This window comes from Nansenia antarctica (assembly GCF_963989245.1).
Source record: "Nansenia antarctica genome assembly, chromosome: 1".
NCBI classification, from domain to species: Eukaryota; Metazoa; Chordata; class Actinopteri; order Argentiniformes; family Microstomatidae; genus Nansenia; species Nansenia antarctica.
In genome coordinates, this window is record NC_137674.1 from 94,360,894 (window position 1) to 94,505,072 (window position 144,179).

At 42.9% G+C, this 144,179-nt stretch overlaps 4 protein-coding genes across 6 annotated transcripts; 2 read left to right on the plus strand and 2 right to left on the minus strand.

Annotated features, from left to right (window-relative positions):
- Positions 1-4,775: 4,775 nt before the first annotated feature.
- Positions 4,776-14,641, minus strand: LOC308157270 (cystathionine gamma-lyase-like). Its single transcript, XM_080530803.1, has 12 exons — positions 14,377-14,641; positions 13,203-13,284; positions 12,685-12,780; positions 12,193-12,302; positions 11,699-11,833; positions 11,521-11,578; positions 11,356-11,433; positions 10,899-11,051; positions 10,508-10,629; positions 9,765-9,817; positions 9,239-9,377; positions 4,776-5,721 (listed from the first exon to the last, which is right to left on the minus strand). The coding sequence occupies exons 1-12, from the start codon at positions 14,551-14,553 to the stop codon at positions 5,698-5,700; spliced, it is 1,227 nt and encodes a 408-aa protein (XP_080386929.1). The 5' UTR covers positions 14,554-14,641; the 3' UTR covers positions 4,776-5,697.
- Positions 14,642-17,345: 2,704 nt separating this feature from the next.
- LOC308158357 (ankyrin repeat domain-containing protein 13C-like) lies at positions 17,346-60,268 on the plus strand. Its single transcript, XM_080531947.1, has 13 exons — positions 17,346-17,984; positions 19,503-19,544; positions 32,790-32,894; positions 46,915-47,000; positions 48,119-48,164; positions 49,253-49,319; positions 50,935-51,079; positions 52,758-52,889; positions 53,865-54,026; positions 58,139-58,218; positions 58,714-58,812; positions 58,948-59,048; positions 59,220-60,268. Exons 1-13 carry the CDS (start codon positions 17,603-17,605, stop codon positions 59,348-59,350), a joined length of 1,578 nt encoding a protein of 525 aa, XP_080388073.1. The 5' UTR covers positions 17,346-17,602; the 3' UTR covers positions 59,351-60,268.
- Positions 60,269-61,147: 879 nt separating this feature from the next.
- On the minus strand, positions 61,148-68,662 carry LOC308173331 (uncharacterized protein). 3 transcript variants are annotated; one of them, XM_080548340.1, is made up of 12 exons: positions 68,372-68,662; positions 67,479-67,612; positions 65,239-65,348; positions 65,024-65,113; positions 64,426-64,475; positions 64,092-64,225; positions 63,549-63,630; positions 63,165-63,266; positions 62,967-63,056; positions 62,794-62,877; positions 62,395-62,614; positions 61,148-62,226 (listed from the first exon to the last, which is right to left on the minus strand). In XM_080548340.1, the coding sequence occupies exons 1-12, from the start codon at positions 68,482-68,484 to the stop codon at positions 61,942-61,944; spliced, it is 1,494 nt and encodes a 497-aa protein (XP_080404466.1). In that variant the 5' UTR covers positions 68,485-68,662; the 3' UTR covers positions 61,148-61,941. The 3 variants fall into 3 exon arrangements, with proteins under 3 accessions (XP_080404466.1, XP_080404465.1, XP_080404467.1); XM_080548339.1 differs by having other exon boundaries at positions 63,165-63,278; XM_080548341.1 differs by lacking the exon at positions 68,372-68,662 and adding an exon at positions 67,749-67,876 and having other exon boundaries at positions 63,165-63,278.
- A 1,042-nt stretch (positions 68,663-69,704) lies between these two features.
- On the plus strand, positions 69,705-106,029 carry xxylt1 (xyloside xylosyltransferase 1; the record flags this gene model as incomplete). The annotated part of the gene is made up of 4 exons (XM_080540871.1): positions 69,705-70,223; positions 79,475-79,622; positions 89,840-89,972; positions 105,589-106,029. 4 exons carry the CDS (start codon positions 69,705-69,707, stop codon positions 105,983-105,985), a joined length of 1,197 nt encoding a protein of 398 aa, XP_080396997.1. The 3' UTR covers positions 105,986-106,029.
- Positions 106,030-144,179: the final 38,150 nt, after the last annotated feature.

The following is a 144,179-nucleotide window of genomic DNA, read 5'->3' on the forward strand; positions in this document are numbered from 1 at the left end:
AGAGGAGAGCACCATGGCGTAACAGTGAAATAAATCTCCTAAAGAGAACATGTAGGAAAGCTGAGCGCAGATGGAGAAAGAGCAAATTACAGGTTGATCAGAATATTTTTAAAGAACATCTATCTGCCTTTAATTTGGCAATGCGAAATGCTAGGAAAAATCACTTCTCAAATATAATATCTACAAACAAGAATAACCCCAGGGTCTTGTTTTCGACAATTGATTGCCTTGTAAAGCCTGCTCCTAGAACACTAGACGGCGCAGCCTCTGTCACCAAATGCGAGGAATTTGCAGCCCACTTCAGGGATAAGATAACAAATATTAGAATGTGTATTACTCAGGAAAGACTAGGTTTGTGTAACACTGTAGACCCGCCACCACAGAACATGACTATGAGCATGTTCACCATGATTAGTACTGAAACATTAGGTAAAATTGTGTCACAGCTTAAACCGTCTACGTATCCTCTTGACCCTATTCCTACCACCTTTTTTAAGGACATTTTTGAATCTGTGTCTGATGACATACTAGGCATTGTAAATCACTCCCTACTTAAAGGGATATTTCCAGCGGCGCTTAAAACTGCCCTGGTTAGACCCACCCTGAAGAAAAGTAACCTAGATCCTTCTGATCCAAAAAACTGTAGACCAATATCCAATCTCACTTTTCTAAGCAAAATTTTAGAAAAGGCTGCGTATAAACAACTTCATGAATTCTTAGTCTTAAATAATAGGTATGACCCACTTCAGTCAGGTTTCCGATCATACCACAGCACAGAAACCGCTTTGCTTATGGTATCTAATGACCTTAGGATAAATGCAGACTCGAAAAAACTCTCGATTCTTGTACTCTTAGACTTAAGTGCAGCCTTTGATACGGTAGACCATTCCATACTTATTGAGAGACTTGAAAACTGGGTTGGCCTCTCAGGTCCGGTCTTAAACTGGTTCAGGACTTACTGACCGAGACTACTTTGTAGCCCTTGGTGACCATAAGTAAAAAAATTATAGCACAACCTGTGGAGTTCCCCAGGGGTCCATTTTAGGACCGTTGCTTTTTAGCCTATACATGCTACCCCTCAGTTCTGTTATCAAGAGGCATAGCGTTAACTACCACAGCTATGCTGACGACACTCAGCTTTATATCTCAGTAACTCCCAACGACTACAAGATGATCGACCACCTGATAGATTGTATTGCTGATATTAATATTTGGATGACACAACATTTTCTCCAACTCAATCAAGAAAAAACAGAGGTATTGATCATTGGCGAGAAAACTGGGAGAGAGAAATTATCTGCACACTTGAAAACACTAGCTCTTAACACTAAGTGTCAGGCTAGGAATCTTGGTGTCATAATTGACCCAGATCTACATTTTGAAACTCATATTAATAATACTATTAAAACATCCTTCTACCATCTAAGAAACATCACTAAGGTACAATAATTTCTCTCCCAGGCAGAAATTAATGCATGCGTTTGTTACTAGTAGGCTAGATTACTGTAATGCTCTCCTGACAGGTCTCCCCAAAAAAATGATTAATAGACTACAAATGGTTCAGAATGCTGCTGCTCATGTCCTTACTAGGACCAAACGAAGAGCGCACATCACACCTGTCTTGAGATCACTACACTGGCTCCCTGTCAGTTATAGAATAGACTTTAAGATCCTTTTACTAGTCTATAAATCACTCCACTGCGATGCACCCAATTACATGGTGGACATGCTCATAAGATACACACCAACTAGACCCCTAAGGTCTAGTGGCACGGAACTTTTAATAGTGCCAGAGGCTAGGACAAAGAGATTTGGAGGATCAGCTTTTAGCATATATGCTCCTAGATTGTGGAACACCCTACCTGAGGGCCTGAGGTTGTCTAAAACTCAGGATTTTTTTAAGCGAGACCTCAAAACCTACTTATTCAATGTCGCCTTTTGCTACTAAGGGAGACATTGAACATTATAGAACTAGGATCACTAGGCCATTACACCATACTCGTGTTTTGAGATTTGTGTTGACAGGAAAAAGGACCCGGGTGCTGATGAGGCACTGTCAGCTCCCAGTAGCACCTAGAGCAGTACTGGAACCGGTACAAGAGTGTACCAGGACCACCATCAGGTTGTATTGCTGTCATCTTTATTGTGTTGTTGCATCATAACTGTGCTTAAGATTCTCTTTTGGCAGGACCTGTGCCCATGCTGGATGCAGAATGATGCAGATATAACACTACATTTATGGACAGTGTGTGCGCCGATAATATGCAAGGAACTTTTCCTGGATACATGGTGTACAGGTTTTTCGCATTTGCTTGCTTGCTTTGTGCCGGTGGTCCTTGGCCTCCCCTTGGGGGCCCCCGGCTGCCCCGTGTGCCTGGTCTGCTCCGCCGCCGGGGCACCTGCTTGGCCGTCCTTGTGCGGGGCCTCTTTGGTCTGTGCTTGCTTGGCTGGGCCGGGTGTGCTGGTGGTGGGGCGGGCTGGGTGTGTGGGGCGGCCGGGGCTCCCCGGGGGGGGGGTGTGGGGGCCCACCGCTGGGTGCTGGTAGGCAAACTGGCTAGTAGTCGCTCTATGTGTAGAGGGCTGCAAGGGAATTTTCCTGGCTACATAGTGTACAGGTTTTTACTTTTGCCTGCTCGCGGCTCTGTCAGTATTGATTGATTGATTGATTGACTGATTGACTGAAAATGTTCATTGTGTGAAGCGCATTGAGTTGCATCTTGTAAGAAATGCGCTATACAAATAAAATTTGATTTGATTTGATTTGAGGAGTAATTCTATAGGCCTCAGGTTCTATTACCGGCAAAGTCAGCAAAACTAGCTTCATATAAAACAGACTGTTGAAAGGATAGCCTCACCCAGCCCTCCTGAGTCAAGTGAAGTGTGAGATTAGATGTATTTAATAGAACGAGAAGGAGAATCATGTTCAATTCTTGAAAGGTCTTGACAACAGTGTAAAGTGACTGTAGGCCAAGAATAGGTAGAACAGTTTCTCTACTGTGAATATAAAAAAAAAGAGTAATTCTTCCATCTAGCATTGTGACTGGCCCCTGGTCCTAGCATATTTGTTTTTGGAATGGACTTTATTTGTCATTGCTACAGTACAGGTACCAAACAACGAAATTTAGGAGGGGTGGCTCCCCTGGTGTTAGGAAAGTTTTTTGTTTTGTTTTGAAAAAGCATAAAATCACAAGAAGGTAAGGAGCTGGTTTACATAAATAAAGGTTAATAAACATTTATTATGATGACTGATATACAGTATATATGATTCACTTACTTAGACAAATGTACAGTACTTGTTGTAAGTTGCTGTGGATAAAGGCTAAATGTCTGAAATCTAAATGTAAATGTATTACACGTGTTTGTAGCGCTTCTGTACATGAACACACAGACAGGGCTGACATTCTAGACTGCTATACCATAAATAGTGAGTGATGATGAACTGGGCAAGACAACCTATAAAAATGAACACAGGACCGTGTTACATCTGAGCAATCCAAAGGTCACTTAACATGCGAGTAGCTGAGTTTGGTACTTGGTATTTGGCCTCCATCAAATTTCAAACGACTCTCGTCGTTTGGAAACATTATGTTTCACAGATCTTATCAAATGATTCATGCCATGTCTTATCTTTACAGTGCAGTAAAGTGCTTCAACTTGCAAAACCCGAAGCCAAGAACCCGAACCCAGAAACATCTCTAAGGCCCTTAATGCACTGGTTTACTTTCATGGTACATAACATTACAGATAGTATCTGCAACATACACAAGGACTTATGGCTATGATGACAAGTGGTTGTTATCTTCTAGAACCATGATACCAACATTGTTTAGACAAATATAGAAAGGCATACCGCCACTTATAGTTTGTTAAACTCATGTATCTGTATCCATCGAGTTCTGCAGTCTCCTCAGGCAGACACACAGTACAACCCGACCACACATTTTTGTAAATAGGATTTAGACATTGTGTAGACTATGAATGTCCTTGTCCTACCTAGCGTGAGGCCTGACTTGAGTCAGACTTCTGGTCGAGGATCAGTCGCGTGGCTAGAATTCATCCGGAACAAATGTGTTTGTCTGGGATATCCGGCAGCATGCAGTCAGAGGCAGGCTCCCTTTAATCTCCAGACGTGACAGGGCTTCTGATTTACAGTGGAGCCCAGCATTCAAAACACTCTCATCTTAGGTCACAGACAGAGCCCACACTAGCAACGCATCACTTCCTCTCCATCACCAAGTACCATATTCTGACCTACATTTTCATTTAATTATGGTGTTCTTTAATCTCACCAAACTGTCAGCTTTAACAGTTTCCAACTTTTTTTTTTTATTTGCAAATGTCACATTTAGCTTCTACATAGAAGTTCAAAACAATGTTTTAGTGCAGTGGAACTACCAGTACCCTGAAAGATAATGGCCTCTACACGGCCCACTAGTCCCTGAGAGATGTAACATCCATTACATTGCCGTAGGTGACAGGAAACTAGAAGCACAGTGAGCTAGTCCTTTGGGTTAATAATTAGTCCTCTGCTCTGAACAAGTCACTCAATCTGCTAGTGGAATGGTTATTGATGGGGTGGTCATTAGGACACTGACTGCATCATTAGGTTACATCTCAAAATATCTATCTACAAATCCCCCTGAACACACACTTGGTGTCTTAAGCTAAATTGCATGTGGCATATTGACTTAGTATGGTTACTGATTCTGAAATCACAATTATAGGGCTTGTGTTCTAACAGCAGAAAGTTGAGGAAGAAAAAACACACAGAGACATGTACTGCAAACTGATTTTAATGGGGTGGGTAGCACGGATGACATTAAGCAAAATGTGGTCTCTCACAAATGAAGCCCATACTTGAGCAGCCAAGCAGAGATGATATGTGATTTGAGTAGAACTGTAAACTGGGGAGGGACTTAAGTTGGCATATACACAAATGAACTTTGTAGTCACGTTAGTTTGAGCCATTCCTGAAAGAAACTCATCACACAACTCCAAACCATTTGACAAAAGGCAAGGTCAAGAAAGCACCTGGCACTCCCTCACTAACTAACATTCTTTAAGACTCAAACTCCGGGGCGATGCTTCCCCCACCTTCCCTTTACTTGGCGTACACTTGAGGGACGAGACACAGAGCTCTATTTAAACAAAACTGCTATCGGGGTGTTTATTTGTTTCAATGACCAAATAAAGTCAATTGTAATATGAGTTGAAACCTGAATTCTCACAGCATGGGAAGAATACAGATTTTAATTGATTAAAAAAAAAGAACTCCCTGACACCAATTGTGATTGAATAAAACCCTGTCAAAATAAATTCCCCAATCAAAAGCCATCCAAACAAAAAAACAACAAAACAACATACAAACAAACAAAGCATTTTCTTTCTTTCTTTCTTTTTTTTTTAAAAGCAGCAAAGATAAATAAAAGATTCAAATGAAGTCCTTTTCAGTGCTCCTGATAAAATCAGAATCCAAGAATTTATGTAAAATCATGGTGTTAATTAAGGGAGGTGTAGTTGTTTTAAGAGCAGGTTGTTCCCTGATGATGAGTGCATCCATAGTATGTGTGTGAAGTGTTGAGGCACCCTCTCGCTGCTCTGCTTTGTGTACACGGTTGGTTTGTACCCCAGATACTCCTGCCTTTGTCCTGCTGATGACGGCAGGTACAAGCACTGGCCTCAGGACATCTGAAGAGCTTATTTCTTCTTCTTGTCTGGATGCTGTTCAAAGAAAACAACGGGAATAAAAATCAACCAATTAAATCCAGGTTAGAGTCAACCCAGACATCGGAGGGGATGACCGACTCTAAATAAATCATAGTGCTCCTTCTAAAATGAGAGTGAAACGTTTCTTGGAAACGTGAGTCGGGAGTGCAATCAACAATATCATCGTCATTTCTCAGCGCATCACCGTGGGGCTGACGATCTGAGGCAGGGACCCAGACAGCTGTTTGACATGGCGGTTTGCCAACAGCAGCGTGGCGTTGGAGCCAAGTCCAGGTTCTTCACAGAGAGAATGGCACGATAAAAGCCCCAAGAAATGAGCATACTCTGCAATAACGTCCTACACAGCACTTAACCCCTCAGACTTTCCAATGATTAACCTCATCCCAAACAGGCTGATCGGCACTATCCCTAAAGCCTCGGACAGAGAAAGGCACATGACCGGAATTTAATGGAACTCTCCCAGCGGACCTGGACTTCCCATCCAATTAAACGCCCTACCAATCGGAGAAACCTTTACCCTGGGACTGAGATAGTTATTGGAGATATTTGTCTCAATTGTATTTCCATTTGCTACAGATGGCAGAGTGGCCCAGATGCATTATGGTTACTGTGGCGAGGTGGGCTATACTACAGTGAGTGGCAACGGGGCTTCAGCCTGAGCCGATACACTCTGCAAATTCCACTAGGTTACACAAGTGTATGTAAAGCAATAGTAGAGAGATAACAGTTCCAAAAGCCATCCATCACCTCATAAAAAAAACAGGACAGAGACACAGTGGGTATAGAGATATCCCAGATACAAAAAAAAAAAAACAGGTGTAGTGCTGAGGCACAAATGTGTACATTTCAAGCCTGCAAACTGCAACACTTTAAATAAATGTGCAATAACACTATGTGCAATATGACAACCCTAGTCGTCTATCTGTACAGTGTAGTATAGTGGATAGTGTACATAGCCTTTATTTATGTAAGTGGTTTTTTTTTTAACGTTTTTTTTTCTTTCCTAACACCCTCCTAAATTTCGTTGTATGGTACCTGTACTGTAGCAATGACAATAAAGACCATTCATTCATTCATTCATTCATTCATTCATTCATTCATTCATTCATTCAACCACAGCTGTATTACTGGCAGGATAATAAGAGAGTATGACATCCACTACATGAATCTCTTCTGTACCCTTCATTAGTGTGGTTGATCAGTGTGTGTGTGTGTGTGGTCTGAGGTTCTACACAGAGAGACAGAGCTACAAGATATTCTGAGGATTCGGCTATGGATATACTGAGCATATGCAGAGGGCAAAACCACAGCGGCCACCTTATACAGTAGAGTGTCTCCACCAATAGCAGAAAGACAGAGGCCTCCTTCACTCAGCAATCAAGACATATTGCTCTTCCAGCCGAGGTCCAGAGAAAAAGAAGGGAGGGGGAAGACACCCCCCATAACTCTCTTGGGACAGCCCGCTGCAAAACTATAATCCAATCCTGGCCTGCAATTCTGGCTGGCTCCACACAAAATGTTCTGTGGATAACTGTCACTTTTTGACCGGGTCCCATTTGTCAAAAAAAAAGTTAGTTGCAGCCACAGTTAAATCCTAACCAACCGCTCTGTTCTTTTTTTTAAACTCTATTCCGTTTATTCCTGAGGGGCATGAATACATGTTTGAGAGAGATTAAACACAACAGGAGGGTCAGGCAGGGCTCCACATTAAGGCTTGTCCGCTTGTCGGGGACAAGTACATTTTATGTTCGGACGAGTGGACTTCCTACTCCACTTGTCCGACGGACAAGATAAAACAAAGAGAAAAATAAATAAATCGATATGTATTAATATCCGCAAAAAAATTATTACTCCTTCAGTTGTCCGATCGCAAAAGTAATAAATGTATTAACGAGCTATGCCGCACCTCATTCTCACTGCCTATGAGGCACGGTGTAGCTTGTCTCAGAAATTCTAATTAGTGTGCTTGCAGGATGCAAGCAACACTATTGTTATTGTACATATATTTATTTATTATTAAGTGTGCTTGCAGTAGCAAGCAACACTTATTAGTATTGTACATAGTATATATTCTTCTTCTTATTATTATTATTGCTTAATTGCTTAATTCTCGTCCCACAGTTTTGGGACTAGGTAGACAGGAGAGGTGTCAAAACGTGCGGCTCGTTCCAACTCGCCTTGCTATTGTCCGACAGAAGGTTACGGCCTACGATTTACCCACAATGCCCCGTTAAGCGGCCAAAAAAGTCCATAGATAATGAATGGGGCGATATTCAAAACGCCACAGCTCGGCCTCTGAGTGACGTAAAGACACGCGGTCTTCCCCGGGGGATACAGTGGAGTGGCCCGGAGGGGGGGGCAAGCACACTTCACAATTTCCACAGGTATTGTACCTGTCTAGTTCTATTTCGTCCGCGTGACCGTTATTAACCCCACTGCCCGCAAAAGTGCCAACCTTCTTGACCGCGAACTTGGCTTGTGGAAATTTTAAGAAACCGACACGTTACTCAAACCAGCATGCACAATGTTCCTTCAAGCATCTTAAACTGTCCAGGTGCCAAGAAATGCGGGGAAACGCAAAATGTCATCGGACAAAACACCAGAACCATTGCCAGTGCCAATGTATGCTACCTTGTCAAAAAAATCGATGTCCGCTGAGTAGGGGAGCGTGGAGTATGTTGTCACACACTGTAAATGTCATTCCATAAGAAGGAAGTCTTGGGCACATATTTTGTATTGATTATATCTTCATATCTTATTTCAGTACGGCGCTGTAGACCGTTAAATAGACAGTGTGCATTTGTGACAATTTGCCCCATCAGCGGGTAAATTGTTACACTATGTTGGGCATGTTGTCACATTGGATTATCAACAAATAAGAACACAACTAATTAATTGTTAATATTGATTATAATTTCAACTTCATTAAATAACTCAAAATTAAAACAATCATGCTTAGAGAATCTGGCAAATCATGCCTTTGAATCAAAACATTAACACTGGCAGAGCACACATTAATTAAGTGGCATGACCACTTTACTTTAAACTTTGAAATTGAACGTTCTCTGGCGTGCACGTAGATCCACAGTAATTGTTGAAATTGGAATGGAATGTATTACTGGCTTGTAGTGTTTTAGTAGACAGACAGACAGACTGACACACGCACGCTTGCCGTCATATTTGGACAAGTAACTTGAGCTCTCTAAAAGAGAAGTTCACTTGTCCAAAGGACAAGTACCTGAAAAAGCTTAATGTCAAGCCCTGTCATGACTCATGTGACATCCGATGTAGTCTTGAGATAGGAGATAACCTTGATTCCAGTGCAGTAGTGTACATACCCTTGGGTTTATTTACACACCAAGTAATCATTAGCGAACTTGTTGCTTGGTGTCTGAGTCCCCTCAATCTCGTGAGTAGAGAGCAAGTTAGCAGAGGTTATAAAGAGGATGTTAGTGGTAGCATAGGTTATAAAGAGGATGTTAGTGGTAGCAGAGGGATTGCAAGAACTTACAGCAGCGTCCAGAGCTTGTTGCAGGTCCTCAATGATGTCCTGCTCATCCTCCAGCCCCACAGACAGACGGACCAGAGTGTCACTGATCCCAAGTATGACCCTCTCACTCTCCGGCACAGATGCATGGGTCATGATTGCCCTTGGGGGAGAAGTATATGATATCAGGGACATTATGCGCTACAGTAGAAAGAACTAAATTTATCATTACGCAAACAAAATATATATTTTTTTATTTTATTTTTTATCACTGGGGAAAGTGCTGTAATAAATGGATTAAATTGTTGTCTTTTCTCTAATTAGATCAATGGTTTACAAGAACCTCAGATCAAGAAATCAGATCAAAGCCAGAGGACACTTTCTGGTTGACTACTGCTGCCACCTTGTGGCATTTGAAATTGCTCAACTGCACATTACCAGGTTTTACTGATAAAACTCTGCTTGACCAAATGATCTCAGACTGAGGTAAATAAAATAGTGTGAGGTTATTTACATGACTGTAGCAAAAACTGTCTCTAGGGGTACTTACGGATGTTCTGCCAAACTTTCATAACCGCCAAGGCTCTCCGCAAGTGCAAACAACTGAAATCAAGACATCATTGTTTACAACATGTGCATCTGTGAATTGAATCCTGACCCACACAACACTTAGGCAGCAACCCAATGACAACATCCTATCTCCCCTATTGGCCTAATTAAAACCCAAATCCTCTGCTGCAGCATTGAGGACTACAAAAAAACAGGGAGACAAATCATACAGGATATGTGGGAGAGCCACTAAAAACACATTCATCTTCTCATATTTGTTTTTCTCAACAATTTCTGCACATCTTCGAATGGCTTGCTAAACGGTTCACCTTCATTTTCAGAGTGCATTACAAATGTTTATGGAAATATATTACTACTAAGAATACATGGGGTCTATATCCTATCCTATATAAGAAACACACAATCACTAGGTGAACCATCACAGAACCATCACATAACAGCACAAGAGACTTCAGCGAGACCTCAAAACCTACTTATTCAATCAATCTAATCTAATCTCGCCTTTTAAATGACCATCTTTAGTTGTTGCTTTATCTTCTTTGCTCTTTGTGAAGTGCATTGGGTCACATTTTTTGTGAGAAATGCAGTCTATACAAATACGATTTGATTTGATTCCACCTCTTACCTCTGTAAAAGGGCACTTGTCCTACTGTACATCACATCAGAAACATAGCACCAAAACCCTCTGCCGTCTCAGTAGCCGTCACTCAGTCTCCCCCTCACCTTGAGGCTGCTGAGGAAGGAGGTGGCGTTCTCCAGTTTGCCCTTTATGTAAAAGGTGATCATCCCCGGGCAGCCTGTGCACTGCTTCTTCATCAGCTCGTGCTGCGGGTGGGAGGGCAGGCCTACAGAGAGTCGAGAGGGAAAACCAGTCAGTCAACAGATTAATGCCTGCAGCTGGCTCAACCTGAAAGACAATACGTGGGGGGAGACTGGAGACACACATGATGTTGGTGTGAATAGAGACATCTAAAGAGGCTTCTTTAGTTTCAGCTTATTCACATAACAACATGGCTGTGTTTTGAAAACGTTGGCCTTTTCCATTTGACTGTAAAAGCAGGTCATGTTGTGTGTTATCGTATGCTACGCTGAATAATATTGCAAATATTGTCACCTGGGAAAATGACACGCTCCACCCTGGGATCGGCCTCTAAGAACTTGGCCACGGCCAGAGCGTTCTTGAAGTGCTGCCGCATCCGCAGATGAAGGGTCTTCAGGCCACGGTTACACAGGTAACAGTCAAAGGGGGACGGTACTGCTCCCAGGGCTTCGAGAGGGCAAAAAAAGACCAAAGAGGGACAAAGTGTTCGTGTTAGATAATCCAAATCAGCTCCCCAGACGCAAAAAACCAAGAACAAACAAACAAAGCTTTCTTTATCTGCGGTTTAGAATTGGTAGAAAGCCCTGGCATCGTGGGCACATGTGGATGTTTGATGAGCGAAAGTAGGTCAGAGTTGAGTAACGGCTCCACTACGCAGTCAAATTAGTCCTAAATATTAGGGTAATACATCAGTTTAATTGGTATGACGGATCAAAAAATGTGTCATTGATGGGTGAATTGATCCCCTCACCGTTCTGCAGAAATTTCAGGCGGTCAAACAGATCCTCGCGGTTCACAGAGATCAGGCCCATTACCACATCGCTGTGCCCTGCCAATCAAAACAGAACAAAAAAGACTCAGATAAGCTCAACATGTTATGCAACCATTGAAATAGTCTCTTGGAGCAGGTACCTACCATTCATGTACTTTGTGGCTGAATACATGCAGATGTCAGCTCCTAAGGCCAGGGGGCGCTGAAGAGTAAGAGTCAAATACAAGTGAAGTAGACTTGGGTTAATCAACACATGCTCTGACAGTGGAACTGATGAAATGTATTTGAAGGTTAGCAGAGCATGCGTTGCAGCAACACATACCTGGAAGTAGGCTGACATGAAGGTGTTGTCCACAACCACAACAATGTCCTTGTTCTGTTCGTGGACCGCGTCTGCGCAGGCCTGGATATCCACTACTTTCATGGTGGGGTTGGTGGGGGTTTCAATCCATACCAACTGTAGCAAAACAAGCACAGAACATTTTTTTCACAAAGAGCTACATGGGAAGTTCAGATTTAATATTTTGGGGGAAGAAGTGCCATACATGTGATCAAAACTCCCACGGCTATTATAGTAACTAATTGGGTATAGGCAGGTGCACTTAAGTTTTAGCACAAGCTAAAACATGAGTGAAGCGACTGCTATTGCATTGTAAAAGACAGTCTGCCAAGATTCTATGACTAATGGTAAACTCAGGGTGGGGCTTTGACAACAGAAGAATCACAGTGCTGATTCAGAATGACACATCCATTTTTGGTCATTTCAAAAGAAAAGGGATACAGTTAATGTGTCAACCAAGTAGACTTTCAGCACACCTTGGTGTTGGGCTTAAGAGCAGCAGTGAGCAACTCGATCTTTGTGCAGTCAGCAAAGGAAATATCCAAGCCGACTTCAGCAGCGATTTTTCGGAAGTAACGATTGGTACCTGTCGACAAACAGAGGACATAAGCGGTCAATCTTTCATGTCCAAAATGTAAAAGTGCCAATCTGATTTGATCGTGAACCTATACAATAATACCTACAAAATTCAGATTCAGATTCAGATTCAGATAACGTTTATTGCCATTATGCATACACATATAGGAATTTGCTTCGGCATTACAGTAAGTGCGTTTATACTTTTTTCACGTGTATACAAAAACAAATGCAAAAAACAGGACAACACAGGACAGACAACAGTGCATTGGATAGTGCAACATATATAAAGTGCAGTGCAGAGTTTTTACAGTGAGAATATAACATAAAATAACATATTTTACGATCAAATATTTTGTTTTGTTTCACAAACTCCAGTGGTTAACTCTTACCTCCATACACGTCGTTCATGCAAACAACGCCTTGCCCAGCTTTCAGCATGTGAGTGATGGTCATCGTTGCCGCCAGCCCGGAGGCCAGAGCAAGACCTGCAGGAAATTCACAGTTAATGACAGTTCTCAGATCTCATTTATCTTCATTTTTACATTTTTGGGCATTTAGCAGACACCTTTATCCAAAGCTACTTAGTACTTACAACAAATACATTCTGTCTAAGTAAGTGAATCATCTACAAATCAGTCATCGTAAGAAAGAGTAATCTATGCCATGACCAGGGGCCATTGGCAGTTACAATGCTAGAAGGAAAAAGATTTACATTTTATTTTATTCTTCAGAGGGGAACTAGGTCAAATCTATGCTATACTCTGAAACATTCTCCAGATTTTAAATTGATTAACCTTTGTTGTACTATCTCAGTGAAATAGTAGTATAACCATAATGACACATCTATAACATGTTATACGTGGGTTTGTCATCTGAGGGTTAGGGTTAGCCTGAAACAAACACTTACAATGCTTCGCCCCATCCAGAGCAGCCACAGCTTTCTCAAGACAATTTCTTGTGGGGTTTCCACTCCGACTATACTCAAAACCCTAAAGAAAAGACAATATTCCATTTATAGCCCATGAAGCCCAGAGTTGGAAGATAACAGATAGGCTAATCCGGAACAAACACTTCATGTTATAGGAGGGGTAAGAGTGAATGGCATTATGGACAAAAGCTACACATCTAATAACAAAACATATGTTCAGATGTTCAAACTCATTGAAAATTCCTCTATCAACTACTTTATACACTGCAAATGTATTATTGCCAAGTAGGCTATATTCACACATACAGGAAATTGACTTGGTGTGGTTGGTGCATAAGACATAAAGACACAGACAACACTATACAAATTAAAAGTAATAGACACTAGCCTATATAAGCAAAAATGGTTTAAAAAGACTGACAGAAAGGAGCAGTAGAGCAATAATTATGTAGGCTGCAAATTAGCGTATGTAAAACTAATGTAGATTACATTGTCAGCTATGTGTGTGTGTGTGTGTGTGTGTGTGTGTGTGTGTGTGTGTGTGTGTGTGTGTGTGTGTGTGTGTGTGTGTGTGTGTGTGTGTGTGTGTGTGTGTGTGTGTGTGTGTGTGTGTGTGTGTGTGTGTGGGGGGGGGGGGGGGGGGGGGTTAGTGGAAGTCCCAGAGTCATTAAGTCATTAAGAGGCAGGGGGGCTTGTTTGTGAGGCCCACCCCTGCCATGGGGGAAGAAACTGTTCAGACCGAAAAAGAAGAAAGGAAAGAAAATACGCACAGAAGTAGTGCCTCTCCACATATGCTGCCAAAATGAGACAGGGAGATACTGGACACATTCATTCGTGTCCACAGTGACAGTAGGCCCTTTATGAAGGGTGAAGTATCACCCCTTCACCCATCACAAGTAAAAATAACAACACCACGTTTTCATTGAATTGACATCAATAGAATTCATTACAATGACTGCTGCTGGCCCGCTGCTTGGCTCACCAAAGGGCTATTGTAATGTAATTTCGGTAATACAAAATCTAATAATAGCAAGGCTTACCACCACGGCCAAACCAAACTCTGAACATCTGAATTATAGATCAGGACCACGAGAATCATACTTGGGGGTAAAGCATTAAAGGGTTTGTTTCCGTGTTGGTCTGGCAAACTTACTGCATGATTTCCTGGTCCATATTGCTTGAACGTGGTTGACAGGGAGATCGGCGGTACCACGGCCATAGACTTCCATTGCTCTGGTTCTTGCCCAACGTGGATCGCCTCGGTTGCGAATGACTTGTATTGCACTTGGAATCCGGCAGACAAGTCGTTCTGTTCGTTTGAGGAAGCCATGTGTTTTACAACTCCAGACCGGCCGGCTCCCCTGAGGTTACAGTAACAGGATGTGTATGTTTTACCGTTGAATAGCCTTAATACGAGAATAAAGTGTCATTTAAGGGCTGACGTTGTAATACCCCAATCCGTTTTAACCCAATCATCGCTTCGCTCCAACGTGGTGACGGCAGTGATTGGTGTTTCGACAGGGGCGTCTGTTGACACGTGACTCTTGTTCGCTCGTGGTTTATTTGATGCTTGCTTGCGGGACCTTTTTTTTTTACCCCCACATCACATAATGACAGTATGATGCAATGAATGGGCTGAGCCAATAGGAGGAGGAGGCCGTAGTATACAGTACATAGATCTAAGCAGTAGATGGGTGGATGGATGGAGGGGTAAATAGATTAATAAATGAATGAATGAATGAATGAATGAATGAATGGTCTTTATTGTCATTAATATAGTACAGGTACCATACAACGAAATTTGGGAGGGGGGGCTCCCCTGGTGCTAGGAAAAAAATACTAAAAACAAGAAGGGAAAAGAGCTGGTTTACATAAATAAAGGCTATATCCACTATCCACTATACTATACTATACAAATAAAACACTGTGCTGTACTCTATGCTATGCTATAAATATCCTAATATTTCCTATCTCTGAACCTTATGTACACGAGGGTTGTCATATTGCACATAGTATTATTGCACATTCATTTAAAGTGTCGCAGTTTGCAGGTTTGAAATGTTCACAGTTGTGTTTCAGTATTGCACTTGATTACAATCTAGTAGCTGCCATCAAATTGTCTAGATTGTCCAGGGCCTAGAACCTAGGTCTTTGCTAGATAGATAGATAGATAGATAGATAGATAGATAGATAGATAGATAGATAAAGGAGCTTTTATGCTCAGCCAGTGTCATGTAGGGGACGGGAGGGATTGTCCATGATGGCCAGGAGTTTGGTCGCCATCCTCATTCTCATCTTATTGGCCACCTCCTCCACTGTGTCCAGGGTGACACCGAGAACAGAAAACAGATTGTTCAGCTTCTTGGTGTCACCTTCCTTGATGCTGCCCCCCCGAGCACTGCGCTGGTCACCAGTGACTGGTAGAACATGTTCATCAGAGTCGGCTCTGGTCCCTCTTGTACAGCACACCTGTGTTACCAGTCCAGTCTAGTTTATTGTCCATGTCCTGTCCCTGGATGGAAAAACGAGACAGGGGCCCCCTAGTCCCTTGTCTTGCTGATGTTGAGCAGCAGGTGGTTTCGCTCACACCACTCAACAAAACTGCCCACCAGTCCTCTGTACTCAGTCCCCTGGCACGTCCACTGACACGATGGCAGACGGCCACACGTCCTGTGGTACAACCTCACACTGGTACATACTGGTTTTTAATTTTAATTAATTAATTTTTATTTACATGTTTATATTTACAGTTTCTTACACATTATGCTGAGAACATGACTATTCAAAACAGATAGTTATTATAATCACTGAATAACAAATAAGTATCTTGTTTTTCCTTAACAATAATAAATAACATGTTTTCCAACATAATTCCCATTGCAATGAGGTTAAGTCAGAATTTGTATGTACACAGATACAAAAAAAAGCAGTTAAGGTGTCAAGAAAAGAATACCCTGGCAGTGACATTCGTCCATTACTGTAATCATATTTCCGTATCATTTAATCTGAATGAAAATAGAGTAGGTGTATTTGGACACAGTAGTTCCATCCATGAGCGATAGGGGGGGCGAGCGTGCTGTTTTCCGCCCTTTGCCTCAATGATTCAGCCAGGAGATTATTATTCATGCAAATAGTTTATAGACAATGTCCATCTGTTTGAGTCCATAGAAATCACATCATGTGCCTGTACAGCACATTTCTCTTATAGAGAAAGATGTACATTATATGTGCACACAACGCAGTCTCTGAAATATGTTCTTTACCGTTTACTTCAACCCTCTTCAAGTGTTGTCACATTACATGACCAAGAGTTATGGTGCTTGGGCTCAATATGGCTCATGGTGAACTAGTGTTTCCGCATTGGACATTTATACATGGTCATACAATATGGTGGCCGCATGCATAACTTCCATAGAATGTCCTGCAAAACACTGCATTGCTTTAGAAAACTGTATAAAACCTTGCTGGTCTTTAGTGAACATTTCCAAGAATGTTCCCTTCCCGTTTTCATGACTAGGGCACCCACACAGCAGCAGGCTGCAGCATGTCCTACCCTGAATCCTCTTCTTTTTTTTCTTTTTTTTTACATGTCTACTAACAGATTTATCTGCATTAAAGTGTGCAAAATAATACACAATTGTTGAGTGACATTCTTCTTCAAGCACATTCGCAAAGACTTGAATGGCTAAAGTGAGAGAGTGTCTGACTAGTCAAGTGTTCTGTATCCATTTTAGCAATATAATTTAGATTTTTAGTCTGGTCTGACAAATCTGCCAATAATAACATGATTCCATTGGAGTTCATAATGTGAGGCAGAGCTATATTCCACACACCTTGAGCGGGTTGTGCAATACATTTGCTGTTCCATTTTAAGCATAATATACCATAATAGCAGGAACAACGTAGTTTGCAACCCAAAGCGAGAGGGACCATACTGTCAATGGAAAGTAACAACCAGTTAGTCCATTTTATTACAGTATTAGCACAGAATTTGTAAACGAATCATTATAGTATAATCTCTTGGTGTTAGAGTGCAAACTCTCGCGATACTGTAAGCGGAAGATGGCAGATGGATCTTCCGTGCTTGTCAAACGCTGTGTTGGAGCCGCTTATGCAGGGACAGTTTCGGTAATGAGAGATAAGCGGGCAAATTCAGACTTTACTCATTAGCAGAGTGTTTGTTACCGCCTTTTAAAATAGTATCGTTATTTTCGCACGATCGCTGAAGGATTTAATTGTTTTCATGTTGTGCAATTTGCAGTTTTTGTGTGATCTACAACTGGGCATTCTTGTCAGCGAATTGCATCTATTTACCCCGAGGAGGGTCATCGTCAACGGCGCCCTCTGCTCCACTTACGCTATTGTCAATTGTTTAAAAAATGACCGGAGAGAAGATCCGCTCCCTGCGCAAGGACCACAAACCCAGTAAGGAGGAGGATTTACTGGAACCCGACGAGGAGGCTGCAACTGGGACATTTACTTCAACCAAGACTAAAGGCAAAGCGAGTAAAATATTCAGCAACCATAAGTTAATAAAATCCCCATCGACAACACAGCAACATCAAAACCAGCAATCGCAGATCAACGCAAACACTAACACGTTATCTACGGCGGACGTGATCATCGATGACAACAACAAAAACCCGATCATCATCCGAACCGGCGAAGACTTCCCAGTCCATGAATGTGTCTTCAAAGGGGACGTCCGACTTTTGTCCTCGCTCATTCGAACTCAGAATATCGCTCAGAAAGATATTCATGGTAAGTAACGGTACACATATCCACATGGTCAAGTGTCTGCTACATGATCGTGTTCCATGTTAGATAGACAGGCCTACAACATAAACATGTCATGCAATCCCATACCCACCTGCTATTCCTAGATACAGTAGCATCATTGGCCAAATGTGTCTTTCCAAGTGACAGTTTTACATCAATCTCCGCTTGATATGCAATATCATTCATAATGCAGACTGGACTGGAGCTACTATTTCCCTAGGACAACACAGTGAACACACACACTGGATGCTCAACCCCGCAGGGCAAGGCCTGCCTCCTAGCTGAGGTCAAGGCCCAGACTATTAGCTATGGGTGGGCCGAAATATATGGAAACAATATCTGACATGACAATACGTGAGCTTAGAATGATAAGGTTCTATCTCAGTTTAGGGCAGTTCAGAGATATTGAGCGTCAAAGTTTTTACATTCCATTATGTTTAAGGAACAGTCCTTATTCCACGTATAACAATAAATCACTAGGCACCATACTATACATGAATTACAAAGGAAATTGGTACGTTAATACAATGTTTTTACTAGTGTAATTACACGTGTAGGGAAACTTCACGTAAAGTGTGAACTTAATTACTTATTCTGGTGTTGTTACAACATTGGCTAAATCAAATGTACCATAGAGGCCTACAGTGACTTCTAATAAACAGGCGGTACCTTTGAGGTTTATTGTCTGAAAACAAGTAAAGTGGAGTAGGATTCTCCTCATGCCTAGGGGAGGTGTTGGTCAATTACTGGGGAAACCAAGGAATATAAAATACAAAATGCAATTGTAAATTGTCCCTGGGGAAAACCACAGTTGCTTCCAAGGTTGAAGTATGTGGTACTAGTCTATCTGAGAAGGTATGGGTACTAGTCTACCTGAGAAGGTATGGGTACTAGTCTATCTGAGAAGGTATGGGTACTAGTCTATCTGAGAAGTGTGTGGTACTAGTCTATCTGAGAAGGTATGGGTACTAGTCTATCTGAGAAGGTATGGGTACTAGTCTATCTGAGAAGGTATGGGTACTAGTCTGTCTGAGAAGGTATGGGTACTAGTCTATCTGAGAAGGTATGGGTACTAGTCTATCTGAGAAGGTATGTGGTACTAGTCTATCTGAGAAGGTATGGGTACTAGTCTATCTGAGAAGGTTGAAGTATGTGGTACTAGTCTATCTGAGAAGGTATGGGTACTAGTCTGTCTGAGAAGGTATGGGTACTAGTCTGTCTGAGAAGGTATGGGTACTAGTCTATCTGAGAAGGTATGGGTACTAGTCTATCTGAGAAGGTTGAAGTATGTGGGACTAGTCTATCTGAGAAGGTAGTGCATTGCAATAGAGAGCAAGGTGTTGTTCAAGATATGAAATTACTACAAATGTGCATGGGTTTCTTGAGTAAATTGCACGTGTAGCCTAATGACAGTTATGTAATGTACAGGAAGTGGGCACACAAGATAGTGGGGGCTGTCAGTGTCCATGGTCTAATCTCTTGTCTAACTGTCCTCCTCAGGAAACACACCCCTGCATCTAGCTGTTATGATGGGGCACAAAGGTGAGTGAAGGGCTCTGTTGTGTCTGTCTGTCTGTCTGTCTGTCTGTCTGTCTGTCTGTCTCTCTGTCTGTCTGTCTGTCTGTGTCTTTGTCTGTGTCTCACAGTATTTCCTTGTGGAGGGTTGGTAAGTGCCATATAGCTGTGTCACAGATCACAGCTCTCGGAGGCGATCTCCTAAAAGGCGAGACGCTCATACATTTATAAAGAGGCTTGGTTTATGGATTCCCAACTGACCAAAATAGGTTTGCACAGGCAACCCTTTTTTGATGGACTTGCCTTTAGAATACTAACTGTGTAGAATACTAAATGTGAGTTAGAATTGCCTGTCTCCAGATTTGTTAAGACTGCATAGTTATTACTACATACAATTCAAGCCATTCATTCTGTCTTCTTATTGACATGTATACGGTACAATTAGCCCCAACTACCTGACAGAATGGATGTTGGAAATGATAATTCGTCACTTTAGCTCGAGATCTATAGTGTACTTCCTACTTTCTTTGTGTAGGCCTGCACTCGGTATGGTTTCAGTAAGATGCCTCTAATCAGTTGTTTGAGAGATGATCTAAACAATGTGACATACACATAACCCATTCGTACAGTTGTTGTTGCACCGTACACTTATCAAGTTTATGCAGCTACAGTACTTTGTGTTTATTTCCACAGCAGCATGATAACTAGGCCTATTTGAATGCAGTTTTAAATACAAGGTACATCTTATGGCGCTTTTCCACTACCGGGCCGACCAGGGCGGGTTCTTTTTCCTTCCTCCACTGCCAACCGAGCCGTACCAGGCCATAGTACCCGTGCTGTTTTTAGTTCCCGTTCGAGAGGGGTAGCGAAAGGTACTTTTTTTGCCAGGCTGTGTGTGACGTGCGACGCTGCAGACCGTTGATTGGTCAATGAAAATTGTCATCCCATGTTCATAGAGTTCATCGCTAACCGCCATCTTTAAATACCACAACAGATTTCGCTCTCGGAAAACGTCACTTACTGTTTCTGTAATAACTTATTAATAAAGATTTGAAAGATTATGATAACCATCTTATTATCTTAGTTTAATGTCATTTCAATGCATCATAGAACTTTTATTTACAACAAGCATAACAAAAAACCCGCTATTATGGCGATGTGCTGTGCCTATGCTGTTCCTCAGTCCAGCGCGCTTCATCATCCCCCATACTAAAACTGCCATCTCCCCTTTTCATCCCTTATGTAATTTTATCAATGAACATGGTATTACTGTTATTTTAACATTTAAGCCTCTTTCACACATAGTTCCCTGTAACTTCAATGGAATCCCAAGCTGTGCCGTCCAGGCATTTTCTCCGTTCACTCATGAGCCAAATGCCGGTAGATTCGCGTCTTGCGCCCTTAAACACATGTCGGCGTTTCCCTGGTTGCGAGATCTAAACTACTAGATCTACTAGAACTGAAAGCGGCAAGTAACAGGCACGTAACATCCATATGCTGTATATAGGGATGCTCCGATCTGGATTTTTGGGGCCGACACCGATCACCGATTTTTTCCCTCAAGATCAACCGATACCGATACCGATTTTTTTTAAATACATAACTGTAGGCCTACTGACTGGATAGCCTACATATTTTTTATTTTTTAGACAAAAGTTTTGATCCATTAGGCACCAAGCAAACGCAGACCCATTTTTATGGCATAGTAAAAGTCTGGCCTATCACCCAGTTAGGGCCTGAAGCCCAAGTCAGTCGATATGGCTGTATAAAAGACATCATAAACGTGGCCTTCATGGTTTACATACTGTTACGTCCTCCTATGTTTTCTGTTCAGTTATCTGTCTTCCCCAGGAAAAAAAAAAAAAAAAAAAAAAAACGTTTTTTGCGATCGGCCATTTTTGCCGATCACCGATCGAGTCATTTGGAGTGAAATCGGCCGATTTAAATCGGTGGCCGATAAATCGGAGCATCCCTAGCTGTATATATTTAAATATATTTGACTACCAGCAAGACACCGGAGCACTCGTATCTATAACAAACGCGGAGATTGTATGAGCCCCGCGTCAGTCCAATGAGAGCGTCAAGCACAGCCTTTCCGTAGAAATACATCACTCCCTGTCTAACGTTATATATCTAACGTTACATGTTTTAAGGCTGATCTGTGCATGATAGTGCTGCAGTATGTTGATCTATTTATATCAATCTATTCTTGCCAATTCCTTATTACCAGTGGAAAGGGGGAAGGCTAAAACACTTTGAATGGAATAGATAGGACCTTCCGTTCAACGGAGGAAGTTATGGAACGCATGAGCATGATACTCGCAGAGTTCATCTCGCATTTCCCCCCGTTGATGTATTAAACGAAAACAACCCGCAATCTAATCAGAGCAGTTGTTATTATGTAATATTATTGATGGATGTGCCATTTTTGATGGAGAGCAGTGAGCAGATGACTGGATGTGAGCATGTAGTTGACTAATGCCGTGAACGCCATAAAAATACAACTGCGCTAGAACTAGAACTACTAGATCTACTAGAAGTGAAAGCGGCAAGTAACAGGCACGTAACGTTACATGTTTTAAGGCTGATCTGTGCATGATAGTGCTGCATTTTGACATAATTCTTATCGCATTTCCCCCCGTTGAGCTGTATATCGGCACTTATTAAAGTGAAGTGCTCTTATGACATGTAACTCCTCCTACAGTCTCGGGTCGCTCCAGGTATGTTGTGTATAATGGAGAAGCATTTCTGAAAGTGGAAAAACGCCATTTAGTCTCTAGCCCATGTCATGAACTGTCAAGGCGTTGTGGAACCGTTTAGTACATGAGTCTCATAATGTATTATCGAGCTGAGTTGTATTGCTGGACTGAAAGCATGCCACTCGTGTGAAATATTAATGTACCGGCCCTTTGTGACTCGATGCCGACATTTAATTTCACTGGGATGCTAGTACAGTGCATGTATGCTAATGAAAGATTAATGACGTCTTTTGCTGGGGACTTTCAGTGAATGATCTACACGTAGACTCTGTGTGCCATTTATTCACTGCCATTCGTTCTGTGTTTGTGGTAGCTTACATGGATTGGAAGTACCCACACATCTTGAAAGTACACTACACACTAACCCTATTCCCTGCAAATGAGTAGGCCTATGTAGTCAATGCTTATCTCAAACCTGCTTCTTTCAGTAGAGGCCCTAGTGGTTGATGTGATCCTACTATGAAATAGTAATAGTTTTTGTTTTTAATGAGCTGGCTAATGACACTGCTCCATCCCCCAGGGATGTCCTGGTAAGCCAGACATGTGGAAGCGAGAGCATGAGCTCATGTGGGTGTGGCCGTCCTATTGGGATATCTGTGTGGAAGAAGGAGAGGCCTGACCTGTACAGTGTGTGTGTGTGTGTGTGTGTGTGTGTGTAAATGGTAAATGGACTGATGTATATAACGGCTTATTCCAAAGCGCTTTACAATGGCCTCTCATTCACTCATTCACACACACATTCACACACCAATGGCGGCAAGCTACCATGCAAGGCGCCGGCCCGCTCATTGGGAGCAATTTGGGGTTCAGTGTCTTGCCCAAGGACACCTCGACACATGGCCAGTAGGGGTGCAACAGTTCTCGGTTTTATAACGGACGGTACGGTTCGCCTTCCACGGTTCAATACACTAGTGTGTATGGTGCTGTGGTTTTCGGTTTATCCTGCGTTTCATTCAAAGTCAGAGGTGGAGTTGGTCTGGAACCCAGTTGCTTCTTGCTCAAATGTTTGTTCATGGCGAGCAGAGTTGAGAACATGGCAACAGTTTGAGGAAGCCCCGGATTGCTACAAATCTGCGCTGTGCGGTCATTAATTCTGGTTTTGGCATTGAATACAGCGATGAGGGAGTGAAAACAGTGAACAGAAACGCGTGTCACAGAAATGCTTCACGTGTGTCGTGTAAGCGCATAATATGCGCACATTGCATATTATGGTACAGCTCTCATAGCTAAAGTGCATTTTTACTTTCATTTCTATTTCCCAGTCGTCAAGCCTAAGAGGCACATTTGTGACTGCAGTTGGTGAAACCGTAAACCACTCGCATACGTGAAACCGCTATAAATAGCTCTCAAAATATGTAGGCCTATACTTTGTGGAATGGATTCATTGTTATTGTTTTCCGGAGGCTATCGGTAATTGGCTATCGGTTTACATGGCTTGTAAATATACTTTAGTTTTAGGACGTGTTCAAAAGCAAGGACTGTGTGATCATCTAATTATGTGTTTTTAGCCTGTTGATGTTCTATCAGCATGTTGTGATGTTATTAAAATACAGTTTAGACCATCGTTTCTCAACGGGGGCGGTACCGCCCCCCAGGGGGCGTCCAGACAACATTGGGGGGCGCTGGAGCAGATATTTTTAAAAGGGGGGCGTTGAGGTGTTCTTGGGGGGCGTTCGCACATTAAGTATTTTTCTCATGAAAAACAGCTGTCAGCAGTGTTATTACGGGTACGTTCGTAAATGCACAAACGGTCATTTCGCTCGGACAAACCATCTTTTCAGTCAGAGCACCCATCTCTGAGCGCTCCCAGAGCGCAGTGTTCTGAACTTGGCCGGGCTCTGTGATGCAGACACACGTAGCGCAGCGCCCACATTTTTTTTAAAGTGAGAGTGTCAACAAGAAGATGAAGCTAAAAACTCAGCTAGCAAAGGCAGAGCTTTTGATAGTTTCCAATGTGTCTGGGTAAGCTGCATTGTAGAGGAATCTTGACAGTTCATGTACAGTGCTGAAATTGCAATACTATGCTAGTCTACGATAGAAAGAACCCCGGTTCATCCCATCTGTAATGTCATGTTTCAACCCATGTTTCAAAGCCATCCTTTTCTTGCATAGCACCCGCAAATGAACACGGATAGGAGTGGAATAGGCTATATAACTGTAAATAGTTGATTGTCTTTGGATTTAGCCAGTTGGCGAAGATTTATGAGGAATAGGCTATTTAATTTGTGTTGCTCATCTAACAGCGATACGGTGTTGTTTAATTTACGGTCTTGTTTAATTTCTATGAGTGTTTTCCTTGTAGGCTATGCTTGAGTGACATGTGTTTCAGTTTGTAGGCTCATTGTAATTGTTGGCTATAAGCGAGAGAGAATATTTCTTATGTTAGTTTTGATACTGAGTGCATGTCCCCGCCGGTGACGTAAGCCTGTCTTGCCAAATACTCCCTCCCCGCGTATACACACTACCCTCTGCGCTTATGCGTTCGCTTCCTTTCAATATAGCTTATTTAATTTAGTTAAAATGAGTGCTAATACCATACCACCATACCAGAACATCACAGCAGGAACAACCTATCTCAAAAAAGCGATCGTATTGTAATAAACCAGTCCGGAAAGTTCTCTGTCGCTTACCAATAATCTAACCTGGAGAAATCAGCTACGAATGTCCCTTCCCCTCGCAGGTTCATTACAGTATATTACATAAATGTATTACTGTTAAGTGTTGTTGTGGATGTTATCCCTAGTGCCATTCTGAGGTTAGCATTGCGATGTGTTCGTCTTTACGTTTACAAACTAAAATATACGATCTCTTTTTAGTGATATGTTGCTCCTCATGTGATGCCCTGGAAACGAACACATAAGCACTCCGAACAGCTGTCAACGTCTTTTGTTGCTATAGGAAACCACTACTCTGTCTGCTTGCGATTGATCAGCTGTCAGCAGTGTTATTACAGGTACATTCGTAAATGCACGAACGGTCAGTTCGCTCGGGCAAACCGTCTTTTCAGTCAGAGCACCCATCTCTGAGCGCTCCCAGAGCGCAGTGCTCTGAACTTTGGAACTGTGTTAACAAAGTCTAATAAAAAATTAATAAATATTAGCATCATAAAACAGTCTGTTTGTATTCTCTGATGTTGTCTGAGTTTGTTTAACACTCATAAACAGCATTTTTATTCACATTCACATGGCTTTTCTGCTCTCTGGTAAACTAATGATAATGATATTCCAACTGCCCAGTTAAATCAAATCCATTATTTGGCATTCAGTGACATGCTTTTTAAATGATATAACACAGAATATTAGTCAACATTAATATTCAGGGAAGAAAAAAAGGCATTTTTTTTATGGGGGGCGGTAAGAGACCTGGATAATGGACAGGGGGGCGCTGGCCCAAAAAAGGTTGAGAACCACTGGTTTAGACCATCGTTTCTCAACGGGGGCGTTCAGACAACATCGGGGGGCGCTGGAACTAATATTTTTAAAAGGGGGGCGTTGAGGTGTTCTTGGGGGGCGTTCACGCATAAAGTATTTTTCTCATGAAAAACAGCTGTGTTATTACGGGCACATTCGTAAATGCACGAACGGTCAGTTCGCTCGGACAAACCGTGTTTTCAGTCAGAGCACCCATCTCTGAGCGCTCTGAACTTGGCTGGGCTCTGTGACGCAGACACACGTAGCGCAGCGCCCAAAAAAATAAAAGTGAGAGTGTCATCAAGAAGATGGAGAAGCTAAAAACTCAGCTAGCAAAGGCAGAGCTTTTGATAGTTTCCAATGTGTCTGGGTAAGCTGCATTGTAGAAGAATCTTGACAGTTCATGTACAGTGCAGAAATTACAATACTATGCTACGATAGAAAGAACCCCGGTTCATCCCATCTGTAACATCATGTTGACCAATGCCCAACTTCTATGAGTGTTTTCCTTGTAGGCTATGCTTGAGTGACATATGTTTCAGTTTGTGGGCTCATTGTAATTGTTGCGTTCGCTTCGTTCGCTTCCTTTCAATACAGCTTATTTAATTTAGTTAAAATGAGTGCTAATACCATACCACCATACCAGAACATCACAGCAGGAACAACCTATCTCAAAAAAGCGATCTTATTGTAATAAACCAGTCCTGAAAGTTCTCTATCGCTTACCAATAATCTAACCTGGAGAAATCAGCTACGAATGTCCCCTCCCCACGCAGGTTCATCACAGTATATTACATAAATGTATTACTGTTAAGTGTTGTTGTGGATGTTATCCCTAGTGCCATTCTGAGGTTAGCATTGCGATGTGTTTGCAAACTAAAATATACGATCGCTTTTTTGTGATATGTTGCTCCTCTTGTGATGTCCTGGAAACTAACGCATCAGCTGCAGCGTCTTTTGTATTGATCAGCTGTCAGCAGTGTTATTACGGGTACGTTCGTAAATGCACGAACGGTCAGTTCGCTCGGACAAAACCGTGTTTTCAGTCAGAGCGCCCATCTCTGAGCGCTGCCAGAGCGCAGAGCTCTGAACTTTGGAACTTTGATATGTTTTGATATGAGAAATTCGAAGTGGTCAGTTTATGAAAATAATACCATAGAATACTAAATAAAATATTAAAATAATAGCCCCCTAGCGTTTGCCGCCATATTGTGACACCCCCCCCCCCCCAAAGTCCAATAAAAAATGAATAAATATTAGCATCATAAAACAGCAATTTGGAGAAATGCAACACCAGCACACTTAAAAAAACTAACAATGTTAGTTGTAATGTACAGTTCTGCAGCCTACTGTTTGTTCTGCATCGGACGTGTGAAATTGCTGCTGTTCCGTAGCAGTCTGTTTGTATTCTCTGATCTTGTCTGAGTTTGTTTAACACTCAGAAACAGCATTTTTATTCACATTCACATGGCTTTTCTGCTCTCTGGTAAACTAATGATAATGATATTCCAACTGCCCAGTTAAATCCAATCTATTATTTGGCATTCAGTGACATACTTTTTAAATTATATAACACAGAATATTAGTCAACATTAATATTTAGGGAAGAAAATAAGCCTACTTTTTTTGATGGGGGGGGGGCGGTAAGAGACCTGGATAATGGACAGGGGGGCGCTGGCCCAAAAAAGGTTGAGAACCACTGGTTTAGACCTTCGTAGCGCTGTGCTTTGTTAGCCGCTAGCTGTTAGCAGCGTTTGCTTTCGGTTTCATGACAGCCAGTTTAACCCAATAGAGGTCTAACAACATTCAAATGACTCTAACTTCGTTTAGATTTCAATGAATGACATGTCATTTGAAAGCTTACAATCTGTAGTTTCAGTAAGTAATGTAGCCTACTGGTTAATGAAAACACTAGCTGGTGTCACATTTGAACGTTTTTTTGTTCTTTTTTAAATATGTATTTATATTTGTTTATATTATACAATATACCAGTCATATTCTGGAATGTGTCTAAATGTTAAAGTTCCATAAGTATAAGCAAAATAAAGTAAAGTAACAGTTTGTAAATACATTTAAAAAAAAATCTCCTTACGCACAAAAACACATACCGAAAACGTACCGAAACCGTGACCCAAAAACCGAGGTTCATACCGAACTGTGGACCAACTGAACCGTTGCACCCCTAATGGCCAGCCAGGGTTCGAACCGCCGATCTGCCGACCTTGCGATCATTAGACAACGGCTCTACCTCCTGCGCCAGAGCCGCCCCGTGTGTGTGTGTGTGTGTGTGTGTGTGTGTGTGTACTAATGTGTCATAATAGTGTTATAGTTATAATACTACCGTATTTTCCGCCCTATAAGGCGCACCGGGGTATAAGGCGCACCTTCAATGAATGGCCTATTTTAGAAATTTTTCCTTATACAAGGCGCACCGGCTTATAAGGCGCACCGGCTTATAAGGCGCATAGAATAGATACCGCAGTCAAACGTTTGACTGGGGTTGCGTTACGCCCAAGCTCCACCTACTGCGTTGCGTCACCTCTCCATCGGTGTTGTGTCAACTTCCCGTTGTCCAAGCTCCACCTGAGCGTTGTCACCATCAACGTTCTACCTGCTCCACTGTCAAAAATATATATTTTTCCACCTCAAGTATCAGCCGTTCGTCATCCATTTTTGCAACAAGCGTCAAGGACCTGCGGTGATTCACAGCTGACTCGCGTGAATAGCAATTCGCAATAGCTGCAACCACGAGATATAGAGTAGTTAGCTACAAGCATTTTCAATCTGCTATTATCTCTATTAGTGGATTAACCGCTGTGGTGATTTAACAGCTGATAAAAATACATCAAGTAGACTACAAACAGAGCAAAACAACACCAGAAAACAACCAATAGGCTATACAATTATAACCAACAACCAATATGTGACAGCTCCTGGTGAAATGTGCAACGTACTTTTTCAGTTTTTACACATGCTTAAACTACAGATTGTAAGCTTTCAAATGATGTGTCATACATTCAAATCAGAGAAAGATTGAACACGACAGGCGTATTTGAATGTTGGTTCATCTCAAACACTGAATGGGAGAAAAGTTAATCTGACCAAACCACAACAAACGCTGCTAGCGGCTAACAGCTAACAAAACACATCGCTACGAAGGTCTAAACTGTATTTTAATAACATGACAACATACTGGGAGAACATCGACATGCTAAAAACACATAACTACACATAACTAGATGAACACACAGTTCTTGCTTTTGAACACGAGCTAAAACGAAAGTATGTTTACAAATCAACCCTCCCTTACCGGTAGCCTCCGGCAAACGAGAATAATGAATCCAATACACAAATGATAAGTGTTTAGTGATCGTTAAACTGTTGTTTATTATATCGAGTGGGTACTTTAAAACTTCAAGTTGAAAGCACCAAGAATCTCACTTTGTTCCCTCGGAAAGTTGTTATCACACACTTAAAACAGGAACTAAAACTCAGTACCACCCACTTAACCCTCCGTACGGAACAATACTCCCAACTATTAGTTCCGGGGGTGAATTATGTTAACCCACCACAAGCATAGCATTCGCGGAGATTCCAAGATGGCGGCCGTCGTTTACTGATTACCGTAATGCTGCAAGCGGTGCGGCTTTGTAGTTTACCAGTCGTACTGAAACATTTTATTATTATTAAAAAAAAAATATTGGTCATGTAATTTTTACATTTTGATCCATATATAAGGCGCACCGGCTTATAAGGCGCACTGTCGTTTTTTTTTTTTTTTTTTGGACTTTTAAGTGCGCCTTATAGGGCGGAAAATACGGTAATATGAAGTGGAAAGGACAGGACGGAGCATCACCTTAAAGGATGTAAGGTGTGTGTGTCTAGGTGTACTGAAAATATGCAATGACAAGCCATCTCAAATGGGTTTGTGAGATACAGGGTAATGACAACAGTGTTTGGTACCGATGTAGCAGGTCGAGCTTAAGTGTGCAGCCAGCCAGTGAAATCTGACACGCAAGTGCATTTTATCAGACCCACTCTGCAAAGAACAGTTTGCACAAAACACAGGAAGGAGTTCTGTGTATCAGAGCCCAATGCATCAGGAAAATACACTCATGCTGCTTCACAGCTGCTTCAAGGACATTCAAAGAAAGTGCCACACTGCCAATTCAGAAATAAGCAATAAATATCAACCAATAAAGTGAGTATTTTATGCGAGTATAATTTGCAGCAGCATCTCAACAGTGATTAGGCAGAAAAAGATAAATAAATAGAGATATATAGCTGATAGATTAGAGAGAGAGATGGCTACTGTAGTTGGATGGATGGATGGATTGATGGATAGATAGCCGCTGTAGATAGATGGATGGATAGAAGGATAGATAGAGAGAGAGGAGTGAATGAGCAATCAACATCCACAATTGCCATCTCGTAGTTCATGGCATTGGACAGGGGACTGTGTATAAATACCGTTACATGTTCATGTTTTGATACAGTAGCCTACTAGCCTATACAGTTTGATTCAAATCAACACCACTGGTCCTTTTCAATGTCATTTCTTTTGACTTGAGGAAATTCGCTGCTCACAGACTGTTTTCCAGTGGACCCCTTTGACTGCGAATGCCACAGTGATCAGCAGAACTAGCCTAGCTTTGCCTAGCACTCCCCTGTAAACGCCAGTTCTGGGTTGGGCTGGGGCTGGGGCACAGCCAGAGAGACGCGCCATGCCTAGCCTGTCGGGCTTGCTCATTCTGCTCAGGGTTACATAAAGTATTCCTGCTAAATGCTGTTGTTATTACACAACCAGGGAGATATAGGCTAGAGGGGTGAAGGTCGGCTTACGTCACCCAGTAGGCTTCTGCTCATGCACTTAACTGTGAACTCTGTTTCCTCTACATTAACCTCTCTTATCAGCTGCTCCCTCCCTGAGCACTGAGACTGAGCACTGGGACTGATCAGGTCAACGCAACACTCACATCACATGCTTTAGCAGCACTTTTAACACATTTTAACATCTGTTATGTTACTTTTTAATCTTTTCCTGTATATTAATAAATGAATTGAACAAAATTCATCCATCCAAGCAATCCTATTTGCCCAAATACACAGATTACTTGATTTCCACATTGCCTACGACAGTTTAGCTTACTGTATATTCAGGGTAGTAATGGCAGTCTTAATGGCAGTTCCTTTTACAACGTACTAACTTACCTTTGAGACAGCATCCAACTAATGGTGACACTTTATTAGGTTGTAATTTATACTCATGGGGTACTCAAGCCGTAAGTATGTGCTGGGTATATTATGTTAAATGAAGCAGTATTGTAAAATGTATTCATCTTGTTCAAAGAATGCATGAGACGCTGGGAGATACAGTATTAAAAGAAAAATGGGCGGGGCGGTACAGTATGTAGATGAGAAGGTTGGTGGGGCAATCTAGTGAACGCACAGGGGTGAGGGTGGCGATTATGTTTTATGCACAAGCATGCAAGTGGTTATTTTATAACTAATAATATTGCTATCCCACTATGGTGAAAACACTTGTGCCAAACACCCATAGGTCTACGCTACGGCAGACTGTCGTCTCGGCAGCAGATCTCTATCGATCTCTCATATACGTCAGTGAGGTTTTTCCTCTTGCGTTCTCTGCCGTTAGTGGCCGAACAAGAAGACAGAGCAACAAGTTTGAACTTGAATGAGTGAGTGGATACGACTTGAATATCATTCAGATGAGTAATACGGTTGACCCAAGTGCCAGGAAAAAAGAAAGGCAGTATTGTTCAATGATATAATGCAAGAGCATCCATGTGTTTTGTTAAATTATTAGAGTCATCGATTTTGGTTCCCTCAGGATAACGGTCCCTGTTTCTGCCTGTGAAACGGCTGGCCTACATTTCCATTCAGCGGATTGTTTACAAGTTCCTCCTATGTTTGACATATGAACAACTACCAATTTCATTTGACTTGCCCGTTTGCCAGGGGGAGGAACACTGGCAGTTACCAAAGCTGTAATAGAGTTGTATGGAGTCCACCATTTTAATTAGAGATGTCACTATTAAACAGACAGGCGGAAAAACAGGCTCCATTTTGGCTCTCTGTTTACCAGGAACCTTGTCAAGAAAAACAGAGAAACTGTATTTCATTCCCTGCAGCACTGTAGAAAAGTGCTAGGCTGTTGCATTATCCCATCAATGGAACACAACTAAATTGTCTTAAAGGATAGGATATGTTGTGGACAGTGATATTTTAGAGCCAGAAGCCTTAACTAAACTTACTGTATAGTATTTATATGGTTACTGTATGGTTAGCAGAACGGCACTATTTTCATTCTTGACATTTATTTTGCATCCGTCCCTTCACCATAGTTCACTTTAAATGACCACAACAACTAGGGCCTAAGCATTCTGGACCAGTAGTATTCAATTTGAAAACTGGCATACATGTCTAATTAAAGAGAGTGGAATGGATGTGTCTGTATAATCTGCTTATGAAACCATAACTAAACGTAAACAGTAGTCAGGCCGTGCTGGTGACTGATTACGATACAACTAACGAAGTCTCTCTGTATTAGGCTATATTGTAGAGACTTGCCGTTTTTGGTTGTATTCCCAGGAGTATAGGCAAGTCTGACACAAAATTAGAGCTTGTTCTGACACGGGCACGGTGTCAACTTGGAGTTAAAATTAGCTTCCGGGAGCTCTTTTGTCTGTTTGATGGGGAAGCGGAGTTCAGTGTGAATGAAATACTTGTGCCATGACAACGGAGGGGGCTGATGGAAAGAGGCTTGGGGAAACGTGGCGTGTTGTTGACTTGGCATTCTGAGCTGGTTTCGGGCTTAAAGCCGCAGGAGGATAGAGCTGGGACACAGAAACATGTTTGTTACTCGATTTCTGGAGGTCAGTAAATTCAGTGCCTTTCCCATACTTGACCCACGTCCTCCCTGTAGTCATCCCACACTGGCCCTGGTAGGGGATAATCAGATGAAACATTGACAAATTGTCTATTAGCCAAGGAAACTAGTACTCTCCCACTCTGCTCTGTCCGTCTCTGTAATGATCTGTAAGTGAATCACTGTTTCCTCTTCGTCTCTTTATCCCTCACAGAGTGTGCCCATCTACTGCTAGCCCACAATGCACCGGTGAAGGTAAAGAACGCTCAGGGATGGAGTCCCCTCGCAGAGGCCATCAGCTACGGAGATCGTCAGATGAGTAAGCTGCAAACCACTCCCTGTACTCACAGACTACCACCACCACTGACAACACACTGAGATCAGACACTGTTAAGATGGGCATGCTGCTCCTCCTCCATCACATGTTGTAGATGGCATGGGCCAACTTGCCGAGCTGCCCCTGCTGAAAACAATATGGCCCCAATTAATTTTAATTGAGTATGTTCATAATCCATTATCCATGTTCATCCACGTTGCTTGGGTGCCCCATCAGTGTGGAGGGAAAATCAACATGTAGGCTTAACACTGGAATCAACAGATGCTTCTGTGCATTCCTCCCACTCTGCTCTCAGTGTAGGCACGGCGACGCCCCCTTTTGTCCGTCAGAGAGGGGCGATATTCCTCAAGCGTCTCTGGTCTTTTGTGTTCAGATGAAAAGAGAATTCATTGGGAGATGTGGTCCTGTCTCATTGGCTGGGTATAGCCAAGCCACCCTTTTGCCTGTAGGTACCCCCCACAATCATTTTACCACTTCACGTTTTCATTCTGTCCTCTGTCCTGCTGGGAAGTTGACACCCTCAAACATTGATTTGCAAATCCAAAACACATTTGCCTTATATATCTTGTATGGGGAGGAAGAAGGAACTCTCAGTTTAAAGTGGTCCTCTTTTGAAAACATGTTGGCCGTGGGAGTAGGAAGCCATGGACAAGTCTAGTTGTCGATTGTGATTTAGCTTTGGAATTGCCTCTTCACAGGGGGGTTACACGTAGACTGAGACTGTCACTCTGAAATTGACGACCACTGTCCGCTCTCTGCTGTGGCCCTTACTCAGCACAAAGGAGGCCTTTGAACTGTTAAAAGGAGTAAGAGACTCACTGGAGAGGATCAGGAACCTGTCTGGCACACACCGGCTATCCCAGCATCAGTTTTAGTCTGTGTGACCTGGTAACTTTCATAAATACATTATTAGTTACTTGGTTAGTTAGTGTTTTTTTTTTTTTTTTTTACGAAATAAAGCAATTAAAACAACCCCCCCCCCCCAAAAAAGTGATAATATATGTGACATGGCATGGTTAAAAAGTCCCCAAGTAGGGCAAAAACATTTTTCATTTTTTCCCAGATTATGAAAGGGTAGATTGTAAGCTTTAAAATGATGTGTCATACATTGAAATCTGAAACAAGTAATGGATATTTTAATGGTGATACCCCCTGAACCATCGTACTGAGATATCCAGACTTTGAAGTCTTCAGAGACGTTTTTCACAGAGGTAATGGGTGGGAACAATAGCTGGTTAACTCCACCCTAATCACTCCCTCAAGACAACCACACCCTCAAGACAACCACTCCCCCATTACACTACCTGTCATTACCTACCTGTCATCTGTCAGTGGGGTTGTCAGCTAACCCCAGGAAGCAAAATTGCAGGGCTGACACATTTAAATAGCTAAATAATAATAATAATAATAATTCAATATTCATGATTCAAGAGAGTAAAATTCAGTGGAAATTAGGCAAGATACAATTGAGCAACACAATAATAGAATGGTAAAAAATTATAATGTTGTGTCTGTGTGTATGCATTTATCATTATAGTCTATAAAGCATCTAGTGGGACTTCGGTGTAGTTCCTTCCCATCCCATCTGGGCATCAACGCTGTAATAAAAAAAGAAGACAGTACATTTAAAATGATTGCCTACTGTTACCAACACCACTTTTACAAAATAGCCTACTACTACTATCTTCATAAAATAGAATTGCTTATACAATGACAATGACAAATACCTGAAGTGCTGGTGACTCTCATCAAGGTGTCATCTCTCAGAACCTCTCACCTCCTCATTCTGTAACAGTTGACTAGTGAAATCATTTCAATTCACAGTATTATTCTACAGCAAATCTACATATCAATGAATTAATCATTATTTTTGATTCCACATAACATTACCGTTCATTACAAAAGCATTTACTTTTTCTATAATCTATTACATCTCTAACAAAGCTAGCTAGCTAGCTAACAAGCTAACACTTGTTTGGCTAGCTGGTACACACAAACACACTAAAATGGTGCATGAAACATACTGTACAGTATGTTACATGTTAGTAGGTCTGCAACAAATGTATTTATTCATTATGTTTTATCTTTGACAACGTATTTCTTCCTCCCACCATCTCATTAGTTTTGGAGAGGGGTGGCATAATTGTGGTGAGCAGTTTCAGTGGTCTGATAACTGATGCTAACAACGGGGCTATCTACCTTACTCACAAAACATCAAATAACTGTTTGGCTATCCTAAGTAAACAATACAAAATCCTAGTAAACAACACATGTAACTGGGTCAATGACGTGACGTGCATATTTTTGTGTCATGTATATTATTTCATTTTAAAAATAGATTAATCAATTCAAGTCATATATGATTGTATTCTATACAACATGGTTAGTTTGAATGTATTGTCAGTACATTCTAATAATATGGATTACTTTGTGTTTTAGCATCTCAAACCCCCAAAATGTCAGGTGGCGCAACCGTCTCCACTAAGGAACAGATTAAGAACACTGTTAGAAGTGGTATTTTAATAATAATATATTCAATATAAAATACTGTGGCATGATTTTATGTTTGAAATCTTTCAAATAAACACACATTTACAAATAACAATAGTTTTAAAGCTATTGAGATAGTTGAGGAACTTTTGTCCCGTACATTTTTTTCCTCAAATGTCAGGGTGGCACAACCGTAAACATGGGACTTTTATTTTGAAATCAAGAGACTATTGCATCAGCCAAATGTTTCATCATCCAGAGGACCCTGTCTGACATCTGTGGCTGAGTGAAAAGATTTGTAGAGCGCTCTCAAATATTGATAAAAATAGATAGTTTCACCTCAGAGGTAGGAGGGTATATTTTCCATGTCAGGTGGTACAACCAATGTAAAACTAGGAAAAGGTTATTTTATCATAAAACGACTATTCTGTTTTAAAATGATTTGTATGATATTGCTAGCATAGGTCAAAGCTAATGCAGGTGTCCAAGTAGAAGTCTGTTTAATTTGAAATCAGTGGCAAAAGTCAGGTGGTGCAACCGGTATGTCAGTTGGCGCAACCACAATTAATGCCACTATATGGAATAAATACTGTTATTTAAAGCTCCAAGATGCTCTAAAATGTGTATTTGTGTCTACTTAAATATATATTAACACTTTTAAACATTTCACGATTATAATGTCTTTAATTTTAATAATGTTAGCCCCGCGGTGGTGTAGCGGTCTAAGCACTGGCCACTAGTGCAAGCTGCCCACCGGGGACTGGGATCGAATCCCAGCTCGCCAGATCCGGATATGGCCGGGGCACACACGGGGAGTGGCATATTGGGCGTCCGCTCCCGAGGGCGGTATAGGAGTATTTCCGGACAAGGATCCGTCGCGCAACACCGCCCCCTGGGTGCCGGAATAACGGTGCTGGGCTCGAGGAGCCAGTCAGCTAGTCTGGCCTCCTCTGGGGCTGCCGGCCACGGGGTCGTGCGGCGGATCCTACGCAATAGGCAGGGGATAATTGGATGCTAGGTTGGGTTCAATTGGCTACCAAATTGGGTGAAAAAGGGATCAAATCTGGAAAAACAAATTTAAAAAAAGATTAAAATAAAAATAAAAATAAAATAAAATAATAATTTTAGATGCCACTGTCGGTGAAGGAAAAAGCAGCCCAAAAACATATATATATTTTTTGTCTAATAGATATAGATAGATATAGATAATAGATACATGACAAAGATTTCACTTAATAAATAAATAATAGGAAAATATAAATACTTTTACAAATAATTGGTTGCGCCACCTGACAGTTTTTGAGCAATTAAGTTAGAAATACAGTAAAAAAATATATTTAAACAAATTAACAAATGCGGCATGTTTAAGCACATTGTCACATACTCAAAAATATAAATTTTATGTATTTTGAACAAAGTTTAAAAAAAAAACTTTTTAGAAGCCGTCATTGACCCAACTCACTAAAACTTACCCAAGAACACAGCAGAAGGTCTGTCTGCAGACAACGATCAATGTCTGAAATTCCGTTGTCATCTGTCATCGTCAGATTCGGAGTTCGGAGTTCCCGTTATGTATAGTCCAGTATGAAGGAGTTAATTAATTGCCCACTGTCAATATTTCTGCATGCTTTTGAAATTCTGTTGATAGCATTAGCGAGAGCAGCCTCCATCTTGTAAATTTGTCAACAGGTCCAGACGCACACACATGGCTCCTTACATACAGCTGGGGTGGGCGTGGCTACACACACTGCCACACTAATACGAATAATACCCCCCACCCGACTTTGCTAACTAAATGTAGGTATTTAGTGAATGTAAAACTGTTGGATATGATATCGAGTGGGTTCTTCATCGCTTCGTTTGTCGTCCTATGCCAAAAACCGGAAAACACATTTTTTCACAACAAGACTTGTTTGGCTCGATTGTGAGGTTTCACAACTGCCGAGATGGGGACCTTTTAATGAAACCCTGTCACATATTCTCTCATTATTGGTCACACATGAATTTGTGTGGATTGAGGCGCAGTTCTCCCAGAGCCCAGACCCTATTTCCTAATAGGTGTGTACTTCTGGGTCTTTTTTATCATACCGCCTCCCTCGCTAAAATGAATCATTTCTATTCCTGGTTTGCAGTTGACTCAGAACCAGCTGATCTTGCCTGTTGTGAAACTTTGCCTGGCTGTCGGATTTTACAGTGCTTTCCTGGCTGACTCTAAGGCAGGAGAGTAGTGCTGCGGGAAATATATGGGCTGTTTACTATTCACTATTACTATCAGAAGCAAATATGGTTAGCCTATCAAATCACTGCCCAGACCTTCTGAAATTAGCAGGCTCACTATCCTAGGGCCTGTGTTGCTGCTTATGAGCTGTATTGGCATGGAAACCTCTCAGCGAATAAGGCCGAAAGAAACTCAAAGCTGCTGACGACACTGTTAACCAGGAAGTAGAAAGTTGTCCTCTCAGCAGGCCCTTCTGAACATAGATGGGATCTAAGGATAGTCTTTTCTACTCTAGTGATTTCTCCCTTAGTCTCCATGGGGCAGTTTTGACTCCCGCCTTTCATTAGTGCTGGGTCTTTTTATGTCTGATTCTTTTTTGGTTATTTGCTTGTCACTGATTTGTTCTTTGACATGCATAAAACATTGTTTGTCACCACGCTTCTGTAGGTAGGCCTATTTGTTTTAAAGTATCCCATTTGGTTGTCTCTGGGACATCTCAGAGTTGAGACAAGTGTGAGTCTGATGATCACCGATTTATTCTTTGAAATGCATCCAGTACAAAGGAGATACTGATGATTGTGAAATTCGGTTGACTTTGTCAACTTGACCACAAATAGAACCTAAACATTTAGCGAGGACAGGAATACATGTTGCTGCAGGAAAAGAGAGATGGAGACGAATCACGTGTTCTGTTCCTCTATTTTTGTCCACACTCACTTTTTCCACACGCATTTGTGTAAACTTTATGTGCTTCACTAAAAGCCTGTTACTGCTCTGCTTGTGTTTATAAGACAATGAACAACTTTTCCATGGGTGTCTGCAATGTGTAGTGTCATTGGTGCTTAGCAGTCACACCTTGGCCTTAACCCAAAGCTGGCTGGGTGCTTCAACAATAGGGTGCTTCAACTCAAACCTGGTTAATGTAAGCTTGTCAACTCAAGTATAATAGGTATATGGCTAGTTGGCTACAGACTTGTTTTCTATCAACCTGAAGATGAAGACTGCTTCATGACCTACCAACACCTGCCCCATCTTTCTCTGGTCTGTCCCATGCTTCACAATTTCTGGGGTCAACACTATCATAGCCTAGCCTAATCCCATAGCTAGTTCTTCTGTCATCACATCATTTTTTTTATTTATTTTTTTATTTCCTTTTTTTTTTTCCTTTCCTAACACCAGGGGAGCCACCCCTCCTAAATTTCGTTGTTTGGTACCTGTACTGTAGCAATGACAATAAAGTCCATTCATTCATCAGTTCAATGGCTATAGGATATTCAATTGCATATTCATTATAGTTGGGGGCCTTAGGGCTATATGAGGCTATGTTCGTGCAAATGTGTGCAAAAGCACCAAATTTGGCCAAGATGTAGCTTGGAGTATGCTCTAATGATTTAGCCAGGGCGCCCGAGCCAGCGACCACTGGGAAAATCAATATGGCCGCCTTCCAAAAAAGGTTTTGGCTATAACGTTTGAACCAAATTAGCTTTAAAAAAAAAGTATTTTTTCTGAGTGGGGCAGTCCCACTCATATTTTTCCTTTTTATTGACAGTTACAGTGAAGATTTAGACAGGAAGGATGGGTGAGAGAGAGAGAGAGGAGGGATGACATGCAGGATATGTCCCCGGCCGGAATCGAACCGGGGACCCTGCGGTTACATGGTCAGCGCTTAACCCGCTATGCCACCTAAGCTCCCCTGAATTAGAATTTTTTAAAAGCTGTTTACAGTACAACTACTATTTTCTTCCTCACATAAGTTATAATTCATCATTCATCATCAGTCATTTTCATAATCTTACAATAATTCCAGGATCCCGCTCTCTGCACCTCACAACATTAGCTAGCTAGTTAGCTGGCTAGCTAACGCTCAGGCTCCACTATGGCCATCGAGCGTTGCGTCTGCGCTGCGTTGCGTCCGGAATTGCTGTCAGCCAGGGAACGTTGCTTTTGTAATCAATGAAAGGTGCTCCACTGCCTACGTTGCGTCCGCGTTGCGTTGTGGCTGCGTCCAAAGTAAAAATTCGGCAAAGTTTGATTTCTGATGGCGAACACGAATGTATATTCACTATTGTATATTGGTTGTTGGTTATAATTGATGTCTACTTGATGTCTTTTTATCATCAGTTAAATCACCACAGCGGTTAATCCACTAATAGAGAAGATACCAGATTGAAAATGCTTGTAGCCAACTACTCTATAGCTCGTGCCTGGTCGCAGCTATTGCGAATCACCACAGGTGCTTGAAGCTTGTTGCAGAAATGGATGACGAACGGCTGATACTTGAGGTGGAAAAAACGATATTTTTATATGCAACAAATGACGGTGGAGCAGGTACAACGTCAAGTTAATACAACGCCGATGGCGAGGTGACGCAACGCTAGTAGTGGAGCCAGCCTGTAATATTCTACAGAAGCTAGCTATCAAGATAACAATGACTGATGCCTTCTTCTGTTTACACGAACACAGCCCATTGTCATATATGCATTCTTATCATTTCAATTGATAGGAGACATGCTGAAAATAAGGTATTGTCTTGTTTTACTTCTGTCTACAACTACTATTTCCTGCAACGACAACATGTAGGCTACAATTTCCTCAATCTCACGTAAGTCATGTATTATGTCATCACAATATGGCCTCTACCTCTACCTCTAGTAGCGGGACCATTAATTGGGACCTATGCTGTCTCTGCCAATGAGATGCTGATGAACCATTGCAAAGACCCAAAAATGAAGGACTTGTATCACTAGAAAGGGAAAAAAAGATTTCTTAGCTATTGCTAATGTTCTTCCTTCTTCTGTTAATGTTACAATTGATCAGTTGAATGACGGTTCAGGTATTGCAGCAACGCTTAAAACACATAATGCTATGTATCACAAACGCTGTAGAAGCTACTGTAGTAGTTGTCGTGTCAAAAGGGCTCCAAAGTATGACGTTGGATCCTCCTTAGTAGTGAGTCCTAAAAAGCTTCGATCATGTCAACCCAAAGCCTGTGGCATTCATTGTGTCATAGCCTATGTGAGGGGGAGGATATGGATGACCTTCACAAGGCAGTAACAGATAATGTTGATTTCAATCTGAAAAGCTGGGCAGAATCCTGTAAAAAAAAATAGCTTCTTGGTAGATTAGTTACAGAAGCTTCCGATGTGCACGCAGCAGGTGTGTACTACATGCCAAATGTTATCTCATGTTGCGATATTCAGCAAAACGGCAAGCATCTCATGACACTGCCAGGCCAGGGTGTCAGAAGGGGAAGCATCTACCAGTGAGTGGGGGACAACCTTTGACCATCTAACTATTGCACAGTTGCTTTGGTTGAGGATTCAGATCCTCCTTCACAATCTCCTATTACGGCAACTCTACAGGAACCTTATGAAAGAACACTGGTGTTTGTGTCTGATTATGAACCCCACACAACAACATTCAAGCAACATATCCTCAGCTATCTGCCTGAATAGAGTGAACACCAGAAGGGGAGGGAAACCTACATCGCAAACAAGGAACAAGTGGCTAAGAGGAACAATTGGCTCAGGATGAGGCAATTCTGTTGATGAGGGCCACCTTGGTTTTACACAAGTACTGCTTACAACGAGCCCACACATTTGACGGCTCCTTCCCGTCCAACTGTCTCACAACATCTGTTGCTGAACCCTTACGAGTGTTCAATGATATCGTCCTCCATGGTCCAGAGTTCCTCAAACCCTGTGCAGCTAATACAGATGCCAACCTGCAACCGAGAATGTCAATGTCAGAAGTGCATTTGGCGGCACCCATCACACCTGCAAGACCGACGCAATACGTCACAGCAAGGACATTGACATTTGCCAATCGACCTGACCCAAAAGCCAAACAAAACAAAACATTTGCATTATGCAAATGAGGGGTCCAGACACACCCAATCATGAATATAAGCATTCTAATGTGTTTCTAATAGTCAAAAAACATAAAATAGACACCAAGCTTGCATTTCTAGTTCATTTGGTTCAAAAGTTATAGCCGAAACCTTTTTCAGAGGGCGGCCATATTGATTTGGCCGCCATGGAGGTCGTTGGCTCGGGCGCCCTGGCTAAATCACTAGAGCATACTCTGAGCTACATCTGGGCCAAATTTGGTGCTTTTGCACAAATTTGCACCAAAATATCCCTACGGCCCCCAACTATTAGGGGTGCAACGGTTTCAGTTGGTCCACGGTTCGGTATGAACCTCGGTTTTTGGGTCACAGTTTCGGTATTTTGGTACGTGTTTTTGTGCGTAAGGAGAAAAGAATGCTACTATTTATTTACAAACTTACTTTACTTTATTTTGCTTATACTTATGTAACTTTAACATTTAGACACATTCCAGAATATGACTGGTATATTGTATAATATAAACAAATCTAAATATATATAAACAACAACAAAAAAGAACACTTTCAAATGTGACACCAGTCAGTGTTTTGATAAACCAGCAGGCTACATTACTTACTGAAACTGCAGATTGTAAGCTTTCAAATGACATGTCATACATTGAAATCCGAAAAGAGATGACGAAGTTAGACTCATTTGAATGTTGTTAGACCTCAGGCACATATTAGGTTAAACTCTCTGTCATGAAACCGTAAGCAAACGCTGCTAACACCAAGCACAGCGCTACGAATGTCTAAACTGTATTTTAATAACATCACAACATGCTGATAGAACATCAACATGCTAAAAACACATAATTAGATGATCACACAGTCCTTGCTTTTGAACACGTCCTAAAACTAAAATATATTTACAAGCCATGCAGGGCTGCCAAGTTTCACCAAAAGTTTGGAGTGAGATTTTTTGGCGGTGGAGCGACCCAAAACTGTGCGCGTTTTGGCAGCGGCGGCCCCTCTCTCCCACCCAATTATTTGTGCTAGTTCCTGCAATTTTACATGTTGTTCACAATAAACCAAAATATTCAGACAATATATCATATTTATGAAATCTTAATAAACAAATACAGTAGCCTACCGACTCTAAAATAAAAAAAAAACAACAATTGTTGTATTTGTATTGTAAATTGTCATTATTATTCATTATTATTATTATTATTATTATTCATAATGTACCTAGTTATGTTACAGTAGAGAAACAAAAAACAGTTACCAAAACTGAGTATTTACTAACTAAGATTGGCAAAAGATTGGCGTGGTGCAACCGAAATTAGTAAACAACTAGTTTGAAACTAGCTAGTAACAACTAGGGGTTTAGTAACTACTAAATGCCTGCATTTAGTAATGACTTACGCCAAATTGGTGCAACCCAGTCCAGTAGGCTACCAGATACGATGTTGTAATGTATGCACATATTTTGCTACCACGGTTGCCAGACGGAATTGACAATGTCCAGCCCAACCGGTCTAAAAGCTGCCGAATCCACCCGTCCAATGTGACCAAAAATAGCCCAATCTGGCAACACTGCTTGCTACGTTCTTGCAGCTCCCGTGAACACAGGTTCTTCCATCAGCGCTCGCCTGCCGCTTCGATTGCAGACTCAAGTTAACGCGCGTGCAGAAAGATGCCACGAAACCCATGTCCGGTAGCTTTCTTTCAAGGAATTTAAAAAATAAAAGTCCCGTAAAACAATTGTTATTTCTCGCCGTGAGAAATAGAGGTGTGGCGTGAGAGCGTGAGAACTGGTTGAAATGCGTGAGTCTCACTGCGATTGCGTGAGACTTGGCAGCTCTGAACCTGTGTTCACGCGAGCTGCCAAAACGCGCACAGTTTTGGGTCGCTCCACCGCCAAAAAATCTCACTCCAAACTTTTGGTGAAACTTGGCAGCCCTGATCCTGCACCTTACCTGTTCTACACCTGTGAAGCACTTTGGTTCAGCTGCTGCTGTATGTAAACGTGCTATACAAATAAAGCTGACTTGACTTGACTTGATTGCAAATGAGGTTTAGGTTGGGGATGATCGGGGCGGCTGTGGCGCAGGAGGCAGAGCCAGTGCCTAAGATAACAAATATTAGAATTACTCTGCCGCCATTGGTGTGTGAATGTGTGTGAATGGGTGAATGAGAGGCCGTTGTAAAGTGCTTTGGAGCATCTTTGGAGCAGCAAAAAAGTCAATTTACCATTTACTATTAGAATGTGCATGACTCAGGCAAGACTAGGTTTGTGTTGCACTGAACAGCCGCCACCACATAACTTGACTGAGTTTGTTTACCGTGATTGATACTGAAATGTTAAATTGGTGTCACAAAGTGGTGCCACAGGTCGGACCGCCTACGTGCCCCCTTGACCTTGACCCACCACAAGGACATTTACAACTCTGTGTCTGAGGTCAAACTAGCCATTTTAAATCACTCCCTACTTACAGGTATTTTTCCAGCGGCACTTAAAACTGCCCAGGTTAGACCCACCCTGAAGAAAAGTAACCTACCCTGAAGACAAATGCACTAACCCTAACCCTCTGATTGGAAGGGAATGGAATGATGAATGAGACACAGATGAAAGGACACACATGGACGTAACAGATACTGTGAAAGAACAAGGAACAAGGAAAACAGCAGGGGTATTTCCCTTGTTTCTCCCTTGCCCCTTTCTTCAGTTCCAGTGTAAGATGATGTTGTTGATGTGGTTGATGTGGGTACGGCGCATGTGATGTGCACCTGGGTCGGGGCGTATCTGTAGAGCATTCACAACATGCCATTGCCATGCGTGTGTCTCACGGCCAAAGCATGAGACTTGGCAGCTCTGACAATGACAATTAATCCATTCCACAAAGTATACATATTAAGAGAGCTATTTATAGCGGTTTCACGTATGCGAGTGGTTTACGGTTTCATCAACTGCAGTCTCAAATGTGCCTCTTAGGCTTGACGACTGGTATAGGAAAGATAGTAATGAAAGTAAAAATGCACTTTAGCTATGAGAGCTGTACCAGCTGTAGCCCTATGCATTGTGCGCATATTATGCCCTTATACGACACGCGTGAAGCATTTCTGCGACACACGTTTCTGCTCACTGTTTTCATTCCCTCATCGCTGTATTCAAAACCAGAATTAATGACCCCACAACGCAGATTTGCAATCCAGGGCTTCCTCAAACTGTTGCCATGTTCTCAACTCCGCTCGCCATGAACAAACATTTGAGCAAGAAGCAGCTGCGTTCCAGACCAACTCCCCCTCCGACTTTGAATGAAACGCAGGATAAACCGAAAACCGCCACGGTTCACTAGTGTATTGAACCGTGGAAGGCGAACCGAACCGTCCGTAAAAAAAAAAGAGAACCGTTGCACCCCTAATATTCATGATCATTCACTGATAACGGCAATAAACAGAACATTCAAGAAAATATGTTTATTTTTTAATGAAAGTCCTCTGTTAATGACTCATTTAGACAGTTGACAGTTTCAAAAGAGAAAACCCTCTTGAATGCTGTGCTATGTTTTGTAACTTGTTTTTTTTACTTCGATGACTGGTGGGGAAATTCTCCATCAAAGGCCACTGTCGAGGGAAGGGATTTGTCAAATTAGACTCAGATTTTCCAGAACTGGAAAAGTAGAGCACCCTGCCCTGCTACACACTGCTCTGTCTTTCTGTCTGTCTTTCTTTAACTAGTAGGCTAGTATGTGCTAGAATTTAGCCTTGCCAGCTGTGGCCTGTCTTAGTGTAACCAATAATGAATTGGTCGGGCGCTTAGGTGGCGTAGCGGGTTTGGCTAAGCGTTGACCATGTAACTGCAGGGTCCCCAGTTCGATTCCGGCCGGGGACATATCCTGCATGTCATCCCTCCTCTCTCTCTCACCCATCCTTCCTGTCTAAAATCTCTACTGTATCTGTCAATAAAATGAAAAATATGAGTGGGACTGCCCCACTCAGAAAAAATAACTTCTAAAAAAATTATGAATTGGTCCTTGGGCTGCAGGGAGGCCTGTGCTGCTGCCTACACTGTGTCAATATTTACTGTCCTCGGAAGCTGCCCAGTATCAGTAGGTGTAGTTAATTTTTCACTGGTGGTGGTGGTGGTGATGGGGTGGCTGGACATATTGCCTCAGCTCAGCTCTATGCTTGCGTCATGACTAGGTAGTGTAAAAGACAATTCCTTATGGGGATTGTCAAGTGTTAACACCTACAGTACAGTAATGTATTGTATGCTGGCAGCGTGCAGATGACATATTTAATATCGGCATGGGGGTTTTAACAGGGGTTATAAGCCTAATAAAGAAGTAGTCCAGCTGTGAATCCTGTGTTGGCCCGTTGCCATGTTTGCTGGGTGGTCCGTGGGCAGGAGTTGGGGGTCCCCTCTCCCATCTCTCCCCTGCTGAGGGGTGGGGAGGATCAGGGGCCGCCCCCATACGGAGCCTGTCGCCACTCATTAGGCAGAGAGGGCCAGAGAGACCCCCATCCCAAGACACAGGAGAGAAGAGGAGAGGAGTGTTTGTGTGGCCTAGTTTCACCAACAACACTAAAGCCCCAGGTCCCTGTGTTCTCCTGTGATGACTGGTGATGAATGGAGCAGGCATCAGTCTGTATGATAGACATCAACTATTGTGTGTGTGTGTGTGTGTGTGTGTGTGTGTGTGTGTGTGTGTCTTTTATTGTCATAAAATCATATTATGATTATTATTATTATTTTATTATTTTACTTTTTTTCACTGGCACAGTGATATTGTTTAATTTGCTACGCCTCCCCAAACAGTGCAATTATCTCAAGTGGGCTACTCATGTCCCACCCCTCATAAACACTCATAACAACGCTTGAATAAACGTTAGATGACTCGGACGTGGCTTTCTCAGTTCAGGATAATTTGTTTGAAAACAAGCAAGCTTACGCCCAACCAGTCAGGAATGAAGTTGAAAGAGTGTAAAGCTGGACCTTCATCATTAAAAAGTGCCTGCTGGCTTTTGCATCCCTGGGGTCATTAAAGAGCATACAGACATGTCTCGTTAGTGGTTTACTTTACTGTTCATCTCTCAGATTCTTTCCCTTTGAGCTTCCTGGAAAATATCTCATCCCTTCTGGCAATATACTGGGAGGGGGGGTTGTAAAAGTCTTGTTATTCATTCTGAGAAGGAAATATTTTTCAGGAAATATTACCACTGTGTAACTACTTCATTACTGATAATGTGTGATTGCAATGTGTGATCAAGTTTGTTTGGCCTGATAGTTTTGCTACTAAATTGACTTCAGCATCCTAGCTGTAAACCATGACACACACACACACACACACACACACACACACACACACACACACACACACACACACACACACACACACACCACACTACTACACCATACAGTAATGGTTTTGTTCTCACCCCTCTTCCTTCTTCTCTCTCAGTCACGGCATTGTTGAGAAAGCTGAAGCAGCAGTCCAGAGAGACAGTGGAGGACAAGAGGCCAAAGCTCCTCACAGCCCTCAAAGAGGTATGGTTCCTCTGCTCTGCTCTGCTCCGCTCTCCTCTCCTCTCCTCTCTTCACCTCACCCCACCCCCTATATTAAATGTGGTGTGTTGTTTAGTGCTGCAGACCAGGTTGTGGCCTGGCTCCAGATGTGGCAGCAGAGTCCTACACACACACACACACACACACACACACACACACACACACACACACACACACACACACAGTCCCTCAACCCCTCACTCACACACAGGCTAATTACTGTCATCACAACAACGTGGCCCCAGAGTACAGGCCTTCGGCATGCAGAGAGGATCACCCCCCCCCCCCCCCCCCCCCCCCCCAAATCGCTCAGGGATTATGCCGACAGCCACAGGGCCGGGTAGGAGGGAGGGAGGATGGGGGAGGGTGGGAGGTGGGAGTCGACTTGCAGGAAGGGTGGCATTCTTAAGCTCCCTGGCTGGCACGTGGGGAGGCAGAGTGATTCCGACACACACACACACACACACACACACACACACACACACACACACACACACGCATACACAGTCTATGGGGAGCCTCACAGTGTTGTTACTGACTTGATGTTGTCAAGGTTACTCTGTGGGCATAAACATCTGGGGTCCTTGGCAGCCACTGCTAGATCAGCTGTGCCTTACCTGGGGAGCGAGAGAGGGGGAGGCAGAGAGAGAGAGTCAGGGGGGCAGAGAGAGAGAGAGAGAGGTGGTACTAGGTATGACCTTACAGCTGTCCCATGGCCGGCTGGAGGGGAGGGATGTGACGTCAGTGATTGATTTCATCTCCATCAGCCTTTCTGGCTCTGGGATTATATTTCCCATAGATGTGAGTGAAGCATCGTATTACATCACTTGAGGGTTGGTTCAGACCACTATACCCTATATATATATACACAGTATATGTATATATATACACTATGATGACCATGAGATTAGGTTGGCCAGTTGTGTCATTTCAGAGGGTTATATATTGATATGTGAACGCCAGATGGATCCTTAATCATGAGTAAACTAGGCTCTGCCATCTTTGATTGACAGTCATGTCTAATGTATCTGATCTTCTTCTTTTTACTATTGCTGATGTACTTAAATTGGTGATAAAAATTGTTATTCCATTTTTTCCAGCTGGGAGACTTCTACTTGGAGTTGCACTGGGACTTCCAAAGCTGGGGTGAGTTTGTATGATTTTTTATTGGAGAGTAAGAGATGTTCTCAAAGTATCTACTATATTTCTGTCATTTTGATAATTCAACAAGCCCTCACCTGGCCTAGATTTAGAGCTAATTTCAGACTTTATCAGAGTGGCTGACCCTGGTGTCATGTGAATGTGAAGAGAATGTGGGGGCACCTAGGGATTCCAGTTCTGCTGCTGGTGCCAGTATGAGCTCACAGGCCAGCTGGTCAGGGAGTGGAGTGATGAGGGATTGTTTACAACACTGAGGTAATCCTCAGAGGGAGTGGCTTCCCTGTACAGATTGAATGGTACTCCCCCTGGTGGCGAGGGAATGTCATTGCCATCTCCCAACACCAGTACTGTGCTTGTACTTCCTGAGTGAGACCCCACGCACGTTTATTCACTATTTATGTGAAATGACTCCTCCTGTCTTTAGGAATTATTCTGAGACCATATCATTTCAATATTGTTAATTATTGACTTGCTTGTTAAGAAAACCTAAATAGCTTTATGATGCTAAGGAAATGGTTGCTAGGTGTGTAACTGTGTGTTACAAAACAAAACAAAAAAATAATTCTGGGGATGTAGTCATGGTGGGGCCTTGGGGTTATATTTGCTTCTATTAATCAAGGTGCTCTTTATTGGTTCTACATTGAAACAAGTGGCCACACAAGCCTCGTTGAGTCAGAGGAGTCTCACATCAGTCTCACTGGTACATCAGATCAGTGTAAATAATGGCTTCCCTCATCAGGGCAGAGTGTTGTGTTTTATATGCCTCAAACCCTGTTTCTGACATCACTTCACCCTAAACCAGGGATGTTGATGATATTGTTGTTTTAAGGACTAAATCATCTTTTTTTTGCACTGTGGTTTTGTGCAACGCTGGCACAGGACTTTGGAAATACTTCTTTAATGACCTGGCAAGGGTTGTAAAGTGCATTAAATATTCAACTGCAAAACGACATATGCTGTTGCTGGTATGGGCTCTTACAGGAAGATATAGGAGCCATGGTTTTCATTATTAAGTGGTTTCTAAACTCGGGCCTACTGTTTCCTGATCTCCATGTATGTTCCCTGTGTTGCAGTGCCTTTGCTCTCGCGAATTCTGCCCTCAGATGCGTGTAAAATTTACAAACAGGGAATCAACATCAGGTAAGCCAAATCAAGCAGTGCTTTATTATGCCGTAGGCGTAGAGGGTCATATCAAATCAAATCAAATCAAATTTTATTTGTATAGCGCATATCATATATGACTGTTATATATTCACTAAGACCAGGGTCTCACTAAGTTATGAACTTAAACAATCGTAAGAGGTCAATGTACAAACATTGATACAAGTCATTCTTGTTACTCATGAACAAACTTGATGAATTATCCACCTCTTTCTATACTGGACCAGTGTTTCCCACAGGATGTTGTGACACTGTGGTGGGTGGACCTTGGATCCTTTAAAGTCTTTCGTCAAGGGGGCGGGCGGGCGGGCGGGCGTTGCTCGTGTAAAAATTATGTTGTGCACATGTAAAAATGTACATGTAAAAATATGTTAGGTTTGTTATGCGACTATGGAGAGACAAATTAGGTAGGTAATTAATGGAAAACACTAGTCACCATAGTGATGCCCTCATCTTCAGAGTTAATATGTTAAAAAGAGCATTATGGTAAAAAAAAAAAAAAGAAAGAAAAAGCCTCATAATAAAAGTCAATGATCCTTGAAAAGAGTCTTTTATTGAAGCACTTCTTACTTTTAGGGGCCTTCTCTGTAGATTGTCCCTGGCCTCGTATACACCCTGTCCCCTCAGAGCTTATAGGCTATAGCTACAAGCACAGGAGGGCTAACGACAAGTGTGATTAACTAGAGTGTGAAATCGCTGCTTGGATTACTCCGATGGTGTAGCAGCACAGCATCTGTTTGCCGTCTCTCCAAATAAACCCTTTTAGGTGGAGATTACCAGCACACCTACCCAGTAGCTACCCTCCACCATTATAATTGGCCCCCAGTTGCAGTCTTTGCACTTTCAATTAGCAAGACAACTGTTCACCAGTTTGATTGTACGGTATGACTGCTCTTTGAAGTATTTACCGACAGGTTAATGTATTCTGTGCTGCAGGCAGACAGCGCTTCACAAGCCCCATGTTCAACGAGCAGCGAAGTTGAGGCGGTGTGTTCTTCTTCAAATACCAAAACACAACTCTAGCATACTCTTGACACACTGAGAGAAATGAAAGAGTTGTTTGAGATGTTGTGGGGTTACCTGTCTCACAAACTGAGCACCCCCCCACCCCAACCCACCCAATTGTTCTCACTTTTCAGACATCTGAGGTACTCTATATATGTTTGGTGGTGGGGGTTAGGTTATCATCTGCTTTTTTCTGAGGGTCAGAGCTGTCTTAGTTCACAATGGGTTTCACAATGTGTCTATTAGTTATTGTAGAGATGGTGCTGAGAAGGCGACTATTGGCATAACTTAATAACTTGGAATTGACATTCCAAAGGTAGACAGTGTCAGCTCAGTCACGTCTGCCATGCTCTCCTCTCTGTGTCTGTTCTCAGCACAAAGTTCAGATATTCTCTTTGTTGTTAAATTTCATTCCATGGTTGGTCTCCCATAGCAACAGTAAACGCAAAAGCCAACACAGTTTTTCCCGAAAGGTTCATTTTTTTACTGTTTTGTATAAGTTAGCTTTACCCTTTGCTGTGTTGCTTGGTAACAGGGATGTGTCCATGTGCTTGTACACTCTTTTCTTTTTCTCTCTCTCTCACTGCAGACTGGACACCACCCTGATAGACTTCACAGATATGAAGTGCCAGCGTGGCGACCTCAGCTTCATCTTCAATGGTGACGCCATCCCTTCAGAGTCCTTTGTGGTGCTGGACAATGAACAGAAAGTGTACCAGCGGATACACCATGAGGTTAGATACACACACACACACACACACACACACACACACACACACTTTAGGGCTAGCGTGTGTCTCCATACTGCTATCTTCTGAGCTGCGTTGTTATTTAGGAGCTGTTAACCTCAAAAAGCCTTGTGCCTCGGGATATATGATTTTGCAAGACGGCGGTTGTAAGAACAAGGTTAAACAGCGGACATTGGAGACAATAAATCGACAGACTGGCAGAGGGTGAGAACGACTCTCCACTGAGCAGAATGACCGCCAACTCATTCGAATGCCACTCAACAACAAATACAAATAATAAAAAATAAAAAAAACAACCATAGGAGTGACCTACAAAATGAATGAAAAGTGACCTACAAAATGAATGGCAAACGGAAGCTGTGCACGGCAAGGACGGTTCGAAGCAGGTTCCTAGGGGCAGGGCTGAAGTCGTGCAAAAGCTAGAAAAAAAGCCCTTCATCAATGAGAAGCAAAGAGGAGCCAGGCTGAGGTTTGCAAAAGACCATAAAGATTGGACCATAGACGACTAGAAGATGGTCATCTCCTCTGATGAGTAAAAGTTTGCCCAACACCTGGTCGTCTAATGGTTGGACGGAGACCTGGAGAGGCCTACAAGCCACAGTGTCTTGTACCCACTATGACATTTGTTTGAGGATCGGTGATGATCTGGGGGTGCTTCAGCAAGGCTGGAATCTGTCAGATTTGTCTTTGTGAAGGACATATGATTCAAGGTTGTCCTGGAAGAAAACTTGCTTCCTTCTACTCTGGTAATGTTGCCCAACTCTGAGAATTGGTTTTCCAGCAAGACAATGCTCCATGCCACACAGCCAGGTCAATCAAGGTGTGGATGGAGGACCACCAGATCAGGACCCTGCCAGGCCAGCCCAAACTCCCGACCTGAACCCCATTTAAAACCTCTGGAATGGGATCAAGAGGAAGATGGACGGTCACAAGCCCTCAAACAAAGCTGAGCTGCTTGAATTTGTTGTGCCAGGAGTGACATACATACGTATGACATAAGTCACCCAACAGCAATGTGAAAAACTGGTGGAGAGCATGCCAAGACACATGAGAGTTGTGATTGATCATGGTTATTCCACCGATTTCTAAACTCTTTCTAAGTTAAAACATGTAGGGCCGGTTTCACAGACAAGGCTTAAGCCTAGTCCTGGACTAAATCACACTTTCAATGTAAAATCTCCATTGAAGATCCTTTTTAGTCCAGGATTAGGCTTAAGCCTTGTCTGTGAAACTGGCCCGTAGTATTATGTTTTTTTTTAAATGAATATGAACTTTTTTTCTTTCCTTTGCATTATTCGAGATCTGAAAACACTGCATCATTTTTGTCATTTTGACCAGTTGTCATTTTCTGCAAATACATGCTCTAAATGCCAATATATTTTATTTGGGAGAAATGTTATCAGTAGTTTGTAGAATACAACAAACATTTTCATTTCACTCAAACACATATACTAAAACGTATACTAAACGCTATAAATAGTAACACCAGAGAAACTGATAATTTTGCAGTGGTCTCTTAATTCTTTCCAGAGCTGTATATATATATACACACACACACACACACACACACACACACACACACACACACAGGTGTGTGGCCCTGTGTCTGTACGAGGTGTTGGATACCGTTACCTGCTTATTAATGCTGTGTCTTGTGTTCCAGGAGTCTGAGATGGAAACGGAGGAAGAGGTGGACATCCTGATGAGCAGTGATGTTTATTCAGCCACCCTGTCCACCAAGTCCATCAGCTTCTCCCGGGCCCAGACGGGCTGGCTGTTCAGAGAGGACAAGACGGTGGGTTTGGATTCACTCTCTGTATCAGCCTCTGTGTCTATCTCTCTTTCTCTCTCTCTCTCTCTCTCTCTCTCTCTCTCTCTCTCTCTGTGTCTCTGTCTCTGTCTCTCTCTCTCTGTATCAGGCTCTGTGTCTATCTCTCTTTCTCTCTCTCACTCTCTTTCTCTGTCTCTTCTCTCTCTCTCTCTCTCTCTCTCTCTCTCTGTGTCTCTGTCTCTCTCTCTCTGTATCAGGCTCTGTGTCTATCTCTCTTTCTCTCACTCTCTCTCTCTCTCTCTCTCTCTCTCTCTCTCTCTGTGTCTCTGTCTCTCTCTCTCTGTATCAGGCTCTGTGTCTATCTCTCTTTCTCTCTCTCACTCTCTTTCTCTCTCTCACTCTCTTTCTCTGTCTCTTCTCTCTCTCTCTCTCTCTCTCTCTCTCTCTCTCTGTGTCTCTCTCTCTCTCTGTATCAGGCTCTATCTCTCTTTCTCTCTCTCACTCTCTTTCTCTCTCTCACTCTCTTTCTCTGTCTCTTCTCTCTCTCTCTCTCTGTCTCTGTCTCTCTCTCTCTCTGTGTGTCTCTGTCTCTCTCATTTCTGTCTGGAAACATGACCTCTGCCAATCTACAGAATCACAGTCATCGTCGTTGTCCCCCCCCTCCCCCCCCCCCCGCCGGTCTGGCAGAAAGAAACATATTGTTATTCAAGTCATTGCAATACCGCACAAGTAATGTCCATGTTCTATTTCATATTTCCTGCATTGTATCTCACAAAAACAAAAGTTCAAAGGCAACATAGCGCAGAGTCCTCTGATAATCCCCCGAGAGAGCCACAGGTGATAGTCTGGACGGAAAGCACACAAACTGTGAGGGGCGGGGCGGGGGGGGGGGGTGTATGAGGGACTATTGCTGTCTGTCTCCTATGTCCTTTGAGGTTGTATTAAAGGGAAATTGGTGACTTTATGGGGGGCTTGTTTGTTGTTGTTTGTTCGTTCCAGGAGCGTGTGGGAAATTTCCTGGCGGATTTCTACTCCGTCAACGGGCTGGTGCTGGAGTCACGGAAGCGGCGGGAGCACCTGAGCGAGGAGGACATCTTGAGGAACAAAGCCATCATGGAGAGCCTGAGCAAAGGAGGGAACCTCATAGAGCAGAACTTTGAGGTGAGCTCAGCTCCACTATGGGGTTCTTTCTCAGTCATATTGTGACGTTAGAATTATAAGGTTCTATCTCCATTTTTGTCAAAATTGAGTTTTTTTGCCCCGCGGTGGCGTAGCGGTCTAAGCACTAGCCACTAGTGCAAGCTGCCCACCGGGGACTGGGATCGAATCCCGGTCTCGCCAGACCCGGATATGGCCGAGGCACACAGGGAGCGGCATATTGAGCGGCCGCTCCAGAGGGCGGTATAGGACTATTTCCGGACAAGGATCCGTCGCGCAACAGCGCCCCCGGGGTGCCGGAATAACGGTGCTGGGCTCGAGGAGCCAGTCAGCTAGTCTGCCTGGCGATCTCCTCTGGGGCTGCCGGCCACGGGGTCGTGCGGCGGATCCTACGCAATAGGCAGGGGATAATTGGATGCTAGGTTGGGTTCAATTGGATACCAAATTGGGTGAAAAAGGGATAAAATCTGGAGAAAAAAAAATGGAAAGAAAATATGGAAAAAAAATAGTTTTTTTTACATAATACGATCCATTAGGTGTTTATTAATGCCTCTGTGGTGTTATTTTTAAAATGTTGACATTTTTGAGTTAGTAATTCATAAAATACAAAGGTTCCATCTCACAAAACATAATGGAATGTACTGTAAAAACATTGACGCTCAATATCTCTGAACTACCCTAAACGGAGATAGAACCTTATGATTCTAAGCTCACGATCTGCAACCACGAGACATGGATCGAACTCTTTATACCATGTTGAACCTGACAGTTAATTTGTAGCCTTTGTTGATAGGCTTAATGCTTGCTGGACCCCTAGGGCTAAGGTTCTTTGTATTGGCCTGTGTATTCAGTAATGGCTCCACTGAGCTGGGGGCCCTCTGTTGGAGCTCTTAGCTATGACCCTGGAGCTGGAGCTCCATGCTGGGGGCCTAACTGTTATCTACAGCCTAGAAGCCGCACCTGTAGTGGACATGAGAAGGCCCCGGAGGACGGGTAAGGCGTCCTGTTTGCTTGTTAAAGGTCCTGTTTGGTTATCTGCAGTGTGACCGCAGTCCTGAAACGCTCCTCTCCCGCTGGACCCTCGGGGTAGGCCCCTCTCAGAACCCAAACCCCACTGCACCCCCCTCTGATACCCCTCTGATATCACCTGTAGGGTCCCTCCTCACTTCCCTCAGTCACCCAAAGACATGCCAGTCCCATATGGACCACATGAGAGAATCATTATGTTGATGCTCTTTTGATTGCATGGGTTTTTGGAAAAATACTTCATTGTAGTCATATTTGATTTTGACATACCATTGAATGAGAACCGCCCGTGCTCTGTCCCCCCTGTTTGTGGAATAGAACCCTCACTCCCCCCCTCCCAGCCTTATGCATGAATCTCCAGCACAGCACCTCCATCTATTGGCCAAAGGTTAGAACCGCATCTCTCACACGCAGGGCAACACGCTCTCACTATCTGTGTCCCTCTAGTTGGTTCTAGAGTTTGCTTTCGGAGCCTCTGTCAAAGCACGTTGCATAAAACCACCATACAGGGAAGTCACGGCCTCACAATTGCTCAATGGATGTGTTTTGGCTGTTCAATTGTTCTTCATAGTCCTGTCCTGAACTGGGTTTTGTGTTGTTGTTGTGTGGGTTGTTTTTGTGGATGCGCCCTGTGGTCCATTTTTTTGTTGTTGTTGTAGTTTACAAACTGTTATTTTAGACCTAGTATTATAGTGGATAGTAAGTATCATTGTATTATTTCTCTTGTCAATTGGAAAATGTTTTTCGAAAAGTAGGTTAGGGGGGAAAACAGGCCTAGGCGTGTGATGTCCCGCTGTTTACCCCGGTCTGCGAAAAGCATAGCGGGTCAGTGCGGCGCCTGCGGACACAGAGAGCGGGGGTTTAAAGCAGGGCTCTGCACTATTGATTGGGTGGATGAAGGCTTAAAACCCCCTGGTGCCACAGAGTGACTGGGTAAGGCCGTACAGACGGAGTGGCATACCAGGAGATCACGGGCCGGAGGTTGTGTGTATACTGCCCCCGTCACAACAGCGGGGTGCCTGCGGAATGAGGGCGCAAGAGACAACGCCCCATAAATCCCACAGCAAAAACACCAAAACAAATGTGACGCACAGGTTATGGGGCTCATACGGAAAGTAAAGACATTCCATGCTGTGGTTTGGATTAAAGGGAACCTCATGTTGGAATGATATGACAGCTGCCGTCTGATGACATTTTGTCTGATGTCTGATGGCATTTGGTCTGTTTTCAAATAGACAATAATACAATATGTGCGTGTGTGTGTGTGTGTGCGCGCATGTGTTCTGTAGTGCCCTGGTGAGGGGCCAGGTGTGTTGGCCTATATGTGTGTTGGCCTATATGGGCTCTAATTTGCTTCTGGTAAAGAGAAATGCGCAACACTAAAACCTCCAGCAAATATTGTGTTGTTATTTCAGTGTCACCGCAATGTGCGTACAACAAAGCACCAATAGAGGCAGGGGCGTAAATCGTGACGTTAGAATTATAAGGTTCTATCTCCATTTTTGTCAAAAATTGAGTTTTCTACATAATCTGATCCATTAGGCGTTTATTAATGCCTGTGTGGTGTTATTTTAAAAAATTTGACATTTTTGAGTTAGTAATTCATAAAATACAAAGGTTCTATCTCACAAAACATAATGGAATGTAAAAACTTTGCCCTAAACGGAGATAGAACCTTATCATTCTAAGCTCACGAAATGGAAAGTATTGGTGGACTTCTCAAGGGGAGTAGGCAAATAGAACGTGGTATATTAGATTGTATCAAAAATAGGAAGAATGAGACAAAATAGGAAGAATGACAATATTTTTTTTTCAATACAAAATAGTCTGTTTAATAATGAAAAGAAACATAGAGACAGATGATAAAAGATTGTCAAACGAATTGACGTTTTACCCAAGTCTTCTGGCTATGAGCTATGTGTGTCAGGGACACTAAACCAAACTACTGTGTTGCCTTCTTTTCTTCCATCCCAGATAGTGTTGAATGTTTGGTTTCCACACACACACACACACCATGTCCTCTCCTACACACCGCTCTCGCCAGCAAATTGTAGCCCTATTTGTTTGCGGCCATCATTTGATGTCCTGAGATATGATACCATAAGGTCAAGGCTACGGACGCTGTTTAGGAAGAGTGTGATGTGAGTTAACGGGAGGGCAGAGTCCATGCTTTATTGAAATAACTGTCTTTTTACGGTCAGAATTTCTTCTATTGTCTTTACATTCCTGCAGCTTGATGCCAGCATAATCTTATATATAGGCCTAATCATTTAGTTATTTGACTACTCTTGTTGTTGATATAGCAGGCCATATTCCATCTAAGCTTTAGTGATGCACTGGGGCCCCCTAGTGACACAAATGCTGTTGTGCACCCTACAGCTCGTTTACATCAGATGAATACAGGCAGAAGTTATTAAACTGACAATTTAGTAGGATCAAGTCATGTTTTGTTTTTCCTACATAGTCCTTTCTGAGGTTAACTCTGACTTTTTTGTTTTCTATGATTTCTCAGTGTGCTGTGTCTGATCTTTACTCTGGTGTTTGCATTCCCAGTGTGCTGTTTGTTACAGTGGGGTGGAAAAATGTGGGCACACCTGGTTTAAATGTCTATTACAATTAATCGTAAAAGTGATTGAAAGCAAACCTGAACACTAAATGCTACAAAGTGACATGACATCTTTCTGAATTCTGCAAAAAAAATCGCAAAACAAGAATTGAAAGCCTCTTACCTGGCTACAGGAAGCGTTTGCAAGCTGTTATAGTTGCCAGAGGAGGAGTTACAAAGTACTAGCTGACAGGGTTCCCTAACTTTTGCACAAGGCCTTTTTCCTTGTTTTGTTATTTTGAAACCGTAAAAAGTTAAAAATACCATTTATAGGTTAGGTTTGCTTCCTTTCACTTAGATATTAATTATAAAAGGCATTTTGACTAGGGGTGCCCACATTTTTTGCACCCCACTGTATGTCTGACTCTGTCCCTTTGTTTTGTCTGCGGCCTCTCCTTCTCTTTCTCTCTCTCTCTCTCTCTCTCTCTCTCTCTCTCTCTCTCTCTCTCTCTCTCTCTCTCTCTCTCTCTCTCTCTCTCTCTAGCCTCAGAGGAGACAGTCACTAACTGCCCCTTCTCCCAACACTATCTCATGGGAGGAATACATCAATGCTGAGAACGGAAAGTATGTGTTATTATCACTGAAGTCTATGACCACCTTCTCATGAGTACACCGCACTTTAAATTCAGTTTTAATTTCACAAGTGCACTCTTCATCGTAACACTCAAACATTCGCTCACGTAGGCGAATGGAAGACTGATATTTCACTTATGTTGTTGAAAAGTAGATGAACTGTTTAGGGTCTAATCCTCTTGCCTTATAATTTAAAGCAGTCCTTCGTAGAGGAATACGGTACACTCTTCCATTGATATTATACCACCAACTACAGAACCGTTATCCAAGTGTTGCCGTGTTACAGCAATGTTCCACACTGTGTGAACAATAATGATACTACTGTAGATTCAAAGGGAACTGTAGCTGCCGTACACACCAAGACTGTTGTAGATTCCCCATCATCCTCTCACTGTCCTGTCTCCTAGATGATTTAGAAATCTCAAAAATACATTGTTCACCATCTTTTTTTCTGACATGCATCGTCTTTTTTCCCTTCTCCCTCAGAGCGCCTCATCTGGGAAGAGAGCTGGTATGCAAAGAGAGTAAGAAGAACTTCAAAGCGACCGTAGCCATGAGTCAAGACTTCCCTCTGGGCATTGAGTCGTAAGTCTGGTCTCTTCATCTAGAAAGTCTAGACCGTAGCAGCAGCCGAGCACTGTAGCATGTTGACGCTGATGCAATTCATTCTGTTGGTTTCATTCGTGAAGATCAGAGATCCTCTTTGTGGTTGTTTTCCAGGTTATTAAACGTACTGGAGGTGATCGCACCCTTCAAGCACTTCAATAAACTCCGGGAGTTCGTGCAAATGAAACTCCCCCCTGGTTTCCCTGTCAAACTTGGTAAGCAGATTTCATTTGGAATATTATCTTATATATCTTCGCAGGGTTATTCAAGTGTAATTGTGATCGCTACTGAGGATAATGTCACTGCTTGACTTGATGCCTTCTGACTGGTCCAGTCAATGCGATATTCCCTGATGTCATGTTTATTTTGGGCATTAATCCCCACAGACATCCCCGTCTTTCCAACAATCACGGCCACAGTGACTTTTCAAGAATTCCGCTACGACGAGTTCGAAGAGTCCATTTTCACCATCCCCAACGAGTACAAAGAGGACCCCGGCCGCTTCCCCGACCTTTAACCTCTTAGGCTTGGACACCTGAGGGGGGGCTGACCATCTCACCCACAAAAGGGCATTGAAATTACATTGAGTGGGATCAGGAGAGAAAACAATGATTTTTGTTTTTATGTGTGAGATTCAGTTAAAAGATGATGTATGTATGTAATGTTTCTAAAGGGATTATGATGAACTGACCTGTAGTGAAGCACTGAATTTACTGTGTGGGATGGATGTTGAGATGAATAGATACTGTTCCACTGTTTTGTTAACATGAACTATCCTGAGTTTGGAGTAGCTTCACTGAACTTCAGGCACTGTTTAGATGCACTACAGCCAGTTAGGACTCGCCTGAGGTGGCTTGCACAGCAAAGGAGGGAGGACCTACTGTGCCGGTCGATATTCAAAACACTTTTGTACTGCATCTGAAACACATCCTTATGGAAGCAATGACAGAAATGCTAGGAATTTTAATTACACCAGAGCAACGTTGTCTTATCCTATTGACTGGCAGCAAGTGTGGCATTATAAGTTATTATTATGTATAAGCCTTGTTTTTTTTCATATTCTACCTTTGTAAACTGAGAGTAAATGAACCAGGTGGTGTACATTTTGTTTCAGAGAGCAAGTTATCTGTAGATGTTTAGGAGTGAATGAATAAACAATGAAGTACAATGTAAATGCCATTTTTACAGGTTACAAAAAAACAGGCCTTTCTCTTCCCCAAGGTGTAAATACCTCTGTTTTAATTTTACATTCATGTTTGTCTTTTAATTTCTCTTGTTTAATTACCTGTGTGTTCATGGGAGTAGATGTCCTCTCTGACCCCGAAAAGTTGCAGAAGGTTTTTATGTAGTGTCAACGTGAGTTCATCCGAAAGGTGATTGGTTTGTGGGGACAGTTGATATTTTTGTACATACAGTATTGTGTTTGTTAAAATTCTCCTCTCATCCCAATTGTTTTATTTTTCTTTGCACACACTATAGGCTGGCCCTTGTTACTTTCTCCCAACAGACCTACTGTATACAACCAACAGTGAGCCCCACTGGGAAGGGTACAGACTACTGTGTCCTTTAATGTTAGTGAAGGACTGACAAGTGGTAGAATAGAGTTGCGGAGAGTATAACACACATATAATTGGGATCTTAGGAGTCCTTTAAGTTAATGAGTGGTAGTCAAGAAGGGATCCACATATTGTGCTCACAATAATTGGAACTAAAGACAGAGATACTGGGCTAAAACAATTATTCTTTAGTTCCTCAAACAAGGTCATACCCAATAATAACCATCTCCATAAGGTAAGCTATGCCTAGCCTCACAGATGAACTAGGACTTGCCTGATTTGGTGCTCGTTTATGGTGCTGTGTATGTCAAGACTCTGCTACAACATTCATCATGATGGAAAGATGTTTCTTTCTTTGGACTAATTCTACCCACATTGAGCTGTGGACTAGACATACTGTGGCCAAGTTATAATACACTTTTCTGTCATGCTTCCGTGCCTCACTACTGGTTAGTGTAGGTCATGAAAGTGTGCTCCCTCACATTCTGTTGTGTTTTCATCCTCCTCTTCACTGCTTTAGTTGCCTGGACCTGGTGTATACACTTTTAAGTATTCATGCATATAAATGCTAGTTGTACAGCAAGAAACCTTGTATAAGCCTGCCACACTATTTTCATATAAAAATGTACTGAATAAAGTCCACATATCTAAAATAACTGTTTACTTTATCATGGATGTCCCAATACTGCACTACTCTGACAACTACTGAAACGGTGATACAATAGAACAGTACATCACACAGCCAGTCAAGCCAGACCAAGTTTTAACCAAGTTTTATTATAGACTTTCCAATGTAAAACAGTTCGCAGACAGTACAGGGGGTTCCCAATAAACAAACACTCATTCCAATCAAATCTACAGTATATATTGTCATGGTGGAAGAGAAGTGGCTACAATTACAACAGTATCGAGTGCTCAAGAGAGCAATTTATCAGGGCTGAAAGAAGAGCTGCACGGCAACAAAAACAAAATGGTACAGGGTGTAAAATGATTAACAGTCTGAATATGCAAGGGACCAAATCCTGTCATGTAAAAGGTTTACATATATTCATTTCAGCGAGTCATTAACAATAGAACAATTAACAACAGAACAATTCCTCTACTTTCAAAATGAGTAAAATACTTGACGACAAAAATAGAAACTGCTTTGAAAACATGTCACATTCAATCAATCAGGCCCTTCAACTTAAAGTACAGCAATGTGAAAATTTAAAAACATTTTTTATTGTTATTCTATGTGGAAGTTTTAATTTTATTACAAAAATGATCAGGGACAGACTTCCTACACATGCTCACTGGTCACTCTGTCCACTACAGAAATAAACTGGCTATTCCAAACAGAACAACATTTTCTCCTAACCCACCTAGAGAGAGAAATGGAGAGTATCTAAAATGCAAAAACTGCACCCCGACTACAAATGCCCTGCAAGTATTTGTTTAAGAGATCAGGCCCATAATAGTGTTGCATTTAACTAAAGAAGAGTAGGGAAGAGAGCTGGTGGAGGTTTTGAGTGATCCCTATTGTCAGGAGGTGGGGTTTCTTTGGGCGTGCTCAGTCGCTCATCTCCATATCCTCTTGATGGTGGTCGTCTCCGTTCTGTTTGGACTTCTTCGCGCCCTCTACCACAGGCTTCTCCGGGGACTCCTCAACATCCGGGGACTCCTCACCCTCCTGGGCCTTTGGGGATGAGGCAGAGTCAGAGTCACTCTTCCTACCTCCTTCTTCTTCTTCCTCCTCCTCCTCTTCCTCCTCCTCCTCCTCCCCCTCCTCCTCCTCCACCTCTTCCTCCTTTCCACTATCATAACCCTGCTCCTCCTCATCATAGTTCCTCGTCACCTGTGAGAGTAGAGAGGACAGGCTTCAGTTGAGCAATTCAAATAATCAAGTAGTACATGAGATTGATCATAAGAGAGAAATAAACATTCTGATTTGATTAGTAATGTACGATGAGTTTAGAATGTGTTCTGCATGCTTGAGGGACATTCAGTAGTTCCTCCTTCAGACCTTAACGTCTCCTTTCTCGCTGTCAGATTTGCGGTCCCGGTCACGTTCCTTTTCTTTCTCTTTCTCCTTCTCCTTCTCCTTGTCCTTGTCCTTGCTCTTCTTCTTCTTGCTGGAGGAGCGCTCCCTTTCTTCTCTACTGCGGTCCCTGACCTCTTTCCGCTCTCGCTCTCTGCCCCGATCCTTCTCTCGCTCCTTGTCCCTCTTTTTTTCTTTCTTGTGCCTGTGGGGACCGTGTAGAATGTTCAGTATAGAGGCCTATGGTTTTAAATACAGAAAGGTGCCCATACATAATAACAATCAGTTAGCCATTTAATAATCACGGCTAAATACACACAAACTAACACTTTTTGTGTTGTCTCCTTCATCAGTGACAGATTCGGGGGACTGAACCACACTCACCGCCTTGGGGAAGGGGACCTGGACATTTTCCTCTTTGGGGACTTCTTTGGTGACCTAGATGCACTGCGGCTTCGCCTGCGTCTCCTGTTCAAGACAAGAAAATCAACACTGATGATCAGACTCCATTACAATTCCCTTCATTCAACCGCTCCTGTTATGGAATCCACACTCACCGACTGATGCTTCGAGACCTCCTGGCACTGCTGTAGCTCTTGGGAGGGGTCTTAGAGCGTTTCTTTGACTTCTCTTCCTTCCTCCTATCCCTGTAAGAGGCACAGAAAACATCAGAGCAATCGACAATTAAAAAGCCATTTCAAAGTGGACCTCTGTATGTCCCAGTGTAGGTACAACAAAACAGATCCAACACCAACCTGGATTTACTGCGTCTGCCCCTGTCTCTGGAGTGAGACCTCTTCCTCCGGGGACTCTTGGACTTCCTCCTGCTCCTCGAGTTGGACCTCCGCCGAGATCTGCTACTTGATCGCCTGCCACCAGGACGAACACTTTTAACCTGAGATCTGAGAATGTTCCTTTCAACTACTAGGCTCAGATTAACAATGGAAAGCTTCACCGTGGTGTGCTGATGCTCAACTCAGGGTTCATACGGAGGTCACATGACTAAACTTTAAGCACATTAGGCACCTTGTGTGACAACTATATATACATCATGAATATGCCTATGGGTTAGGGTTAACTGATGAAAACACATTTCCTTAATGACTTTATTCATCAGTGATCTGTTAGCAGCAGCTCACCTGTGTCGTGAGCGTGACCTGGATCTCCTCCGTCTTGATTTGGACCTGGAGCGGGAATGTTTGCGCTTGTCCTCTTTCTTATCTGCAAGGTCATTCACAAGGTCAAGTTACTCAAACTAAAAAGACTCAATCTGTCAAACACAGACAGCTCAGTATACATAATTAAGCAATAAGGCACGAGATGGCCATGGTATATAACCCTTAGCTGTTGTATACTTAAGACAAATGTACTGTCGCTTTGGATAAAGGCATCTGCTAAATGTCTAAAATGTAAATGTATACTCACAATATACCACTGCCTCAAGTGCCTTAATTACATTTAATCAAATGTTTTATTTATCAAATGTTTAAATGAATGCTGTTTCCATCTGCACAAAACCTAGCAAGCCAAGTTAGTTGGCTAGTCCTCTGAATGAATATGTTTTCAAATGAGAAAAGAAGAAGATGCTAATACCAGAATTCTACTTAGGTAGACAGGTTAGCATATAGCCACTGATCGCACCCTATGAGTTGACTTAGCAGTGTAATGTCATGAGAACTCACTTCCTGGCTCGATAGCTGCAGATATGAGTGACTGGGCTTCTCTGACCCTCTTCATGGCCTCCTCGATCTCCTTATTGGAGGCGTCAGCCTTCATACCCGCATTCATGTTCATCCCATGAGCCATTGGATTCATCCTGTAACAGCAAAAACTCAATTATAGGCTAAACCTATAATGATACATTGAACTGCGGGAATGTAATATGAATGACAGTCCAAGCCTTAGGAATAAGTCCACACACAAAATAATGTTTAATCTTGAACAGCACCAGCAATCACCGGTTGATATGGGCTTAATGCAAATCTTAAAACTGGGTAGAATTAGAGGGAAACTTACTTAGTAGGATCCATAGATGACATAAGCTTCAGGAAATCAGCAGAGAGGGCCTGAGGGAGAGAAGTACAAGAGCTTATCAATGGAAATGCACTGAGGATAAAATTCAAATAAATGGTAATGAAAGAGGCATTGTGACTAATTAAGCAATATCACACGAGAGGGAGTGCTGTTTTACTGAATATCAGCACGGCTGTGATTTGGTCGTAGGTACGAGGCCGCAGAACAAGTACCGAAGACAATCACAGCTGTGCTGATATTCAGTATAACAGCACTCCCTCTCGTGTGATATTGCTTTTATACAACAGTTCTACAGCGCCATTTATTAGTTAACAGTAATAAGTGACAACAGATTATGATTTGTTTGTTTATTTAATCATTTATTTTGGCTCCGTCAACAAAAAATAGTTTTGCAACTGGACCTGAACACAAACATCTGCAGGCTAGCTACTTTGTATTAACGGTCATTTCGGAGTAATACATATAGTTAAAAGTCCCAGTGCTGTTATACTGTATATCATCACTCATGGAATGCCTCTTGTCCAATCAAATTACTTGGTTGGAACTAACTGTTGTATAATAGAATGTAACAGTGTCAAACCTGAGGGTTCATGTTGTGCCCGGACATTCCCATAGCAGCCATTTGTTCCATGTTGGGACCTCCGAGGACCGACATAGGTACGCCTCCCATCTGCAAGAACAAGACGTCAAACTGACACGCATTTCATCACAAGACAACATCTAACTATAGTGGGAACAATGTTTCCCCTTGATTATTTTTAAGGAATGGCACATAAACATATCATAGATCCTTACTGATCCCATAGGATTTGGTGTTGGGAGAAGGCCTCCCCCAGGCATCATCCCTGCCACGGCATTCGCTGGAGCCAGCAGTGACAAAGCTTTAGACTCGTCAGGAATAACTCCTGGAGAAAGACAACACAGAATCAGTGCTTGTCTTGGGCGACATCCACCACACTCAAAACAGACTCACAGACGAGCCTCCTCAGTCTAACTACTCTTACCACAACAGATATGTAGCAAGAAATACATTCCATTTTTGTGTTTTGTCTGAAATGTTGGGTCCCTCACTTTAAAAAAAAATTATGACTGCAGAATACTACTACGATAAAAAGTCACAATACACACTGTGGTCAACACTGCCAAGATGTTATCACCTGTACTTGTTTTTTAAGTCATGAACCAAACGTAAGCAAGCACAGCCGGTTGTCCAGTGGGATGTGCTCTCAAGTTTCAATAGATGTTTTATGAACAAGCGACTCGTGCCGGCTGCTTCGCTACAAAGCACACAAAAACATCAAGATACACAAAACAAAGTTCATGATTTTGGCAGTCAACAGTTCATTATTTTTTTGCTCAACACTTACCATTACAATACAAAACAGAAAAGGCCAACCAAATTCTGTTTTCTGGGCTTTTGCTGGTGGCTACTTTGTTCACAAGAGCCCACAACACTTGACTGGCAACTGTGTTCACCAAGTGCAGTGTTGTACAGTTCTTTCTTAACTTGCCACTAACAGAAAGAACCCAATAGGTTTTCTCCATAAATGGCTATTGCCAGCTAAAGCCCAGATAGAATGGTTAACTATGTGCCCAATGCTGAAGAGAAAATAAACAAAACAGTGAAATAAAAGGGAAAAGTCTTATGGGATGATCCATGGGTGTGCAATCTGAAATTAAGCTAATTTCAAATCAAAACAACTTTTCTTCACAGAGAGACACACAACAGAAAGGACACTTGAGAGAGAAACAGGATAAGCTGCAGAAGACAAAACTGTTGGTGGCATTTTCAGCAGGGCCTGGTATATAGGGCTGGCTGAACCAGGAAAAAGAACTGTAAAACACAACAACAAAAAGAAAGACCACCGTTAAACGTGTGACTTACTGAACCCTTTCAGAGTCATGTGGAGAGGATCAATAGAAAGCATTTCACTGCAACATCAAGCAGAGTCTAACTTCTAACTGCAGCGTTAGTGGACATATTTGCGGATGGAGATGCACATATATGGGGTATTACGGGACAATTATTCATATTGGGAGGGTTATGGCCAAAACAAAAACAGTTAAGAGTGTGAAATTGTCATCCTAATCATAACCAAAATGGTGTGTTCACAGAGGTTAAGCCTCCTCACAGTGGCTGGAAGAGGCCAAATGTACATTACGCTGCACAAATCTACTCTAGCATGCATAATGCTGATCAGTTAATTTACCTTGCATGCATTTTTTCCTGTTTATTAGATGCAAGGCTACTACTGATTGAGGCCTTCATCGTATTTTGATCATATCACAATCTGAAGTTTTCAGATTTGAGGGAGAAGTCCTAAAAGCCCTCCATTTACACGGCCAATGTATCATTGAATGGTTACCCTCATAATGAAAAGATGCCTTGGACAGAGGAAAAAAAAGAGAGTTAATCTTGACAGCAGAAAAACATTGGGGAGGTGTTCGCGAGCCTGATTAGCCATTAATTTGTCTAATCTCCTGGTGGCATTGGCAGCAGTGGACCACTTTCAGGCAGCAAGGAGGGGGGGCTCTGCAAATGCCTTGTCCACTACGAAAACCACAAATGACACAGAGAACAGTGTAAAAAATAGGCTAGAGTGAAAAATCACGATCACACATGTATATTCCCCCTCTACCCCCTATAATTAATAATAATTTTGCCATTTAGCAGACGCTTTTAATCCAAAGCGATTTACAATTACGAATTACAGGGACATTCCCCCTGGAGTAACTGAGGGCTAAGTGCCTTACTCAAGGGCACACTAGTAGTGGTGTGGTTTCAGGCGGGATTTGAACTCACAACCTTCCGATCACAAGTCCAACTCACTATCCACTAGACCACCACTACCCCCTGTGTTGCCATCATCTGAAAAGCCTTGGGTAGTATTCACTCTTACTTTTGCACAGGCCAACAACTTCGGTCTATAAAAACGGCAACGGATTTGAACATACAAACATGATGTTTGTTGCCTTGTGTTATTTGTCACATTTTGTGTTTTGAAAGAGGTAGAAACAGGACACAAAGAACCAACCTTCAGCGAATGGGACGACGATCAGGGCTCTGTCCACGAAGACGGTGTTGGTCAGGTGCTGGGACACTCCGACCGACTCAGACTCAAGGAACTTTACAAAACAGACACGTGAAGTCACAGGCAAGGGAGATTCACTGGAAAAAAATACAAATATGTTGTGCAAGAAATACAAACAAAGGTTCTCGACATGCCTAGAAGATCTAGTGAAGATTTGTATTTTGTGAGTAGTACCTTCCTGAAAGTAAGGTGGCTAACTACATTCATACTCACTTATATACTCATCTATACGAGTCTCTTACAATTGGCCAGGGAGCAATTGAGACAAAACTGAATCTATTGGGGGCAATCTTCTCGTCTTTGCCTCGAGAACGTCAGAGAGAGGATCAAGATGTCTCACATTTCCTACCTTAACTGCAGTGCAGCCAGAAGTAATTCGACAGGTGAAAAACAGTAGAGCACAGAACACAGAAATTAGCTCCTGGTAGCAGACAGGCCCTGCATCAAGGCCAACTAGCTAGCTACTTTGGCAACAGGCTGAGATGCAGATGTTATAAAGAATAAAACTAACATTAAGCTACTAGCTAGCCAACTAACCTAGAAAACGACTGTTTTGTTGAACAGCTAGTGGAGGCAATCATTAGAAGGTTTCAGTCATCCTTGCTCAACATGGATAGCTAGCTGTTAGCTACCCAGCTAGGCGCGAGCTCCTTTATCTCTAGCTAGCTACAACAGCCAATGGCGGCGCGCGAGCGCAAAACTCGTGCAAGCAAAGCACGTTAGCCTAGCCTGCGCCATTACTCACAGGCCAACCGCCGAAAGTATGACCAAACGGTGGCAAAATACAATGGAATATCTCGATATTAATAAAATTAATACATATATGAAATACTCACTCTGGCGGAAATAACTTTAGTTCTTCGATATTTCCAAGGAATCCGAACAGAGTTCTCATCTGATCGGAGGTGGTGCTCGGAGAGACATTGGTCACTTGAACAACGTTCGTCATTTTCCCCACGGCTAACGTTAAATTCTTGGCAATTTGGAAGCACACAGGAGTCAAGATAGGTGTAACGCCAAAATTATCTAAACAACTTTAAACACATGTGTTGTGCTACGCGAACACGAAAAGCGTACTCATTTTCACTAAAGTTGTGCTAGCCAGCTAATTCCTCGCTACACCACCGCCATTTGCAGCCAGAACAACGCTGGTGAATCACGTGACCGTGTTGTGGGCGTGGCCGGGATGACGTAGATCTAGGATGACGTAGTTAGTTCTGGGGTATGATCATTTCTGTTTCCCTAATATTATTGTTCACCCCATCAAAACGCCACGATCATTTATTTGGAGTGAAAACAGACTCATAGGTACAGCAAGATAGTAACAATTATTTCCCTTGAAATTAAAAATAAAAATGAAAGCACCAACACACCAAACCACTGAAGAAGAGCGAACACAGACGAGCAGAGAACCCAATTTGAAACGACCCCGGAACTGATGTTTTTAGTGGTATGGCCAAGCAAAGCGTCTGATATAACCATGGTGCTAATGTTGCCAGTGCTAATGTTTTTCTTATTTCAAGTCGACTAGGTTTTTGGAATAAGTTGCTGTCCTCACATTGTTTATGAGGCATTTATTTGTTTAAAAAAAAAAAACTGTTGCTTACTATCGGCATCTTTAGCAGCGAGCACGCGTCAATCTCTGCATCCACTCAGCTGCTTGTCACACAACTCGCTCTGCAAGTCGAGCAACTTCTCAAACATCCAATCGGTGAGTTTGACATGTGCTCTCTACATGTTTGGTTTATGCTCTTATCGTTGTTGTTTTTGTTTTTTACTTTATTGCATGGTGCAATTGCTGGGAAACCCGTCTATCTAGCAAAGGTGGCGCAAAATGTGCACAGAATTTCAAAACCATGCATGTGTTCATTCAAGTGAGACGATCCAGGGTTGATTGATGACGACACTGATTGCACGAAACTGCAGACCAAGCGCTAGCTTTACTATTCCTCTGTATGGTGTTACTAAAATTGCACTGACATAATGTCTATCATTTCTCTTCATAGGACACGTTCTACTCAATCTCAACCCTAGTTTTGGTGTTGATAAGGCTTGCAAATGAATGACTTCATCCTGAAACCAGAAGGACACAGGATGCACTCAGGATTCACCTTCACATTGTCCCATTGTCGTCAAAAACAGGATATCTGAGCTTGTTATGTGGGAGCTATGGGTATCCTGAGAATTATAGTCAACAGTGTGGGTAGGATGAGTACTTTCAGGTCCTATCAGATTGTGCTCCTTCTTGCAGCTGCGTTGGCTGTTGTAGCCTTCTACTACTTTGGTTCGGAAAGGCAGAATTTCTCCAGTACCACTAGGCGCATCAAGCAGACTCAGGCCAGCCACAACGCCAACAGGAATGATGCTGACCTCTCCTTGGACACCAGACTGTTGCCCCCGGAGGGACGAGAGGAGGAGGAGGAGCAGGTGGAGGATGGCAGGGCCAGGAGGGTAGACAGTGGGGCGGAGGGCGATCAGCACTACCATGCTCTCATGATGTTTACCAAGGTGGACAAGAGCCGGAGCCTGCAGGAGAAGTTTCGTGTCGCCATGTTGTCCATGGTAAAACATGCCCAATTCCTAGAAGGGGAGATACTGGTCCTCCATTTTGTGACTGACGAGGGCAGCCGAGAGCTGGGAGAGAGGATGCTCCTCGAACTGCTCCTGGATGCATCTTTTCAGTATGAGGTAAATCCTAGATTACCACACTCAGTAAATTTGTATGCTTGCATTGCCCCATTGAGGCATTCCAGCTATAGGCTATAAGCCATAAGGCCTATTAGGCTAGAAGATGTTAAGAACAGACATATGCCTAATCCCTAAGGACAAAAACACACATCTTGCGCCAACCTCGCGTGAACCTCAGCGGCGCGTGTGAGTTTAATTTCATTAATACCATCATACCAGCATACATTACAGTTTCAATGTCTACATCTGTAAATATGTCAAAAAATTTTTAAATCAACACTTCCACTATCTGTTTGTTTTTTTTACTTCGTTTTTTATTGAACAAATAACAGCACAAACACATTACCTCACTTGACAGCACATCAGAATCAACATATACCAGAGAATATACAGTATATCAACATAAACAAAACACATCATCAAATATTGGACTGTACACATCGAGTTGAAAATCAAAACAAGGAAAGGGATAAACAAATAATACCACAAGCAATAAGAATAATACCACTAGTACAACACAGGGTTTGGGATGCTTCTCAGATGAAAAACACAGGCTATCGTTAGGGGTGACCACCTTTGTTGAAAGAGGTCTGCCCTTAACTGTAGTTGGGCAGTCAGAGCCTCCATCCCATATACCTCTCTTAATTTTTGTTTCCATTGTGCCAATGTAGGTGGTTGTGGTTTCATCCAATTCAATGTTATCATTTTCCTAGCAGTCATCATGCAACAGATACATCTGGTTCCTAGTACATTATGTCCTCTGCAACCAGATCAAGTATAAAGTGACTACGGTTGAATGGTAGGTAAATTCCCAGAATTCTATCGCCCCAATTACCTCCTGTCAGAAGGAGACCAGCTTTGGGCAGTCCCAGAATATGTGTGAGTGATCACCAATCAAACCGCACCCCCTCCAGCAATACATCCCCGTGGGGGTATCTACAAATTTGGAGACCTCCAAAGGTGTCCTAAAGAACTGTGTCTTCCAATCAAACTCCTTCCACATACTGTTTATACCTTAGTGACATCCGGTGCATAATGTGTCCCATTCCCCATCTTCAATTATAAGATTTAACTCCAACTCCCATTTGTTTTTGATATGAAAGGTGTTGTCTAGTAAATCCCTTAGTAGATTCCTATAAATATGGGAAACATGGTTCTTAGTGGGTATCTGGTGCCTAATTATATTGATACAATTTGTTTCAATGTTTGTTTTTTTACTGTGGAAAGTGACATTTTTAAATTATGTTCCAATCTCTATGATTCGTGATGTAATGTCTTATCTGGAAATACCTAAACATGTCACACGATGGTCATAGAAACATCTCCTGAAGATAGGAAAATGGCTGAAAAGTGTTATCACAAAATACATGGTCAATCATCTTTAGACCTCTGTCTGTCCACTTCTTAAAGTTGAGGGGAGGATTTCCAGCAATTTGCATAGCTCGAGAGAGGGCAACTGTCCCCCTGAATCTCTTTTGAACCGTCGACCACACCTTTGAGGTGTGTTTCACCCATATGTTTTGGATTCTCACTTTCTTTTGAGACAGTTGGCTCATGAAACCTTTATCCACTTTGGTTATTCCTAGTAGTGAGCTCTGCTCTATACTAACCCATCCTGTCTCTATGTCATTGCGAATCCAGGCTACCACAGCTGTTAAGCCTAGTACACACATAAAGATAATCTGGCCAATTTTGGCCCGATTTCCCCCCTTCCGACCAAGGACAGCAAACGCCTGATTATCGGATGGCTCTAAAGATTATCCTACAAGATTATCCTGTGGTGTGAGGTGTGTTAAGAGTCAATTTCTCCCGACAATCTGCTCGGAAAATGGTCTGGGCCGACGAACGTAAATATTAAACGTGTTCAATATTTACGATCAAAAGTCCTCTTGTGTGTGGGTGAAACTGACAACTCGCGAGTCCGATTGTGACGTGGAATGGAATGTAGCCAATCAAGAAGCGAGCTGACTGACGTGTCTTCTTCTTTTCGTTCTTCGGCACACATACAACCCCCAGGTTCTCTTCAAGATTCGGAGCAACACATAACGCGTTGATTCTCCTGTCTCCAACTCAAAAAGAATGAAAACAAAACAAATGAATGAACCATGTTACTATTATTTAAGAAATGCGAATAGACAAGTAGCCTAATATAAACTACCTTACATAAAAAATAAAACGATAATACGTTGTCACATAGACAGTCTATTTTCTTCATGATCGAAACATGCAGTTTCACAATTAAACAAATGATGTGACTGCTTTCTGCTTATAACGTTTCACTTTTCGAACCGCTTATTAAGGACGGATGACAACCGAGACTGAACCCAGAACACATTTATAATTAAGTGAAATAAAATATTATTGACGGCCATTATCGAAAGACAAACTTGGCTGTAGCAGCTCCGCAGTCGAACGGTAACAGAAACGCTTCCAGTAGGGAAGACGGGGACGCCACGCACACACGCCGCTGAGGAAACGCTGGATGTGACTTTTGGCCGTAACTCGATAAACACAGGCCTTGTTTGGCAGCGCAGCAGGAGAATTTACCAATGCATCGAGTGAACAGTTTTGTCGTGAAACACAAGGGGGCAGTATTGGCTTTTCAAAAATATCCCACTGTTTAAAAATAGCTTTCCCAACCCTTTTCTCTCTGCCACTGGGAACCACAGGAAAGGATTATGCTATACAGCCTATGGACAGTCTTGACAAACTATATTTCAGGGGAGGTTGGTGGAGGCAGAAATGGGAGGACAAGGTCATTGTAATGCATGGAATGAAATGAGGAATGGCCTCTATTTGCTACCTCCACTAGCCTCTACTTCTGTATATTGAGCATTTTCTTGTGCGCATAATGACTGTTCAGGTCAATGAACAGAGAGAGCTATCTTGGCCCTTTAACTAGAATTGATGGATGCTAAAACCTGTGATTGAGCATAGAAGCCTGACCTCAGATTCACCTTGACTAGAAATATCGCTATTATTGTCTCTCTTTGTGTTGTTTCTCTCTCCTTCTCTTCCTCTCTCCATGTGTGATTGGTGAAGCTCTGAGTTTGTCTAAGCTTACTGAGTAGCTCTATCCCCTATTTTGCATCACAGAGCAAAAGCCAACAAACAAAAACTAACCACAGAAATCCCCCTCACCTGTCAGGCAGTTTCCTGATCAGTATCTCATCATCAGATGACAGATGTTGAAGCACTGCATTAGCTTATAGGCCGGCCTCTGCCTTGGGGTTTAGCGGCAGTTTGCTCAGTTTAGCATAGGTGGATTGGATAGCATAGTTGCGCAGCAGTAAATACAGTGTAAATACAGTGTAATGCTATATAACAAGCACTGGACAAGCCGTGACATACAGTATATTGCTGCTGAGCTCCTGTCAGCCACAGCATGGGGTGTGATGTAGCAACACTACACTGAGTACAGCTTTTGTAACATGTTTTGTTGTATGGAAGACTGTGGAAAGTGAAACTTGTAATTGGTCACTCACACACATACTTGTGTCAATGTAAATTGACAATCACAGTAGCAGAACAACAATTATGTTGATTCTCCTGTTTTATTCATTTGATCCTCCTGGCTGCTTTTTCTGTGGGCAACATGTCTATCATGCATTCCTCTTGTGAACCTATCGGCTCATGTTTCCTGACAAGCCCAATTGAGAATTGAGGTGATCCATACATGAATATAAGCCACCACCACCAACAGACGAACACATCAAGCTCACTAATGGGAGCTACCCTAGGCAGGCGACATGTGAACATACGTCTGTAGATCCTCACCTCAATTTAGTTTATTATTCATGTTGGGAAGAGCGGCAACATAAGTGGTTATGTCCACTCTCTGACACCCTGACTGCTCAGTGAGAGAACTGTGAGACTTCTGTGAGACCACTCTAAACTCTCTAAACAGTTCAGTCACACTGCCCTGGGGCCATGTTCATTACGATCTCTAACCACCATGCTCACACATACATAATTCTAAGGCATAGGCTACATGGCGCCGGATTTGTCTGAAACTGTGAAGATTTGATATCGTTTGCACCTCACGGCTACACCGAATTCGTGAGCTGAGACGATAACGCTGTATCGCGTGGTCGGCTTGGATTGGGTGCGTTTTCCGATAACGATGCGGCCACCCACAAATGTATTGTGATTTACTTAATACTGTTCAGCACTTGGTTACATTCAATGCATGACTTGTGCTATATAGGCTAAATACAATTATGAAAGCGGCAAGTAACAAGTGTGTGCAGTAAAGTTCTAGGCATTAGACACGTAATATCCATACGCTGTATAAATAAAGTTTGATTGATTGATATATTATGTGCGCATTGTGTGCGACCCAACCATTCAGCGCAAGTCTTGTGCTATAAATAGCCTACACTTGATAAACCAGTGCTGTGATATTATTTATCGTCTTAGAAACATCTTAGCGTCTTAGCAAGAGGCACTTATAACAATTATCATAAAGTTTATTATGCATCATCTCTTTTTATACAACCAAAATTTACACAGATGAACATGCCATATCTTATGGATTCATGTACGTAATGTATTCATTCACGTAATGTAAGTGGAGAAAAGATTGATCGGGAATTGACAATACAACCGAATGAATGAATTTCTATTATTTTACGGTACTGTCTCAATTATATTTTAATCATGTTCTGGGTCTACCAGTACGCGCATGCCCAGTGTACCTGAATAGGCGGTTCCATGTGGCCAGAGATTCTTTTGCGCACAATGAGAAAACGCTTGTGTGGACAGAGATCGAAATTGCGTTTCGCACTTATACTGTAGAGCAGGGGTCGGCAACAGGCGGCCCGTGGGCCATTGCTGGCCCATCACCAATAATATTTGGCCCAGCAGATTATTTTGAGAATCTTTTTTTACAATATCGGACCGACAGTCCCACATATAGCGCCTATAATGTCCGAATAGAGAATCGACCTCTACCTGAATAATGCTTATTGTACTTTTATCCATGTTGAGAGTGAATGACACAGGGACAGACAATCAGGCAGCGAAGCGCACTGACGCTGAACCCCTCATATAGGGCTTTCACACCGGCAAAGAACCGTGCCCGTTCGCGCTGTCTGGCGAACGAGCCCGCGTTCGACCTTGATATCGAGCTTGATATCTGGTGATATGGACGTCACTTTAATCCGCAGGCAGTTCTCAAGGTTTTTATGCATCAATCGATTCCTCTCGTGCGTCTTTATCACATTCATTGACGAAAAGGACGACTCGCATGTATAGAAAGGGAACATTGTGAGCACGGAAGATGTGAGTCTCACAACGGCTTTGCATTGATGAAACCAGGTAGGATGAACGTATAGTTCGCTGTCCATTCCTCTTTAAATGCCCTGTTTTCACCGTCAACTTTCTTCTTTAGACCTGCTTTGGAGAGTGACATTATGTTTCTCTTGCTAGCTAGCAGGTTAAATGTTTAGCTAACTTCACCCGACACGCAAACAACCAATCCAATAATAATGTGACCTTGTCTGGGAGGAGGGGGGAATAATTATCAGAACAAAAGTATGTTAAATAATTATTAGAATAAGTTAGGCTGCGCTACATCGTCAGTCCACACATTTATTATTAAAAAATATGGAAAAGGGTGAAACTACATTTCAACGTTGTTGAGAATCACAACACAAACTCGCTAGTCAAGCCAAAAATACTGCAACGGAACGGATTGGACTGCTACCTAGTTAACTAGAACACTACTTTACATTGTTAGCAGGCTCACAAAACAAGCTGTGTTAGTTGACTAGCGATGTGTACATTTTTCGAAAGAAAAGTCAAAGCATTAGAACGTGTCACCTTTTTTAACAATCAATTACTTAAATTAGCCTTTGATTATGTTCGGGCCCGCCATCTAGTGGCAAAAAAAAAAAAAACGGCCCGAGGCCAAACTTAGTTGCCGACCCCTGCTGTAGAGGGATGACTGTCTGCGACCCTGGGCTCTTGTTCAGTGAACTGGAGCAGGCCAGCAAGTCAGGAAAAGCCGAAAGGAAGCTTTGTTCAATGTGGGCTTCCCCTCTCAAACCAGTAGACCGCAGCTGTACAGGCCCAATACACATCTGTTTTTATTCACTTATTTGCATTCAACTCTGCTCCTCATGTTTTGTGTCTCGGAGTGTCATGCTAATGTAGCAAAAACACATAGTTAGTATGATTTTCAGAGCTTTATTTGTACGATTTTTATTTATTTATGTAAAAAAAATACAAAGCGGCTGTTTCACTCCGAAAGGAAAGCACGTTCTCTATCCAACAAGACGACTAGAAATATGTCACCGTCTTTTTTCTTTTTCTCACTTATGAGTCACTCACATTTCATCATACCAACAGTATTCTCATGATGCATTTTGAGAATCTACCATGCATTTTCACTGTGCGACAGCGGTAATACTAGGCTGTATAAGAGTACCATTGGAAGCTAGTGAGACATGAGAAACCTTTAATATTTTCAATAATATTATCCTTCATCCTTATGGTCCTCACCCCTTATTGAACCCATTCTCTTTAGCTGCTGGTTACCATATGGCATAGTCTATGTTGTAAAGGCTACAGTCTGTAACCTCAATGTTGTATCTCCCTACAAGGTTTATGCCACACTTAACTATCAGAACACTGATCTAAACGTATACTTATGTAATCACTATCCAAGTTGATCTGTGGAATTAGGCTGTGACTTAAGAAACTGTCCGTATTTATTTATTTGACCTTTATTTAGATCAAATAAAAATAACATAATTCTAATTTTCAATGATGACCTGGCCAAGAGGTCCCAGCGAGAATAAATACAAACATACAAAAATACACTGGGTCAACACAAACAATACATGAGAACTAGGGATGCCCCGCTACTGTTTCTTGCCACCGATCACCGCTAATCTATGAGCAATATCTGCCGATATACTGCCGATACCGATCAAATAATAGCCTAATACTAATAAGCTAATAAAAAATCAACTGGAACAACAGTCAACTATGATCTGTTGAAGTTTCTGTTTGAAAATATTAAGTGATGGGAGTTTGAGTGTGTTTTGTAAAGTGCTCCAATCGTTTGCTGCAGCAAAACGGAAGGAGTTGCGGCCGAAAACAGTGTAGGCTTTTGGGATGGTGAGCCTGATGAGATCCCTTGACCTTGAGTGGTAACCACCACCGTAAGTATTGGATAGCACTGTTTGGTGTGGCCAGGGGCCTAAATGGTGTTATTACGTGATCTAGCCAGGTTGTGGGGCCCTTAGCTGTCTTTCAGACAACCCAATGTTCAGACAACCCAAATTAGCTGTGCCTGGGTCCCAAGGGGTCTAATACGGAGAGCGGCCATTTAATTTGATAACGCCCCACCCTTTCCTCAGCTAATTACCCCAGTGTTCCATGTGGTGAGGAAGCTTAATCTCCCCCTGTTGGCTGTACTGTAGTTGAGCGAAACTATCAAGGGTCTTATACACTTGGACCCGATAACTTGAGTTAAAAAAGTATGTTCTATCATCATCCTGGTTCAGTTATGAATAATTTTGTGTTTTGACCTAATGAATAGTAATGTAATCACAACAATGCAGTAGGATGTCATTGTGCAGTCTGTTTGATCTCAGGTCTGCTGCTTCACTTGGCCAACCCCTTGCTTTATTTATGACCAAAAAATGTCTAAAAAAGTTTGAAGTGAAACATTACGGCTTACCCGGGAACTTCAAAACGGCACCACCATCCATAACTTCACCTATGCACGACCAAGGTTTTCCAGCACACAGCTTTGACACCGGCTATAGTAGTGCTGTATGTTGGTCTACTGTACTTCAAACAACATAGGCTACTCATCACATGGCAGGTTGCTTAGGATTCAAAGCTTCTCTCAAACATTAAAACTGCCATGGCAACAGTACAACAAGGATGGGACAAGTCTAATCATAGCTGCTGTTTTGCAATGTTCTGTTGTTTGAAAGAGTGGGTTGTATTTTTGGGATGCACTACACTGCTCTCTACTGAGACATCACCTGATCTTAATCGTTTGTGTAGAAATTGCTGTACGTCTGCACTCATTTGAATGCACATTTCTTAGTACCAGTACCTGGTAAATAAAAACGGATCAACTGTTAGCCTAGTTTCAGTATGCAGGGGAGGTGTAGACATTGACATGGTGAGCACTGAGCAGACATACTGTGACAAAATGGCATCAAAATCGTTTGTCAAATGGCCGACAAATTACACTAGGCGATTTCGCATTTTCAGTGGTAGCTCAGTTCAAGACATAACCAGGCACATGCTAGTGGGTTGGTGGGAGAGGTAGAGTGTGTTTGGCCCCGGTTTTGTTTATCTTTTGAATGATTCACCCCAAGCTCTTAAAAAATAACTTCATCTATTAAATATACAAGCACAATCCAGAAATAAACATCCTATGAATGTTTAATTTGAGGCTCTCACATTGAATGTTCTCTGTGCCTCGGTGCTGTCGACTGTAAGACATTTGGGAATGGCCAAATCAGCAACCCCATTAGGTGAAATTCAATTGTGGTTTTTACAAAAAGTTGTACACTTTGTAACAGCGAGTTTATGTGATGTCTGTAATTCTCTCTCTGTGATTGCACTGCCACTGTGGTTAGTGTGTACATAACCTCACTGTTGTACACAAAGGGAAGCATCACAGATTGTTATTCAAAACTACATTCCTATATTACGGTGTAATATTGCTCCGCAGTGCTGACCAGGGCTGTTTTGATTTCTAAACATACTGTTGGGGGCTTACTTTAATCTTTCATAGAACATTATTGCACATCCCAGTATGCATCTAATTAAAATATGTCTCCCATGTTGCTTAATCTCCAGCCTCTAGCTGACACCACAGCAGTGTTTAACTAGAGGAGCCCAGCCCTGCTCGTAATAGGAAATGTATTTGAACATATTTGTTCCTGCATAAATAAAAGACTGTATAAAGGGAGGAATCTGTGGTTACTGTATTTCCAATCCTCTTTCAGTAATCTGGAGAGGCCATCCACATGATCCGACCAGGCACTGCTGCTTTTCTGCCAGTCCACACACTGGTGCATCATGGGATTAGAGAGCCTCCGGCCTGGGGGGGCAGCACAGGGCAAGATCATGGGAGGTGTGAGAGTGACCCCGTGAGGAGAAGGGACAAGCGGAGAGGGCCGGGGGGCTCCGGGGGTAGTTAGTGGTGGGGTTTATATAGAGTGAAGATCAGGACAATAATTCTGGGGCAACATGACGATATGTTGTTCTTGTTCAAGGTGGAGTTCCATGATGTGGGAGCCCTGACCCAGAAGCTCTTCCCCATCGTGGAGGCCATGCAGAAGCACTTCAGCGCTGGCTCCGGGGCTTACTACAGTGACTCCATCTTCTTCCTGTCTGTGGCCATGCACCACATCATGCCCGCAGGTAACTATGTTTTATTGACAGTTCCAAATGTAGCCCTCATGTTTCACTTTGTCATTTATCTGGACCTACACAATTGCTAACTATCAGTTATCATCTATGTATTTCTTAGGTGGTTCTGATATTTTGGTAATCACTGTTCCTTTAAACAAGCCATGCTTTATTTAAGCAGTAAGGCACGAGAGGCTATGCTTTATTGTGAATAAAGTCACAGCTGAGGGGTGTGTTGGCTCTTACTTGAAGCAGAGGGCCGGCAAGATAAAGCACAGACTCAAGTGCCTTATTGCTTTTATACAACAAAACAACATGGGCAATTGTCAACAAGGAAACAATGCCTTAAGTATTTATTGAGAGAGAGATTGTGTTGGTTTATGCCCGGCGCTCAGAAATGTAGTTCTCAAAATGACCAGTTGTAATGTGAGGTAGCGTGACAATCAAGTCTTTGTCATTCAAGTGTTTGCGCAGAGATATTACTGCAGTGTATGGTAAACAGGATAAATGCGTTGTAGTTTTTAATTTATCAGAGAATAAAGCATAGCTTTGAATGCCTCTTGGCCAATCACAATGCTTGATCTGATCAAACCGTTGTATAAAGGTAATTCATTCATACTCGCTTTATTAGTTAGGCCATTTGCCTACACCATGCACCAGAACTCCACTGCTATTTTTTTACTCTCTGTGACTCACAGAAGTTGCCTCCAGAGTAGATCCCAAGGTGCCCAGCTTCATCTTAAGTTTCAACTGATGGATTACTACTCTGCTTCTAATTTAGTCAGAATCCCAACAGACTTTGCAACAGAGATAGTTGGCCTCGGAATAGCACTTGCCTGTCTGTAAGCACAGAGGCTTATTTCCCTAGTCTCTCGCTCTCCTCTCCCTCTCTCCCTCCTCTCCCTCTCTCCCTCCCAAACCCTTGGTGAGCATGACTACATCAGTAAGTGGGCACCGAGTAGGGTTTGTGCAGTACTCTGGAGTGTTGTGCAGTAAGGGTGTGGCATGTAGACTCAGGTGTGTACACACACACACACACACACACACACATAAGGGGAATTATTTGAGTGGGTTTTCATTCTTGCTTGTATCTCTCACACATATTTCCATATACTCACTTACATATTCACACCTACATTAATTCTCTCAACACTCAAACACTCTCTCCCACACACATGCGTAGAGTGGCAGAGTTTCCATACTCTGCCACTCTCACCTTCACATACACACATTCGCTGAAATGCACACACTCTCCTTTCTCTTTCCTGCTACCATAATGTGTGTGTGTGTGTGTGTGTGTGTGTGTGTGTGTGTGTGTGTGTGTGCGTGTGCTTGTGCGTGTGTGTCTTGCACTGCTGGAGAAGGCACCACGGGCAGGCATGGCATGGTGGAGTCCCCCCCCCGGGGAGGGGAGAAGGACACATTGTGTTCGATTGCCGCTGCCTGCATCACTGCCCCCTCAGTGGGAGCTGATAGTGGCAGTGAGTCCCCTCTGTCCCCATCACACCGCTCCGCCAGAGAGCTTTTCACACTCCAATGGGAGGACAGCATGGGGCGGCACTCAGCAAGTGGAGCAAGTGACCAGGCTTTTGAGGCCAAATCGAAAGCTCCCTACAGAACGCTTTTTCTCCATCACACACAGACACGCAAACAAACACACACACACACACACACATACATACACATCTCTGCGCTCTGCTGTCCAGACAAAATGACACACTTCCAGAAGACAGAGAGAAGACCAGGGGGGATTATAAGTGGGTAGCGCCACCTGGCATTTTCTTTTGAACTGTGGGGAAACATGGATATGGTGGATATGGAGGTTAATGAAATTAAAGTACCGGTATTGCTAATTGACTGTGGAGTTTGTAAGATTGTCTGGGTCAGTCAATAGTCTATTAGGTCTATGACCGTAGGGAGGAAAAGGTCCGGAAAGGAATGAGCCTGGAGCGCAAATCTAAATCGTAACTTTGAGCTCTAATAAGAGAAGATGGCAGCTTGATATTTACAGGCAAAGGAGTTGACTTCAGACAAGAAAAGGAGTTGACTTCAGGCAAGAAAAACTCACTCAAAGAAAGTAAACAAAGTCATTGGAGGCTAAGAGTTGATGGAGTAGAAGAGAAGGACTTTGAAATTATGTTTCGTCACTCACAGCTTTCAGTTCTGACAATTTACTGGAAAATCCCACCAATTTCCCAGTGGATTCTTAGCAGGTCTTTATGGGGTGTTTGTCAGGCTGCTTTCCCTCTCAAACAGCAATCAAGAGTTGAGGTTGAAAGTAGGATGAAAGTAGTTGCTCTGCCCATCCTGTGGCGTTGAATAGGTTTCATTTTCCTTTGAGCATGCTTGAGTTCAGACTAAATTGCAGAGCTGTGTGTGAGTGTACCACCTTTAGCGATTGACCTAGCGTGCTGACCTGTTCTGTAATTACTAGAGGAACATTTGTTACCTGTAGGGGGTCTGCTGGAGTCTTTACTTAAACATTGGGTGTGAGAGAGATATGAACAGAAAAAGAGGTTTGTCGTATGAGTGCGAGTGTGACTCAATATTGTGTCTTTTCCACACCGCTGTGTGCCAAAATTGCGTCTTCACTGAAATCCTCCGAGCAGAATGTCAGACCAAGATGTGAAGGGAAAGTAGGTCAAGAGTAGGTCAAGAGTAGTTGTATTCAGTTATCATTTTGAAGGGAATGCTCCACCTGAATTATGCAGGTTTCTATTGGCTTTTGTTGAGTTTCATGAAAGTTCGTCCCTCTCTTACTGCAGCCTCCATACAAAACTGTGAATCCTTTTTCTGACAACATGCATGAGGCAATGTAAATGGTGTCAGTGGCAACCCTGTCAACGGAAATGTAATCAGACACCTAATCACGTAACGAAAGCACTTAGCCTACGCACTTGAAAGTCCCTTTAGATAAGTGGGCTGAACCACAAGCCTAAAAACAAGCAGAACTCTTCCACAGATTGGAGAGGAAAGAACACAGTGGAAAGATGTCTCAATCCTAATTAAATGTCTTAATTAATGAAGTCTCAACAGACAGTGTTTGTGTGTCATCCCCATGGGCTTAGTGAACATGTAGTGACCTGACTCTCAACGCCAATCTACCCAGCCTTTTCCACCTTCCATCTGACCTTTGATAGAGCGAGAGTCAATGTGTGAACCACTTTGTTAGCATGATGGTGGTGGTGCCATAGATAGATGTGATAGTCGTGCAGCATAAGTGATCTTTTGCATAAATATATATAAATGGCAGCTACAGTAGATGTAGGCTAACATGTCCAGAATACCTCCTTGACAACAGTTTGTTACAGTAGATGCAGTCTTCAATGATCCCTTATCTAGCAAGTACTATATGTCATATTACAGCCAATGCATGATGATTTTGGATGGCAGAATAAGGTTCTTGAGAGGATATTGAGATTTAATCTTCATTTGTGTTAGATCTCATGCTCTGTGTGCTGCTACAAGATTACGTCACGTCAGCAGGGATGGAAGAACTTCAAGGAATCACAGCGCGGTCACCAGGCATTTCCGTGGATGCCCGATGGGGGGCTCTGTCTGGTCGAATCATATCCGCCTGCTTTCCCCTGCTGGGCTAGTTGTAGCTATCGAACCCTTCCCAACAGATCCATCAATAGCCTGGCTGAGAGGCCTGGGCTGAGCTTCAATGGGCTGGCCCGGGCCTGGCTGTAGTGTGCAGCTATGTGAGTGACAGTTGGTTATGATGATCACATCTTTGACAAAGTGTTTGATAGGGGTGCAACGGTTCAGTTGGTCCACGGTTCGGTATGAACCTCGGTTTTTGGGTTTCGGTTTCGGTACGTGTTTTTGTGCGTAAGAGAAAAAAAATGCTACTATTTATTTACAAACTGTTACTTTACTTTATTTTGCTTATACTTATGGAACTTTAACATTTAGACACATTCCAGAATATGACTGGTATATTGTATAATATAAATATATATAAACAAAAAATAACAAAAACACTTTCAAATGTGACACCAGACAGTGTTTTGATAAACCAGTAGGCTACATTACTTACTGAAACTGCAGATTGTAAGCTTTCAAATGACATGTTATACATTGAAATCCGAAAAAAGATAAAAAAAAGAAGAAAGTTAGACTCATTTGAATGTTGTTAGACCTCTGGCACATATTGGGTTAAACTCTCTGTCATGAAACCGGAAACTACTGCTAACAGCTAGCGGCTAGGTCTAAACTGTATTTTAATAACATCACAACATGCTGATAGAACATCAACATGCTAAAAACACATACCTACACATAATTAGATAATCACACAGTCCTTGCTTTTGAACACGTCCTAAAACTAAAGTATATTTACAAGCCATGTAAACCGATAGCCGATTACTAGGGCTGGGTATCGCCACTGATTTCCCAAAACGATTCGATTCCGATTCACCAGCTCAGTGAGCTCACGATTCGATTCGATTCACGATTCGATTCGATTCGATTCGATTCCGATTCGATCTAGTTACAATATACATTTTTTGCTTGAATATGAAAGAGATTCTCAGAACTAATGCTATAAATGGTTCAAGGAACCCTATAACATGTAGCATTGTTAAACATATCAATGTTTACATTAAGAATTGACTCCAAAGCAGTTACATGAATGTACTTTTTATTGGAACATAAATGAACATCATTGACCAACATTTTGCTAATCCAAAATGCACCCAGACATCTGACTTTAAACCTGGTGGTGACTTGAGTGTCCCTGCCATCGCCATGTTTTTAGATTTTAGTGTTGAGACCTCTCGTTGCGTGAGATATGATAAATTCTTGTAGCGCGAGATCTGGCCACGAGATCTCGTTGCGGGTTGAAGCTGCAAGCAAAAAAAAAAAAAAAAAAAGATCGATCTCGGGATTTATGAATCGATAAATCGCTCATTCAATGAAGATCGATTCAGAATCGGGAAATCGATTTTTTGAACCCAGCCCTACCGATTACCGATAGCCTCCTGACAACAATAACAATGAGTCCATTCCACAAAGTATACATATTAAGAGAGCTATTTATACTATAATATTTATATTCACGTATGCGAGTGGTTTACGGTTTCACCAACTGCTGTCACAAATGTGCCTCTTAAGCCCAATGCACACGGCCCCGATTTTGTTGCACCGCCGAACATTCGATTCTCAATTCTTTGAATTATTTCAATTGGTGTGAATGGAGAATCGAATGTTGTCGTGTGATAAAATCGCATCTCACGCCGTGTGCATTGTCTCATTCAAAACAATGGAATCAAATTCGGCGGTGCGACAAAATCGGGGCCGTGTGCATTGGGCTTTAGGCTTGACGACTGGTATAGGAAAGATAGAAATGAAAGTAAAAATGCACTTTACCTATGAGAGCTGTGCCAGCTGTAGCCCATTGTGCGCATATTATGCGCATATACGACACGCGTGAAGCATTTCTGCAACATGCGTTTCTGTTCGCTGTTTTCATTACCTCATCACTGTATTCAATGCCAAAACCAGAATGAATGACTCCACAACGCAGATTTGTAGCAATCCGGGGCTTCTTCAAACTGTTGCCATGTTCTCAACTCCACTCGCCATTAACAAACATTTGAGCAAGAAGCAGCTGCGTTCCAGACCAACTCCCCCTCCGACTTTGAATGAAACGCAGGATAAACTAAAAACCGCCACGGTTCACTAGTGTATTGAACCGTGGAAGGCGAACCGAACCGTCCGTAAAAAAAACGAGAACTGTTGCACCCCTAGGGCCCTATTATGCACTTCTTAACTTGCCGTCTTAAGTCTTAATTAAGACGCACCGCCAGGTTAAGACCTACCGCCACCCTTATTATGCGCTTCATACGCGCTACTGCTATTATGCAGGTGTCGATAGGCGCCCACACATAAGACGTAAAACTCCCGTGCATATATTGCTCATTGTGGGAGTGTTCATATGTTAATGAAGTGCACTAGGCGCCCCTGCTATTATGCGATCTGACTTTGCTCCTAGCGCTAAGAAGTGGTTTGAAAAGTTCTTAAGTTTAGACTTCATGCACGTTTTGAAACACGAGCGCACCTCCGCGGTTTGCGCATGCATGTGGGCACACATGAACACGCACGTGGCTCCACGGCAAGACGTCAATTACGGTCACAGTATAAATGCTTTATTTCAGAAGGGAGAGGCCAGCGCTGTACAGTATGTTGCCTCCGCATACTGTGCACATACAGTACGAGCATGCCGTGCGTAATATAATGACATCAACATCTGTCATTCCTGCAGTCTTCCAGCGACCCCTCTGTAATACTTCTCAACTCACAAGCGGAGGTATTGCCGTGTTTATTCAGAAAATAATCATGCACGAGCTTGTTACTTTCTTCTGCAGAGAAGCGCGCTGACCTCCTTCTTAGGACTTCCATAATAGCATAGCGCTAATGACTCAACGCAGCCGGTTCTTAAAGGGAATGGCACCTGGCACGCTGATTGGGTTGATTGAGAAGACGCCCAAAACACACCCATGACTAATTTCTTTGCTTAGCGCCGGGTTTTAGGCGCCCACTACCGCACGCATAATAGCAAAGTGGCCTTGACCACGCCTCCACGTCTTAAGTTTAGATCTACCGCCTCGTCTTATTGCTTCAAACTTATGAAGTGCATAATAGGGCCCCTAGTGTTTAATACCTGTACATCATTGTTATACCTCACTCACCAGCCACAAAACAGCCAGATCTGGAGTGTTTGCTGTCTCATATGACAAAGAAGGAAACTTACAACAATATTTTTCCTGCGGCTGTATTTTTTATACTCTACATCTGTACAGAGACATTTATGATCAGAATGTGTCTGCGAAGTGCCATTCTCATCTACAGAGAAAGGTGGAATACAGGTGGTGTCGTCCTTCAGCCCGGCCTCACTACAGACAACAAGTCCTGATTGCAGCCACAGCGTCATGTTTGTTGACCTACATACAGAGAGAGAGAGTGAGTGAGTGAGAGAGAGAGAGAGAGCTCCAGTTCAGATCATCTCGTCTTCTCTCCATCCTACACACACATTTCAATTGATATTATATTGATTAGTACTTGTTTTGCATTCATCCGTCTTATCAAGGAGGATATGCAGAGATCTTGACATCCACAAGTTGCAGTATTACGCAACCAAGTGCTTTTTGATAGAGCTGTTGCTAAACATTAGAACATGGCTCTTTGTCCACTACTAGGCCTTACTATTGAGTATCAGAGATTAAGCTATGCAGGATATAGGGTTTATGATGTGAGTGAGTAAGCTTTGAACAGAGCTCAGTGAATTAGCATTATAAGGCATAACCAGGCCATGTCAGTACACAGTATTTAAAAAGCTAATTGGCATACATCTGCTGAGAGATTAACCACCATTAATCACTACACATGCCAACAAAGTCTGCTTGAGTGTCAGTAGCCTATTGGATTGTGATATTTATAGAATTAGACAAAGCCTAAATGGAAACTAATGGGTCTAATAGTTTGGTTTGGTCAATACCCATTGTTTTGTTCTACATCCAAACTGTTCAAGCTCAGGTGAAACATCCTTCTCAGCTGAACCCTCTTTAGTCCTTAGGACTTCCTCACCCTGTAAGCGCACCTTTAGTTTAAGTTCTCACATAAGACTGGGAATTAAGGTCATAGCCAAGTTGACCTACTTTCTGTTGGAGGTAGTAACGTCAAGTAGCCTTCTCTCTGCTGTTGTTGCCGCTGTCCTCATCATGTTGAGGTGAGATGGACGGGAGACGGGACATGACAGCAACAGTGTAATCCACTAAGCGCCCTCAGGAGAACTCGTAGCCCCATAACCTCATTAACTCCTTACAACTCGTTACCTCTGACAGACAACGCAGGAAACAAAGTTATAACCTAGAGGGATTTATGCCTATACTTACCACCTGTTCTATTTTTATCCAATAAATGAATCATTGAATGTTTTATGGCCGATTGTAAGCCTAGAGATTGATTGGAGGCGAGAGAGGGAGGATTGTAAGGGAACGAACAAGAACTGTTGGATAAGAGTGAGATGGTGTTATTTTAATTTCATTCTTTGATTTTGGTATTTAGTGATTTCAAAACAACTCCAGCGATCAAGTCATGTCGACATCATGTGCCAACCCAGCTTTTATTGGATAATGGTATTATTAATGGTACAAGACCTTGACTCTCCCTAGCCCCGCCCCTATCCTTTACTCCAGACACAACCCTTTCACAAGGCCTGAGTTAAAGTAGACAAAGCAGTGTTGTGTAGTCAGTGCTCCCTAGCATGGCCCACTGAAGCCTGGTCTGTGGAGAGCAGTTAGGCTGGGATGGCGGGCACGCACGGATGGCTGCCGGAGGTGGGCCGTGGCAGTGAACCCTGCCTTGACTCCACTACTTCTGGGATTCTCTCTCTCCCCCGAGGAAAAGGAGAGGAGAGCCGGCTGAAAGGATTCAGCAGGAACACAAACACTTTGTTCTACTGCTGACCTGCACTGTAAAGTTACCCTGCGGCACCAGCAGAACCCCAGAGGCTCATGTAATACTGCATTGGCCATCACTGTTAATAGGAAATAGGAGTTGAGAGTTCAACATGTGTTCAACAATGACATTGTGTGTTTGTTTTAAATGCCACCGTGCTCGTCTACCTTTCAGCATTATACGCTGCCTGTCACAATGGCTGTTATGTTTAAAAACTGCACCAGGTATGGAATGTGGTGGTGTATGAGCACAAGTCACACATTGCCTGTGTGGGCCGGCCTTTCTGTTGAGTCATGATATAACCGCAAGCCACCACCCCCCCCTGATTCACAATGTTGTAACAGCAAAACACTCTCTTCCTGCTCTCTCCTATACCACAGCAGGCCCAGTTAAGCCCCTCTCAGAACAAACAAAAACAGCACTCGCTAGTTGGAGATGACTATCCGCCATTCCCCTCTACTGGTGTTACACATGAAGGCATTGTGAGGGGGACTTCCTTGTTTAGAGAGCGGGGAGAAAACGGGCTGACACTCTCTGCAGTTGTTTGTTTCTGCCGCCTGTTTGGACAGAGACCGGTTCCTAAAATATCCCAACAACCAAAGCCTCGGCTCGGCCGTGATCTGGCCCAGTCCCCCCATGTCATTGTTTCTTGTTTCAACAAGCTTAGCTCAGGCCACTTTTTCCAAGTGTAGGGCCATTCATTGTGTGTGTAGTCTGGCCTCTCCAGGCCAGGTCCCAAGCTCCCTCTGGCCCCTCTATTGTTGCCTCATTGCTCATATTGAGACACAGACATGATGAAAGGACGTGCTATCCACTGTTTGATGTCAAGAAGCTGGAAAATTGCTGATGGCTGAGGATGATGTTCTGTTATTCGTTTATGTCGTCATCCGGGAATCACATGGTCCGCCGTGAGTTTATTATGTCCAGTGAAAGTGTGTTGTGTTATAGATATCTATTATAGATAAATCATGTCTGATGCAGGAGGAATGTGAGCTGTGCAGGGGTCATCACAGACAAGTCACAGTCGTTATTCTGACTTCTAGATACACAAAGCATCGTGGGCGTCAAAGGGCTATCATATCCACTCCCTAAATTGAAGATCATTTGTGATTGAAATGTGAAGCTGTGAGCTGCAGTAATTATGTTGCCCTTTGCGGATTCTATTATCCACGGCCAGACATGGCTCTTAGATTTACATACCGCTCTGTTGCTACTATGAGATAAGCACAGCTATTGTGTCCATGGCACAACGGTCCAGCACCTTAAGCATTTCCTAACCTTTCACTGCCATGCCAACCAGCAAAACACAGGAAGGTGGAACAATGAGATGAGAGGCTGTTTTTCCTGGTAACTGGCGTGATGAATTGTTTCAGGTCAGGTAACTTACAAACCTGGCTTTGGCTTTCCAGACTGTTGGTACTCACAGTATCTTCATCAGGCAGTCCTTACACTTACTACATGGATTTCTTTTCTTTTTTAGAGATGGGGCAGTCCCACTCATATTTTTCATTTTATTCGACAGATGTAGTGAAGACAGACAGGAAAGTAAGGAGAAGAAGGGAGAGAGGGCATGTCAGCAGGGCATGGGCCGGATTCGAACCCATGCCGACATGGGCATATGTGTGCACTGTAGACCGCGGTGCTAGACCACTGGACCACCTCAGGCCACACAACATGGATTTCTTGATTGGCCTTTTTGGTTTTTGCCCTGTTGGTTATGTTGAGGCTAGATGGAGGAAGTAACACTTTTGCCTTTTGTCTTTCAGATCTGAAGCGTATTGTGCAGCTGGATTTGGACTTGAAGTACAGGAGCAACCTCAGAGAGCTCTTTAAGGAGTTTGCGTACTTCCCTCCTGGAGCTGTGATCGGCATTGGCAGAGAGATGCAGCCAGTGTACAGGTAATAGACCAGTGTACAGGTAATAGACCAGTGTCCAGGTAATAGACCAGTGTACAGGTAATAGACAACTCCACACTAGGGCTGGGCCATATGGCCTAAAAATAAAATCTCACACCATACCTGATTTAGGATTTTAATCAAACATTGTTTTTTGATTTGGTCTTGTGTAACTCGCAGTGCCACATACTTCTTACACTAGGCTGCGTGCCTCTGTTTGAGATGCTGGAATAACGTAGTCATGCTGCTGCTTTTAGTTGCGACAGACTTTAGACATACTTTACAGCGAACAGAAGTTTGCTCGAGGTCGAACGCTGCAAAACCGAACCACTTCCCAGAGGAGACAGTGCCTTTTTGGGAACAAACTCCTCCCTTTTATTAGCGCATTCTGCCATGTTGATATTTGACCTGTGTCTGAAGAGAACTTTGTTCTTACTTTGTTAGTTACTATGAACTACGGGAGCTGAGGGAAGCGTTGGCGGTTCCGTAACGTAATTACTCAATTTAAAGTGAAAATCTATTTTCATTTTTCAAATAACATCCTCAAACATACATTTGAATTAATTGATGAAATCAATTTATCGCCCAGCTCTACTCCACACACACACACACACACACACACACACACACACACACACACACACACACACACACACACACACACCTATATCTTACAGCTTTCTGCCCATGTGAATGTGTATCACATTGTTGTGGGGGTGTGGACTGGCAAAGTGACATGGCGGGGCGATGCAGTCTCGTGGCTGGACCGTCATGCCAGCCTGCTGGAAGTGGAGCAAAAAGCTGAGTGGAGACGGCACCTTTGATTTCTGACTGCTGCAACACCACATGTTTCCACTAAACCAACACTACATGTTTCCACTAAACCAACACTACATGTTTCCACTAAACTAAACCAACACTACACGTTTCCACTAAAGTGACAGTGACAGTCACAGGAGCTGGCAGAGAGAAGGTCTGCTCCGAGCACCACCTTCAAGAGCTGTTGGAATGGGCGAAGGGTGAGGAGGGATGAGGAGGGATGAGGAAGAGCTAGGGGATTCAGTGAAAGGAGCCTGAGAGGGTGTTTTGTGCTTTTTAGTTAGTGAGGGATGTAGAGGGGGGGGGGGGCTGTTGTGAAGCGAGCATTCTCTAAAGGAAACTCCTGTGTTGTGACATTCCTAAGGTCATCGTGTTTTCGCTCTGCAACAACAGGAAGCGCTTTGCTGCACTCGTTGGCGCTGCCTCTCTCCCTCTCTTCCAGCTGCCTGACGTCATGTCCTCCGCTCCCAGCTCATCATCGCAGCTCATCATCTCAGCTCCTTGGTTATAGACCTGTTTGGCTCCGGAGAGGATTTATATTTACATTTCAGATGTTTAGCAGACGCAGTTATCCAAAGAGACTTACAACAAGTACATCTGTCTAAGTAATCCACTAAGCAAGTGGATCATCTACACAGTCATTACTCAGTCATTACTCAGTCATTACTCAGTCATTATACAAAAAACAAATCTATGCTAGGACCAGAGGCCATTGGCAGTCACAATGCTAGAAGGAAGAATGACTTCTTCTTTTTTTATATTCACAGTACAAAAACTGTATTAGAACTATTGTTGGGCTACAGTCACTTTACTGTTTACTGTCACTTTACAGTTTTTTTTAGATCTTTCAAGAATTTAACATGATTCTCCAGGAGGGAAAAGGAGAGGAGGAGGTTCCTAATCGAGCCCTAAGCCCTAGGCACGTGCATTTTGGAATTCACCTATCCTATCAGGACACAAGATCCTTGTAGGGCTGTGGCTTGAGTTGGAATTAAGCTATTGTGGCAGTTTTTTTATGTTTTGTCCTCTATCACAAGTGAGAAGAATCACCTTTTTCACGACATCTGTGGATGTTTTCGGTCTGTGAAAAGGCAAAAGCTATTTTATTTCTATAGCACATATTCATACAACTGAATGCAAATTCATAGTGCTTTACAGAAACAATAAATGCATTAAAGAAAGAAAAAAAAACTGCATTATAATAACAATTTAAAAGTTCAACTTTAAAATCAAAAACAGAAAAATAAATCAAACTGTCAGCATATAAATACAGTCAATTAAAAAAAAGAAAAGATTTGTGGGCAGAGTCATAAAAGGCTATTGTTCCAGGAACCATCAAGTTATCGTGTCCACGGCACAAAGCAGAGATGGGATTTCCCCAGTCATCATTTCTTCCCTCCCTGAGGCATTTGTGTCGTCATGTTAATCCTACAATGCTACAAACAGAACGTTTTCAGGGAAAACAATCTGACTGTTAATGCTAGCTAGATATAGGCTAGCCATCAGTAATAGTCACATGACTACCGGTATGTTTATCTAGAGATTACATATTTGAATGGGCAGTTCTCAGACAACATGCATTTTTCATTAGATGTGTCATTATCCATCAGCTCTCAGGGTAGTGTTAGGTATAAAACTGTACTCATTTAGGGAAGACTGGCGCCAATCACCCTAAATCACAATCATGATGTTCTGTGCCAGACCTGTTTGTCTTTGGATGAGCATAAATTGTGTTGTCTTAGCATGTTATATATGTTGCTGTTGTTACTAATTCAACTTTAACTGTGTAAAACAAAAAAATCTGGGTTGAATCAATATTTGACAGTGCAGTTAAGTAAAGTTAAATGTCACACACACACACACACACACACACACACACACACACACACACAGACACGGGCGCACCAGTTGTAATATCCAGACCTGGCCTGCTGCCTGAGTATCCATACATCTAGATCAATAGCATTTCTCAGTCCCACATTGTCTGCCACCTGTCTCAAACATGCTATTGTAATAAATTCCACTAGGGGGCACTAGAGACAGCTAATCCTCTGGTCAGTGAATCATGTTTGTTTTCTCTCGTTTCCCCTCCGTCTCTTCCCTCTCATTCCATTCCCCCTCCATCCTCACCCCAGCCCCACTAACCCTGGAGAGGGAAGGGACTACACAGAGCAGCACTCAGCCCATTGTTTTACCCTCTCTCAAAAACACGTGTCACGCTTCAGAAATGTGCAACACATCCGTAAATAACCATTAAAAAAAACTCACACCACTGTACGTCGTCTCAGAGAGCGTTCACAATAGAATGCCCCGTTTACCGCTTTAACACGTGATCGAGGAAAACATTGTACTCTCAGAGACTAACTTATATATAAGCATGGATTTAGCCTACTGGCGAACAGACTCCAGAGCACAGTGCTGTGAAGAACACCAAATGAGATTAGCTCATTTTGTCTGCCCCCCCCCACTCCACACCCCCACCTTTGGCACTCTTTAGAGAAGTGAGTGTAAAGGACCTGGAACCCACACCAATAACATGAACACAGAACTGGAAATATTCCCCACCACCAACGCTTAATGGCTTAATTACACACTGAGGTAAGGCAACCGTACGGGAGCAACAACACCCCACACACACATCCCCCCCCCCCCCCATACTCCCCCAAAGGAGAGGGTAAACCAAGAGCCACATGTACATGTGGGCTCTACTCCATAGGCGAAATGGTGGTATGGAAGGGCTCACTACACTGTCATATGAACCAAATTTGTTTAATCTCCCACTTGCATGTAGCAAGACAGTGGAAAATAATATCTACATGTTCTCTGCATCGAAAGTCAAGTTAGTAATTTTCCATTTTCATAGGTGTGTAATCCTGTTTTGAGTTTGCTAGTTATCTCCACGACTAAACAATGTACCTTATTCAGTGGCTTTGAGAGAGGGTAGTAGTCTTAAACTGTGTCCTCTCCCCGTCTCCTTCCTTTCAGGACTATCAGTCATTCAGTGGTCTGGATAGGTCTTCATTGCATTACTTACACTTATCAGGTCCGATTGATCAGTGGCCACAAATTCAAAGGGGATAACATCATTGAAACAGAGCTTCTACAGCAGTGCCCTCCAGACCTGTATTTCCTCCGTCACAGCTGTGTGTGAGTGTTTTTGTGTGTGTGTGTGTGTGTGTGGGGGGGGGGGGGGGGGGGGGGGCTCTGTCATCCCCCAGTCTTTGTTCCTTGGCTGATTGTGACCTCCCATTCTGAGGCACTAACACTAACACAAACACGACTGGTCCGTTTAGACTGCACTGCTGTTTTCCACCTGGTTCCTGCATCAAAACAGGACGTGTGTGTGTGTGTGTGTCTAGGTTTTAGTGGGGCTGTAAGTGAGAGAATACATCTGTGAGAGAGAGAGAGGGATGGAAAGGGTTGCATGCAGTGAGCGTGGAATATGTGACAAAATATTTGGGCTTGTCTGTTGGTACCTTTCTCTTCCTATTTGAGTAGACTGTGTGGTTAGGTGTGCAATGAGACGGTTTACCGATGGCAGGTCTCTGTCTGGTTGGTTAATTGACAGTGGAAGTGCACAGCAGCAGTCTGCTCAGATCCACTCCTCACCACCAGTGTCAGAGCAGAGGCTCACAAGTCTGGAAGGAGAGGACTTCATTGAAAACCTTTTGTTCTATCGCTTCAACTTCTCTTCTCCACATCAGGAGAAATGTCTGAAAGCGGGGCTTTGGGGAACAAAATAAACAAGCCACCTTGCATGACGCAGAAAGAAAAAGACTGGGATAGAATCCAATTTAGCTGGACTTGCATATCATCAATCTTGCACATGCTTTGAAAGCATTTCTCAAATTTTCTCTCTCCTGATGCCAATATGAACAAGATTAATGTCCCTTTCCGGCTGTTGAATAGTCTCCACTAAAAATAACTCGTCATCCAGCAATTTGCATTCGTGTGAATGGATGGTGAAAACACTGTTTAACACAACGCACTTTACCTTACATAAGCTCTAATCCTGGCTCTTCAGCAGAGACAAAGCGTCCTGCAGTCTACAGTGACTTCAGCACACTCGTTGAGGCATCTCATAGTAGTTTTTTCCCTAAACTGTGGTGTCACTCTCAGGTGTATTTTGAGTTTAGTTGGAAGGACATCAGAGCCCAGTATTTCAAAACTGTTCATCTAAATCAGTCCGAGTTTGCTATCCCAGATCAGATTGATTTGGCTGATTTCCCCAATACGGTACTACCGGTACTCAAAATCAGATGATCTGATCCTGGATGGTTCTGGTCCAGATGAAACGTTTTGAAATACGGAGCCCAGGAGAGAATGCTTAGTGGTGGATTTTGAATTTGGCAATGTGTTTTTGACCACTGTATCTGTATAGGCCTATTCGTGTCTGCATTTTGAAGCCTAAGTCACCAGCCATATTCTATGACCCCCCCCCCTCTGTCCTTCCTACTTGCCTCCTGCAGACATTCTACCAGAGTGTTTACAGTACAGAGAGGCCGTTGTCCTGACGCTGTGTCCTTGGGCAGTATTTATTCTGTAGGGATGCTGTGCGTCTGCCTGGGCCAGAGGAATGGGGGTTGGGGGGTTGGAGGGGTAGGGGGGGTAGGGGGGGTTAACATATCAGGGGAAGCGATTACAGACACAACCCCAGCTTTCCTGGCAGGCTGTGGAGGGCTCCAGTTTCTCCAAACAGATCCCTATCTCTGCTCCTGCCGTAGCCCTGCCAGTGTGGGCGCCCGCTGGGCCACGGAGGGGCAGGGGAAGCCCCTGCTAATGCTCTCCCTGGCTGGCCTGTACACACACGCAACCTGGCAAGGGATCAGGTCACTTACCGCACTCAGACCGGCCGGCTTCGCTGGAGTTTACCGGATCCCACCGAGACCCCCACGTCATAACCCTGTTCCCGAACCACAGTGTTTTCTTCTTTTCGTTTACCCAGTAATGATGTGCTTTCGCCGTTGACAGAGGAATAAGTTATCCTGGCAGCCTGTTTGTCCAAGTCAGGGGAGTCATCCTGCATCATCAGGCCTAGTATATTCAGTTATGGATCATGGGCCATTTACTTGTTTAGGAAAATAAAACGTGTTGACAGCAGAGCACATCAGAAACGTTTTTTTAAACAAGAAAGACCCCCAAGGACAATGTCTTTTCTCAAGACACTGTCTCCAACTCAGCTGTAATAAATCTACTGAATCCCCCAAAGCAATAAATGCCTTGTTGAATATCAACTATGTTGTTGAATATCAACTAGGCCTATCGTGTCAAATATAGCTGCGGTCATTCCTTTACTGTTCAGTAACAAGAAGCAAACATTGATTGTGGATAGTTTTTTCAGCATTAAAGATACATTGTAGTCTGAGAAATGGTAATGATTTAGATATATGGATACTCTGGGCCAGTTCTGGATATCGTGGGTAGGGATGCTCCGATCTGGATTTTTGGGGCCGATACCGATCACCGATTTTTTTCCTCAAGATCAACCGATACCGATACCGATTTTTTTTTAAAATACATAACTGTAGGCCTACTGACTGGATAGCCTACATATTTTTTGCTTTTTAGACAAAAGTTTTGATCCATTAGGCATCAAGCAAACGCAGACCCATTTGTATGGCATAGTTAAAGTCTGGCCTATCACCCAGTTAGGGCCTGAAGCCCAAGTCAGTGATATGGCTGTATAAAAGACATCATAAACGTGGCCTTCATGGTTTACATACTGTTACGTCCTCCTATGTGTTCTGTTCAGTTATCTGTCTTCCCCAGGAAAAAAAATAAAATAAAAATAAATAAAAAAAAGATCGGTTTTTGCGATCGGCCATTTTTGCCGATCACCGATCGAGTCATTTGGAGTGAAATCGGCCGATTTAAATCGGTGGCCGATAAATCGGAGCATCCCTAATCGTGGGTGTGTGTGGGTGTGTGTGGGTGTTGTGGGTGTATGCATGCTCTGCCTGGGCCCTGCATCAAAACAAAACGTCACTATGTGAGTGAACACTTCTCCACTTAAATGTTCTCCTTGTCTCTTTGCTAATGGAGTAAGCATCATATGCAGCAGAGCACAGCCACCCACAGCTGTATTCAGTACACGTCCCCTCAATGAAAAGTTCATTATTGGAAAAGATGCCCAATCTTTTACATCCTCCCACAGCCGCATCCTTAATGTTTTAAAACCCAGCGGCGCCTCTTACATAAGATGTCTATCTGCAGCCAGAGACACGGAGAGACTGAACCGCTTTGCACCAGAGAAGGGAAGAGACAGATAATAACTATACACTTGGATATCAAACTGGTTTATATTTTGGTTGTTTCCAATGTTTTTTCCGCACCTCCAAAGGCCACACCATGGTACACCATGGCACACAGTATGTAGCGTCTGTTTGAGATTTCATCCCTCAAATAGAATAGGTGAAGGGACCCCTATGAACCCCATTCACTGCCTATCTCACTGACTAGGTCAGTGTTAGTACGCAACACTTAGTGTAAGCATACATACACCCTGCCTTGTTAGTACAGTAACTACACACCCTGAGATATTTCCTATTTGGAATCCTTGAGTTTAGAAATTGGTCGTCACTTACAAAGGGTTCAGGCCTATTGGGAAACAATCACAACGTTTCTAGTCGTCAATACACACACACACAACCTCTTCTTGCTCCTCCTGACGCATAGTCATGAGTCATCCTATAATTGCGCTAATTAAAAGACACACTGCACAGTCGGACTGTATCAGTCTGGGAAATGAGTGCTTTGATTATAGGTGGCTGTCATGGATGTGTGGTTTTGTGCAAAGCTGACTATGGGAGATGTGCTAAATCTCCACCCCTCTATGTATCGAACGTGTGATTTCGTTTTTGTTTTTGAGGAGGTCCCGTCTTTGGTGTGTTTTCCAACTGGATAAGAATTGGCGGGAGACCTTTCATTAGCGGTGCACTCTGTAGCTAGTTGAAGTTACTTTCCGATGCTTACGTTTTGTTTTATTCTTTTAAGTCTGAATCAGAATCTCCCATTAGAAAGTGTTTAATCTGCTCTCAGTGATCAGGCTGTTCCGTCATATGAACAAAGCGTAGGACCACTTTGGACGAGGAGTGGGTACAGTTTGTCTTTGTCAACCTGCTTAATGCTCCTGTTCTGTTCATGAGACTTCACTCTGGAGCTTTGGCAGGACCTTTTTGAGCTGCCAGAGAACAGCAGCAGATGAGAGCTGAGTGTAATTGGCAAGCTGGTGGAAGGAACACTTGTAGACATGCAGGGCTGGGCTGAGTGGTTCCGGTGAAATGAGACAGATCTGAATGTGCCAGAACAAAAGGGACGGGAGATTTCACAGAGATGTCATTTAGACAGGGGACAAAGGCAGGGCTGCATTGTGCAAGTTTTTATCGTCGAACTACTCTTTAAAGGGGCAATCTGGAACTGGTTTGTACATGTTTGGGCTTTAAAATGTATGATATACAGTGTAACCATACCCTCTTAAAGAATATCACTTGATGAATGCCTCATGGGCAACTGTCTTACCCATCAGAACCCAAAATATAGGTGTGTGTGTGTTAACAAAGCACAAAAATAGGTTCAAAATATGGTTGAAACTAGTATATTGATCTCATTGATGGTCTCATTGCATCCAAAGCTCTCTCAATCATTTTGAGAGGGGGGTACATTTCTCCAGCCCCATCCCTCAGCTGTTTACCAAAAAAGTGGTGGGGTGATGAGTTTGTTGTTATTTGAATCCTATATGCCCCTTTAAGAACCGAAAGACATGTCTGATAAAGACAACACCCCCCAGATCTGGATAGGTCATGTGTAGGTCATATTGACAAACTCAATCCAGGTTTCTCTGTTTGCTTTTGGAATTTGGGATGAAAACACCAGTCTGGTATTTGACATGAGGGGAGAAGCAAGAGGTGAAATGTTCTGGTAATTTTAAACATGTGTCTTGGTACATTAAGCCACACTGCCCTTCCTTTAAACAGTTCCTTCTGAACTCTCTTATCTTCAACTTTCTTGGGATGTATTTGGATCAAGCTCTCTCTTCCACTAGTTTCTAGAAAGGAGAATGCGTTTTGAGTTTTTTACCATTTATTATGTAGGCAGTGAGTCACAGGCCTCACCATGACACAACACCACAGCAAGCCCAGCCATTGAGCTGAGCCCAACTGCGTATCTGGATCACAGGCACCGATGAAACAGACGTCAAGTTGTTGCAAACAGTAGCGCTAGCTATTGGACTGCATGGGTAGGGGTATTTGAACTTGAGGAGTGAGTTTACCTATCTCAACTCCGTTACACCTATACCTTGTAGACAGATGACTCTGCTTCCATCATGGAATTTTATCCAGGCATGACCATACTGTATATTCCCCCCCATTGTAGCTCACTCCTCCTCACCCTGGTCCAGGCTCAGCACTGGCTTCTCCACTACAGCACTAAGACATTTTGTCCTCCGTCTGTATGATGCCTTCCTTTTCAACATAACTGTCAAAACAGCTGTGTGGAGAGAGAAAAGGCTGTGTAAATGTTGCCCTAGCATAGCTGATCACAGTGGCCCAAATATGTGGCTCAGCGCACGTAACCCCTCTGCCTGACTTTACTTAAGGGAGATGGATCGGCTATTAGGCCGCCATTCCTAGTTTGAATGATGGGGCTGTACAATGGGAGCTATGTGAACCAGTACGTTTGAGCTTATAGTGGTGTATTTATAGAACAGCAATAAAATCTACCGTGACCGAGGAAAGCTGTCAGTCCCATAAGACCTGGCTGGGCTGTGGAGAGAGGAAGCACTTACAGTAGGAGGCCACAGCCTCCTCCTCATCCTCCTCATCGCTATCCTCCCACTGAAGCTCATGTTTATGTGCATCAGGGGGACAAGCCTAATGAATGAGCATTTAGAATGTAATGGCTGCTCATAAATTCCACTTACGCTTTCGGCTCAGAGCTGAGGTGGCTGTAAATGGTAATCTGTATCTTAAGTGAAATTGCTGACTGAAGTGTTTACTGACCCTGCTCATCTCTAGATCTCTAGACAGTACTAATACGTTCATCTTTCACCCCCCCACATGTTTTAAGTAGTGCATTTTTTGTATGAGTATTTCATACTTAAAAGAGCTCCAGAAGGCTGACCTATAGTTTTTGTCTGCCTGCCTGCCTGCTTGTCTGTCTGTCTGCCGGTTCTCACAGTACTCTCATGTTTAGTGCTGTAAAAAAATCTCCCTGCATTGGCTGCTCGCCAGCCAGCACATGAAGCAAAGCACTTTGTACTTTTCTGAGGAGAACATTGTGCCACAGAAAGCTGCCGAGGTTCGGCCCAGAGCACTGCGCCTCCTCTCTCAGGGTCTGTAGGGTCTGGACTGAGCCACAGAAAGTGCTTTCTATTATTAGCAAGAGGTGCAAAAATAATCCTGCCCCAAAAAATTCGACATGTTTCCTTGTATTATTGACATATGACAATTGGCAATGTAGGTTGCTATCCTGAGTTCACAGCATTTCTGGTCATCTTGTATGGTATATTACCCATCTTTTGCCACCGGTACAGCAAACCTTTGGACGCTTGGTACACAGCGGGACTTGTGTTTCTTTGTGGCGGCATGGTCTTTCAGGTCATTCAATTGCGCTCTGATTTGCGCTGCTATTACATATGTTGTAACAGGCCTTTGAGTCATCTTCCACGACAGGTGCAATCCAATTTCTGAGAGTTGAGTCACTTTCCCACTCCTTTCGGTATATCTTTTTGTATTTTCCCCCACTTTGGCATGGTGACTAATGTTATTTTCTACCTACAATTTCAAAGCAACTGGCAGTAGCAGCAACTGGCAGGAACAGTTGAAAACCTGTGACACACCACTACAACTGATAGGCCAAGGCAGGGCAACCCGCCCCCAACCCCTAATTACTATTGGGCAGGTGGCCATCTCCTGCCCCTAAACTGTATGTCTGTTGCCAATGATGTTTGTAAACAAACAAAAAACTGCACATTGTATATGGTTACTTTTTAGAATGTATCCAGCCCAACCGCCCAAATGCTTTTTTTCCAAAGTAACCCATTTGGCGGGTACTCGCCCCATCTGGCAACCCTGGCAACATTGCTGTCTTCTTCTCTACATCTTATCACTCGGTTTCTCTGAAGCATTTCAGCCACAGTTAGCCTAATTTGAATAGTTGTGTTTGTTTCAAGCCTTTGCTGTTCTTGGTGTAGCTGTTACACACACAAAAAACACTTACACCCCCCCCCCAAAAAATCCCTATTTATTTGAAATGTCTCTTATAGCCTCTAAATCATAAATCCTGAGTGGAAAAATAAAAGCATGTGAAAATAGCAGATTGATCTGTGAGCTTCAAAGCACAGTAACGCAGTAATCCCTTGCCTGTCTACCTGGGTAGCTTTCAGCTCAAGTCCCCCACCTCCACCTCTTTCTTCTGAGATTGATTCACCAAATGATGGAGGCAGTTTTTCTAAATTGCAGTCTGGAGCACTTGGATAAAAGCTTTGTTTTGGAGTCCTTCCCTCACTTTGCTGCTCCTCTCTTTACAGCAGTTGTCGGGGAGTTGTTGGGCAAGCTTAGTTGTCTACTCCTGACATCAGATTCCAAATATATCCTTGGGATTCAGCTCCTCTGAACGTCTGTCCACAAAGCTTCTTTTGTAGACGGAAGGACTGAAAGATGGAGGTGGGGAGGGAAAGAAAGGATAAGTGGGGAAAGGGTCGAAGGGAAGCACTGTGTTTCACCTTCCCTGTGTTTTCATAGTCTTCTCTTTATACCATCCTCTGAATAGCTGAAGAGCATGGTTGGCTTTGTGTGGTCAGCACAATGATACCATGATGCAACATTCTCCCATCCCAAAGCGAAGGCCAAACAACAATGACAATTGACATTGGGACATTATACAAGACTGTTGTGTGATCATCTAATTATGTGTACTTTAGTATGTTTTTAGCATGTTGATGTTCTATCATGTTGTGATGTGCTAAACATGCAGTTAGATGTCCGTAGCGAAGTTCCGTTTTAGCGCAAGCTATTAGCAGCTGTTTTGCCTCTGTTTTGATTTAGAGCGTGTTTCTCCACTATTTGGTTTGAAGGTGGACCAACATTCAAATAAGCATATCTTCTTCAACTAATGTCAGATTTCAATGTATGACACATCATTTGAAAGCTTAACAATCATAACCTGGAAACACTGAAAAATGACCATGAGGACTTGATGACTTTTTAACCAGACCCTTGTCACAAGGTGGAGGATGAGGCCCAGTGACTGTTAGAGAGGAGGTGAGGTGGTGGAGAGTCCCAGGTCACAGTCTGGGCCCTGAAGGTAATCGCAGCTGAGCAAACATACAGTATGGACAGGCAGACAACCAGGCTGTTGGTCTCACATTCCTCAGCAAGAGCAGAGCAGTGATAAAGGCTCATCACATCAGAACTTCCTGTGGTTAGCCACGAGGCTACTGTAGAGGTTAGCCAGGAGAGGTCTAGAGGCTGCCATAGACAGGCAAGTGGTTAAGGCTTGGCTCTTTAGTTATAGCCAACTACTGATCACCTTACATATACCATGATGATTCCCTCGAGACTAATCTCATTCGACAATGATGAGCTGACATACTGTATACGTTGTTATGGATACTCTATGTACAGTAAAGTAACATCAACAGGTTACAGCATACACATCTATGGTGATGTTCAGTTCTGTACAGTAGGTTACATACACATCTATGGTGATGTACAGTAGGTTACATACACATCTATGGTGATGTACAGTAGGTTACAGCATACACATCTATGGTGATGTTCAGTTCTGTACAGTAGGTGCATTGGGTTAGCAGTGTGTTCGCAGAGTGGCCTGCTGAGTTGGCAGTAGCCTCGGGCGGTTCCATCTGGCTCCTGGACCGCCTCTCTTCCTGTTTTGTGCGTAATGCTGTTTATTCAGCAGCCTTGGCTTGAAACAGATCTGCCCTGCTCCCACTCTACTGACTGGGACCAGCCCAAACACACTCATCTGAATGAGACATTTCACCAGAGGTCTACAAGTCCACCACAAGCAGGTTCAGGAGACTGTGGGTGTGAATGCTGGGTCTGTTTAGTGGGATGCAGATGGACATAAGCTAATCTTTACGTTTCCATGTCTAATGGACAATAAAGTACTCTTAGGCCCAATCCCAATACACCCTTTGCCCCTACCACTTAGCCCTACCCCTGTGTTTTGCGCGTTCACACCTAGGGAGTAGGGTGTCCCGATTCTTGTTGGGATAGAGGGTTAGGGCTACATGGCCCTCCAAATAGTCTTTTCAGAGGCCCACTACGAATCATCAACAAACAGCAAAAGAAACCAACAATTTTCTTCGTTAATAAAGATTAAAAAAATTATGATAACCATCGTTTTATCTTAGTTTATTGTTTCAATGTATTATAGACCTTTTCTTTATAACAAGCATAACAAAAAAATTGCTAGTATGCTGATGTCTCTAGCTAACTAGCTAAAGTTGCAACATTGTTTTAAGGCTGATTTGTGCATGACAGTCCATTTCTCCATGTCGCATTTCCCTTTGATGACATATGGCATATGAGGCACTGAAGTTGTTGCATTTGTTTACCGCTCCTCTCCTATAATATATCAGTGCCGACTGGCCGGGTAGGAGCACGGTTGCTAGCCTAGAGAGCACCGCTATTCTGTCATGAAGTGGCCTGGTAATGAAGCATTGTTGTTTTTTATTTGATGACTGTTTGATCGAATCAGTTGTGAATGACACGCGAGTGTCCATGCTTTTCTATGATGATACTACTGATGATGTATCAGGGTCTTGAAGGGTTGTCCCATTTCATTGGGGAAGATTTCAACCACTACCCCTTGTAACTGTTCCGAGGGGCAAGTCAAAAAGCGGGGGGGGCACTCGAAAAAGAGGGGTAGCAGTAAAAATAAGAAATGGGCTTGGGCCTTAGATTACATTGAAAAAAAAATCCCTTGTCATATAATCAGATCCACTGTGTCTGCATCTCTATTGACGTGTCACTTGAACACTGTGCTCCACTGAATCAGCCAACCCCCTGACTCTTCTTCTCTCTCCCTATCGTTTAAACTTAAAGGGTCAATCTGAGATTGGTATGCATTTTGTTTTCCTTTTAAATTATTAATATCTATTGATTCATGATTCATGTCATTTATAAATGCCAAATGATCTTAGGTCAACTGTCTTTTCTCTCCGGAACCCCAAATATAAGCTTGTTTTCCTCCATTGTTTGTAAACAATAATAATAATAATAATACATTAGACTTGTATAGCGCTTTTCTAGACACTCAAAGAAGCTTTACAAACTGAAAAGATTGAGTAGTAATAATAAAAAAGACACAAAAATGTACAATGTAATTGTATATGTATTTGAGAGTGGTTACATTTCTCCAGCCCCATCCCTCAGCTGTTTACCAAATAAAGGGGCAGGGAGAATATCCACTGTGTTGAGAAGAATAGGAGGGACAACTAGTACTATGTTTCTGATGTAGTGTAGCAGTATATTAGTTTAAGATACACTGTATTGTTGTCCTGTGAACAACTAGACCGGTGTCTGCTACTCTTTTTTGCAGCTCTTTTGCAGTGATGTGTGGGTTCTTCTGAGCATTTCTCACCAGATCTCAGGCCATTCTATCTGAACGTTTTGTTGGTCTTCCAGATCCTGCCTTCACTTCAATTGTTCCATTTATTTTCCATTTTCTGATGATGGTTATGACAGTGGAAATTGGTAGTTTGAAACGTTGCGAGAGTTTTTTGTAGCCTTCTCCTTGATGGTGGAAGTGAACTATCTTGATTCTGACATCCTTGGACAACAGTTACTGTTTAGATGAACCCATGGTTTCTAACACCAGACACAATAGCCACCGCAGTCAGATACTTTAGAAGGCATGGAGTTACTTCAGAATATATAGTTCAACCCTGGAATTATATTCACCTGACTCATTGAAGCCCTAACAAGTAAATCAGCTTGGTCTGGGCCTTAGTAATCATCTTCTCAAAAGGTAACAGAATAATCCAAAAGGATTCCCAAACTTTTGCACAGGGCCCTTTTCCTTTTTTATCATTTAAAAACTAAATAAAAAGAAACCTTGCTTTAAAATGTGCAGACAGGTGTCATGTTTAACTTTTGTAGCATTTAGTGTTCAGGTTTGCTTTCAATCACTTGTAGATTAATTGTAACAGACCAGGTGCAAAAAAAACTCTTAGATCTTTGATTTCAACTCGTGAAAAATTGGAGCAAAAACAAAAGTGTTGCGTTTATATTTTTGTTCAGTGTAGTAATAAAAAGATAGTTCAAGTAGTAAAGTTGCTGTGAGCTTAAGGTAGTCCATATGCATGAGGTGTGCTTGGAGATGATAGTCAATTGTCTCAAGGATAAACTAACTGGTATGTTTGACAAATGGAATGACAAAAAGGTGAAAATTGTATGTGGTGATTTTTAATATTGATTTGTTAAACCCACGTGGAAACAAGGACAACAGACTTTTATCAATTCAATGTACGGCAACAGCCTATTTCCTGTGATTATAAAACCAAGCAGAATAATGACAGACACTGCTGCATTGATAGCCAACATATTCACAAATACAATTGAAAGCAAAATAGATTAAGAAGAAGAATTTAAGAATGAAAAAGAAAAAAAAGTACTACTAAGTGCAAACTAAGTTGGGAAAAACGTCTCTTACAGAGTCTCTAACAAAAGTGAGGTTACATAGACTTTAAATGCAGATACAAAAGTGCCAACCTACCAGTTAGTGGTTCATATCTGTCTTTCTCTCCACTCCCCCCCGATCCCTGTTACTGCAGACACACCTTCTGGCAGTACCGCAAGGAGAACCATGGGACCCGGGTCGGAGAGCCGCCTCCAGATGGCCTGCCAGGCTTCAACAGTGGGGTGATGCTACTGGACCTGGCAGCGATGCGGGACTCTGCCCTCTACAACCAGCTGCTGGAGCCTGGCAACGTGGCCCGACTGGCCGACCAATACCACTTTAGGGGCCATCTGGGGGACCAGGACTTCTTCACCATGATCGGCATGGAGCACCCGGAGCTCTTCCACGTGCTGGCATGCGGCTGGAACCGTCAGCTGTGCACCTGGTGGAGGGAACATGGATACGGGGAGGTGTTTCAGCTCTACTACCGCTGCAGCGGACCAGTGTATATCTATCATGGCAACTGCAACACGCCTATACCGGCTGACTGAGTAGTAGACCCGACTAGGGTGTGACCCGAAAGTCACCCGAAAGGGTGGCTTCGGACACCCCCCCGGATCCACTGGAGGGTCATAGCATACGTTGGTTTGTTTACTTGGGTGTCCCGCCCCCACCTGCTACTGTAAAGCCTCCTTCCCAATCCTAAAGCCCCCTGCTGGTCAGGTGTGCAGCTGCAGCCTCTCGCTGGCCAAAGAAAAGGGCATTGCAACACGTCTTACTCTGGAGGATTCAGGGACCTAAGCCTGTGAAATGGACAGAGATGCTTTGCTCATTCTCTCTGTTCACTTATTTAGAATATTAACTGACTTTGGGTTCAATCTGTATTGGAGAGTGCATGAGAAAATATGTCAATTCTACACCAGCAAATATAACTTTCCTTAAAGGAAAAGTTCATTGTTCCTCATTACCCAATTAAAATCCACGCTCATGTGTGTTTCTGGTCAATCCGCGATGCATACCGTCTCAAGCCGTCATCATTTTGCGTGCAGAGCTGCATCATAGCTCTGGAAACGAGAGGTCTGTGTAAAGAAAAAATAGTGTTAAAACGTTTTTGCACTCTAACCCTGCTATGCCAGTGATTTCCAGAGAGCAGAACACGATAGCTCTAACGCTGTTCAACAGAAGGACCTTGTGTGGGAGGGAAAAGGAGTTGAGTAGGAAATAACTCAAATGGGGGAATTTTAACTGAACAAGCGGCATTCTAGGCGAGATAATGCATTTTTTGTGTGTCTATGAATGAAAAAAAAAAGAACAAATCCGCTGGGTTACAGGGTAAAATTCCACTTTAAGTTGAATGTTCCCTCTAAACTGAAATAATACAACAACTTAATGTTTGTGTTGGATATGTAGTAAGAATAAGCTGCAATAAAGTAATTTTTTCATCATGTGTTTTATAAGCTGTAGCAGATGGAGCATGAGCTGTTCAGTGAAAGTACCCGAGTATTCACCCTTCACTACTGAAGTCATTTCCTGAACCTCTTCAGATGGAAGGTCAGGACATGTGTTGTTATGAGTGGTACAGAGGACCGCAGTCTCATCTTTCTCCAGCTCTCCGTCTCTTTCTTTGGCTGTAAAGTGGGGACCGTCACTGGCTTGGTTTACATCTAGGAATTACTGAATTGTGTAGTTTCTGATGATGATTGCTGTACATGATTAGTACTGTCTTGTTCAAAGCTGCCAAAAAATATGTGTTATCCTAAAGTTAACCATGTGAAATTGCAAATTAATTAATATTAGCAATATTATATTGATCTGAAGTTACGCAGAAGCCCTACCGGTATTTGATATCCACATGAAAATACCAGATAATTGTCATACTTTTCTGTTATAAGACGGGAATCCATAGTTTAGGCATAAGAAAATACACTGAACAAAAATGTAAACGCAGCACTTTTGTTTTTGCTCAAATTGTTCATGAGTTGAAATCAAAGACCTACAACTTTTCTCTCCAGGCCTCAGGATCGCATTCCTGAGCAGTTTTGTTCCTCTCCATTTGCTCAATTTATAATGACAACCTGATCCACACAGTGTGTATTTGATTCCTATGCAAATCAGAGACCCTATAAAAAGATATTGATTCCAAAATGACATACACACACACACACACACACTGCTCAAACACATAAGCCCGATTTATGCTTCTGCGTGGAATTTACGCGCGTCTCTGCCGTAGCCTACGTGTGGGCTCTCCAAGTTTATAGTTCTACGTTTGGTCCGCGGACCGTGTCGCGTTGGTCGGTGTACTCATAGCGGCATAATAGCGATCAAAAAACGTATTTTTGTTATGCTTGTTGTAAAGGAAATGTCTATAATGCATTGAAATTACAGTAAACTAAGATAATAAGATGGTTATCATAATTTTTCAAATCTTTATTAATAAGTAATTACAGAAAAAGTAAATGACATTTCTGTCATGACTTCCGCATTTACGAGAGAGTCGGAATGTGACGCTACCAAGCGGACCAATCACAGTTGTTATAGATAACTTTACATTAAATATGTCTATCATAAATATAATTTAAACCCAACGAACAGCCATGGGGCTCCCTGTAACTAATAATTTATTTCTAAATAAACAGGATTGTACATCTCGTAAATGTGAATCGCGCTTCTTATAGGAAGGCTGTGCCTGACGCTTCCATAGGGCGCTCTGTTGGAACGGTGTACTCAAAGCGGCATAATAGTGATTTTTTTGTTGTTATGCTTGTTGTAAATAAAAGTTCTATGATGCATTGAAATGTCATTAAACTAAGATAATACGATGGTTATCATAATTTTTCAAATCTTAATTAATAAGTAATTACAGAAAAAGTAAATGACATTTCTGTCATGGCTTCCGCATTTTGGCCGACGAGAGAGTCGGAATCATATCGGAATCATGTGCTACCAAGCGGACCAATCACTGTGCTTACGGTTGCGTAGAAACTGCCGCGTAGTTACATTTTTGGAGAGGTGCACGTCAATCTACGCCGTAGCCTTTGTGCAAGTTTCCAAACTTCTGTGCATGTTTCTGACCAAACTGTCAGAAACAGACTCCATGAGGACCTGCCGTACTCTAGTGCAGCTTGTGCTCACAGCCCAGCACTGAGCAGCTCGATTGGCATTTTCCAGAGAACACCAGAATTGGCAGGTTGGCCATTGGCGCCCAGTTCTCTTCATAGATGAGAGCAGGTTCACACTGAGCACATGAGACAGACATGAAAGAGTCTGGAGACGCTGTGGTGAACGTTATGCTGCCTGCAACATTATCCAGCATGACCGGTTTGGCGTGTCAGTGATGGCCTGGGGAGGCATATCCTTGAAATGTTCCCTTCATTTCTTTGAGCAGTGTATGCAACGCATACATACATAGACAGTCATGGGAAAAAATTAGGACACCCCATGAAATATGTTCTTTTTTAAGAAATATTTGATCTTCTTTCAAACAATATCTATAGACGGTGATGTAATTGAACCAAAAACAATGAAAATGTAACTTTGTTATCATTTATTTCACAAAACATGAACACAGATGCCAATTCCTACTGAGGAAAAAAGTTAGGACACACCATGCCCTAATAGCTGGTATTGTCCCCTTTGGCTGAAATAACCTCAATTAGACGTTACCTAACAGTCTACCAGTCTCTGACATCGACTGGGAGAAGGTTTTTCCCACAGTATCTCAATAGGATTAAGATCCAGGCTTTGACTTGGCCATTCCAGAACTCTCCATTTCTTTCTTTTGAGCCATTCCTTGGATTGGGTTAGGGTTAATCTGCTGGGAGCAGTCTTCTAGCAGTGTGCAGACTCTACTTTTGTATTGTAGTATAGTTGGGCTACCTGCAAAAACTTCAATTCACTTTCAGCCCTGGCTATGATTTTTAAAAAGTAACAAGCACTCAGTACATTTAAATGCTTTGAAAATGTGCATAATGTTAATTGCCAGACAAGGCATTTTTATAACAATAATAATTATGATCCCCTGAAGGAATGAGTTATCGGGTCTTCAGAATGTCTCCTAAACAAGCAAATTGCCATTGGGGGCTTCATAACTTGAGAAGAAAGCAACCAAATCAGCATAGAAGTGGTCGATAGAAATACAATTTAGTTTCAACACAACATTTTTTCTATGTTGGAGAATTAAAATGCTTTTTTAAAATTATTATTATTTATTTTGGTAAATTTTCAAACAACAAACATCTAGACGTCACAACAAGGACAGACATTAAGGAAAAACAAATATCTCCATAAAGTAGAAAGTATGAAAAATAAAGTAATTAAAAGACAAAACAACAGTAAACTGACAAGACAATAAACCACAACAAGGAGACAAAAATAAAGCTAAAGGTTTCATGTGCCAATAAACAAAAATGTGTGTGCAATGAGGGAAGGGGGGGGGCATTACCACCATCAACAACCACGTTAATAATAAGAGTTAAGAGTTAGATAAGAGTTCCTATATCTAAAAGATAAATGCAAGCTAGAGAAAAATAAAAAAGTGGATCTCAAATAACGTCATGGATTCTCTTCCATAAAAGATATGAAGGGGGACCACACTTCAGAAAACACATCCATCTTATCCTGCAGGTCATATTTAAGTCTCTCCAAGGGCAACACAGACATTATCTGGGTGAACCATAGCTGTTCAGTAGGAATTACATCAGTGTTCCATAAAATTAAAATACACTTTTTGGCCAAAAATCTAAAAATATCAAACAATTTCCCATGCTCAGGAGAGGAATCATATCTGAAAATGCTTTTCATGGTCAAATATATTTATTACATTTCCATTTTTTCAATTGTGTTACAAAAAAGTGCATCCGCCGCATGTTGTAATAACCTGCACTAAGGCAAACGTTATTACATTTTGCGTTTAGGCGATTTATTACATAATCTGCAGATTATTACATAATGCGGTGTTATTACTATTGAAAGTGACTTTTTATTACATTTGGGGATTTTATTACATAATGTGCAGTTATTACATAATGAGGCTTAACAAACCTGTAAATGGACTGCATTTATATAGCGCCTTTATCCAAAGCACTTTACAATGGCCTCTCATTCACCCATTCACACACCAATGGCGGCAAGCTACCATGCAAGGCGCCGGCCCGCACACTGGGAGCAATTTGGGGTTCAGTGTCTTGCCCAAGGACACTTCGACATGTGGCCAGCTGGTAGCTCGAACCACCGATCTACCAACCTTGCGATCATTAGACGGAAACTCTACCTCCTGCGCCACAGCCGCCCCAAACCTGTCTTCAGAGTGAGGCGCTGCGGCTAAGCTTAGCTACTCCAGAACTCTGAGCACTGCTGAAGGAAAGCACCACACCAGGAAGAGAGAAGTCATCTGTAGTGTTTTCTGATTATAGAGCCAAAGTCGTTTTCATGTACTTGTAAATGTAAGAACTTTCCTTTGTATGTTGTGCCTCTTTTGTTCTTGGCTCTGTGGAATTTGGTTGTTGTGTTGTGTTGTTATCATTGTTCATTTGCTCTCATATTGACTGGATTGTGCACTTTTTCTGTAAGAAGGAGTGGACAAAAATATCTCAAAACAGATGTCAGAGACTGATTAGTGGCTATACAAGATGTTTACTCCAAGATATCGCTGCTAATGGAGGTGCCACAAGCTATTGACTGAAGAGGTTCGCTTATTTTTGCACCTGCACTAATTTCTTTATAATTTAGCTTTTCTACTACACGCTTGATTCAGTTTAAACCAACATATGGAATTGGTCAATTTAAACCTGTTATGTCAGATAAAACATGCTGGTTCTGATTAAATAAAGATTTCATGGTAAAAACTAAAGAAATCTATAATTGCACAAGGGGTTCACATACTTTCAAGCAGCACTGTATGCCTGAGTCTGGTCCTTTGGGACAGAGTTGGCGGTTAGTCTATCAGATACAGTAAGACTGATCCTCTAGTCTAGCGGCTTGTTTTGTTTGAGTTTATATACCTCTGTTGCCTCATTTCTGGAGGTACTGTATACATATTCACTGAAGATGCAAGAGTGAGAGACAGTGAGTGTGTGTGTGTGTATACATGCGTGTGTGTCCATTGAGAAATAGACATGATCTATATCTGTCATCTTTTTCATCCCTCCCACGCTTGCAGTTTCCACCTCCCAAACTGCAGTCACAGTGGCTCTACTACAAACTAACATTGTTTAGGCTAGATTTCACAAGCTGCTTGTCAAAGAGGTATGATTCATCCATGCAGAATAATGACTGGCATTTGGATTGAAAGGTTCTCTTTCATACATTTTTCTTACATATTTCATAAATGTTCTCTGTCTCGTTTATTCTTAGATGTATATGCATTAAATAATCAGTTCCGGAATAAACAGTTTTTAGTTTACTTACTTCCTAGGTCCCATTCTATTCTCCCCTTGGCCAAATCATCAAAAAATACAAAATGTCTTTCCATTGCAGACGACACGCAACTTTACCTCCCCCTGAAACAAAATGACCACTGCAACCTTAACAGTTTCATGGACTGCCTTGAGGACATCAAGTGTTGGATGGCCCAAACTTCCTACAGCTAAATGAAACCAAAACTGAAGTGGTCCTATTCGGGCCCCCCCCGACTCCACCAATCTGATCACCAACAGCCTCAGCAATATGGCCCCTCTTGTCAAACCCCATGTCAAAAACCTTGGTGTGACATTCGACCCCGCCTTTAAGTTTGACAAGCAGATTAATACAGTAGTGAAAGACAGTTTCTTTCAGCTACGAATAATTGCAAAAATCAAGCCCTTTCTCTCTTTCAAAGATCTTGAGATGGTCATCCATGCCTTTATAGCCTGACATCTAGACTACTGCTACTCCCTTTATATAGGGATTAGGCAGTCATCCCTGTCCCGCCTGCAGCTTGTCCAGAACACTGCCGTCAGGCTCCTGACAGGTACCCAGAAGAGAGACCATATCTATCACCCCAATTGTGGGCCTCTCTCCACTGGCTTCCAGTATGGTTCAGGGTTGATTTTAAGGTCCTCCTTTTTGTTTTTAAAGCTTTGAATGAGCAGGCGCCCTCTTACATCACAGACCTTTTAACCCGCTAGCTTAGGGCTCCTGGCTGTCCTGGGAAAAAGGCTCAAACTCAGGGGAAACCGTGCCTTTGCTGTCGTCGCCCCTAGACTGTGGAATAGCATCCCCCTCTCTATTAGATCTGCCCCCTCCATTGACTCTTTTAAATCTAGACTTCAAACTTATTTGTATTCTTTAGCATTTCCTTTAAAGTGTTGTTCTTTTTATACTTTTATGTGTGTCTTTGTGCTTGCGTTGTTATGATTGTGTATATTGTGATTTTATTGCCTTTTATTCTGATCTTAATCCATGTACAGCACGTTGGTCAGCGAAAGTTGTTTTAAATGTGCTTTATAAATAAACTTGACTTGACCTCACTTGACTACTTGACTATTTCAGCCAGAATTTCACTTGAGCTTGAGTAATACACACCACTGTGGGAGTGGGAAGTGGAATTCCAATGCTGTTTCCACTCTGCCAGCCCCTGAGTGTGATACTTTCCTTCTGAAAGGAAGCAAGAGAGAGAAAGAGACGTGGATGCAGGAACAGAGGGAACGCTTGAGCTATCATCTGTGCTCAGAATGTGAATGTGGGTCAAACCCCAAGAGGCTAGGCCTGCTGTCTTTACACAACTGCTTCACCTGTCTTGCCTGCCTGCTTGCCCGCCTGCCTGTTCACCTTCCTGCCTGCCTGCCTGCCTGCTTGCCTGTCTGCCTGGCTGCCTGCTCGCCCGCCTGCCTGCTTGCCTGTCTGCCTACCCATCTGCCCGTTCATCTGCCTGCCTGCCTGCCTGCTGACCTGCCTGTCTGCCTGCCTCCTAGTATAGAGGCATCATTTGTCTCTTCCTATTCTAACTATTAGGCCTGTCATCACTTAACAGGGACGGAGCTGTAGGTCCATAGTAATACCAGGACCATGAAAGACTGATTTAATTAGTAAATTAGTAAAGCATACCCTGTTTTTTTTTTGTTTTTTTTAAATGTGTTTTTCAGATTTTATCCCTTTTTCACCCAATTTGGTATCCAATTAAACCCAACCTAGCATCCAATTATCCCCTGCCTATTGCGTAGGATCCGCCGCACGACCCCGTGGCCGGCAGCCCCAGAGGAGGCCGCCAGGCAGACTAGCTGATTGGCTCCTCGAGCCCAGCACCGTTGGGGGCGGTGTTGCGCGACGGATCCTTGTCCGGAACTATTCCTATACCGCCCTCGGGAGCGGCCGCTCAATATGCCGCTCCCTGTGTGTGCCTCGGCCATATCCGGATCTGGCGAGCTGGGATTCGATCCCAGTCCCCGGTGGGCAGCTTGCACTAGTGGCTAGTGCTTAGACCGCTACACCACCGCGGGGCACACAAGCATACCCTGTTAACGTCACCCATACCTTTCTCAACGTCACACACCTGTTTCAAGGCGAGGTGAGACTGCGGGAACCTAGTTTGGCTATTTTTGACTCACACCTCAAGGCATTTCTCTGAGATGGGTCAATGTGATTGTGCGATCTTCATGGGAGTGACGAACACACCAAGTGCAGGTGAAGAGTGTGGCCTATATGACTGTGTAACACACTGACCCATATCTTAATGACGGCATCTTAACTCTAACCTGACAGTGTCGGAACAAACACGTCACCTTTGTGCCTCCCAGTAATGATGATGGCAAAATTGTTTTGATGATTTGTCTTTAAATATGTGTATATTGGACAATAAAACAAACCTGCGTCAGAGAATGATTAGCCTCATGACAAAAAAAGGGCTGAGGGAAATGGGTCTATTTTGGACAAATTGCATGTTTTTGTTGGTGTCCTCTAGCTTCAAATGGCAGTCTAGCTTCACCAATCAATAGTTTCCATTCGCTAAAGAAACGTAACATGAGGCTTTGTGACAGAGGTCTGCCTGCTCCAGCAAGTTTGCATTTTGCCAACCCAGCCGCAAATGAACCAGGTCATTTACAGTATATCATTTACAGTATTACAGGCGTTATGCAAGTGTAGCTACAGGGAGATGAGAGCTGCAGACTGTATACCCACTGGAACGTCAATAAGTATGTTTCTCTGAATGACGATCGGCTAAGGCAGCAACACAGCTGACCCTGCTTACCTTAAGTCATCATCACTACTGATGTATAAGATAACTGAAAATATGAAAAGGTTTGATGACATCCATTCTTTTTTCACTCCGACAACCTCTCATCTTCAGTAGGTGGTGTTCATCTTCAGTAGGTGGGTGGATTTATTGAAGAGGAGAGTTGACTGGTGCACTTTCAACAAACAAGATTGAGCTCTCTGTGAGAGAACCACCTCAGTTCAGAAATCAAGTTGTCAGTCAAAGTGAGACATGGTGGATGATGAATCTGCATGGAGTCTGAATAGTCCCCATCGCAGGTAATAATTTCTGTCAGTGCATGAGGGAGAGATGAGAGCAGGGTATTTACATTTCACACACAGATGCTCCACAGGCTAGCACCATTGCTCAGAGAGAGAGATGATTTTGAGGTAGTATGTGCAAGGAAAAATAAAGTTGCTGTCTTTTTTTCAGAGTTAATAAGCTATTTCTCTTTCTACGCTACCCTGATCAGTGATGCCCAAGCTTTTCTGTGTTGAGGATAGTGAGTTATTATACTGTATCTATCTGATGGGGATGTGTGGTTTGTAGCTGGCTTTTATACAGCTATTGCTGAGTCACATCTGGCCTTCCAGACATTTCTCTGAGATGGGCAATGTGATTTTCATGGGAGTGACGAACATACCAAGTCCAGGTGAAGAGTGTGGCCTAGATATGCTTGTGTAACATACTGACCCATATCTCAATGACTGCATCTGAGTTCTAACCACATTCTAACCTTTGTTGGAACAAACACGTCACCTTTGTGCCTCCCAGTAATGATGATGGCAAAATCGTTTTGATGATTTTTCTTTAAATATGTGTATATTGGACAATAAAACAAACCTGCGTCAGGGAATGATTAGCCTCATGACAAAAAAAATGGCATGGTGGATGAGAGCAGAGTAATTGCATTTCACACACAGAGAGAGAGAGGTGATTTGTAAGGAAAATAACAGAATATTTGGATGGCTTATTGCCATTTTGGCAGTATAGTTAGCTAATGAAAAGGACATGTGTATGGGGTTCGATAGTTTGATGAATATTCCAGGTATGCTTTTATTGAATGCAGCTGACCTGAACAGTGATGACCAAGCTTTTACAAGCCCATCTGTGGTGAGGATAGTTATTATACTGTATCTTTCTGATGGTGACGTGTGATTTGTGGGTGAGTGTGTGTGTGTGTGTGTGTGTGTGTGTGTGTGTGTGTGTGTGTGTGTGTGTGTGTGCGTGCATGCATGGGTGTGTGGGTGTGTGTGCATGCGTGTGTGTGTGTGTGTGTGTGTGTGTGTGTCTGTGTGAAGTTGGTGCTACCTGTATCCATGACTACCTGTATGATCTGTGTTATATTTTGGGTTCTATTGATGAAATGCTTTAATGTGAATCCAAATAAAGTGTGTGTGTGTGTGTGTGTGTGTGTGTGTGTGTGTGTGTGCGTGAGTGCGTGTGCGCTGATATGAAATGCAATATAATACAATGCAGTACGGTAGTAAATTAGTCTAATGGTATCCAAGTACTCCAGTAGTGTGCAGTAGTTATAATACTGTATGTTCATTTTTGTAGTGTGCATGGGGTTGGTTGGGGGGTGGCAGTCTTTTGTATTCCTCCAGTGGCTGGTCTTTATAAGCGATAGGGCTCCCGCAGGGCTGTGGAGGAGCCTCCTCAATGTACTCTCTATTTCCATCTTATCCTGAACAGTCTTGCATCATTCACATGATTGGAAAATCTCACATGTTCACAGGAAAAGCAGGTCAAGATGTCTGAAGATGCTGTGTACAGTGACTATAAAGTATTTAATGTGTTAACTGAGTTCACTTTCTGCTCTAAGCTCATCTCCTGTCAAACTAACTTCAGGGAGCTTGTTTTTCAGAACAGTTAATCCAGATCAAAAGGATCCTGTGTTATCTAATATTGGAATCCCTTCAGATTCACAACCCCCTTTCTTTGGATGACTTTAACCTTTAAGATGAAACTGACCCCAATCTCTATGCAACAACCACCATCATGTGTTTTTATTATCCCGTGACATTGATTTGGAACATTGTCGTTTAAAAAAAACAAAAACAGGTTGACTCAATCTTGTGAACAGCTGTCCCAGCTGACAGGGTTATGAGGAAGTTATTGCTGTTAGTGTTCCGTAACACCCTCCCTCATACACCCTCCTTCATACACCCTCCTTCATACACCCTCCCTCATACACCCTCCTTCATACACCCTCCTTCATACACCCTCCTTCATACACCCTCCCTCATACACCCTCCTTCATACACCCTCCATCATACACCCTCCTTCATACACCCTCCTTCATACACCCTCCATCATACACCCTCCTTCATACACCCTCCTTCATACACCCTCCTTCATACACCCTCCCTCATACACCCTCCTTCATACACCCTCCCTCATACACCCTCCTTCATACACTCTCCCTCATACACCCTCCTTCATACACCCTCCTTCATACACCCTCCTTCATACACCCTCCTTCATACACCCTCCTTCATACACCCTCCTTCATACACCCTCCTTCATACATCCTCCCTCATACACCCTCCTTCATACACCCTCCTTCATACACCCTCCTTCATACATCCTCCCTCATACACCCTCCTTCATACACCCTCCCTCATACACCCTCCCTCATACACCCTCCTTCATACACCCTCCCTCATACACCCTCCTTCATACACCCTCCTTCATACACCCTCCTTCATACATCCTCCCTCATACACCCTCCTTCATACACCCTCCCTCATACACCCTCCTTCATACACCCTCCTTCATACACCCTCCCTCATACACCCTCCCTCATACACCCTCCTTCATACACCCTCCCTCATACACCCTCCTTCATACACCCTTATACATACTTCATACACCCTCCTTCATACACCCTCCTTCATAAGAGAATAGAAAAGAAGAGAAGAAGAGGAGGAGAGAGTTCTCCAGGGCAACAACCTCTCTCCTAGGCGACTGAGTCCTTCCATATATAGTACACCCAGCGTGGGCCGGAGCCCCACGAATGTGTGTGTGTGTGTGTGTGTGTGTGTGTGTGTGTGTGTGTGTGTGTGTGTGTGTGTGTGTGTGTGTGTTGTGTGTGCGTGTCTGACTGTCTGTCTGTTTTGGGGTTGGGGGTAGGGGGGGGAACTAGACTTCCATGAGGGCGGCACACACTCTTCTTACAATTAAAAGGTAAATTAGACTGTAGTTTCCATGTAATATAATAATTAAAAAAAGTATTATTTAGCATGAGAGATGCTTGAATAAAGAAGGTGGTATCAGAGCTGGAAAATGCTATAATAGCAGTTTCCATTTTGTTCTGGAAATAACAAGGTCATTCTCTTTCTTGTCAGTAGTTACTGATACTTACCATGGTTACTACTATGCTAATACCCAGTTATTCTGAGCTGTAAAGTAAAGTGCTACCATAAATTCGCTGTAACTTCACCTTACACAAGACACTGTATTGCCTATATCACTGATCATCACAATCAATATGAAGAGGGACCAAAAACGTCAAAAGAAAAATCTCAACCTGCTGCCGATATTTGACCACTGGAGTGAGGAGTCCCGTAGTCGTGAACAGTTGTAAACCAGAAGGAGGTCACACACACACGCGTGCAGCCTTCTCACCTGTCCCTAGGCAGTTCAGAGTGGTGCCTCCTACTTTCTCTGTAATATTGGCCATTGTTGCGAAAACCATTCATAGAAATGTCAAGAAGAGATGGAAAAGTGTGTTGGCTTTTGTGACGTTCAACAGAAGCAAGGTTTTTTATAGAAATGCTGATTTCACCTCTGTGTACAGGATTAAACGGGAGACATTGTGGACTTTGTCTTGAAGGTCAGGTATGTGCGTGGGTGTCTGCCTCGAGTAGGATGAGAGGAGCTTCCCATCTACTTGAATGGTTTCACTTTCAATTAACAGAACATACTGTTATAATACTGATACTGATACACACTGATATAAAGAAACAAAAAAAACATAGCCTTTATCCTATGACAAGACAATCAATATGTGGTGTAGAAAGATCTTGAAGATTTATTTTGCAGATCGACTTTTTTCCACATTGATATACGCGCATACGCATGCACGCACACACGCGCGCGCACACACACACACACACACACACACACACACACACACACACTCACACATGCACGCACACACGCGCGCGCACACACTCACACACACACACACGCAGGAACAGACTTGAGGGCGGATGTGTCCAGATGGATGAAGGCGGTCCATTGTCAGGCATGAAATTGGGCAGCACAGAGGCTCCTTCCTGGCCTGGCTGGGGACAGACCCTCGGAGCACACAGGAAGCGTCTGGCCTACATTCCCCACAGTGGGGCACTGTGCCAGATGCTACACACACACACACACACACACACACACACACACACACACACACACACACACACACACACACACACACACTTCTTTGATGTTCCATCAACAGCTTCTTCCTTTCCAGCGTGCAAATACATTGTCCAGTGTCAGGTCAGGCAATCACAAAGCCAAGTCACTCTCTGGAGTTGTTGGATGTGTGTGTGTGTGTGTGTGTGTGTGTGTGTGTGTTGGGTTGGGTTGGGAGGGGGGCATGCATGAGTGCACACACTTTCTTCCATGCATGTGTTTGTGTGTTTTGGACCTATACATGACCTAATATGTCCAAATTAATTCTCCTATAAAAAGATAACTGTCTACTCCTGTGTGTCTATTGATTTATTTGCTTCTGTTGAATCAATTTTCTGTTTTTCTTTGCATCGTTTGTCATTATAGAGTATCTTAGTGGAATCTGTTTGGATCCACTTCATGATTGGGTTGTCATGTGTGGATAGTCTGTCCTCAGGGCTCGTCAACTTTCTACTTGTGATATCTTTATTTGGATTGCTCGCCAGTCCTCTGGTAACAGTGTTTGGATGCATCTGCATTCTGGCAGATTGTTTTTTCAAAATTCTTTGTGACAAGGTCAGCTAGAACTGAGCTGAATGGTCAGCAAATCATAGCAATGGTCTATGGGGCACATGAACATGGAAAGATTCAGGGTGATGCCTCATCTGCATACGGTTGTCTGTCTGTATAAGACTGACAGTCTTCTGAAAGTGGATTGAGGGTCCACACAAAGGAAGGAATTATTGTTTATCATGGTTGCTTCTCACAAAAGTAAAAGCATTTTTTTTTCAAAAGCATTTTTCCATGATTATCTCCCTCTCTCCCATGATATAGGCCTATCAAGTAAACTTCACAGGTTCTGTATGAAACAGCCATATTGTCTACTCGGAGAGCAGGGGAGGCTGGTGGAGGTAGAATTCGGAGGACGGGCTCATTTTAATGGATGGAATGGAATGAAGAACATGTCTGATACCACTTCCTCATTCCATTCCATGCATCACAATGAGTCTGTCCTCTGATTTCTGAGAACTTGCTTTACTTAATAGGCCTACATCATGAGTAAGGTTTATGTTCTGAACAACGTCATACAATACATGGTTGAGGTGCCCTTGAGAGAGAGGGGGGGAAAGCGAAAGCAGAAGTGTAGTGAAATGTCTGAGGAGTTTATTAAATGGCCTCCTGTCATAATAGCGAGCATTAGCTAATGGCAAATTTTTCCGTTTGCAAAAGACTCTTATGTGTGCATGTTTGTGTTTGTGTGAGCACACCCTGAACGTAATCACAAGAGGAATGTGTCATTAAATGACCAGGACTGGACACCTAACACCTAACACAGCAGTGGTGCTTTAACTTGTTCTCTGATGTACATTCTGAGGGAGTTCTTGTAGATAGCTGTACTGGCCCTTTAACTCTTACCAAAAGCTTGGTCAAGTGGTTTGTGTTGTTTGGCTCAGGAAGTAGACTACGGCAGGCTGGATTGGACAAAATAGATTGGACAAAATAAGTATGTGTATAAATGAGGCCGGGCAACACTTATGAACGCTTTTTGGAAATGACAGCGCGTTCACTCCATAGTGTACTGTACTGGGGTACGTGGTGTCAAGTAAGCTGTTGTTGAATGCTATTTTTTATTTTATTTAAAGGTCCTGACTATACTGGCCCTAAAGGAACATTTCACAATAAGGGGGATAACACAATATAAAAGCAGTCATTTAGATGAGTCATTGTGAAGCTATGCTTTTCCACAGGTTTTGGAAGTGTGGCGAAGTGGGTTCATAATGCTTTTGGGAAGTGTTTGTTCTTGTCTTCCTCTTCCCCAGGCTGACACCAAGGCTAGTGTGTGTGTGTGTGTGTGTGTGTGTGTGTGTGTGTGTGTGTGTGTGTGTGTGTGTGTGCGTGTGTGTGTGTGTGTGTGTGTGTGTGTGTGTATGTGTGTGTGTGTGTGTGTGTGTGTGTGTGTGTGTTGTCATGGAGACTGCATCTGACTCTGCTCTAGTCCCACATTTCCCTCCAGATCTCCAAGCATCCTTTCTGAACCACACTTGGTCACCATGGCCCCAGTCTCCAGCTCCTGTCATATTCCAAGTAACAATTAGCCTTGATAGCTAGTACCTGGCTCACGCCTCCATTGTTCTAGCAGCCCTATTATGATAGCTAACGTCACTGTGAGTCATGGACTGGTTCTGTTGTCCCATTGTGACACAAACAAGCATGAGACAAAAGGAGTGACAAGAAGTGCTAACGCTCTATGGTAACTATGGTAACCTTTGGTGTCAATGTCATAAACTGAATATATCAATTGATGTATCTTAGAGGTATTTATTTGTAAACATTTATTTGTAAACATTAATTTGCCTAGAAGAACTAGAAGCTTAATGGCAGTATGTAGACACAGGTGCAGTGTAAAAGTCAGCTTGTGACCGACAGACAATGTATGCTGTATCCTATTCTCCTATCGTGTGTTAACCAAGCAACTGCAAAATTACTGTAATGTACAGTGGTGTGCAAAAATGTGGGCACCCCTGGTTTAAATGTCTGTTACAAACCTGAACACAAAGTTAAACATGACACCTTTCTGCAAATTCTAAAGCAAGGTTTCTTTTTATTTTCATTTTCCTGAGTTCTTAAAAGATAAAAAAGGAAAAAGGCCCTGTGCAAAAGTTTGGGAACCCTTTTGGATTATTCTTTGTTACCTTTTGAGAAGATGATTACTAAGGCCCAGACCAAGATGATTTACTCGTTAGGACTTTCTGAAGTGACTCTACGCCTTCTAAAGTATCCGACTGCGGAGGCTGTTTGTCTGGTGTTAAAAACAATGCGATCCTCTAAACATTTGCCCAATGATGTCAGAATCAAGATAGTTCACTTCCACCATCAAGGAGAAGGCTACAAAAAAAACTTCAAAATTACTAATTTCCACTGTCAGAAACATCATCAGAAAATGGAAAATAAATGGAACAATTGAAGTCAAGGCAAGATCTGGAGGACCAAGACAAATTTCAGATAGAATGGCTCGAGATCTGGTGAGAAATGCTCAGAAGAACCCACACATCACTGCAAAAGAGCTGCAAAAAAGAGTAGCAGACACCGGTCTAGTTGTTCACAGGAACAGCAATACAGTGTACCTTAAACAACAAAGACCTACATGGCAGAGTTGCCAGAAAGAAGCCTTTCCCTCGACCTCAACACAAAATTATGCGTCTGAAGTATGTAAAAAAAAAACTTGAGAAACCTGAAGCCTATTGGAACAATGTGCTTTGGACTGACGAAACCAAAATGTTACTTTTTGGCCACAACCAAAGAAGGTATGTTTGGAGAAAAAGGGTGAAGCATATGTAGAGAAGAACACCTTGCCAACTGTTAAGCAAATGGGAGTGGATCCATTATGCTTTGGGGTTGTGTAGTAGCTGGGGGCACAGGCAATATTGTGCGTGTTGAAGGAAGAATGGATTCCACCAAATATCAAGTCATTCTAGAGACTAATGTTCGAAGGTCAGTCCAGAAATTGAAGTTGAAGAGAGGTTGGGTATTCCAGCAAGACAATGGAATGGAATGGAATGGAATGGAATGGACTTTATTTGTCATTGCTACAGTACAGGTACCAAACAACGAAATTTAGGAGGGGTGGCTCCCCTGGTGTTAGGAAAGGGGAAAAAAAAAAACATTTGAGAAAAAAGCATAAAAGCATAAAATCACAAGAAGGTACTGCACAGATAGTCAACTAGGGTTGTCATATTGCACAAAGAGTATTTTTTCACATTATTTTAAAGTGTCGCAGTTTGCAGGCTTGTACATGTTTGTGCCTCAGCACTAGCTGCCATACAATCCGTCCGGACTGTCCTGGGCCCAGAACTTAGGCCTTTTCTGTGTTCAGGGCCTTGACGGCCCTGTGGTAGAAGCAGTCCTTCAGTCTGTTTGTCTTAGCGGCCGGGGTCCTGTACCTCCTGTTCGAGGGCAGCTTGACAAAGTGTACGTGCCCAGGGTGGGTCGGGTCCCTGGAGATCTTGGAGGCCCTCCTGAGACAGCGTGTGTTGTACAGCTCCTCCAGAGAGGGGAGGGGGGCGCCGGTGATCTTCTGTGCTGTTCTCACGACTCTCTGTAGCGCGTTTCTCTCCGCTGTTGTGCAGCTGTGGAACCAGTTGGAGATGCCGAAGGTGAGGATGCTCTCCACTGCGCCGTGGTAGAAGGCCACCAGTATCTCCTGCTTGTTGTGTTCTTTCCTGAGGCATCTCAGGGTGTATAGCCGCTGTTGTGCCCTCTTGATGGTGCCTTTTGTGTTGTCCTTCCAGGCCAGGTCATCCCGCATGTTGTGTCCCAGGAATCGGAGGGTTGAGACTCTCTCCACGCTCTCTCCGTCGATGAGCAGGGGCTGGATCTCGGACTTTTTCCTCCTGAAGTCTACGATGAATTCCTGGGTCTTTGACTTGTTTAGCAGCAGGTTGTTAACCTTGCACAGCTTGCTCAGTTGCTCTACCTACACAATGACCCGAAGCATACCTCAAAATCAACCATGAAGTACCTCCAGGAAAGACGGATGAAGGTTTTGGAATGGCCATCACAGTCCCCAGACTTGAATTTTATTGAAGATCTGTGGAGAGGTCTCAAACATGTTGTGTATACAAGTAGGTATGCAATATTTCTGAGTTAGAGGTGTTCTGCCAGGAAGAATGGGGAAAATTTCAAAAAACAAGAATTGCAACTCTTAGCTGGCTACAGGAAGCGTTTGCAAGCTGTTATACGGTAGTTGCCCGAGGAGGAGTTCCCAAATGTTTTGCATAAAGCCTTTTTCCTTGTTTTATTATTTTGTAAAATTGATTTAATATTTAATAAAAAATGAATCTTGCTTTAAAATGTGATGAAATGTGTTTAACTTTGTACCATTTAGAGGTTAGGTTTGCTTCTTTTCACTTAGATATTAATTGTAAAAGGCATTTTGACTAGTGGTGCCCACATTTTTGCACCCCACTGTAGGTTAGTTTCAGCCTTTTTTCGCTGACATGTTTCCTGTGAACGAACAATTTGAATAAACAATTAACCATTTCCTATGATGCACACACACACACACACACACACACACACACACACACACACACATATAACTCCCTGCCATATGGCCTCTGATCCTCCCCTCCTCCTTGGCAGTTAACTTCACTACTCTGCTGCCGTGGCAGAGAACTTTGCCAGACCAGCCTTGGCAGCAGCAGCCTGAGCCTCCCACTCCCCCTGCAGAGCAGCCTCTGTAGACATGATGCTGATGCCCACCCTGCAGAGAACACTACAGAGAAACAGTGAGCTCCCTCCCTCTGATACGCTGCCGATACGCGTGCGATCTTGTGCGATTCACTGCGGATGTTGTGCTGTGCCTGTGCTTAATCACCTTATGTAACATTTGTCATGGTTCGTTGTCTAAGGCGAATTGCTCCGGGTGACTATTGCTTTCACAGACACGACAGTATATATTCGCCGAGAATTGTGTCAACGCTTGGTTGTGATTTGATTTGAACAGTTTGGATGGATGGATCAATAGTGGAGGGGTATACATACACACGTTGTGATCTCAAAACAGTTCAGAAGTTCTTGCACACATGAAGAAATGACTTCAGGGAGAAGGGAAGGGAAAAGAAAATGTGTTTCTACAAATGTGATCCTCTGAGTAGAGACCTATTAGAGAGATCAGACAACCAACACACTTATAGACACTCAACACACATACACACTTTTACTTGAATGAATGAATGAATGAATGAATGAATGGTCTTTATTGTCATTGCTATAGTACATGTACCAAACAACGAAATTTGGGAGGGGTGGCTCCCCTGGTGCTAGGAAAGAGAAAAAAAAAACAAAAAAAACAAGAAGGGAAAGGAGCTAGTTTACATAAATAAAGGCTATGTACACTATCCACTATACTATACTGTACAGATAAAACGACTAGGGTTGTCATATTGCACATAGTGTTATTGCACATTCATTAAAGTGTCGCAGTTTGCAGGCTTGAAATGTACACATTTGTGCCTCAGCACTACACCTGATTTTTTCAATCCAGCAGCTGCCATCAATCCGTCCAGACTGTCCAGGGCCCAGAACCTCTCTCTCCGCTGTTGTGCAGCTGGAGAACCAGTTGCAGATGCCGTAGGTGAGGATGCTCTCCACTGCGCCGCGGTAGAAGGTCACCAGTATCTCCTGCTTGCCTTCCTGAGGACTCTCAGGGTGTATAGCCGCTGTTGTGCCCTCTTGATGGTGGCTTTTGTGTTGTCCTTCCAGGTCAGGTCATCCCGCATGTGCATCCCCAGGAATCGGAGGGTTGAGACTCTCTCCACGCTCTCTCCGTCGATGAGCAGGGGCTGGACCTCAGATTTTTTCCTCCTGAAGTCCACGATGATTTCCTAGGTCTTTGACTGGAAGCACAATGAGCCATTGAAAGTGTTTCAGAGGTCTTACAGGTGACCTGATCTGGTGACCATAAAGATTGAATGCATCGCAGCAGCGGTCATATGAATATGTTTCAGTCAAACAAATGCGTTTTGTCGTTCGGAAACGTGTTCGTTTGACAGCTGCTGCACTGCAGTAAAAGACTTACAGTAGATTCTAGTTATGCAGCGCAGATTTTCTTTTCTTTACTGATGAGACACGGACGGTTACATTACACACAACCTCTCACACCATGATCAGTGAGATGCAGGGGAGGAGGAGTACACCAGCTGAGATTTGGACCTTGCAGCCGGCCGGTACCAGACAGCTAGGACCAGTCAGCCCTCCCTGAGGAGGTACAGACCAGGAACAGACACTTAACTGAGCCAGCAATAAGTTCCCTTTGCTACCTTCAGGGGGCACGCATGTTCCCTTTATAAAGCTGTTTTGCAGCCTGGAATGGAGTAAACCAACTCACACATGCACACACGCACGCACACAGACACACACACGCACACGCACACACACGCTAATCTGTGATTTAGATTCATTTGTTTATGACTGTATTTATTTGTATCCCCAGCAGATTGCTGGTGAGTCTGAGCAGCTTGTTTCTCTTTCTCTCCCACTCGGAGGATCAGTCCTCCATCACACCATTCTCTCTCTCTCACAGATCATCAGCCCCATTGGGATTAGTCTAGACCAGGTGCTGCTGGCCCATCTGCCAACCTCTAAGAGAGAGGGAGAGGGAGAGAGAAAAGAGAGAGTGGTAGTGAGGGAGGGGGGTACATGGGGAACAGAGGATAAAGTCATGGGAGTAAAAGAATACAGTTAAACACTGGGAAAGAGGGATAGAGGTGAATGAGTGTGCGTGTGTGTGTGTGTGTGCGCGTGTGTGTGTGTGTGTGTGTGTGTGTGTGTGTTACACCTGTGGTGCAGTCTTAGTCATTTCTATCGTTTAAAAAAAATAAAAAAATCTTACCATTCTTTTTGGAGGCATTTACGAAATGTGCAATAACCACATCAACCATCCAAACTGTACCCCGCCATTTACCCAAGGATAACTTATGAGCTGATCAGTGTGTCTGTAGCTGTGTGTCTGTACTGTAACAGTAGGCTCAGACTGTGGTGAGAATGGGTGTAATAGGAGCTACCACCTGACTGCTGTCCAACCCTGATTTGCTCAAGCACGCTGCGCAGAGAAATCGAATTCTCTGAATAATGAATGGTCCCATCGATCTCTGGTGCATGCTTCAGCTCTTTATCTCTCTTGTTCTCTTTCGCTTTACCCTTCTCTACCGTTCTTTACCCGAAATCTACCCTTTTCTTTTGTTCTTCCTCTCTGCCGCTTTTTATCATTCCCTCGCCTTTCTTCTCCTTTTCCCCCCCTTGCTTTCTTTCTCTCCCCCATCCTCCTCCCATGTGTCTTTCCCCCGTCCCCTCCCTCTCGTTCTACCCTTCCCTCCCCTCTCCCTCCCTCTGATCTCTGAAATTGTGCTCTCTTTTTCTTCACACACTGACACACATTTCGAAATCGATGACCTACATTACAGTAAACTCATGCTTCATGCTCTCTGAGAGTGCAGTCTTCTGGCTTCTTAGTGTTATTCTCTTTCTCTCTCCATCTATGTCTGTCTCTCTCTCTTTCTATATATATATATATCTGTCTCTCTCTCTGTCTCTCTCTCTCTCTTCATTGTTCTGTTACATGTTGCCAACCGGAACTGCAGTATTCGATCAATATAGTACTGAACACAGCAACACGTGTCCCTATATCCGTCCCGTCCCCCGCCCCTTCCCCCATCCACTCTACCGCTGAGCATTCACGGAAAGAAAGAAACGATGTATTTATAACCTCTTCTCTGCCTCCTGACAGCATGTGGCACCCCAATGGCCAATTTCTTAATAATAACTCACTCTAACGCATGTGTCCATAATGCTTTGTGAGGCTCATGGAGCATACTTGCGGCACAGTTGCCGCTTCCCCTCCTCTCTCTAGTTGTTAGTCAACCAGCCAGTCCTCTCGCCCCAGGGGCATGGAGGTGACACAGCAGAGACAGCGCGTGCCTGGGGGGTGTCAGGCCCACGCTGCATACGTACTCACTCATTCAACATCTTTCTGGTACATTGTGTGGGTATGGACCGGTCTTGGGACTGGCAACTGCAGTGATCATGTTCATAGACAGAGTTCATATTGGTCGTTTTGAATTAAGATTAAGGATTGAAGATTAGGTCAAATTGTGTTTATGTTTGACTTTTTGGGGAGGGGGAATAAGTTGAACAGTCAATTACCAGTGATTACCCCCCTCCCCCTCCCCCCCTCTCTCTCTCTCTCTCTCTCTCTCTCTCTCGCTCCCTCACTCTCTCTATCTCTCTGGTGGGTTAATGTTCCAGGCCCCATACAGAGAGGAGACGTGTGTCCCTCCTATGAAAGCAAGCGAGATCCCTTGAACTTGTTATGGATAACCTGTTAAAAGCCTATTTCTGGGCCCTCTGTTACCTACAGGGAGAATAATAAAAAGGAGAGATGAAGCTTAGAGGTTCGGTCTGCTTCTCCCATGCTGTCACTGCAGCTTTTCTAGGCCACGCTGTTGAATTTCACACAGCTTTGCCACCTGACTGTGTCCTGGAGTGTACTTGTAAGCTCTGAGGCGACACCCTGCATTCTTATGGTTTGTGGTTTGTACATCGGCCCTACAATACTGCACCCATGTAATGTGCTGATTCAACGACTCCTCTGCTGGCTTCAAAGTCATTGAGTCATTGCATTACTCTCATACACCCTAATGGAAGTGAGACTGCCGACCTATGATCGAAAGAATGTCCATGTAATGTAATGTTTTTGAGTGTTCCTACTATTACTACGTAGTAGGAATATTATTGTTATTGGTGGTATACTTCTTATTATTCTTTTCCCCCGCTTTTGTCAAATAGCTCAAAAAGTCCAAAAGACCAAAAATGCTATAAATGTGCATGCCACAACTAGAGAGCATCAGTAACTATGGCAGAAAGAATGACCATGATTTGACCATAGGTGGCACTATAATAACAAATAGAAAATCAAGTAACTTCACAATGCTGGCATTTCTACCCCGTTGTATGAAAATGTATGAAACTTGGTAGGTACATATGTGTCTTTCCTCATGGGGAACATATTTGCCTCAAGAACCCATAAAGTCTGCCATGATAGATTTTTCTGCAGGTGGAAAATGTGGGCAAACTTATAAAACATTCCCTTAAAATCAACGGTAGGCCTAAGTCAGATTGGTCCGAAATTGTATATGAACATGCGTGAACATGCACATCTCTCTATAGGGTGTTAAAGGATAAGAGATCCATTTAAAGATATATATATATATATAGATAAGAACAATGTTCAAATGCTCTGAGAATCTGCCCTGCTACGTCAATATTTATGGCAGTCGACAGGCTGATAGAGGGCACTACAATGTGTTACTATGTCGAAGCATCTGAAGATATCTAAAAAAACAAGGACATTACAGATGTTTGAAATTTTCTATGTTTGACATTTTTAACATTTTCGACACGTCTATGATGTAATGACGGTCCTCCTCCCCTCCTCCATCTTTTATGAAGACAGAGGTTGCAGGTTGCAATTAGCTAGCTATGTTTTCTGTCCAGCCTTTTCAATTTGAACCTGAGCGCAGCAAGGAGGACAGCAGAGAGACATTACATAAAATGTCGATCAAAATGAAGACGATCCGAGAGGTGAGGAGGCGCGAGTGGGACATAATTGCTGGTGTCTGTGCAGCAACTGTCAACCAATGCCAACCGAGATGGAGAGTGTAAACAAACTTGTTTACAGAGCACAGATTTCTGTCCGCAGCTGTTCAAGGCGAGTTGACATTATCAAACTATCGCTTTGTGATAAAGCGTAGTCTTCTTACCTGTGAGCTCTTTCATTAGCGGTGGTCGATTAAACGCCTCCATGCATCTTCGGAAAAGTGGCGAGAACAAAGACGCGCATCTTTATGCAGTTGGGTTCGTCCACATGCATCTTCCCACTGCTTTCTCCTCTTCCGCTCATCCACTAACCTTGTCTTTGCCTCTATGCTGTATATTGATTCCATTCAGCTTAACATTATATATCGGTCACAAATAGCCTACACAGACAACTTTACTCTGGTTAATATACCTTAACATACTCTATAAATATATTGAAAACATATACCTCCCATGTCTGATGCATCTTGGCACTACAATGTTACCATGTTGAAGCATTTCCAGATATAAAAAAAACAGGCCTTTGAAACGTTACCATTTTGGCTAAAAGCTAAGGTTAATGCTAATATAGCACTTTAAAACTCATCTTCTCATGACCGCTTTACCTGATTCAGTCAGATGGGGGTGGCATACTATGCTAGGCTTGCAGAATATAGTGTAAGCACATAAGTTTAAGTAGTGAAATGCTTGACATAAACTATACAACATGGTCATTAACTGGGGAAGGTTAATCCACAATGCATTTTCGTATGTCCGCTTAGTGTATATTATCATCATAGCATAGTAGCCTATGTATATCAGGCCATAATTAGGTGACTGGTACCTTACAGGCCCGTGGTCCTTGGGTACTTCATAATATCATAGCTTAGTATATTATGACTTCAACTTGGCCCATATTAGGTTAGTGATCTACCCCCCTGTCTATATATCTGTAGGAACACGCCCCATTGCCGCTTGCGGTTATATATTTTTTTTATTATTGTTTGCGGCCTCAGCAAACATCTGTATCTGTGATTGTGTTTCAATCAGATTTGCTGGGTGTGAAACCATGTTTGAAGACCCGGCTGTGTTGGTGGTAAACTAATACATGGAGTTGAAGGATTAATACCTCAGCACTGGGTGAAAGGAATACTGTGGCTAAATTATTTAGCTCTGGACTCTTAAGTCAGAGGAACCTAATACACCATATACAACAGCCATACTTTTATCAAGCCAGTTCAGTTACTGCCTCACAAACCTTCAAGTTATCCTCGTAAACCATTTTGAACGTTCTGGAATTGATCAACCTGGTTTGAAGTGTAAGGGTCGATTTGGACAGTTGATTTGGTAATTTGGCATACCATGTCTGTATGTTTCTATCTTTTAACTGTGCTGGAAATGCTTGGATGTGTGCCGCTGTCTGTCATGTGTGTTCTATTGTTTTTAACATGTAACCTGGTTTCTTTTCAGCCCCTACCCCCCTTCCCCCCAAGAGGCTTTTGTCTTTTGCCAGGCCGCCAATGTAAATAAGAATGAGCTCTTATTGGCCTGCCTGGTTAAATAAAGGTTAAATAAAATCAATAAAATAAATATCATTGAGAGGTGCTATGTAACATAACCCATTCCCGATTAATAATCTCTGCTAGATCCATTTGAATCCTAATAATACTGAATGTGTTCTGCAGATATGCCCAGCAATATACAGTCGTCAGCAACGACGAGTGTACCTCAGCACATTCACATCCACAGTCACTTTTGTTTTCTTGCTGTATTTCTGTGTCACAGGAAGGGAAAAAACATTAAACAAAAAGTACAGTACAGTAATTGCTTTTGAAGCTTGCATCCTGTCAGAAGAAAGGGGGGGAGGCGGGGCCTGGTGATGGGGGGAGAAGAAAGAGTTTGGCTGGCGAGGAAGGTTAGCCTGATCTTAATTGAAGAGTGGAGCTGTGGCATTTGGGATTACTGAGGGGCTTTGCCTAAGATTCAATTGCAACCGTTTAATGGTGAGAAAAGAGCAGAGAGAGAGAGAGAGAGAATGAGAGGGGGGCTCTTTCATGCATTGATCTCTCCATCATTGAGAACACAATTTAAGTACACTGGAACAATGTTCTAGTTGCTTTACTACATAATAATAATAATAATAATAATAATAATAATTTTATTTATATAGCACTTTCCGTCAAAGTGCTTTACAAGTACAATAAGTAAAAAAAAAAAACACATTTTAGACTATATAAAAACAGCTATTTCAATTTTAAAAACACACAATTTCGCACCACAAATATAATAGGTAAAAACAAAAATGTTAAACAAATTTAAAAACAACTATTTCAATTTAAAAACACACATAAATTACAACAGCACAAAGAACAGCCTATGACATGTAGACAACACAAAACAGGTGGGTCTTTAGCTTATTTTTAAACACTTCCACTGATTCTGCCTGTCTGATATCAAGTGGAAGACGGTTCCAGAGAGTTGGTGCCCGGAAAGAGAAAGCACGCTCACCGATTGTCTTTCTTCTAACCCTAGGAATAGTGAGCAGGGCAGAGCCTTGTGAGCGCAGGGCCCTTGAGGGCACATATGGGACGAGAAGGTCCTTTAAATAAGAAGGAGCGGTGCCATTAATAGCTTTGTAAGTTAGCAGGAGCAACTTGAAATCCGCTCTAACATGGTTAGGGAGCCAATGAAGGGAGGCCAGCACTGGTGAGATATGGTCGTATTTCTTGGACCCAGTCAAAATGCGAGCTGCAGCATTTTGGACCATTTGTATGCCATGGAAGCTCTTTTTTGGCAATCCCGACAAAAGGACATTACAATAATCTAATCTGGATGTCACAAAAGAATGGATCAGAACCTCAGCATCTTCAAAAGAAAGGATTGATCTAATCTTGGCAATTCTTCTGAGGTGAAAGAATGCTGTTTTTATCACCCCCTTTATGTGAGGGTCAAATGTGAGGCTCTGATCCAGAATGACACCGAGATTTTTAACCTTGTCCCTGCACTGGATGACACAATCATCCAAGGTCAAGACAAGACCATCACCTGGATGAATTAGTCTAGCTGGACCGAATTTTATCATTTCAGTCTTGTCTGAATTTAATAGCAGAAAGTTCGCTGATAACCAGCCCTTCACAGCAGCCAGACAGGTCTTTATGTAGTATGTAGTATGTAGTAGTATGTAGTATGTGATATGTAGTATGTATGAGTCTACATTTCGCTGCTCATCTTCAAGTTCAGTAACAGTTCAGTATTCATTCCACAGGGAGATCTGGTTTGCAGGCAGGCAGGGGTAACGTAACATAGACACAATAAAAAGTACAAACCAAACACAACAAAAAAGTGAAAAACAGACAAACAAACAAAAACAACAACATCACATAAATACAATAATGCATACTCTGTTGGTCCCGTCGTACTGATCAATTGGCATACATCATCTTACAAAACACAATACACAGTTGGCTACATTACATAGGCTGGCTGAATGAGCAAAAAGCTTTTCATGTGAGGTATTCCAGGGGGCCTTGACCTTCACCTTTGACCTACTGTAGCCTGGATGGCTCCAATGAAAATCCTCAGACATAACTCTGGATTATGGACAGTGGACAGTATGAGATGTAAGCCAGGGATGTGGCGCAGTACCAAATTCTATTCGATTATCCTGGGATGCCGTTGGACCGTGTGGCAGCGTCCGTAACAGATAATAAAGACTCATTCTGATTAGAAAGGAGCAAAACATGTGCTCTGGGCTCAGAGCATTAGAGAGATGGACTGTCAATTTAATTACAGAAGCCACTGGAGTGATGCCATTGTTTTACAAGCCAGAACATGCCAATGAGCTTGTCTCTTTTTTTGCTAATTAATTACACCCCTGTAAAGGTGCTCATTACAGCCATTAGGTGACAGCCCTGCCACACCACATCTCAATCATTACTCTGCTTCCTCACTCGAGCTCACACATCACATTCCCCTGACCACAGCCATAGCACACCTAAATACTGCTTTCTCTCACAGTACAGTACCAAATACAACTAGCATCACAGTACAGTACCAAATATAACTAGCATCACAGTACAGCAACAAATATAACTAACATCATAGTACAGTACCAAATACAACTAGTATCGCAGTACAGTACCAAATACAACTAACAGTTGTGTGTGCGTTAGTGCGAGCGTGCATGCCCGTGTGTGTGTGTGTGTGCGTGCGTGCGTGCGTGTGTGTGTGCGTGCGTGTGTGTGTGTGTGTGAGTTAACACAGGTCTCATTGGTATCAGCCCCCAGGGGGACAGCTACCGTTTCTTCTTGTTGGAGAAAGATGCATGGAGACGAGAGAGAGAGAGAGAGAGAGAGAGAGAGAGAGAGAGAGGGGAGGAGAGAGAGAGAGAGAGAGAGAGGGGGAGAGAGAGAGAGAGAGAGAGAGAGAGAAAGGGAGAAAAAAAGAAGGAAAGAGAGAGAGAGGTGGGGAAGGGTATTTTTCAACCCCAGATCAATACAGCGCTCCACACCTACGTCACCACTCTCTGGGCAGGATGTAGGCTAGAAGGCAGAAAGTAGGTCACAAGAGCTGCTCTGACCCCATCCTATTCCACAATCCCACCTCACCCCTGATCAGCCACCTCACCCACCCAGACTGTACGTCACGTACAGTATGTAACGGCTGAATGTCACAGCAAGCATGTCAGACCTTTTATTTGTCTCTTCGATGCATATTCAATAACTAAATGCATTTGCTGACACACTACCTTCTACTTATGCTCTCTGTACGACATGACTGGGGGTGTCTTGATCCAGTTAGTCCATTATGAGTTGTGTCCATAAGGTTGAGTGACATGGTGTTAGAGAGAGCCTGCGTGATGTACACTACGGCACGGCTCCTGGCTCGCCATGGCACCGCTGAAGTTAATTGGTACTTCAGCCAGCGTCTGCTCTCTGGGAAGGCATGTAATTGGGTAGGTTAGAAGGCAGGGCAGATCCACTCTAGCCCTGTAATTAACTTGTGCTTGACCAGAGCTGCACGCAGCCGGAGAGAGAGAGAGAGAGAGAGAGAGAGAGAGAGAGAGAGAGAGAGAGAGAGAGAGAGCGAGAGAGAGAGAGAGAGAGAGAGAGAGAGAGAGAGAGAGAGAGAGAGAGAGAGAGAGAGAGAGAGAGAGACTCCAAGAGTCAAAGCTGCACAACTGCTGTTGCCAAGGTAATGAGGAAGTGCCAATTACTGTATGGCTCTGTTCATTATGTCTGATTAACTAATGCCGCTGTGATCTCCTAGGCTTTCAGGCTCTCATCCCCAATGAAGCTTTAATGCACTGTTCAAGCGAAACACAGTTACATGTTTCCTGACACACTGACTGGAATAACAGAGAATGCAATATGAATCTAGCTTGATTGTTTCCTGCTTTTAAAAGTTGATTGCGTTTCAGGACAAACCTCAGATCACGAAAACAATCCACTCACAGGAATCCCATTGCAACCTGTATCCTTCTGTTTTATTTGATCACCGTCACATTTTTGTGATACAGAATAATGGAAAATAAAATTGAAATATGCCATATGGTGTTTGTTCACATAATTCAATTTAGGTTCTTTTTTCTGACATCCATACTGCATTTATTCATCGTGACTAGCCACCCCAACCCTTACTCTCATCCTGATCCTATGCTTTCCTATCTGTCTCTATCTGTTTTGGTTTTTCTCTCTCTCCCTCCCTCCCTCTCTCTTTCCTACAGTAGCTCTCCCCTTCTACTCTGTATTGTTGCTTTGCTCTCTCCTCATCTGCCCTCGCCACTGAATTTCTGTTGTTGTTCCATGGAAGGTTATTCATTAGACCTTTAGGGCATTAAAGCTCTATAAAGCGGTCGGGGTGAGGAGGTGAAGTGAGGTGAACTACACAACTCTTTAAGGACACAGGATTTACAATAGACTGATCAGGACAAGCAATCTGGTAAAGAGCAAAGGAAAGACAGAGATAAAGTCATGTAGAGAACGCTATTGTGATGGAGAGTGACTGAACTGTTTCAGCAGAGTTGCAGCTGTATGAACCCCTCTCTGCAGCAACACATTTCAACCCAAAAATTCCCCTTGACAGATCGTGACGTTAGAATTATAAGGTTCTATCTCCATTTTTGTCAAAATGTAGTTTTTTACATAATCTAATCCATTAGATGTTTATTAATGCCTGTGTGGTGTTATTTTTTTTAAATGTTGACGTTTTTGAGTTAGTAATTCATAAAATACAAAGGTTCCATCTCACAGAACATAATGGAATGTAAAAACTTTGACGCTCAATATCTCTGAACTGCCCTAAACGGAGATAGAACCTTATCATTCTAAGCTCACGAGATTCTGCCGTCAATGGAGGCAATAGAGCCTGTGAATGTTACATTGAAAGTGTATGGTCGTCTGAACTAAACTAAAGCACTCTAAACGCTAAACTGACGTAATGGAAGTCTCTGTCTCAGTGAGCTGCATCCTTTTGAACTGACACACAGTCTGTCTCCCAGGGCCTATGTCAGAGGTGTGGGCAGTGTGGACATTAATTATAGAATGAGGCAACAAAATGCAACTGTTAATGAGGGGTATGTGCTGATTGCTGCCCTCGTGAGCCCTGTTTGTCTAGACAGGAGTTGGCAGACAATTCACCAGGTTGGCTATTAACAATATATACACTTAGTCAGCGAGCAGGCTGCACCAACCAGGGAACAGTCTCTCACTTCAGTATGTACATACTGCAGTGATGGCCGCAGACCATGTTATCCTGGATTGCCCGGTGTACCACCCACCCAACGGGATGCATGGTCTGTCGGTTTTAGATGACGAGACGATGACGTGGCTTCTGGAGGGGTGTCCAGAAATATAGCCCGGGTGAGCCCCTCAACCAGGTCTCGGGGTGGTAAAAGGGTAGCCCCTCGGCCCCGAGCCTGGTGGAGTGGAGAGGAAAACAACAACCCATACGCCGGAGAAGAAGTATGTACATCAGGACCTCCATCAAGATATCCTCTGGCTCAGTCTGCATACTGGAACAGATTGGGGCTCTTCATACAGCCTTCTTAGAGCACATAGAAACACAGGCAGTACAGACAGTCAACACTCCTACCCATTTCTCTCTCTCTCTCTCTCTCTCTCTCTCTCTCTCTCTCTCATTCTCTGAGTGACAGTGTTAACAACCCTCACCTCAAACTGGCACTGAGCGTTCTCTACACTGGAGTGAGAAATTGCCACTTAGCAACAACATGACAACTGTATCCTAATTGCTATTAACCCCCTGTCTGATCCCACAGCTCCACTGGAGGACATAGACACCTGGTGAGAAATGTGTGTGTATGATTTTACACTACAACAACATTAGAGGGGGGGGGGGGGTGATATTTACTGTAGATAGATAGATAGCTAAATAGAGAGAGAGAGAGAGAGAGAGAGAGAGAGAGAGAGAGAGAGAGAGAGAGAGAGAGAGAGAGAGAGAGAGAGAGAGAGGGGGAGGAGATGGGGTAACATTTTATTTGGATAGTCCTGAATACAGTAGATCAGGGGTAGGCAACCTTTTTGATATGAAGTGCCATTTTTAAATGTTCTTGTTAGTCAGTGTGCCAACCACAATATCAACATTAATTATGACTCGACATCAAACCAAACCAAACAGACCAACAGATCTGCAATTTTATTCCACAACATGAACAACAATTTTCAGCAAAGAGCTATGTATGCAAAGCTATGTATGCTAAATAAATCTAAAAATGTAACTAACTGAAACTTGAACAAAATTACCAACATAACATCTAAGACAACTAAACGTTGTGATGCGTAGCACAACTTTAAGCAAATTGGAGCGCTCAATTTCTACCAAAGTTGCTAACTGCGCTCCCTATGGTTATCATTTTAATAAGTAGGCCTAACTGGAGGGTGATTATACAAGGGTCTTACTTGTATGAATTATAATTTATATTTATATAATTATTTGGTTGTTACTTACATTTTATTCTTTTATTCCAACCACAACAAACATATATTTTTTTGGGGTTGCAAAGAGCTATGTATGCAAAGCCATGTAAACAGTCCTAACAATCAATGTCGTGATCCCTGGCCTTGTTTTCCTTTGCTCAACTCCATTATCTGGGGGTGGTACTTGGTCACTTTAAGTTGCACACAATTAATGCAACCGCTCCCCTCTGTTTCCCGACCATGGCAGGGGCACCATCTGTTGTCACTGCAAAAATCCTGCTAATATCAATCCCTCGCTCCACAAAATGCTCGATAAGAACTTTAGCGATGTCCTCACCTTTTGTTGTTTCTGGCATTGGTTTTAGGCAGCAGAGCTCCTCCCTTACAGCAGAATCACAGTATCTTGCTATGACAGCCAGACGTGGCATGTCATTCACATCTACGCTCTCATCAAGTGCGAGGCTAAACACCGTCGCATCTTTCAAACCAGCGGTCTGCTGCGCTTTCACGTTTTCTGCCATTTCTCCTATTCTTCGTTCCACACTTCTGGCTGACACTGGGATGTCTTTTATTCTTGATTATATTGTGTCTTTGTTTGATAAGCCTTCAAACAAAACATCTGAGCTACAGAGGAAAGCCTCCTTAATATATTCTCCATCAGTGAATGGCTTTCCACGTTTCGCAATGCAATGAGCAATGCGAAAGCTTGCTTCAGTTGCGTGATTTTTAGCAGTGGCAAATGCTTTAAAGGTGCTGGCCTGCTTCCCATACCTTGACACAGCACGTCTTATTGATTCGGCCTTGTCTGCTTCATCCTTGAACGACTTGAGTTATATTGATACAAGTATCGAATCGAATTCAGAATTTTACTTTGAAAATTGGCGCCAGAATACGGCTCTCGTGGAGTGGATGAGAGACTAGGGCTGCATTCGTAAATTCGCCCTGAGAGCGCCTGAGCATCCCTGAGACTGCCTCTAGTCCAATCAAATTACTTGGTCCCATTGTGACATTGAACCCAGTGTGCGCGAATTTACGAACGCGGCCAACATTAAAAAAAACAAAAACATTCTCCCATTCTCGCACTTATTGATTAGCTGTCGCGTGCCACTGTTTAAGCTGTCGCGTGCCACTGCTTGCACGCGTGCCATAGGTTGCCGACCCCTGCAGTAGATGGTCAAAGAACCTTTCGGCTGTAACTGTAGATGATCTATAGGGGGCTATCCAAATAAAGTGTGACTGGAGATGGATATGTACTGTAGAAAGAGAGAGAGAGAGAGAGAGAGAGAGAGAGAGAGAGAGAGAGAGAGAGAGAGAGAGAGAGAGAGAGAGAGAGAGAGAGAGAGCGAGAGAGAGAGAGAGAGAGAGAGAGAGAGAGGGAGATAGAAAGGGAGAGGGACAGAGATGAAGACAGAGGGCACTCATCGCCAGTGCCGCTGATGACAACACATGCCCTGGCCATCCGTCTGAGGTGGTCCAGGAAATGATTTTCCCTCCTGTCACATGCTGCTATGTCACCAGAGTTATTGCTTCTCTCTTCTCTCACCTCTCCCTCTCTCTCACTCTCTCTCCCTCCCTCCCTCTCTCTCTCTCTCCCGCTCTCTCTCTCTCACTCTCTCTCCCTCCCTCTCTCTCTCTCTCTCTCACTCTCTCTCCCTCCCTCTCTCTCTCTCTCCCGCTCTCTCTCTCTCTCTCTCTCTCTCTCCCTCCCTCCCTCCCTCCCTCTCTCTCTTCTCACTCTTCCATGCATGTTAATTTGAAGTGGGGGGCAAACAACATGACTTTTTCCTCCCAGCGAAGATGGAGATGTTGATATTTGAAGTGGAACCGGAAATTGAAGAGAGAAATGGGTCACTGATGAAGAAGAGATTAAGCTCTGAATACCTCTTTGATTGATTTGCTGAAACGACTTGGACACAGTGGATTGGACTGGAACAAATACCAGGGGCCTCATTTATAGAAAGTACTTTGGATATGGTGTCGTACGTAGAAAACCACGTCAACGTAGTGATTTATACAATAGAGTCAATTTGACCGTGGAAACGATCGTAGCTCTACGTCGGGTATTGACCTTGCGTACGCACATTACCTACTGGTTATGCAGAGTTATTACAGGCATGTGAGCCGCACTGCCTATACTGTAATTAATGCGAAGTGAACGTGACTCGTAATAAAATGCGACAACGATGTTGTTATCAGCCGAGAAAAAGAGTTTAATTCAAGATTTAAAGGGAACTGATGTTCATGATCGTATTTCAGTCTTCCTTTATATTCCTCCGGAGCTGTCAAGGGAACGCCATCTCCCCTTCAACATGCCTAATGCGCTAAATTATACTGGATTTTTCTCCGGTGTCTCCGGTGTCTGGGAGTGAGCAGCCATATTTTCAATGTCACCTGATAAGAATAAGACCATTACCAGTATATTATTACAGTATAAGCATTTGCTGGTTAGTTGTCATCAGCACTCAAGTTGAGGGGGGATGTCATAAAAACGGTCAAAATCATCCCCCTTCTAAAACTGCCATCCCCCCTTTCCATCCCGTATGTCATTTTATCAATGAACGTGGTATTACTGCTATTTCAACATTTTGTTTCGCGCATATTGAGTAAAATACTGTGGGCGAGGGGGGGGGCACGCACACATTCAATGACATTTTTACCAAGTCACTGACGCTGTGGGGATTGTCCTAAAATTGTTCTATATTATGATAAAATCCACCATCCCCCCTGATTTTCTTTTACAACTTGAGTACTGGTTGTCATGATCAAACGTTACAAATGCAACTTACCGAGAACCCACCCTTCTCTGCCCTCTCCCGCTCACTTGGCTTAATTCAGCCGCTATAATTGAGCCGCTATCACAGGGCGTAAATACACAATAAAGTTAATTCTCAAGTATATTTGGTATTTATAGACTTTAGTACGTACATCATTTTAAACAAGCGCAGCCCGTTTTACAAATAATGCTTACGTGTGTTTAGAAAAATGTGCTTACGTGCAAGTCAAAGATGACGTTCAAGTACTTTGTTATAAATGAGGCCCCTGGAGAGGGGACAGAGTCTCTACCCTCTCCCAGTCAGAGACACTTAACTAGAACTCCTTGACATCTCATTCACTCTTTGTCTCCTATTCAAGCCTAAAGCAAAGTCAATTTCCCTTCTCTATAGTGTTTTCTGGTTTGTCTGTCTCACTGTCTCACTGTTTTTCTGTACATTTGTAAAGCGTCCGTGGGTTCCTTGAAAAGTGCTATATAGAACCAAGATATTATTATTATAATTATTAATTATTATTATTATTATTATTATATAGTCAGTTGAGTCATCGTGAAACACATTCTCGATTCAGTGACACGTGTCCATATTTGGCCTCATATTTTATATGCTCTAAAATAATTGTACATAACAGTTTGGAATAAGTGGGTAATAACCTTGGTAATTACCAGTAACAGGAACGACAATTACCTGTAGTAGTACCCACTTCTTTTGTCTGTGCCTTTGCAGAAATGGCACAGACAATGCATTTGCAGAAATGCGTTAATAGAAAAACATGTAGAACTGAAAGGTTTCGAAATTGTGCCATAACAAAGATTTCAAAGAAATCGGGGGGTGTGAATGACGTCATCCATGGTCAATGGGAGACACATGATTTGCTCATTTATTTTGTGTTGAGGAGTACAAAGTGCTATTTGTTCCTGTGTGTGTGGCCTCATCTATTCTGTGAGTGTGGTGAAACTGCCTTGGACGCCAGATGCCAAACATGGACAGATGGAGCTTGGTAGGTTTTGTAAATCTCCAGCAAGCTAGTAAACTAACTAGTTATATTTTGTTTGGAACATTAGGTTAAGAATTCAACTGTTTTTGGATGATTTCATTTGAATGATCATTAAATGATTGATAGTCAATGTTAATGGACTGTTTTGATATTTTTCTATGCAGCACTGCAACCTTCAACTGTTTAGATTGTATAGGTCAATGGTATACTGGTATATATACGTTTGATGGTATATACTCTAATGGGTACACAAACAAAACTGTTGTTTTCTTCCCTGAATGTCAAACTCAAAGCCATGTATTTGCTCCAGGGCTTTTGTGCATGCTTGCTCGTACACATACACACACACACACACACACACACACACACACACACAAAGTATATCAAATCTATCCCAAGGGTTTCTGAGAAATTTGCATACAGGATCACCTTGAAATCAATGAGTCCAAACCTCCACCAGCATAATCTCATAGGCTCTACGGTGCTGTCCTGATTGGGCCAATCCTTCCTAATCTCTGTTAATCCACCCATATTGTCAAATGAATAATTAATGACACATTTATAAAAGCAGTAACTTCTTGATAGCTTTTTACATTCCTGTCTTGTTTTAATTTCACTGCATATTCATATGTCTGATGGATTTTACATTTGCAGCTTTTGTGTTTTGAACAAGGATTATGGGAGACTGGCAGAAATGTAAACATCATGGTTTAGCAATCTGATAGAAACTAATCATATCAATTCAAAATATAACTTGTAGCCATAGTATGTCCCTTATAAACAGTGTGGTATTGGGGCGCTTAGGTGGCGTAGTGGACTAAGCGTTGACCATGTAACCGCTGGGTTCCAGGTTCGATTCCGGCCGTGGACATATCCTGCATGTCATCCCTTCTCTCTCTCTCACCCATCCTTCCTGTTAAATCTCTACTGTCTCTGTCACAATAAAAATGAAAATATGAGTGGGACTGCCCCACTCAGAAAGAAAAAAAACAGTGTGGTATTGAGTGTCTCTGTCAGATGATGTGAGTGCTGCTGGGGTTTCATTGAGGATAAGCATAAGGCCAGAGGAGAGGAGGCTGGTGGAGGCTGGTGGAGGTTTAAGTGCAGCCTCTTCTTGGACACACAGAACCGGTGAGAACTCCTCATGCTGCTGGAGAGACAGTAGAGATCTGAGGACGGGCGCATTGTCCACGGGATCATCCATGGAATAGAAGGCGGAGTGGTATCAAACACAAACCATTCAACCATGATCTCCTCATCACCCTTGGATGGCACAAAACAACAACTAGTTCACAACTGTGGTGTATGTAAGTAGAGTGGGCTCATCACACACTTTACAGGTGCACAACGAAAAGCAAAGCCGAAATACATAGACATTGTTCAAATGCTACGAAATGTCTAATGCAGTTGCTACAGAATGGTAGGAGGGTGTCTAGGTGGCACTGTAACAGAAACAAACCTGCTCACCCTTGACTTTGTGTTCTGAGGGGGCCAAGAGGAGTGTCACTGTTTGTGAGTGTTACCATCCCATACCATGTCCTCACTCAGCAACCAGGAAATGTGTCTTGCGCCTGAAAGAGGTTTGAATGCACAAGCATAGTCCTACTGTGTAATGAATGGTGCAGATTACAGAAAAGAAACATGAAACAATTGTTGAGTGGATAAGTGGAACTTTCACTCACTGGCATGATTTAGGTCAAGGAGTTCTGAGGGGTTTCAGTTCTTTCACAGCAGTAGGCTACAGATGAAAGGATAGAAGGACGGAAGGAAATACGGAAGGAAGGAAGGAAGGAGGAGTGGAGAGGAAGCAGCAGATTATTAAGATGTACCCTTGGCCTCTGCTCTCTCGCCTCACAACATGTTTTCTGCACTGCAGGGTTCAACTTAGTCAGGACCATGCAGAACAGATAGAGCACCTTGAGGATATCACTTCTACCAACCGCCTGCCCCACTTCTACCAACCGCCTGCCCCAGTCACGAGGGGAGAAACGTTGTAGAGGCGGACAGAAAGAGAGAGATCGAGAGAGAAAGAGAGAGAGAGAGAGATAGATAGTAGGGATGCACCGAAGGTTCGGCCACTGAATGTATTCGGCCGAATAATAGCGGAAAAAAGCATTCGGTATTCGGACGAATGTGTGAAAAGAATGTTTACCGCCGAATAGTTAGAGGTTTTTTGATGACGTGATCAAACAGTGCAAGCAACCCATGCTGTTCTGTTAATGCTGTTCTAATGCTGTTCTTATTTATTTCTTTATTTATTTTCAGTTATTGTGCTTTGTTGGTATAGCCTAATGTCTGCTGGAATGTTCAATAAAAGTTATCAATAAACGTTTTTTAAAAACATTCTTTGAAAAGCATGAATAAAAAGCAACATTTATTTAATTTATGCAACGGTTCAAAAATTTGCTAAATAAATGAAAAACTGCCGGTACGCCTTCGGTATTCGGTATTCGGCATTCGGCCAAATGTTTCCTTAAATTCGGCTTCGGCCAAGAATTTTAATTTCGGTGCATCACTAATAGAGAGAGAGACACACACACAGAGTCAATTTGGGGCCACATGTCACTGGTCATTTGAGTTCTAAAAAGCATTTAGTGTTAGCCTATAATGTATTAATACATGGATTCATCTTTGAATCTTGGCTGAGTCCTGGTTAATCTTCTGTCTTCCACTTCCTCGCCAGTGTAATATCAAATGACCCTCTTAGACCGAAGAGTGGTCACGCATCCCCCCCTTCACTTCTGCAGGGCCGCAGAACACTTACATAACATGTTTTCCTCAGTCTTATTTATTATCCCCCCCCTTTGCCAGAATAACTGATTCGGTTTTGCTGCAAACAGAACCAGAGGTAAAGAGAGTGGATGCCACATTTATTGTATGATAAATTAATGGAATTTTATTATCATTCAAGATATAACCTGCCTCAATACTAACATGATCGCTATTGGGGCTGGTTACCGCTGGTTACCGGCTCAGAATAGCTACAGTAATACTCCTGGTGCTAACTGGATCAAGGTTCAAAGGCATGATGCAACATGATAAGTTGCTTTCTTCCGTTGAAATGAGTAATGTTGTTGTACATAAGGCAATATACATGTACAGTAGTGCAGACATCTAGTCGTCACACAAATTGCATCCTTTGAAACTTTTGATTCCTGCTCTTTTTATCTGATGCTTTGATCATTTGGACAAAGGCTTTATGAGGTCATAAGGAGGATTGACCTCCTGGGTCATAAGTACGTCTGTGTAAACATGCAGTAGACTCCCAACCATCCAGCACATTTATAACCTGCCATAGCTCAGAGAAGATATTTTGGTCTTGGCTGCATGAGACTGTGCAGA

Coding starts and splice junctions, on each gene's coding strand:
- LOC308158357 (XM_080531947.1), top strand. CDS start 17,603: ATGACCGGAGAGAAGATCCGCTCCCTGCGCAAGGACCACAAACCCAGT. Junction 47,001..48,118: donor TCCTCACAGCCCTCAAAGAG/GTATGGTTCCTC, acceptor CATTTTTTCCAG/CTGGGAGACTTCTACTTGGA. Junction 52,890..53,864: donor TGTTCAGAGAGGACAAGACG/GTGGGTTTGGAT, acceptor TGTTCGTTCCAG/GAGCGTGTGGGAAATTTCCT.
- LOC308157270 (XM_080530803.1), bottom strand. CDS start 14,553: ATGGCTTCCTCAAACGAACAGAACGACTTGTCTGCCGGATTCCAAGTG. Junction 12,303..12,684: donor CATGAACGACGTGTATGGAG/GTAAGAGTTAAC, acceptor GTTTGTCGACAG/GTACCAATCGTTACTTCCGA. Junction 11,052..11,355: donor CCTGAAATTTCTGCAGAACG/GTGAGGGGATCA, acceptor GCCCTCTCGAAG/CCCTGGGAGCAGTACCGTCC.
- LOC308173331 (XM_080548339.1), bottom strand. CDS start 68,484: ATGACGAACGTTGTTCAAGTGACCAATGTCTCTCCGAGCACCACCTCC. Junction 64,476..65,023: donor GGCACAACATGAACCCTCAG/GTTTGACACTGT, acceptor TCTCTCCCTCAG/GCCCTCTCTGCTGATTTCCT. Junction 63,631..64,091: donor TGCAGCTATCGAGCCAGGAA/GTGAGTTCTCAT, acceptor ATGACCTTGCAG/ATAAGAAAGAGGACAAGCGC.